Source organism: Oryctolagus cuniculus, chromosome 17 (assembly GCF_964237555.1).
Source record: "Oryctolagus cuniculus chromosome 17, mOryCun1.1, whole genome shotgun sequence".
NCBI lineage: Eukaryota > Metazoa > Chordata > Mammalia > Lagomorpha > Leporidae > Oryctolagus > Oryctolagus cuniculus.
In genome coordinates this window covers 48,774,533-48,915,257 of record NC_091448.1, presented here as the reverse complement: position 1 = coordinate 48,915,257, position 140,725 = coordinate 48,774,533, and the positions used below count along the sequence as shown (strand labels likewise).

At 46.6% G+C, this 140,725-nt stretch overlaps 6 protein-coding genes across 22 annotated transcripts in view; 4 read left to right on the top strand and 2 right to left on the bottom strand.

Moving 5' to 3' along the window:
* Positions 1–13,772, top strand: part of TRPV1 (transient receptor potential cation channel subfamily V member 1) — a gene marked incomplete at its 5' end in the record, with an annotated part of 25,608 nt that extends 11,836 nt beyond the window's left edge. Inside the window, 6 exon segments of the mRNA NM_001082166.1 lie at positions 1,505–1,670; positions 2,018–2,084; positions 5,241–5,563; positions 6,677–6,804; positions 7,257–7,372; positions 12,982–13,772. Of these exon segments, the coding sequence (NP_001075635.1) occupies positions 1,505–1,670; positions 2,018–2,084; positions 5,241–5,563; positions 6,677–6,804; positions 7,257–7,372; positions 12,982–13,154 (973 nt within the window). The 3' untranslated portion in view covers positions 13,155–13,772.
* Positions 13,773–19,326: 5,554 nt separating this feature from the next.
* On the top strand, positions 19,327–50,354 carry TRPV3 (transient receptor potential cation channel subfamily V member 3). Of its 9 annotated transcripts, none has more exons than XR_011383287.1 (20): positions 19,327–19,471; positions 21,409–21,529; positions 26,578–26,682; positions 26,791–26,877; positions 27,145–27,225; positions 28,683–28,837; positions 29,516–29,692; positions 31,002–31,142; positions 32,476–32,756; positions 34,742–34,918; positions 35,773–35,931; positions 36,092–36,214; positions 36,777–36,878; positions 37,802–37,875; positions 40,858–40,964; positions 41,099–41,165; positions 42,379–42,653; positions 44,690–44,802; positions 46,457–46,536; positions 46,779–50,354. XR_011383287.1 is itself a non-coding variant. In XM_051824506.2 (20 exons), the coding sequence occupies exons 2-20, from the start codon at positions 21,411–21,413 to the stop codon at positions 46,871–46,873; spliced, it is 2,577 nt and encodes an 858-aa protein (XP_051680466.1). In that variant the 5' UTR covers positions 19,327–19,471; positions 21,409–21,410; the 3' UTR covers positions 46,874–50,354. The 9 variants fall into 9 exon arrangements, 7 of the variants coding, with proteins under 7 accessions (XP_051680466.1, XP_051680465.1, XP_051680467.1 ...); XR_011383286.1 differs by having other exon boundaries at positions 46,776–50,354; XM_051824506.2 differs by having other exon boundaries at positions 40,799–40,964.
* A 7,687-nt stretch (positions 50,355–58,041) lies between these two features.
* ASPA (aspartoacylase) lies at positions 58,042–77,722 on the bottom strand. Of its 3 annotated transcripts, XM_051824549.2 has the most exons (8): positions 77,341–77,722; positions 75,892–75,929; positions 73,730–73,990; positions 69,867–70,062; positions 68,041–68,134; positions 62,209–62,316; positions 61,640–61,749; positions 58,042–58,534 (listed from the first exon to the last, which is right to left on the bottom strand). In XM_051824549.2, exons 3-8 carry the CDS (start codon positions 73,963–73,965, stop codon positions 58,337–58,339), a joined length of 942 nt encoding a protein of 313 aa, XP_051680509.1. In that variant the 5' UTR covers positions 73,966–73,990; positions 75,892–75,929; positions 77,341–77,722; the 3' UTR covers positions 58,042–58,336. The 3 variants fall into 3 exon arrangements, with proteins under 3 accessions (XP_051680509.1, XP_051680510.1, XP_017204545.1); XM_051824550.2 differs by lacking the exons at positions 75,892–75,929; positions 77,341–77,722 and adding an exon at positions 74,513–74,661; XM_017349056.3 differs by lacking the exons at positions 75,892–75,929; positions 77,341–77,722 and having other exon boundaries at positions 73,730–74,336.
* A 100-nt stretch (positions 77,723–77,822) lies between these two features.
* SPATA22 (spermatogenesis associated 22) lies at positions 77,823–103,123 on the top strand. 7 transcript variants are annotated; one of them, XM_002718870.5, is made up of 9 exons: positions 77,823–77,932; positions 79,628–79,732; positions 82,630–82,758; positions 84,833–84,893; positions 85,013–85,108; positions 88,409–88,754; positions 91,304–91,430; positions 94,886–94,983; positions 102,392–103,123. In XM_002718870.5, exons 2-9 carry the CDS (start codon positions 79,690–79,692, stop codon positions 102,581–102,583), a joined length of 1,092 nt encoding a protein of 363 aa, XP_002718916.2. In that variant the 5' UTR covers positions 77,823–77,932; positions 79,628–79,689; the 3' UTR covers positions 102,584–103,123. The 7 variants fall into 7 exon arrangements, with proteins under 7 accessions (XP_002718916.2, XP_008269113.2, XP_069916143.1 ...); XM_008270891.4 differs by having other exon boundaries at positions 77,846–78,025; XM_051824541.2 differs by having other exon boundaries at positions 77,848–77,869.
* Positions 103,124–103,251: 128 nt separating this feature from the next.
* LOC100356487 (olfactory receptor 1468) lies at positions 103,252–123,741 on the top strand. Its single transcript, XM_051824542.2, has 2 exons — positions 103,252–114,734; positions 116,796–123,741. The coding sequence occupies exon 2, from the start codon at positions 116,835–116,837 to the stop codon at positions 117,777–117,779; it is 945 nt and encodes a 314-aa protein (XP_051680502.2). The 5' UTR covers positions 103,252–114,734; positions 116,796–116,834; the 3' UTR covers positions 117,780–123,741.
* Positions 123,742–134,277: 10,536 nt separating this feature from the next.
* On the bottom strand, positions 134,278–135,222 carry LOC138845959 (olfactory receptor 1468-like). The gene has a single exon (XM_070060040.1). The coding sequence runs from the start codon at positions 135,220–135,222 to the stop codon at positions 134,278–134,280; it is 945 nt and encodes a 314-aa protein (XP_069916141.1).
* Between the last annotated feature and the right edge of the window lie 5,503 nt (positions 135,223–140,725).

Below are 140,725 nucleotides of genomic sequence, written 5' to 3'. Positions count from 1 at the left end.
TGCTTTTCAGGGTGCTGGGTGATGCAGAGTCCGAAGACCCCCTGTTCTACCTCTTTTAGGGACTCTATTCTTCCTCTTATTTTAGGTCCCCTCCCCCTCCTCTCCTCTTCAGGGGTCCCTAAGCTTTTTGTGAAGCTCCTTGCTTAAAAGGCGTGGTTCGCAGCTTTCCCCGCTGCTGGCTTCCGAGTTGGCTTTCTTGAATCTGTCCAGTCACTTTCCATTTGTCCGCTGCTTTCCAGATCCCAGCTCCCTATGTGGGGTCCCCATTTGTTGCCAGAGACAACCCTTGACCCAGCTCACCTGTGCTTGTTTTGGCCCAGGGTTCGACAGGTGCTCCGGGATGGTTTTCCTTGGCAGAATAGAAATGGACTGCAGTTGGTGAGCTGGCGTGTTGATGTCAGCTTCCAACAGACTCCGATCAGCACGGGGTGGCTTTCTGCTGGGCTGTCTCACCCAGACAGGAGGGAAGGCGGTCAGTGCAGTTGGCAGAATCAGTGCAGCCGGGGGACTGGCTGGAGGAGGCCATAAAGGGACCGTTGGGCAGTCCCCCAGCCCATCCAGGGCTCCTACTTGGGTACCCCACACTGGGCTAAGGCGCTTAGGGACACTTCCCTGGGTTGCTCCTAGTTTGAGGGTGTGGCCAGCAGACCTCACCTGTGGCTTTCCGGGAGAGTTTGGCCTGTTCTCTCCCCTCCACCACCTCCAGGCCTAGAGCTCCTAGGTTACCTATTCTTCAGTGAGACTTGTTCCCAGGGACTAGGCAGGAGGGTTTTCAGGCTAACTCAGTGTTTCTGCATGCCTTTTCTTGATTGCCTTTTCAGACATTTCTTTCCGTATGCCTGTCCTGTGAAACCCTCAGATACGAGCTTACTGTGCATCTGTTTAGGAACAGATGGTCCGTGACTTAGGCTTTTATGACTTGACGAGTTTTTGACCTTGTGATGTTGAGAAGGCAAGGCATAGCCAGTAAATGCTGTACTTTGAGTTTTGCATTTTGATACTTTCTTGGGCTGGTGAGGGGAAGCGTGACCCTCTCTTGAGAATCTGGACAACAGCCGTGAGCGCAGCTCCTGGTCAACACCTAGTTGGGAAGGGCACACGGCTGAGACTTGACCGTGCGCAACGCGCTGAGCTAGTGGCTTCCGTAGTTTTGGGATAGTAAATGCATTTTTGAATTATGACATTTCCAACTTCTGATGGGCTTGTCAGGATGTAACCTCATTGTCAGTCAAGGAGCATCTGCACTATATTTAGATCTGTGCTTTATGCATAAAACGGAGTAAGGGCTTGCAACCCCAGCCAGTTTGTGCCCGTGGAGGGCCATCTTGCTCTCAGTGGAAACGCATGGGCTACAGTGGGAAGCAGGACAGCCCAACCCCGGCTCCTCAGATGACTGCAGCGTAGGCCTTGGAGGACAGACCCCAGCAGCTGGGAACCTTTCACTGTGGGGCTGTCAGGCCTCCCAGTGTCCCACAGGCAGAATTCCCAGCCCCCCCACCCTCAGCTTCGTGCAGGCCCTGTTCATGCTGGCGACGGTGGTGCTGTACTTCAGCCACTGCAAGGAGTATGTGGCGACCATGGTGTTCTCCCTGGCCTTGGGCTGGATCAACATGCTCTACTACACCCGTGGGTTCCAGCAGATGGGCATCTACGCCGTCATGATCGAGAAGGTGGGTGCCGCTGTCCACACACTCTGTCGTGTCTGTGCTGTCTGCGGAGGGGCTGCTTTAGTTCGTAACCCCAAGAATCAGGCAACCCACCCTTGACCCAGGTGTGGGGGGCTCCCCCCTGAAATCTGACCCCTCTGCATCCCAGGCCTTCCCCCCCCCCCCGAGCAAGGAGAGATGTGGAGGATTCCGCATGACCAGTGAGCTGCAAGCAAAACCCCCAAACCCTCTTGTGTATGCCCTGATTCTGCCTGGACTTGAGAGAAACCCCCAGGCTGATGGAGGCCAGGCTCTGCCCTTGGCTCCCCTGGGCCTGGACGTGGCTCTGATGAGCCCGCTCTCTCCCGCAGATGATCCTGAGGGACCTGTGTCGTTTCATGTTTGTCTACCTGGTGTTCTTGTTCGGCTTTTCCACAGGTACTGGGCTTGGTGGGGGCTGGTGGGAAGGCAGGGTTCCTGCTGCCCTCTGCTGTCTGAGGACCCTGCAGGGGGCTGCAGGAGGAGGAGTCAGGAGGGGCGCACAGGTGCGAGTCTGCAGGCGGCAGAGTACACGGACCACCGGAAAGAGCCCAAAAACTTGGAAATGAGATTTATAAACTGTTTCCAGTTGTTTCGGAGGTAGGAAGGGTGGCTTGCCTGCAGTGTAGCTGTTGGCTTAGTTTTTTCAGTTTTTAATTTTGACTTAATCTTAGACTTACGAGAGGGCTGCAGGCTTAGTATAAGTGACTTCTCTGTGCTCTTTACCCAGATTCCCCACATTTTACCACTTTTTTTTTTTTTTTGACAGGCAGAGTGGACAGTGAGAGAGAGAGAGACAGAGAGAAAGGTCTTCCTTTGCCGTTGGTTCACCCTCCAATGGCCGCCGCGGCCAGCGCGATGTGGCCGGCGCACCGCGCTGATCCGATGGCAGGAGCCAGGAACCAGGTGCTTTTCCTGGTCTCCCATGGGGTGCAGGGCCCAAGCGCCTGGGCCATCCTCCACTGCACTCCCGGGCCACAGCAGAGAGCTGGCCTGGAAGAGGGGCAACCGGGACAGAATCCGGCGCCCCGACCGGGACTAGAACCCGGTGTGCCGGCGCCGCTAGGCGGAGGATTAGCCTAGTGAGCCGCGGCGCCGGCCTCACATTTTACCACTTTTAAAAACCACTTTCTCGCCTCCTACACACACACACACACACACACACACACATGTATCCCAGACTTAACATCTAAGAGTAAGTTGCAGACATGACCAGCCCTTTATCACTAAATATTTTATTTTATTTTATTTTTTATTTTATTTTATTTTTTTTTGACAGGCAGAGTTAGACAGTGAGAGAGAGAAACAGAGAGAAAGTTCTTCCTTCTGTTGGTTCACCCCTGAAATGGCCGCTACGGCTGGCGTGCTGCACCGATCCAAAGCCAGAAGCCAGGTGCTTCCTTCTGGTCTCCCATGTGGGTGCAGGGCCCAAGCACTTGGACCATCCTCCACTGCCTTCCCGGGCCACAGCAGAGAGCTGGACTGGAAGAGGAGCAACCGGGACAGAACCAGTGTCCCAACCAGGACTAGAACCCGGGGTGCCGGTGCCGCAGGTGGAGGATTAGCCTAATGAGCCGTGGTGCCGGCCAATCACTAAATATTTTAGTATGCATTTCATAAAAACAAGACCAGTGTCTTCCATAAACACTGTATAACCACCAAAATCAGGAAAGGAGCACTGATCTACAGTGTTCTGTAGTCTGCAGCCCTTATTAGAATTTCACCAGTTGTCCTAACAGTGTCTCTTACAGAAATGAAAACCTGGGACCGTGCATTCCATTGCATTGTTGTGCCTCTTTAGTTTCCTTTATTCTGGAGCAGTTCCTCCGGCTTTCCTTGCCTTTTGTAAGCATCATTTTCTCTGAGTGATGTCAGGTGTTTGGTCCAGTCTCTCTCGGTCTGGGTGTGTCTGGTGTTTCTTCCTGAGTGGATCCAGGCACGCGCTTTGAGCCGGAAGACCAAGGAAGCCCTGTGTGTCTTCTGCAGTGCGTTGTATCGGGAGCCACATGATGCCTGTTTGTCCTGCTTCTGGCCACGCTCACCTGCCTTACTTGGTTTTGGTGGGTCTGGGAGATTTTTGCCACTGTAAAGCTTCTCTCTGTCCCTTGTAGTTGATAAGTAGCTTGGGAGGAGATGCTGTGAGACTCTGTCTCTATCCCTTTCTCACTCTGACTCAAGAGTTTTCGTATCCATTGATGATTCTTACCTGAGTCACTTCACACTCTGATGGCTGTCAGACGGTGACATTCTAACTCCATCCCTCCTTCTAGAGTTGTTAGCTGGTCTTCTGTTACGAGGACGAGCTTTCCCTTCCCCTACCTGTATTGGTTTATTCACATCAAGATGGCCTCCAGGCTCTCTCTTTATTAAATAGATTATAATCCTTACTACCATCATTTGCCCTGCTGCTCAAATTGTCAGAGCTTGGGTCACCGGGAGACCCTTCAAGTGGACCCCTGTGCCCTTTTTTTTTTTTTTTAAGATTTATTTATTTATTTGATCAGAGTGACATAGAGAGAGGAGAGGCAGAGAGAGAGAGAGAGAGAGAGAGAGAGAGAGAAGTCTTCCATCCGATGGTTCACCCCTCAGATGGCTGCAACAGCCAGAGCTGTGCCGATCTGAAGCCAGGAGCCAGGAGCTTCTTCCAGGTCTCCCACATGGATGCAGGGGCCCAAGGACTTGGGCCATTTTCTACTGCTTTCCCAGGCTATAGCAGAGAGCTGGATTGGAAGAGGAGCAGCCGGGACTAGAACCGGCACCCATATGGGATGCTGGTGCTTCAGGCCAGGGTGTTAACCCACTGCGCCGCGGCGCCGGCCCCGACTCCTGAAACCCTTTGACAGCTCCGCATCGTTTCTTGAGCAGGTGGCCCCGCTTTGCTCCCCACCAGGGTCCTGCATTTACATGGTGCACATGGGCCATGCTCCCCTGTTCCCTGTCTGCACTTTGCTTTGGAATCCATGTCTGGGAGGGACAGGCAGCTGTGGGCTCCGGCACCAGGATCTGATGGCCCTGTGTGTCAGTAGCCACAGGAAAGGGTTGGCCAGGAGGGCAGCAGATCCCGATGTGTAGTGACCATGGTGCACAGCTGCTACAGATGTTCTCGGGCTCTGGGTCACACTCCCACAGAAGAGCGCAGAATGCAGGAAGTGGGCGCTCGCTCCGCTTCCATCTGCTCAGCACCTGTGGTTTGGGAGCAGGCAGACCAGCTGTGACTGATTAGGGTGGTCTGGAGCCAGGGCTCACGTGTAAGGTGAAGAAGGTTGTGCACTGCACAGAGGAAGCTGTGTTCACACTGTACGTGTAGATTTGTGTATTTAGCTTAATATTTTTCCAAGTAAATTTTGAGGACGAAGTTCTTACTGTAACAAAGCAGTGTCTTATGATAATTTCTGACAGTCTTGAAGAATGGGTGATTTTAAACACAGTTCACACAAAGGTTGCATATGGCTGAGACGTACCCCTGCTGCAGACTGATCCTGGGCGGGAGGGAGCAGCCAGGGGGCCTGGGGTCTTGGCTTCCCTCCAGCTGCACCCCCTCCCCATGACCCCTAGCGGTGGTGACTCTGATTGAGGACGGGAAGAACAGCTCGACGTCTGCCGAGTCCACGTCGCACAGGTGGCGGGGGTTTGGCTGTCGGTCGTCCGATAGCTCCTACAACAGCCTGTACTCCACATGCCTGGAGCTGTTCAAGTTCACCATTGGCATGGGCGACCTGGAGTTCACCGAGAACTACGACTTCAAAGCCGTCTTCATCATCCTGCTGCTGGCCTACGTGATTCTCACCTACATCCTCCTGCTCAACATGCTCATCGCGCTCATGGGCGAGACGGTCAACAAGATCGCACAGGAGAGCAAGAGCATCTGGAAGCTGCAGGTGGGCCCGGGGCAGGGGTGGGGGCAGGGGGCCGGGGCAGGAGGTAGGGGGCAGGGGCAGGGGGCAGAGGCCAGGGGTCAGGGGCAGGGGCAGGGGCCAGGGGGCAGAGGCAGGGGCGGGGGCGGGGCAGGGGGCAGGGGCAGGGGGTAGGGGGCAGGGGCAGGGGGCAGAGGCCAGGGGTCAGGGGTCGGGGGCTGGGGCAGGGGCCAGGGGGCAGAGGCAGGGGCCAGGGGCAGAGGCCAGGGGGCAGAGGCAGGGGCCGGGGGAAGAGGCCGGGGGCAGGGACCGGGGGCAGGGGCCAGGGGCTGGGGGCAGAGGCAGGGGCAGGGGTGGTGTCAGCTGCTCCGTATAAGAGATGGGGGGCCACAGCGCCAGGCCCTCTTCTTTGTCTTTACTTCATGATTGGAGCCTTGGAGCACTTTTTTTTTCTTTCTGTTTGCTTATAAAATATCTAAAAGGCTGTTGTGAACCACAGCCACCCAGCTACGCTGTGTAGTACCAGGAACTCCTTCCATCTAACTCTGACTTGGTACCCATTATCCTAACTCCCTCCATCGACCTCCAAGCCCTCCCAGCCCCCAGGAATCACCATTCTAATCCGTGTTCAGATCGGGGAGGTGTTTTTTGAGCTCCCACATTTGAGGGTAAACATGGGGTGCTGGTCTTTCCATGCCTGGCTTATTTCACTTAACCTTATGTCCTCCAGTTGTAGCCATTTTGCTGCAAATGACAGGATTTCATTGTTTCCTGTAAGTGGACAATATTCCATCGTGTCCACACAGCACACTGTCTTTATCCAGATATCTGACAGCGGACCCTTGGGTTGAATCTGTACCTCGCCTGTTGTGACTAGTCCAAGGCCTTCCTCTTGCCCGCAACTCTACGTTGGCCCCTTGTGAACTTCTCCGGGAGGGGTCCGCCATCCCAAATCACTCATGGGACTGAGCTGCACAGACCTGACAGGCATGGGCTGTGCGCGGGCAGATCTGGGGCCGGACGGGCTGGGCTCCTGCAGAGCAATGGGCACCTACCGGGCAGTGGAAGGTCCAGCTCGCAGGTGTTGGGGGCTGGGAGGCTGCAGGATGAGCCCCTGCCCTGTGGGTCTTCCTGCAGAGAGCTATCACCATCCTGGACACAGAGAAGGGCTTCCTGAAGTGCATGAGGAAGGCCTTCCGCTCCGGCAAGCTGCTGCAGGTGGGCTACACCCCCGACGGCAAGGACGACTGCAGGTGGTGCTTCAGGTAATGGCCCAGCAGGAGTCAGCGCTGCGGGAGCCAGGCGTGGGTGCACAGGCTGCCTCGGGCCTCCTGGGGTCGGTCATGAGCGTAAGGAGCTCCCCCAAGGGCAGCGGTAGGTCTAAGGACTGCTGCCTCTAGCTGTGGACACAGGTGCCTTAGACTTCAGCGGATGGGATCCAGACATTCAATTCTGGACAATGTGAGAGATTTAAAAACTTTTAAATTTTTTGAATTTAAAATTTAAAAGTTTTAATTTTTTTTAAAAAAATTTTAAATTCAAAAAATTTAAAATTCCTGGGCCTCTGGTGCCCGAGAAAACACACCCTTAGAGGTGGCGCCCAAAAGTAGGGCCATCTGCCTGCTCTCCCACCCCCAGCTGCACCTCCATCCTGATCTGCGGGCTCTTGGGACTGGCCACTGGGGCCACGCGCTCAGCCTGTTCCCTCGCCCCACAGGGTGGACGAGGTGAACTGGACCACCTGGAACACCAACGTGGGCATCATCAACGAGGACCCGGGCAACTGTGAGGGCGTCAAGCGCACCCTGAGCTTCTCCCTGAGGTCGGGCAGAGGTGAGGCGTGAGGGGCGGGTGCTGTGGCTCAGAGAGGCCTCGTCGTCTGGGGGCCTGGTGTTGGGCAGGTGGAACCGTGAGGGTCGCCCACTCCTTGCAGGTCTTCCTCAACCCCCCAGGACCTGGTGCTGCAGCAGCCCCAGACGTCAGCTATCCCCACACACTCAGCCCCAGGACCTCTTACCCACGCAGTGCCCACTCGGGGTGCCCATGCAAGTCAGCTCTACAAGCACCCAGGGCCCAGATACTGCCCAGCGCCCCAGAGGAAGCTGCTGAGCCCACATCCAGCCCCAGGGGTGGCCAGCTCGTGTGGGCTGCCCTGTTTCTGAAGCCCCTTGTGTGCTGACAGCTGTGTGAGGCTGTGCAAACGTGTGCAGGTGCACGTGAGCACTGGGGCAAGTGCAGGGGAGGGCAGGGGAGAGGAGGCGCGTGGGCACCTGCTGGATCACGTGGTAATTCTATGCCTCGCTTTTTGAGGAAATGCCAAACTGTTTTCCAGAGCAGCTGCCTTGTTTTGTATTCCTGTCAGCAACACTTGAGGTTCTGATTTTTTCGACATCCTCACGATATTTCTTATTTCTTCCTTCTTGTCCCCCTCCCTCCCTCCCTTTCTTCCTTTTCTTCCCTTCTTTGTTTCTTCTATTTTTTTTTTTTTAATTACTGCCATCCTAGTAGAGGTGAGTGGCATCTCATTCTGGTTCTGATTTGCATTTCCCTGGTGACTAATGATGTGCTTAACTTCCACTTATAAATCTTCTTTGGAGAAATGCCTGTTCAAGTCCTATCCTGTTTAAAAGATTTTTTTATTAGTTGAGTTTTGGTTTTCTTTGTGTATTCTGGATATCAAGCATTCATCAGATATGTAATTTACAAATATTTTATTCTAATCTTTGCGTTCTCTTGGTAGTATCCTTTGATGCATAAAAGTTTTAAATTTTTAAAAATTATTTATTTATCTGAAAGGCAGAGTTATCAGAGAGAGAGAGATCTTCCATCTGCTGATTCACTCCTTAAATGGCCGCAACAGCTGGAGCTGGGCCAGCCTAAAGCCAAGAGCCTGGAGCTTCCTCCAGGTACAGGGGCTCGAGCATTTGAATCATCCTCTGCTGCTTTCCCAGGCACATTAGCAGGGAGCTGGAGCTGAAGTGGAGCAGCCTGGTTTCAAACCAGCACCCATATGGGATGCCAGCACCATAGGTGGTAGCTTTACCAGCTATGCCACAGTGCGGCCCCAATCCAGCTCTCTGCTATGGCCCGGGAAAGCAGTACAAGATGGCCCAAGTCCTTGGGCCCTTGCACCCGCGTGGGAGACCTGGAAGAAGCTCCTGGCTTCTGGCTTCAGATCGGCGCAGCTCCGGCCATTGCAGCCAAATTGGGGAGTGAACCATCAGATGGAAGACCTCTCTCTCTCTGCCTCTCCTCTCTCTGTGTAACTGTGACTTTCAAATAAAATAAAATAAATCTAAAAATTTTTTTTGATGAAGTCCAACTTCTCTTTTTCTTTCATTGTCTATTTTTTGGGTGTCATATCCAAGAAATTGCCAAATTCAATGTTGTGAAGATTTTTTTCCTATAATTTTATCTAAAAATTTATAGTTTTAGCATTCTATGATTTTAAAATTGCTTTTTTGCTTGATTTTGGTGTTTCTTTACTTGCTCTGAACCTTGGACTGTTAACTAGAGTTGTGACAATATTGGTGCTAAAGTTTTTGCTTGTTCGCTTTCTTTCTTTCTCTCCCTTCCTTTCTTTCTTTCTTTCTTTCTTTCTTTCTCTCTCTCTCTCTGTCTCTGTCTCTCTCTCTCTCTTTCTTCCTTTCTTTCAGATCCAATTATTTATTTGAAAGGCAGAATTATAGGAGGGAAGGAAAGAAAGAGTTACCTTCCAGCTGCTGGTTCACTCCCTAAATGGCTGCAACGGCCAGAGCCGAGCCAGGAGCGTCATCTGAGTCTCCCATGAACTTGGGCCGTCCTCCACTGCTTTTCCCAGGCCTTTAGCAGGGAGCTGGATCAGAAGTGGAGCAGCTGGGATCATTGCCCATATGGGATGCTGGCACTGCAGGTGGCGACTTTACTGGCTGTGCCACAGAGCTGGCCCCTCTCTTTTTCTTCTTTTATTTTTTTATGTCTGTGAGGACTTGGGGGTTTGAAGCTCTTGCTTTACCATTGTGCTGATGTCACTCAAGTCAATTCTTAGAATGAATAAAGAATGAATCAGGGGCCAACACTGTGGTATAGCAGGTAAAGCCACCTCCTGAAGTGCTGGTATCCCATATGGGCACTGGTTCGAGTCCCAGCTGCCCCACTTTCAACCCAGCTCTCTGCTATGGCCTGAGAAAGCAGTAGAAGATGGCCCAAGTGCTTGAGCCTGTGCACTGTGTGGGAGACTTGGAGGAAACTCCTGGCTCCTGCTTTCAGATTGGCCCATCTCTGGCCGTTGTGGCCATCTGGGGAGTGCACCATTGGATGGAAGACCTCTCTTGCTCTCTCTACCTCTGCCTCTCTGTAACTCTGCCTTTCAAGTAAATAAATAAAATAAAAAAAAATGAATCCGTGTTGATAGTTTGTGTGTGTGTGGGGGGGGGGGAGCTGGCATTGTGGTGCTAGTTCAAGTTCCAGCTGCTCTACTTCAGATCCAGCTCCCTATGAATGCACCTGGGAAGGCAGTGGATGATGGCCCAAGTACCTGGGCTCCAGCCACTCAGGTGGGAGACCAGATGGAGCTCTGGTTCCTGGCTGCTGTAGTCATCTGGGGCGTGAGCCAGCAGATGTAGGATCTTTCCCTCTCTGCCTCTCCCTCTCTGTCACTCCACCTCTCAAATAGATAAATAAATTTTTTTTTTATTTATTTGACAGAGTTATAGACAGTGAGAGAGAGAGAGACAGAGAGAAAGATCTTCCTTCTGTTGGTTCACTCCCCAAATGGCCGCCATGGCTCCAAAGCCAGGAGCCAGGTGCTTCTCCTGGTCTCCCATGCAGGTGCAGGGCCCAGGCACTTGGGTGGGCCATCCTCCATTGCCCTCCCGGGCCACAGCAGAGAGCTGGACTGGAAGAGGAGCAGCCGGAACTAGAACCCGGCACCCATATGGAATGCCGGCGCCGCAGGTGAAGGATTAACCAAGTGAGCCACGGCACCAGCCCCAATAAATAAATGTTTAAAAAAAGAAAGATAATTTTTTGGCAGGTAGGGGAAAGGTTATAATTTTTCAGACCAATTTTCCTGATAGAATAATTCTGTGTCTTTCTTATTTGATATTGTTTCATAGAGAAGTTCATTTTAATATTTCATAAACTTAAAAAATCAACCTTACTGAGACAGAATTTACATGAAAATCCATTTATTTGTTGTTTTTTTAAAAGGTTCTCACATTAACTTTTTAAAAAGTATTTATTTATTTTCTTTTTACTTGGAAGGCAGAAAAAGAGAGAAATAGATCCTCCACCCACTTCACTCCCCAAATACCTACAATAACCAGGAGTGGTCAGGCCAAAACCAGGAGTCAGGAACTCAGTCTGATCTCCCATGTGAGAAGCAGGCACCCACATACTTGAACCATCACCGCTGTCTCTAAGGGTGTGCAGTAATGGAAGCAGAACCAGGATCCAAACTCAGGTTCTCCAACGTGAGACGTGGGCGTCTCAAGAAGCATCTTAATGGCTGTGCCAAATGCCTGCCTCTCACATTTTTTTTTAAAAGATTTATTTATTTTTTACTTGGGAGTCAGAGTTACACAGAGAGAGGAGAGACAGAGAGAGAGAGAGAGAGAGGTCTTCCATCCGATGGTTCACTCCCCAGATGGCCGCAACAGCAGGAGCTGCGCTGATTCGAAGCCAGGAGCCAGGGGCTTCTTCCAGGTCTCCCACTTGGGTGCAGGGGCCCAAGGACTTGGGCCATCTTGTACTGGTTTCCCAGGCCACAGCAGAGAGCTGGATTGAAAGTGGAGCAGCCGGGACTAGAACTGGCGCCCATATGGGATGCTGGCGCTTCAGGGCAGGGCATTAACCCGCTGTGCCATAGCGCTGGCCCCCTCTCACACATTTTAAATGTAGAGTTTTATAAGTTTTACCAAAGTGCTCACTCAGGCAACCACCCCACTAGAAATATAGAACATTTCTGTGGCCAGAAAGTGCCCTCATGTTTCACCCATCCCATCCCATCCTGGGTGACTATTGATCTTGTTTCCTTATTCAGATTTATTTATTTATATTAAAGAGTGGCAGAGAGAGAGAGAGAGGGAGAGCAAGAGCAAGAGAGAGGGGGGGAGAGAGAGGGAGAGAACAGAGACATCGTTCAATCTTCCATCCCCTGGCTCACTCCTCAAATGGGTGAAACAGCTGGGGGCTGTGCCACGCTGAAGCCAGAAACCTGGAACTCCATCTGGGTCTCCCATGTGGCGGCAGGGACCCAAGCACTGAGCCATCTTCTGTTGCCTTTCCAGGCTCATGAGCAAGGAGCTGGCTTGGAAACGGAGCAGCTAGGACTCGAACTGGCACTCGGAAATGAGATGCCATTGTCCTAAGTGGTGGCTTGACTGGATCACTATGGATTTGTTTTATATAGGCTTTTTTGAAAAAGATTTATTTATTTATTTGAAAGTCAGAATTACATAGAGAGAGAGGGAGGGAAGGAAAGCGAGAGTGATATATATAGAGAGATCTTCTATCCACTGGTTTACTCCCCAAATAGCCGTGGTGGCCGGGGCTGGGCCAGACAGAAGACAGGAGCCTGGAACTCCATTGGGGTCTCTCATATGGGTGGCAGGGACCCAGGCATCTTCCCCTGCTTTCCCGGGCACATTAGTAGGGAGCTGGATGAGAAGTGGAGCAGCTGGGACTCAAACCAACGCTCTGATATGGGATGCTGGTGTTGGAGGTGGCAGCTTAGCTCGCCGCACCACAACACCGGGCCTTAATGTTTTTAGATGGTATATTGGGTGTAGTGGACAATGTACTATAGATAACTCTGGTTTCTGTTACCTTCCTTTAAAAATATTGACTTTTTAGTTGTCGGTTCAGTTATGATGGGGCATCTCATTCCAGAGCTGAGTGGTTTGGATCATGGGCTAAGGCTGGGAGGTGTGAGCTTAGGTTGGCTTCCAGGGGGATCAGACCCAAGGCAGCCAACCAGAGGGCTTGGCTGTGCAAACAGAAGAGAGCGCACGTAGCATTCATCTGGCTGGCATTCCACTGAGGTGGCCAGAGGGCTGGAGGCGGCTATGGGGGTGATGCCTGGGCCTTCTTGGCAGCTTCCGGGGATTCCAGGCCACACTTGGGGTCCCCATTTGAGGCCCAGTGTCCCCAGGGTGTTTGTTCCTGGGCACTGTTCTCAATCTGCTGTGTCCTGGGATCCTTGGGCTCGGCACCCGCGAGCTGACCTGTGGAGACCCCTCCCTCTCCCATGCAGGCAGGAGGGAACCAGAGGTGGGGACAGGGACGCGCTGGGTTCTCACGGCGTCTCAAGCAAGGGTGGGGTGGAGGAGGCGAGTTGAAGGAGCTCCCAGAGGGGAGCAGGGAGTGTGGCGTGCCTGAGCCTCCCTGAGCTGAGACGGAGGAGGCCGGCCGGGAGTGCTGTGTGGCAGCGTCCAGGGCCCCAGTGACATCTCCCTCTTCAGTTTCAGGGAGAAACTGGAAGAACTTCGCCTTGGTTCCCCTTTTAAGGGATGCCAGTACCCGAGACCGGCACCCCGCCCCTCCCGAGGACGTCCACCTGAGGCCCTTTGTGGGCTCCCTGAAGCCGGGGGACGCCGAGCTCTTCAAGGACTCTGTGGCCGCGGCAGAGAAGTGAGGAATCCACGGGGGCGGGCGCCCTTGGCGCGGGCCCCCAGCCCGCTCACCGACTGCCCCAGGAGAGCTGCCTCAGGGACTCCCCCAGCAGGAAGTGATCTGGCTTCCCACTTTTTCTGCTGATGGACTAGACAGCAGGGGTGGTTAATTTCTACTCGGATGCCTCGAGGCCCTGGCTTGCTTCAGCTTTGCGTTACTGTCAGGGCCAGCAAATGGGGCCCATAAACCACGCTGGAGAACAGAGCCCCTCCCGTGATGCCAGACGCCAAAGGCCTTCCTCTCTGTGTCGTGCTCCGCGTCGCCGACCTGGCCAGGGTGTTCTGGGGGAAGGGATGTCATTCACCAGCCTGAGAAGGTGGCGGAGGCTGGCCCCATCCCAGCTCTGGCAGAATCCGATTTTCCCCAAGAGCGACTTCACCCTTCCGTGTGCTGTACCAAAGTCCCCTAAGCATCCGCTCTGTTGTGGTTCGGATCAAGCCCAGAACCGCTTTCCAAAGCCATGTGGCAAGAGTTTTTCAGTCATTTTCCGTTTATGGTGACCCCAGTCCTGCCCCCAGCTGTGCCACTGGCTTCCACCCCATCTGTCTTGTCATCCATCAAATAAATGCATATACAGGAGTATGCCAGGTCAGGTGTGAACTTTGTGCCAGGCATTGGGCTGGCATAGATAACTGGCTCTGCACAGTGTGTGTGTGTGTGTATGTGTGTACTCCATATGCCTAGGAACCTCTGGTCACCCGTTCTTTCTTTTCTTTCTTTCTCTCTTTCTTTCTTTTTTCTTTCTTCTCTCTTTTTTTCTTTTTTTCTCTCTTTCTTTCTTTTTCTTTTTTTCTCTTTCTTTCTTTCTCCTTTTTTTTTTTTTTAATATTTATGTATTAGAAAGGGGGGCGGGGAGAGAGTGCTGCCATCCCCTGGTTCACTCCCTAAATACCAGCAATTGGCCAGGGCTGGGCCAAGGCTGCAGCAAGGCTCTGGGAGCTCAATCCAGGTCTCCCATGGGTGCAGCAGGGACCCACTACTCGAGTTATTGCCTGCTGCCTCACAGAGTCTGCATTAGCAGGCAGCTGGGATTGGGAGCAGAGGCACTGATGCAGGATGCTGGCATCCCAACCGGCATCTTCCCCAGTGGGTCAAACGCCGGCTACTGTCACTTGTCCTCATTCACCAGGGGTGAGGACACTTAGCACAGTCAGCAGACTCTTGGCCGTGGGCTGGGTCCAGCCTGCCGCCTGCTTTCCTCGATGAACTTGGAGGGGGAGCACAGCCACACCCACTCATCCCCAGCCTGTCTCTGGCTGCTTTCTAGCTTTAATGCACACTCGGATATTTGCAACAGACACTGAAGGGCTCACAAGTATTTGCCACCCGGCCCTTGACCGAAGAAACCCTTCCCTTGCGGACCCGAACTGAAACGACGCGTTCATGCCTGTGGAATGTGGAGCGGGCTGGGCTGCCTTGCCGTGGACCTGCTGGGTGCTGCCTCTGCCTCAGGGCAGGATGGGCGGCTTGGAGCTGAGGTGGGGGCTCCCCAGCCCTGAGAGTGTGTGTGCTCACCAGCATCACGTCCCCACGCCGGTGTGTGCAGTGAGCTGAGGAGGCGCACACCGCGGCAGTGTTTATGAAGGTGCCGCATGTGCATTGTTCTTGAAGCTCCCCACGGCTGCCCAGGAAGCTGTTATTAGAGCCCATTTGTAGGTGAGAGAATCAAAGCTCCTGCAGTCCGAGAAGGTGACACAGCCCATAAAATGCACGGCCTGGCTCTGACCCCAGGCAGTGTGACTCCTGGTGCTGCTCTCAACTGCTGTGTCAGGCTGCCTGGGGCGTGCCTGCCTGGCCCGGGTCAGGAGGGAGATGCGAGAGCTTCTCGCTCCTGCTGTGGGCCTGGGACTCCTTGCTCTACCCGTAGGCCTCCCTCAAAAAAGTTGTGTGGGTGTCAGCTGTGTGTAGATCTCTGCTTTTTTTTTTTTTTTTTTTTTTTTTTTTTTGACAGGCAGAGTGGACAGTGAGAGAGAGAGACAGAGAGAAAGGTCTTTCTTTGCCGTTGGTTCACCCTCCAATGGCTGCCACGGCTGGCGCACTGTGGCCGGCGCACCGCGCTGATCCGATGGCAGGAGCCAGGTGCTTCTCCTGGTCTCCCATGGGGTGTAGGGCCCAAGCACCTGGGCCATCCTCCACTGCACTCCCTGGCCACAGCAGAGAGCTGGCCTGGAAGAGGGGCAACAGGGACAGAATCCGGCGCCTCGACCGGGACTAGAACCCGGTGTGCCAGCGCCGCAAGGCGGAGGATTAGCCTAGTGAGCCGAGGCGCCGGCAGATCTCTGCTTTTGAACTTTGTAGGGCTGGGCCGGATCCCAGAACCCATGGGTGCTACTTTGCAAAACGAAGGGGCAGACCCTTTGGTGTAAGCCTAAGGATGTTTAAAGGAGGACATATCTGCTACCTTTGCCATTTTAAATCAATAAACTTTATTTCTAGAGCAGTTTAGGTTTGCAGCAAATCGAGTCAGCATGGCATAGTGTTCCCACACAGACACAAGGCTCTGCCCTGCCCCCCACGGGTGGCCGGTGTCCAAGTGGCAAGATTACTAACAGCTGGCGACCTCCAGCGGCAGTTGACATTGGGGGTCACTCGTGGAGTTGGGCGGTTGACACATGTGTGGCAACATAGATCCCTTATAGCACTGCCTGCTCTGTGTCCCACCAACCCACCCCTCCTTTCCCTAAACCTCCGTCACCACTGATCTTACTGTCTCCACGGTTTTGCCTGTTCCAGAAGATTACGCAGTGGAATCATACAGAACACAGCCTCTTGGGATGGGCTTCTTCCACTTAGTAACAGGCACTCCACTTTCCTTCCTGGGATGTTCATGGCTTGGGCTCTACAGCTAATTTCCTTTATTTTATTGTATTATTATTATTATTTTTTTAAATGTTAGTTGAAAGGCTGAGTGACACAGAAAGAGGGAAAGAAAACTTCCACCTGCTGGCTCACTTTCCAAATGGCTGAAACAGCCAGGACTGGGCCAAGCTGAAGCCAAGAGCCTGAAACTACATCCAGGTCTCCCACGGGGGTGACAGGGGCCCGAACACTTGGCCACTTGCTGCTGCTTTCTCAGGCACATTAGCAGGGAGCAAGATCAGAAGTGGAGCAGCTGGGACTTGAACTAGGGCTCCGATATGGGATACCAGCATCCTAAGTGGTGGCTTAACCCACTGTGCCACAACACTGACCCCAATAATTCACTTCTTTTTAGCACTGAATAATATTCCATTGTCTGGGTGAATTGCAGTTCATTGATCCAATCATCTTCTTATGGTAATTTTGGCTACTACTTCTGAGTTTTAACATTTGTGAGTAAATTGCAGGAAATATCTGTGTGTGGCTTTTTGTGTGGACATAGAGCATGGTTGCTAGATCGCACGGTAGGATTAAATGGTGGGTTAAGCCTCCAGTTCTCAGCTCCAGGCTTGGCAGAAGGAGGAGAGAACCCTGGCTCCACACTCAAACACCGGATGGGACGGCCCCAGGGTGAGCATCCGCGGGGGCATGGGCAGGCAGAGGCGCTGCCTCTGGTTTTGGGTGCTGGCTCAGCACAGCAGTCAGTCCCCTGCCTGGTCAGCAGTGACAGCATCCCCACCGGGCTTTGGCCAGTGTGTCCCGGGAGGCTGGGCCAGCCCAGCTTGGAGTGACGATGGAGTTGGGACTGAGTCAGTGTGGCCCGGGGCACTCAGAGGCTGACTCGGCATCTCTGACCACCCCAGTGAGCTCGTGTGTGGCCCCAGTCTTGTCACTGCTCCTGGACTGTGCCAGAGCCTCTTGCCTTTGAGTCTCTGCCCAGGTGGCTTTGTTCTTGTAGACCCCCCACCTCCCACCCCTGCCCCCGGCCAGCGCAAGTGCTCCATCTTCTTGAGCCGGTCCTCCACCTCCCACTAGAGAGCTTCCCTCCTGCAGCGGCTGAGCCCTTTCTGCCCTTAACAGTTGCCTGGGGGGGCTGTGGCCCCTGCTGAGCCCGCCTCCCACACACAAGTTCCTGTAGGGTGGCGACGGCATTCTTTTTTTTTTTTTTTTTTTTTGGACAGGAAGAGTGGGCAGTGAGAGAGAGAGACAGAAAGGTCTTCCTTTTCCGTTGGTTCACCTCCCAGTGGCCGCTGTGGCTGGTGCGCTGTGGCTGGTGCACCGCGCTGATCCGAAGCCAGGAGCCAGGTGCTTCTCCTGGTCTCCCATGCGGGTGCAGGGCCCAAGGACTTGGGCCATCCTCCACTGCCCTCCCGGGCCACAGCAGAGAGCTGGACTGGAAGAGGAGCAACTAGGACAGAATCCGGCACCCCGACCGGGACTAGAACCCGGTGTGCCGGTGCTGCAGGCGGAGGATTAGCCTGTTGAGCTGTGGCGCTGGCCGATGGCACTCTTGGTACTGAACCCCGTGCTGCCCCCGACCCCCAGGGTGGGAAGTCTCCCACAAGGGCCCTCAGGTGGTGCTGGGCTCCAGGGGGCTGCAGCTGCAGTTCCCATGTATTGGGGTGGGAGCTGGTGCACGGTGGATCTCACTCTGCTGGGTTGCCCCTTGCAGTAGCTGGGGCTTCCTCCCTTGCTGGGCATGGCATGCATCTGTGGGGCAGACAAGGGGCCTTTGAGAAAAGGGGAAAACACAGCATCGGGGTCCAGGCTCCTCCCGGGGGTTCCGAGGCTGCCAGAAGCTAGAAGGGGTGAGAGGTAGAGTCTGGAGTGGGCAATTGACCCAGGGGTGCTCTTTAAGGGTGGAGTTTCAGCCACAGTGATAAGATTTCAAAATTTTATTTTATTTGAGAAAGAGGAGAGATCTTCTATCTGTTGGTTAACTCTCCAAATGCCCACAACACACACCAGCCTGGGGCTGTGCCGGGCCAAAGCCACCAACCTGGAACTCCATCTGGGTCTCCCATGTGGGCGGCAGGGACCCGAGTCCGTGAGCCTTCACCTGCCTCCTCGCAGAAAGCTGGTGCAGAAGCAGAGGAGCTGGGACCCTAGCAGGCACTCTGACCTGGGATGCAGCCATCGTAGGCAGTGACCCAAGGGCTGCGTGCACGCCTGCCCTGAAACCTCGGATTGTGAGGAGGAGCTTCGGGACCCCTGATTTAGACGGCAAAGCGGCCTCCTAATTTACCTACGCTGGAAAGCGTGTTCTGTCCCTGACTGGCCATAGGTCCTACTCTCCCCTGGCCTGGAAGCCTGGGCCAGCTCCCCTGGCAGAGTGCAGGGACAAGGGATGGAGGGGCTGGCTTCCTGGGGGAAGTCCCTGCTGCATCCGCCACCAGCACCGTCCCATCATCACAGACTTCCTGCTCCAGCCGTGTCCCGTCTCGCCCGCATCTTGCCGGAAGGAGCAGTGGTGTGGCTCCCGAGCGAAGCCAAAGCAGGGAGGGCAGCCCCAGTTTCGTGCCACCCTCTTCGTAGCAGCAGCCTGGGCCAGGAGGGAGGGCACAGAGGCTTTCTACAAAGCTCTGTCTTGGGAAAAGGTGTCCAGGGCGGTTGCTAGGAGAATAAATTGATCTGACACAACCAATAAGCGTGAACATCTGTTACTGTCTGAGTTTGTTCTGTGCCCCGGGCCTCGTTCTAGCCCCTTCTGTTTGCTGTCCTATTTCAGCCCCATAGTAACCTTGCGAGGTGGGGTTATTAAGCGTATTTCACGGTTGAGGACACTAAACTTCGGGAAATGACTTGCCCAGGGGTATAGCTAGACAGGAAGGTACAAGGCTGTTGGACACTAAGGCCCATGAGGCACAGTGCTCCCTGGGGGACTTCCTCTGTCTCTGCAGGACCTGATTCCAGGGACTGGCTGTGAGGGACAAGTGCCAAACCTCAGAGTGGATGCCGAGGGGGTCTTCCCTCACCAGGGTTCAGAGCAGAGCACCAGGCGGCTCAGTAAGCCCTCCGTCCTCTCTGACCTCTTTGAGGAGTAGGTCTTATAGTGCCCATTTCCCAGCTGGGGAAACTGAGGCCTGAGCATCAGCTACAAGACAGAAGGTGAGGGACCTGGACCATGGCACTTGTTGCCTGTCCTGTCTCTTCTCTGGCTGGGGTGAGGCTGTGCTGTGGGAGGGAGGTGAGTCACACAGGACACCGGTGGGAGGTGCCGCAGCTGAGGCTGTGGGCGTGGCCCGCCTGGCGCCAAGGGCAGGTGGCTCAGCCAGTTCTGCCTGACGCCTCATTCCAGCCATCCCTCTGCCTGCGATGAGAGCCTCCTGGCATCTCTGCCACCGTCCTGCTGGGGGTCTTTGGGCCCCAGACATGAGATGATCTGAGTGAGGGCTCGCACAGACACCCAGACCCCTCCAGGTGAGTCCTCACTGCTCACGGCAGCCGGGGATCTCCCCAGGGAGCCCAGAGCGTGGGCAGCAGCATCTGCCCTGTGGCCTTCCCTCGGGGGGAGCCTTGGGAAGCAGCTTGGGCCTCCAGCAGGGGAAGCAAAGCCATGAACTCTTGGCTGTAGGGACTGTGTGGGGATCCAAGTTCTGGTGGGTCCAGCAACCCTCTCCTGAGGTTTGGGGACCCAGGAGAGAGAGAAGGTTTTGAAGCCGCTGTGCCGCACAGGTGAGGCTCCTGTCTCTCTCAGCAGGTCCAGGGATGCTCACGGGCAAGAATGTGATTGGTGGGAGTTCAGGACGGGACAGAGTGGCTCCGGAGCTGGAGCGGGATGAGCCCCAGGCATCTCACAGGTGCCGAGCCAGAAGCCATAGTGTAGCCCAGTGGCCCGAGGGCCTGGCCTGTCTCCCACAAAGGCCACTGCAATAAGTCTTGGGGCTGGGGAGGTGCAGCATCTGACTTCCCCAGAGAGGCGGCTCGATCCCAGAGAGAGGGAGGGCAGGGCAGCGAGAGCCCAGCAGGTGAGCACGCAGTTTGTGGAGTGACTCAGGGAGCTACTTGCAGCTGCTGTAGCCCCAGTCCCAGGCTGCTCTGGGCCTCTGCTGCCCTAGCTGCCTACCCTCATAAGCCCCAGGCGGGAGGATGCAGCCCCCAGCTGCCAAGGGTTAGGGCCCCGGGGCTGCTGCATTATGACCAGAGGCCTGGGCAGGGACGGGGCGAGCCTCCATCTCTCTGCTTCCCCATTGGCCCAGCCCAGCCTTCCAGCCCATCTGTCTACAGGTCCCCTTGGGCTGGGGAAGGCAGCCAAGGTCACCCTGTCCTCATCAGGCTGTGACAGGTCCCCAGAGGCCCCTATGCAAAGCTCCCTGCTAGAAGGTGCTCACATCCAGAGCCAGACCTCTCTGTCCTAGGGGTAACTTCCTCTCTCTCAAGCCTGCTCACTTCTGTGGGGGAGGCTCCAACTTCCAAACTCCACTCCAGCCTGATGACACTTCCTGCAGGAAGTCTTCCTATGTGGGGCATCCCCCACCTTCCTAGAGAAATCCCCTCTCCCTTCCCCAATGTCTCTGAGTCCCTGAGGATGACTCAAACTGAGATTGGCCCTTCGTTAACCGCGGAGTCACCTCCTGTCCACACAACGCTTTCGCTGTCCATCTCATCCTCTATGGCCAGCCTGTCCCCTTCCCCATCCCAATGGCCCCTGGCTGCTGGTCACCTCCTGGACTCCACACAATCGGCTGATCCTTAGGTAGCCCCTCCCTCATCCCCACTCCGAGCTGCCCGGGATCAGCCACAGCCCCTAAGTGATGTCTGAAGCCGAACCAGTGCTTCCAGGGCTGTGCGTGAGCCCCCAGGCTCTCAGCCACACCAGCTCCTGCTGAACTTGCATGGCCCCTGGTCTCTGCCTGGGCTGTCCCCTCTGCCCAGATCACCTTCTCTCCACGCGGCCTCTAGGGTCAGCCACAGAGACCGCCTGGGTGCCGAGAACTCCCAAACCTCAGAGCAGCCCGGGGCTGTGTCACAAGGAGCATCCAGAGGGAGGAAGGCGACAGTCCTGCTCGGTCAAGGTCTACCACCTTTGAGAATCGCTCTGAACACAAAATCTATGAAGTGTGCTGAGAAAGCAGGGCTGGTTCTCAGGGTCTGCTTGCATACTGGTGGGGCTGGAGACAGTGTCCTAGGGGCACGGTGGTCTCTGCTGGGCTCACCTGGGAACACAGGAGCAAGGGAAGCTGCAGGGACAGTCTCCCTGCTCTTGAGAAGGGTTGGTGACCTGGGAAGGTGGGGAGCGGGCTCCCCATCTAAAGTGGTTGTGAACAGAGGCTGAAGAGTGCCACACAGACCTCTGATGGTCCCTGAAGCTCCTCCATGCCCTGCACCTGAACTTCTGCCTTGTGACTGTGTTCCAGCCATGAACGTCCTCCCGAAGGATATGGTGCCACTCATGGGCAGGAGAGCCACCATTGCCGGCGGGAACCCTGCCGTCCTGTTGGAGAAGAGGCCAGCCGAGGTCACCCCCACCAAGAAGAGGTAGGCCTGGCGGGCTGAGACCTGGGCTCTGCACAGTGAGAGGCACGGGAGGGGCCAAGTGCCCACCCCAGACAGCCCCAGCTGCTGGTGGACCCTAGACTCTGTCTCATCTCAGGTGGCGCCAGTCAGGTAGAACTGGGCCATGGTGGGGGCCGAGCTGGGGAGATCATATGATGGGCACAATTGGAGAGTTCTCCTTGGAGGGGTTGGGGCCCTGATGCAGGAATATCCAAGAAGGCTCCTGCAGGAGGTGGCGAATGGCCAGAGCCACTCTTGAGACCAAGGCCGAAAAGTGAGTGGACATTCCAGCAGCGGGGTATGCTCTCTGCACACCCTGATGGCTTCCACCCACGGTGCACCTGGCCAGGTTGCTCAAGCTCTCTGACCCCACCTGTGTGCAAAGGGGTTGCCATCAACGACGCCAGCTAACAGGGTGATGGTTCACTGGGATCATTTTGACGAGGTGCCCAACACAGTGCCTGGCACATGGTGGTATTGATGGCATTTTCCTTATGTTTACCATCTTCGTTGTCAACATTACTCCACTGCGCCATGGGGGTTGGACAGGGCTGGGCTGGTCTGCTCTTCTTCCCACTGGGGCCGTGGAAGAGGCTGGGAGCTCAGAAAGGACTTCTCCAGGGTTGCATCTCGCTGCCCCTGAGCTGCCCACCCCACAGCTATGCTTCCCTTGGGGTAGGTCCGCCCATTTGCCCTGCTGCCTCTGCCCCCTCCCAGGCCTCCTCTGCGGCCAGAGGTGGGTTTGGTTCTGTCCTTTGGTCTGTTGGTTTTGAGCCATCATCACCAAGGAGTCCTGTGGACCAGGCCCGGGGCTGGACTGGGAGAGAGACTGGGATTCAGGGAGGAAGAGTGCCCACCCCACTCACAGGCAAGTGGGAGGGGCACCAGAGGAATGTGGGAAGGCCTGGAGAGGGGCTGAAGGGTCAGGCCGGTCATTCTGATCCTGTGGGCAGTCTTGGGCGCTTCGTGGAGGAGGTGTTACTAAAGCGGATGTTGGTAGGTGGCAAGGAAGGGAAAGGGCACGCCAGGCAGCAGGACATGGAGACAGAGGCTCGGGGCCGGGACCGAGGCACTGAGGGGTGAGAAGAGGCTTGGGGGCGGTCAGTGCTGCTGGGTGGGCCTCAGGGGTCAGGCATAGAACCTGCACAGTCTCCAGGGCGGTGGGCAGCCACAGACAGGTGTTTGCAGGGAGGGGCTTTGTGAGGTTTGCATGAAAGCTGTGGAGGGAAGGCTGGGGCAAGGAGGCAAAGGATGAGCCCCCAGGGATAGGCTGGCTGGTTTGTCAGATGTAAGCTTGGTGCTGTTCTTCTGTCTGTTATTTTGAGTCATCCTCACAGAGGCGAACCATGTACCAGGCCCGGGGCTGGGCCCAGGATCCAGAGATTGGGCTTAAATACCACTCCCTGGAGGGCTGTTGGGGCGGCCAGGTGACAGGTGAGCCTGGGGAGTCAGTGATGGAGAGGAAGGGACAGAGCAGAGAGGTTTTTGCACCATGGGGAGGGGAGGGAGGAGGAATAAGAGCCAAAAGACAGCCCTTTCTTCTGGTGGGGAGCCCCTCTGCCCTGGGCCCATCAGAGAAGGGGCAAGGTCAGGAGAAACGAGCCACGCTCGGGTGGGAAATGTGGGCAGGAGGAGCCAGTGGATGCTCCAGCCTGGACTGTGAGGGACCAGACTGGGGGGAGGTACAGAGGAGACAGGGCCTGTGGGGTGGCCGGGCTGTGGGTGGACATTGGGTGGAAGCAGAGACATCTCTGAGCACAGCCAGCCAGGGCCACCCTCCCGCACTCGTCTCACTCTCCCCGGGGCGTCTGGACCTGGGGGAGGACGGAGGACAGGTTTCAGGACAGCCCGACCGGTCGAGCTGCCTGTGCCGAGCACGTCCCTGTGCGTGAACTCACCTCCTGGCTCAGCGCTGCCAAAGCCTGGGCCCAGCCTTTTGTCTCCGGAAGTGGTGGCTGCTCCTCCTCCCCAGAGTCTCTCTGAGGGCCCGCACGTGCCTGCGTCTCCCTGGATCCTGGAGTCGGGACGCCGTCCCCAGAACTGAGTGGGGCACTGTGTGTAGAGAGGAAAAGAAAGGAAAAGGTTACATGTAAAGAAAGAGGGCCAGGTGCCACCCCCCCCCCCGCCCCCAGGAGACATGGCCTCAGGGTGGGTTTGAAGACACCAGGGGGTCTGGAGTGGGGACAGACCTGGGGACCTGAGCCACCATGCCCTGCCCCGCGCATGGCAGCCACCATGGCCTCCTTACAGGGCCCTGGGCGAGGCGGGGCCCAGTGTCCGGGCCAGAGGGCGGTGGGGCTGGGGAGGAGCTGGCCTGGTGAGTTCGGAGGACACCGAACATTTCCTGGAACAGAGCAGGCAGTATACAGGCCCTGTCCCAGTCTTGGGGCTGCTCCAGGAGCGTTCTTTGACTTCAGAGGGGACAGAAAATCCAGGAGAAATGGTGTAGCGCTGCCCGCGCACCTGAGTTAATAACACCCAGATGGGGCCCTTTGGTCTGGGCCAAAGGTAGGACTGAACATTCAGCACCTGCCGAGGACAGGTGCTCAGGTGTCCGGAGGCCAAGGCCTCGTTGAGTGCTTATCATGGTAGGCAGGATGCCAGGGGAGCGTGGGGCAGGCGTGGGACGGGGCCTCACGGTCCAGCGGCCACCCAGGCCCAGCCACTGGCCTCTCCGCGTGCAGCCCGGCTTCTGTCACCCTCCTCCTCGCATCCCGTGCTCCGGGGCTTGCTTCTTCAGGCTCTGCCCTCACCTGCCTTCCCCCGGGGGCGTTTCTTATGCTTCTCTCTGAGCCTCAGCAGCAGACCTCCAGACTGCTCCAAGTCCCAGAGCACACAGCCCCCGCTGCAGCTCAGAGCCTTCCCCGGGCTCTGTCCTCTCTAAAGAGGTTACCCTGGAAGTCGGGACAATGTCTTAGCTCTGGCTGAGATGTCTGGAGTGGGGTCCCCAGAAGGGGCATCTTCCCCCTCCAAATCCCCGGGGAAAGTGGCTTCAGAAGGGATGGGGGCTTGGCCTCCTTGTGCACCGTGATATTCCCCAACCCAGGAACAATGCCCGGAATGTTGTTCCGGCTCCGTATTTGCCAATGAATGGGACGCCTGACCCAGAGATGGAGAGTGAACCCCTGAGCCACACAGGAGGCAGAGGCGGAGTGGGGCCAGGCTTTGGCTTCTCAGTCAAGGGCTTTCGTCTCCTGTCTTCTCCTTTGGAGGGAAGGTTTTATTTCAGGTCAAGCAAGGAGGTTCCTCTTGATGGTGGGAGACAGGAGGGTGGAGGCCTCGTGTCAGCCAGTACTGCCCTCTCCCTTCAGGGGTCAGCTCTGAGCCCTCCTAGCCTGTGTGGGCCTGGAGGAGTGCGGAGGGATTCCCAGGCGGCCCCTGCTCTCTCTGCTGCCTGCCCCTCCCCGGGAAGTGGCCGTACCGGGCAGCCTCCCTGCACGGCGAACTCTTGGAGTTTGCTGGCCCAGAGGTGAGAGCAGAGCCCTGTGGGTTGTGCTGTGAGCTGAGAGTCTGGGCAGCAGGAATCGGATTCCTGGATCAGCCTGGAGAAGTCACAGGAGAGCTGCGAATGAGTCAGCTGCTTGGTTCCTTCAACCAAAACACCGACGAGCAAGCTTCTTGGGATGGCGCAGGTCCATGGCTGCGCTTGGTTTGGAGGTTCAGCAGCCCCACTGGCTTGGCGGCCGCGGGGGGCTGGCAGTGGCGGGGCAGATGAGGAGGAAGGATCCCACGATGAGCCAGGAAGCAGAGACAGAAGCTATGCTGACTCGGCTTCAGTAACCGCCCCTCTTGTGAGAGCCACCTTCTCAGGGCACCCCCCCCCCCACCCTGTGACTTAAAGACCCCGCCGGGCCCACCTCGCGGCCACCACGCTGACCCACCAGCCCTCTGCTTTAGGTCTGCGGAGTCTGAGCATCCATGTGAGTCTAGGAGCCATGTCTTTCTCCCTGCTGAGCCCCAGGACTCTCATCTGGAAGGGCACCACAGTCCTTCCCTGAGGCCCGCGTGTTGGGCTTGAGGTGTCTGGGCCTGCTCTTCTGGGGTCTTGTGGGAGCAGTGAGGGGGGCACGTGAGTCCTTCCAGGCCCGGGAAGGAAGCAGGTGGCAAAGTTGCCTGGGAGCCCCTGCACACCTGGAGGAGGCCCCGGCCGGGCCACGGAGCCACCAGTGGGGCTGCAGCAGCTGCAGGGCAGGGGTGTGTGGCGGAGGGCGCCCTCACCTCGGAGCGTGGCGTGACTGTGGCTTCCAGGGCTCGTGTGTCTGCATTTGTGGGTGCCTCTAGCCGGGAATCGCGGCTTGTGGGTGTGTTTCGGCTCCCTGGGACAGCGAGGGTCTGCTTTCCTAGGGGCCCTGGGCCTCTGTCTTCACCTGGCCCAAGGAGAGAGCAGATCCTTGTCCCCCTTTCTGCCTCCCACTGCCTGAAGTGGTTTCCTGGGTTTTCCTCTGGATGCGGGGTTCTCAGCTGTGTCCTCCCTGTTCTTAGCCTCTTCTGTTTGCTATCAGAGGGGCAGAGGGCAGAGGGCAGCGGGCAGAGCAGGGTCACTCTGGCCCTTCCCCTCCTGCTCAGGAGCCAGGAAGGGCCTCGCAGATCTCGGGGTCCAGCTACCTCCTCGGGAAAGGGCTCTCCCTTCAGATCTGACGCCCGAGGGGCAGCTGGGTGGCTCCGAGGGGAATCTCACTTCTAGGCTGGTGTTCCCCATCATGGATAAGGCCTTTCCATCCAGATACAGCCACAGACAGGGCTGTCCGTCTTAGGCCACCCCCAGTAGAGACCCTTGGGTTCAAAGGACAGGAGTCACCCAGACCCAGCCGAGACTCCAGCACTGCCACCTCCCTGCTCAGTGACCTGGGGCAGGTTGCTCCTCTACTGCCGCCCTCCCCCAGCCTCCCAGTGCCCAGGCAAAGCAGGCCCCCAGGCACTGCTCAGTGGAGGAGAGGGGGAAGAGGGTGTGCCCTCCACAGCAGGGCTGTAGGACACACAGGCGGCCGAGTCCTGCCCAGCTCTCACGGCCTTCCTTGGTGTCTCCCCAGTGCACACTTCTTCCTGGAGATAGAAGGGTTTGAGTCCAACCCCACTGTGACCAAGACCTCGCCGCCCATCTTCTCCAAGCCCATGGACTCCAACATCCGGCCATGGTGAGTGTCAGTCCTGGCTCCGGAGTGCACGCAGTGACCCGCTCCTGCGGTGTGTCACCAGGGTCCTTTTACAACCCTGGCCTTCTCTCCCCTCCCCCACACCCCTAGCGTCTCGGGCAACTGTGATGACATGGACTCCCCCCAGTCCCCTCAGGATGACGTGACAGAGACCCCATCCAATCCTAACAGTCCCAGGTGAGTCTGGCCCTGCCCCTCCTCCCACGGCACCTTCCCAGGGGCAGGTGTCAGGCTCAAGGGCCCTGCAGGAAGGAGAAAGTCACCACGATCCCCAGGGGGTTGGGACAAGGGTCTGGATGCCTGGGCTCCTGGCTGTGGTGTGCAGGACTGTTTTGGAGGGGAAGTGGAGTCTCCAATGTTATACGGTGTACAATAATACCCACTGATGGGTACAGCAAGTGTGGTGTGCATATAAAATTCAGTACTACTCAGCTTTCAAAACAGGTTGGAAACTGCTATCAGTGACGACATGGAGGAGCCTAGAGGATGTGATGTGAGCACAACAAGCCAGGCTCTCACTCACAGGTGCAGTGAGAGAAAGTTCATCCCACAGGAGCGGAGACTGGAACAGCGCTTACGGAGGGCAGGAAGGGAAGGGCTGGGGCCCAGGAGACGCTGGTCTGAGGGCGCAGTGCTGGATGGGGGTGGGGGAGGAGCCAGGTCTGCAGCCCTCTGCACGGCGGGGCGGCAGCAGTTCACGATCGTGTATGGTGTACCTCAGAGTAGCTACAGGAGACGGTTTTGATGTGCTCATCACAAAGAAATGATAAACGTTTGGGGCGATGGCTATGCTAATTGCTCTAATTCGGTTATTATGCACTTTTGCCCCTGTATCCAAACATCACGTTGTACTCCATTAATGTGTACAATTATGTGCCCATGAAGAATAAATACAGTATGGGCATTTGGCGTAGGGGTTAAGACATCCCTTGGGATACCTGCACCCCTTATTGAGTACCTGAGTTGGAGTCCTGCTAATGAGCACCCTGGGAGGCAGCAGGTGATGGTGCAAGTACTTGGTTTCTGCTGCCCACATAGGAGAACTGCATTCAGTTTCTGGCACCAGTTTTGGCTTGCTCCGCAGCTGGCTGTTCTGGGAACTTGGCGGGAGTGAGCCAGCATGTGGAAGACATCTGTCTCTCTGCCTTTCAATTTAAATAAATAGATAAAGTAGAATAAAATAAAGCAATACCCTTCATTCATTACAAAACATTCAAACAACAGCAATACAAGGGAGTGAGAGCTTTAGCATCAGACCATTTTGTCAATTAAAAATTCATGCACACACAACATCAAGATAGATTTTGCCAGAATGCATGCAGACAAAAGATTAGGTGTCAGTGCAGGACCAGGTTTACTTTTTTGATTAGCATAATTCAAACAACACAAAACACACAAGAGAAATTTCCCTTCTATTTCCTTTTTTTTTTTTTTAAAGATTTATTTATTTACTTGAAAATCAGAGTTACACATAGAGAAGGAAAGACAGAGAGAGAGAGAGGTCTTCCATCCGCAGATTCACTCCCCAGTTGGCCGCAACAGCCAGAGCTGTGCCGATCCAAAGCCAGGAGCCAGGAGCTTCTTCCAGGTCTCCCACATGGGTGCAGGGGCCCAAGGACTTGGGCCATCTTCTACTGCTTTCCCAGGCCATAGCAGAGAGCTGGATCGGAAGTGGAGCAGCCAGGTCTTGAACCGGCACCCATACGGGATGCCGGTGCTTTAGGCCAGAGCGTTAACCCACTGTGCCACAGCGCCAGCCCCTCTATTTCCTTTTGAGGCAATGAAGACCTGGTGAGAGCGTTCTTGATCATTGCTATGTGTATCCAAATATATGTGTTTTGATAAAATGAGAAGGGAGCTTGGGGGAGCGCTGGGGCACTAAGGTGGGGCTGGCGGGCATTGACACAGATGTTGGGGGGCTGGTGCAGAGAGCAGAGGCTGGGGTGCACTCCCGGTGAGATGGAAACATTGTCTGGTCTCAGTGCAAACCTGGCCAAGGAAGAAAAGAGGCGGCGGAAGCATCGGCTGAAGAAGCGCATCTTCACGGCCGTGTCTGAGGGCTGCGTGCAGGAGCTGGTGGGGCTGCTACTGGAGCTGCAGGAGCTGTGCAGGCGCCACCGCGGCCTGGACGTGTCTGGTGAGCCCCGGGCTGCAGGGCGTGCGAGGCTGGGGGCCCTGCTCACCTCCTGCTGCCCTGTTCTCACTCCGTCTGTTTGTGGGGCTGGAGTGTGCGGGGCCTGGAATGCTGTGCCAGGGGCCTTTGATCGGGACTCTGAGGGCAGTGGGGAGCTATGGAAGAGACTAGACAGGCGAGGAGCCTTGGTGACAGTGGTCCCAGGAGGATGGGGTTATAGTGGAGAAGGCTGCTGTTCTGGCAGAGTTAGGACCCCAAAGCAGAGCTGGGGGAGGGGCAGGCTCTGGAGAGTTCTTCAGGCAGCGGCATCGACAGAACTGGGGGCTGTGGGAAGACAGGGAGAAGGGGGGCCTTTGGATTAGAGTAGGTTGGTGGGTGGCTGGAGACTTAGCTGTCCAAGGATTAGAGAGCGGGAGCTTAAGGAAGATGACTCCATTTGAAGGCCACAGGAGGGGCTGGCTGGAGACGGGGCCTTCAGGGTAGCAGCACCCAGGTGGGCAGTGGGAAGCCACACAGAGGCTGCCCCCACCAACATACACACTGAGGGAAAGGTGCAGGGGACGTGGCTCTCCTGGAGGGCAAGGAGCCGGCCAAGAGGGAGGAGGAGAGCTGGGGAGCGGGGCTGGGGAGGCAGCAGGGGCGGGGCCGTGCTGTGGCTCCATCCTGCCCCGCTGCCCACAGACTTCCTCATGCACAAGCTGACCGCCTCGGACACGGGCAAGACCTGCCTGATGAAGGCCCTGCTGAACATCAACCCCAGAACCAAGGAGATTGTGCGGATCCTGCTCACCTTCGCCGAGGAGAACGGCATCCTGGACAGGTTTATCAATGCCGAGTACACGGAGGAGGCCTACGAAGGTACCCCGGCTGTGTGGGGAGGGGCTGTGCAAGCAGGCGACTCCCTGGGGGGAGGGTGGGGGGCCGCCTGGTCACTGCTGGCCGTGACCCGAGAAACTGGTGCTGGGCACGCGGCGGGCACTCTCCTCCACTTCCCTCGTTCCGCATGGAACTGCAGGCCCTGACTTGCGTGCAGCCACTCTGGTTGGCACCACGTGAGAAATCGAGGCCAGCTGTGCCAAAAAAGCAATTTTAGATGGGAAATGCCATGGAAAGAAGCGAAGACGATGTGACAGAAGGTCACGGGGGGTGGGGTGGGCGTGTGAGAGTGGACAGGCAGACAGGTTGGCCTTGGAGCTGAGGCCTGTGTGGAGAGAAGGATCCTGAGCAAGGCAAGGCCCTGGGCCCCGGGGGTGGGAAGGAGCCAGGCCCCTCTGAGCAGGGGAAATGGGGAGCGATGGGGGGCTGGACAACTGGGTGGGGCCCACGACAGGCAGCCATCAGCAGGCTTGTCATGACTCCCGGCCCCGTCTGGGGCTCTGTTTTGAGCCTGCTCCCTGTGGGGCCAGAGACAGGGTCGAGAGACCAAATCAGAGCCAGTGTTTGCCTGCCCAGGGCCTGCACTGCAAACACCCACCAAGGCCTGTCCTCAGCTGAGTTTTTAAGCGTCGACAAGGGCTGACTTTTCGCAAGGGCTTTTGTTATCAGAAAAAGCCAAGGATTGTGACAGAAGAGAAGTTATGGAGCAGAGGAGAGGAAACCCAGGGAAGACTGCCGCCTCTGTGTGCTGAACCGCAACCTGAGCTCCCTGGGAGCCAAAGCAAAGACAGAAACTGCTCTCGGCGTGTCACTACGGCGCTGACAGCGGTCCTGTAGCCAGGGAGGTTCAGGCCAGGGCCTGGGGGTTCTCCCTTTTCTGTCTCTGGCAGTGTCTCAGGGGCTTGCACCCTCCCTTGTTGCAGTCTGGTGCCCACAGCAGATTCCCTGGCAACGCTAGGGTTTCACATACAAGATGCTCACTGTAAATGTTTTGGTTGAATGAAGGTCACTGGTGTCTCCACTGAGGCTGGCCTCTGGCCCTCACCTCTCCTGTCTCAGCCTCCCCCTGTCTCTTCCTTCTCTCCCCAGTGGCCTCTTGCTGCTGAGCTGGCCTGGGGCTGGTGTGCCCACTGTGGGTGTGGGTGTGGGCGCCCCATTTGTGTCTGCTTTCCCCGGACCGCCCCGAGGTGTCTGCTGCCGCCACTCACCCCCAGGGTTCCCAGGCAGTGCTTGGGGTAGGGGGCTCCAGGCCCCTGCACTGAGCACCCTGTGCCTCCCCGCTGGTCCACAGGTCAGACGGCGCTGAATATCGCCATCGAGCGGCGCCAGAGAGACATCGCGGCGCTCCTCATCGCCGCAGGCGCCGACGTCAACGCCCACGCCAAGGGGGTCTTCTTCAACCCCAAGTACCAGCACGAGGGCTTCTACTTCGGTGGGTGCGGTTCGGTCTGCGAGGAGGGAGGCGCCGCACAGCCCCGAGGCATCACTCCCCAGAGTCCGGACTGGGAGGGGGCTGGGGCTGATCCGTGCTAGCGGGACCCCGAGGGTGGACCACAGGCTGGGGAAGTGGCATGGTCTGCAGAGACCTGGGACTGGAACAGAGGAGATAGCCCCACTTCCCCGGTGAGGCCATGGTTCTGAGCAGATGGTGATAGGGTCTCCTGCCCTCTCGCCCTGCGCCTTGTGCCTCTCTGGGAGTCAAAAGCCAGGAGCAGAAAACCGCCAGGCAGACCGGTTCTGGGGTCCAGACACAGTTATGGTTAGGATGCTCCCGGCAGGAAAAGAAATGGCAATGATTTAGCTGAGGCAGATTTCACCTGCTTTGCTTGTTTCTTAAAAAGGATTTATTAATTATTTATTAGGACAGCAAAGCGATGGAGGTGGGAGGAAACACAGGAGGGAGAGAGAGCAAGAGAGAGAGAGAACGAGAGATAGAGGTGGGGGGGGAGAGAGAGAGAGATGTTTACACACACAGAGATATCTTCCAACTGCTGGTCCACTACCCAGGTGGCCACAGCAGCCAGGTCTAGGCCAGGCTGAAGCCAGGAGCCAGGAGCTTCATCTTGGTCTCCTACTTGGGTGACAGGGACCCAAACAGTCGGGCCATCAACTGAAGCTGCCTCTCCAGGTGCGTTAGCAGGGAGCTGGACTGGAAGTGGAGCAGCTGCTCGGGTATGGGATGCTGGCATCGCAAGTGTTGGCCTGTACGCCACAGCCCCTTCTCTTTTCTTAACAACCATCTGTGGAGTCAGTTCTGGACTGTGTTAGAAAATGAGAGGTGCTACTAAAAAGATACAAAGTAAAACGAAAGCAGGGGAGTCAGGAATTTTGTCTGGGGTCAGTTTCTGTTTTAAATAGGCTGGTGAGGGGGACTCATTGAAATGTCAATGTTTGAGCAAAAATTTAAAGGAGGCGAGGGAGTGAGAGATGCAGAGGCAATAGCTTGGGTCAAATTCCCAGTGTGCTCAAGGGAGAGGGCGATGGTCCCTGTGGCTTGAGGGAGGTCAGTGAGGAGTGGTGGTAGTGGTGATGGTGGTGGGGAGATACAGAAGCTTGAGTTTTATTATGCATGAGGTGGAATTTGCATGTTCGCAGGGTCTGCCTGGCTGCTGAGCCGAGATCAGTGCTGGAGGGCCAGGCTGGAAGCCGGGAGATCAGTTAGGAAGCTCAGGCTTCCCGTGGCACAATGGGGAGATGGTCAAGAAGTAGGTGGGGCCTGCTTGTGGCCCAGGAGAGAAACAAGCCTCAGTGCTGCCCGCCCCTAGGTGAGACGCCCCTGGCCCTGGCGGCTTGCACCAACCAGCCCGAGATTGTGCAGCTGCTGATGGAGAACGAGCAGACAGACATCACCTCGCAGGACTCCCGGGGAAACAACATCCTGCACGCCCTGGTGACCGTGGCCGAGGACTTCAAGACGCAGAACGACTTCGTGAAGCACATGTACGACAGGATCCTGCTGCGGAGCGGCAGCTGGCAGCTGGAGACCATGCGCAACCACGACGGCCTCACGCCGCTGCAGCTGGCCGCCAAGATGGGCAAGGCCGAGGTGGGCACGGGGGCGGGGTGGGGGGTCTCGTCCCAGGGAAAGGGCAGGTGCAGTGGGGATTGGGGTAGGTTTGTTCTGAGTGACTGCACAGAGGCCACCAGGCGCAGTCCACCTCCTTGGCCCGATTCTCCCTGTCCCTGTCTCTTGTCCTGGGAGTCCCTGGCTGCAGCCAGCCTGGGAGCATCTGGAGGCGCAGGTGACATTGTGTCTCACGTGTGTGCGCTGTGACCCAACATTCCTGTGTGGTGAGGCCCCCATGGGGAGGCTGGGCGTCTGACCCCCAGCTTCTCAGGGGGACAGGAATCCAGAGTGGCCACTCTGCTGTGTTCCCCAGCTGTGGAGAAGCTGTGAGTTGTGTCCCTAGCAGAAAGCAGCTGTCTGGGGCTGCAGGGGCCTCCTGTGCTATGGTTGGGGCTCTCCAGGGAGCCTCCAGGAAGACTGGGGCTGGCCCTGGGCTCAGATCTTGGTCATGGCTGGGGCGTGGCTTGATCTGAGATCAAGGTCGAGAACCAGGTTCTTCTTTTCAGAACACAGATCATGGGGTCATCCTACTCCGCAGTCCCTCTGTCTCCCAGCCCTTGGAGCAGACTGTGGCTCCTGGGAGGCTGTGGGAGGTGCAGGAGGATGATGACCATTGAGCAATTGTGCCAGCCTCAGGGCCCCGTCTCCAGGGTCAGCTGTCCTGAGGGCCGTGGGTCCTGTTCCAGTGATCAAGGCCAGGCCCCACAAAGGACCGCTTCATGCTCTTGTAGGGGGAGGAGGGGATGTAGAGGGCCTGCCACAGAGGGGACTTGTGTGCCTGCCTCCCCAAGCGCCTGCCTCCCCCGGGCTCACAGCTGGCTGGGAGCTTTGAGGCGAGCCAGAGTGTGGAATAGGTCAGTCGTCCTCCAAGGGCCTCTTCCCTGCATGCCGCTGTGGCACGTGCTGTCCCTGCCACCCCGGCCCAGGAGAGCCCCAGGCCCCCCTTGTTCTTCAGAGGACAATGTGCCCACCATGGCCCCTTCAGGGGAGGGGTGGGGGAGGCACCTGCACCCTTCTGGCCTTAGCTCTCTTGTGTTCAACATCATTTGGAAAACTTCTGGTTGCTGCCTCTGTGGCCGCTGTGCTGGGCGTGGAGGGCAGAGCAGTGCTGGAGACACAGATCCTGTCTTCGGGGCTGTTAGTGGCTGGGGAGCCGGGGAGGAGGCCGTTCTGCCCGGGCGGTGGAGGGAGGCTGTCATGTGACACGGGCTGGGAACCCCACTGGGCCGTGTGAGATCAGGACTCCGACACTGCCCTGTCCAACAAGTCCCTCGGCTTGGGTCTTGGGTTAGGGTCTCAGACAGCCCTGGTCCTCATCCCAGGGGGACCCAAGGCCCAGCTTTCAGGAAGGCGTGATGGGTGGAAGGATGGCTGGTTGGCTGGAGCCCCGTGGCACTCTCTGTTCAGCCTGCCCGGGCAGCTTTCCAGATCAGATTCTTGGGTCCCACCCTAGAGGTTTGGAGCTCCTTTGTTGGTAATGAGAGATTTCAAGAGAACCCCTGCTGACCCCATCAGGCAGCCAGTTTGAGGATTCTGGCCTGAACGTGGGTCATGCAGGCCTCTGTCCGTGCAGGCCGGGCTGCCGCAGCGTCACCTGTCTGGCCGGCATGCAGAGCCCCGGCTGGGGAGAGCTTGACTGACGGTGGGATGGCTTCTTCCCAAGGGCAGGCCCAAGAGCAATTGTTCCTAAAAATGGACAATTGCAGGATCTGTCCCTTACCTGGGGCCCCCGCTGGAGTGCCCTTTCCCGTGGCATGTGAAGGGGCCTCACTCGCTCTGAATCCGAGATCCACAGTCCCCACTGGGATGGACGGAGCCATTGGCTTTGGGCCCATTCCACGGACAAAGCCGGGGCCCCGGGGGAGGCGGCAGCCGGTGCAGAGGTGGGACTGAAACCGTCCTCGGTGGGCCCTCTTCCCCGGCAGCCCTGTTCTGCGCTGATGTTCCCCTCGTCCCGCCCCCAGATCCTGAAGTACATCCTGGGCCGCGAGATCAAGGAGAAGCCGCTCCGGGGCCTGTCCCGGAAGTTCACCGACTGGGCCTACGGGCCGGTGTCCTCCTCGCTCTATGACCTCACCAATGTGGACACCACGACGGACAACTCCGTGCTGGAAATCATTGTCTACAACACGAACATCGATGTGGGTCCCCGGCGCAGGCCTGGGAAGGGGGGGAAGCGAGGGCTGGACCCCAGGCCAGGGGTCAGAAGGTGTGGGGAAGACCCCCGGCTGCTAGCTTTATGACAGCTCTCGTCTCCCAGTCCTTGGCCTCGGTGACCAGAGCTGGGCACAGGAAGGGTGGGGCCCAGGGCAGATGCTAGGCTCAGGAGTTCCTGGTTGATCTTGGATTATAGACCCCAGTAGTGGGGGTTTCCTGGGCAGTCTCCCTGTGGGGTGGATGAGAAGGGGCTTCCTTGTCATTCTGGCCTAGGATCTTCTCTTCTTCCAAATCTGCTTCCAAGTGAGGGTCAGGGAGTACACAGCTGGAGCAATCAGGAGGCCTTCCCGGAGGAGGCTAGAGAGGGGAAGTCAGCGTAGCTGGAGGCGAGGAGGGAGGAGGGAGGAGCAACTCTTAGGGTGAAGTGGAGCAGCAGGTTGGGCCTGTGTGCTTTCTGTGTGCTTTGTATTTGACCAAGAATCGGGGTTCCCAGAGCCAACCTTGTGCAGGCTCTCCTGGCAGCCTTATTGGTGGGGTGGGCACTGTCCTCAGTATTATAGATGAGGAGACAGGCCCGAGAGGCTCAGGGGCTGCAGCCTCAGCCGCCACTGCGTCTCGCTGGGCCCCTCCTGTGTCACCTCCGCCTGCTGGCAGCCACTGGCTCCGTGGCATCGGGGAAGGAGCCTCAGGAGCCGGGACTCACCCTCCCAGCTTTTCCAGACAAACCAGTTCCTGCTGGATGGCGCTGCCATGGAGCTGCTCCTGCAGTTCCCCTTGGGGACGGCCCCTGGCTGTCTGCCTCATGCCTGCCCGTGGTGACAGTGGCTTCTACCCCCAGAACCGGCACGAGATGCTGACCCTGGAGCCCCTGCACACGCTGCTGCATATGAAGTGGAAGAAGTTCGCCAAGTACATGTTCTTCCTCTCCTTCTGCTTCTATTTCTTCTACAACATCACCCTGACCCTCGTGTCTTACTACCGTCCCCGGGAGGAGGAGGTGCGTGGGTCTGCGGCGGCGGGGGGGGGGGGGGGGGGAGTGCTCAGAGCCAGAGGAGCTTAGAACCGCCCTCGGTGCAGATGGGGAAACCGAGGCCCAGAGTGGCCCAGAGCGGCCAAGAGCTTCCCCCCCCACCAAGTCTCGTTCCTTATGCTTGCAGGGCTGGGGAACGTCCCGCCCACCCACTCATTTTGTGGGGCCCTGCCAAGGCAACCACAGCTGGGACTCGAAATTCCACCTATTGCAGGCTAATTTTCAAGTTGCTGTTTGTGTGGCCCATGAGGTGAGCCATGTTATAAATATCCAGGTGGCCCTGGGCAGGAGAAAGGTGGCCACCCTTGCCTTAGAGTCTCCAGGGAACTGAGTATGGCCTCGGAGCTTGGTTGGGCTAAGCCCCGGGTGGACCCGTGGTTGGGGGGGTTGCACAATTGCTCAGGGCCTCTGTCTGAATCCAGGACTGAGTGGGCGTTTCTGCTGTGGGCATCACAGGGAGTGGGAGGGAGGGAGGTCGCATGGACAAGCTCCCCTGGTGCCCTGGGCCTTGGATTTCCGTCACCGGGCAGAGTTTCTGCCTTGTTTTAATTGTGCTGGGAGGTCGTGTTGAGTGTCTGGACACAGAGGGGTTAATACCATCGGGATTGCACTCCTCGCAGGGGAGTTCCGGGTTCCAACGGAGAGTGGGGAACACAGGGGCAGGGGGCTGGCACGCCTTCTCGCTCCTGCTACAGGGACTGGGTTTCATGCTGGCCTGGGGCCGGCTTGAGTGTTCGGCAGGTGTATGCGTCATGGTCCCTGCAGAGCTGGTGCCGATCCCCCCTTCACTGTCCCCTTCTTTCCCTCCCCAGGCCCTCCCGCACCCCTTGGCCTTGACACACAACATGGGGTGGCTGCAGCTCTTAGGGAGGATGTTCGTGCTTATCTGGGCCACGTGCATCTCTGTGAAAGAGGTGAGTGGGCCACTAAGCCCTTCCAGCCTGCCCTGTGAGGCCCGCAGAGGCACAGCAGGTCTGCTTCCATCCCTCCCTGCTCTGCCTTTACTCTAGGGGGCTCCAGGGCGTCCTCTTTCTAACTTGGGTTCTTATTACAATGTGGGAACAAATGAATAGGGCAGGCCTATCCTACCTTTTCATCCATCTGCCCCTCCATGCAGCTGCTCGGTGTCCACACTTCCCACACGGTCACCTGCCGTCTCTCATCAACCTAGCAGCTCATTCTCCCTTTCCAGTACTGCTCCTGCTTGCCTACCATCCCTCCTCCTTGATCCCAGCATCTCTCCATCTCTCCATGCACACATTCAGCCAACCAGCCGACCACCCAGTAGGCACATTCTGAACATCTTCTGTCCGTGGGGCCTGGCAGAGCTGATAGGATTGGAGGGAGTTTGCCATGTTGGAGTTTGCAGTCAGCTGGGGACACAGCATGGCCGCACACATCTAGACTCTAAGGCAGACTCTGAGAAGGGCCCACGGTTGGGTTTAGGCCCATTTTCGGAGGAAGGGAGATGACTTTTATCTGGGATCAGGAGGAGACAGGCAAGGCTTCCAGGCAGGGGTTAGGGTAGGGACTGTGGATAAGGTCATCGCAGGGTGGGTGTGGGGAATGGCATGGGCAAAGGCTCAGAGGCTGGAGAGCTAGGCTGTGTCTGGGGGATGGCAGGTAGCCGTAGTGATGGTCTAGCTGTGCAGGTCCTGGGCTGAAGACAGGGCCAGGGAGGGAGAGAGGTAAGATCAGGGTGGGGTCGTCTGTGTTCCCGCAGGCACAGGTCCCCTTCCGTGTCCCTCCCTGGGTCCTGGCTGGGCCTCACCCCTCCCCAGGGCCCCCAGCAGGGGGCACAATGAAGACACAGCTTTTCTTTCCTCCTTGGCCTTAGGGCATTGCCATCTTCCTGCTGAGACCCTCGGATCTGCAGTCCATCCTATCGGACGCCTGGTTTCATTTTGTCTTGTAAGTAGGGCTGCCCCCTTGGTCACCGGCTCACAGGTAGGGCCAGAGCCCCGTGTGGTAGCTGCTGTGCCTCTGTGGAGCAGGTGCCCTAGTGTGTCGCTGTTCCAGTCCTTGTGCCCTGGTCACACGGCCAGGACTTTGCTCGCTCCCTTCTAGAAAGAAAGGCGCGGGGACGCCTGTGGCGAGGGTCAGAAAGTCAGAGCTCAGCGCCTGCCGGCTGGCGGCAACCACAGGGCCTCACAAGGAGGCATAGCAGTCGGCGGTTTCAGGGCAGCCTCTGCTGGTGGCATGGCCAGTTGGGGGCAGCCAGGGTGGACCTTGGCAGGTGGGGACTTGAAGTTGCTGGGGAAATCCTCAAGTCTCAACTGCAGACACCGCTGAAGCTGCCAGAGTGGGGGTGTGAGTCACTCATGGTCACGGGAACGTCAGTGGTGCCCAATCCCCAGCCTCCTTGTCATCCTCACCCCACGCCAGTGCAGGGCTGTGGCCACAGGCGCCTGCCAGCAGCCGTCTGCATGAGGCCACGTGCGGCTGACATCAAAGGCTCGTGTGAGCGCATGGTGACTCAGCACCGCTGCCGTGGGGAAGCGGCGGGGGCAGGACAGGGCTGGGAGCTTGGGCTGCAGACTGTGGGCTCCAGCGCTCGGGGCCCTTGCTCAGGTTCCTCTTCTGAGCACTGGGGAGGCTGGGTCCACGGGCTGGGTCCGAGTCTTGGCCTGATGCTTACACATACCTATGTGTTTTATTAAGTGTGTTCCTGCCTTGAGCATGAGCGGAGTTCTTTACCCCATGAGCAGGCTGGGCCCCAGACAAGGCAGTGAGTGGGCAGGGCAGGTGCAACACTGCCCTCTATGCAAGGCTCATCTTTGAGGAAGTGGGAGGGTCCACTACCCAGAGACACATCCCCTTCCACAGCCCTGGGTTTTAGTCTGGACAAAAGGTCCCAGTGCACTGTCCTGCACTTCTGCTTCCTGTTTTTTGTGAGTGTGGAGGAAGAAGAAACATCTTCCTCATGTCAGTCCCGAATGCAGTCGATCCGCTAGGCCTTTGCTTCTCATTGCACCAGAAAAATATAATCTCCCCTGTGTCCTCCCCTGAGCTCAGTGTTTTACCATTGTGGAAACTTCCTGCTGTTAGAAGCAAGAAAGAACTTTTATCCAGATGTGTGCAAAAGCCAAAGGTGCATGCGCTGTTGAAGAAAATGCTTTGGTCTTGATTGTTTGGTATAAGAGCTCTGCAACCGTGGATTCGACCAACTGAAGATCGAAAATGTTCACAAAGAATTATGTCTGTACATGTGGACATTATTCCCTGAACAATGCAGCGTGACTGTTTACCTAGCATTCACCCTGTATTAAGTCTTAGAAGCAATCTGGAGGTGATTTAAAGTGCGTAGGCGGATGTGTGTAGGTTCCATGTAAAGACTGAGCCCTGTCATGTAAGAGACTTGCTACAACCTGCTGTCGTAGGGACTTCGGATTTTGGTATAGGGGGTGGTCCTGGAGCCCGTCCTCCTCAGATACCAAGAGACGACTACACTGTAAAAAATGTTTATTTATTTTTAAAATTTTTAATGATTTATTCAGTTGAAAGAGTTAGAGAGAGTTTGAGAGAGAGAGAGAGAGAGAGAAATATCTTTCATCTGCTTGTTCACTCCCCAAATGGCCACAATGGCTGAGGCTGGGTCAGGCTGAAGTCAGGAGCTTCTCCCACATGGGTGGCAGGGGCCCAGGCACTTGGGCCATCTTTCTCTGCTTTCCCAGGCACATTGGCAGGGAGCTGGATCAGAAGTAGAGCTGTTGGGACTTAACCGGCACTCACGGGATGCTGGCACTGCAGGCAGCAGCTTTACCTGCTGTGCCACAGTGCCAGCCCATTAAAAAATTTTAGTTATGGTTAAATACTCATAGTATAAGAGTTATCATTTTTAAGCACACACCTCCAATAAATACATTTGCACTGCTGTTCAGCCTGTCTCCAGAACTCTTTGCATCTTGCAAACCTCATGGTCTATACCCATGAAGCAGCAGCCCTGCTCCCCCGCCCCTCCTGCCCCCATCTCTGCGAGTCTGACCATCTTAGGTACCTCACAGAAGTGGACTCACATAGTTTTGTCTTCTTATGACTGGCTTATTTCCCTTAGCATATGCCATACTTTGTTTAAAGGATTAAAAAAAAATAAAGAGGGGCGGGTGTTTGGTGCAGTGATCATGTTGCCACGTGGCACCGAGGGCCTGGGTTTGAATCCCAGCTCCGCTTCCAGCTCCCTGCTAACGTGCACCCTGGGAGGCAGCAGGTGATGGCTCCAGTGCTGGGGTCCCCGCCACCTGTAGAGTCTGAGCCTCCCACTGAGCTTTGGCCTGGCCCAGTCCCTGATGTTGTAGGCATTTAGAAAGTGAACTAGCAGATGGAAGAGCTCTGTCTGCTTCTCTCTGCCATTCAAATAAATGAAAATAAAAATATAACAATTTCTGAAAGAAAAAAAAAGAGTGGTTGTTGGAGACTTTGCTGTGGCTGATTTTTAAGTGTGGATGTTGGCAGCTTCTGTCGTGGTTAAAAATGCAGCCTTCTGCTGTCTCATTGGTCTACCCCGGCAGCTACCACATCTATGTGGGAATCGGAAATCATGTGGGTGATTTAAGAACTCTCTGGCTTCCTGGGCTACACCCCAGAATCTCCTGGGAATTTGGGGCTCTTGATTTTTTTTTTTCGAAACATCTGTGTCAGCTGCTACCAGCCCACCACAGACCCCCAACTCCCATCTGGTGGTGGTGTTGGTGAGGCTGGACTTGACATGGTAGAGTGGGTCTCTCAGGGTGATGGCTCAGGGGGTTGAAGGGAGGCCTGGGGGTTGGGACGACGTCTCTGCCCTGCTGTGGAGGAGGATTAAGTAAAGCCCTTGTCTCCTGTGTCTCCTGAACAGTTTTGTCCAAGCTGTGCTTGTGATACTGTCTGTCTTCTTGTACTTGTTTGCCTACAAAGAGTACCTCGCCTGCCTCGTGCTGGCCATGGCCCTGGGCTGGGCGAACATGCTGTACTACACGCGGGGGTTCCAGTCCATGGGCATGTACAGCGTCATGATCCAGAAGGTGCGTTCGTGCTGCTGGGCCCCCAGAAGCCTGGGCGAGGCGGGAGGGAGGACGGCCCGAGTGCCGGCTCGGTGAGGGCAGGAGGAAGCAGGCGAGCGCGAGGCTTACGCTGGAATTTTGTCTGTTTTTCGTAGGTCATTTTGCACGATGTCCTCAAGTTCTTGTTCGTATATATCGTGTTCTTACTTGGATTTGGAGTAGGTAATTGACTTGCAGTAATTGTAATTCCCACTCACGGGAAAACACTTTTTGGAAGTTGGAATGACCAGAGCACGCAGTAGCCTTAGCAACGATTCCATCCCCTGCCCCCCCACTGGCCTAGCATTTTCCATGCATTGCCTCTTACTCTCTCAACAACTTGGTCCAGTGGTGGTCATCATCCCGGTCACAAAGTAACCGAGGCATGAAGGCTGAGGCCTGTCACTGTCCCCTTCCACACCCTCCACACCCTCCACATCGCTCCCCTGCTTTCACAGCCCTGAGCAACCTGAGAAAGCCTCGGCAGGTGCTTTTGGCCCCGTTATGCAGATGGGGAGACTAAGGTGGACAGAAATTTGATTGATGGTCTTTGCAAAGAAGGAGCAAGCAGTGCACTGCAGCCACTTCGTTTGGCCTTCGGATCTTGCTACCCCCACGCTTTGCCTCACGGAACTCCGCGAGAGCCTCTGACCTGCTGAGGAGCAGGAATGTGGAGCCCCCTTTTAAAACCTCTCCATTTATAACCGAGAGGACAGCACAACCTGATTTTACTCCTAACTTCTGCATGGACAGATGGGACTTTTGTCCCATACCACTTTTCCCACCCCAACCCCCTTTCCTTCAGTGATCACTGGCGTTCGAAATTCAGCGGTCTACGGCCTTTTCTGAGTCGAAATTTGTTTACTTATTTGCTTCTTCAGCTGATCATTTATTCACCCACCCATTCTTTCATTAATTTGTCCATCCACCCATTGGTCCATCCACCCATTGGGCCATCCACCCATTGGTCCATCCGTCTATCCCTCCAGCCAGCAATGAACCGTTGCTGTGCTGTGTTAGAAAGAAGAGGAAAGTGAGGTCTTGCTAAAGGAGAACTCAGGGCAGAGCAGTGAGAGGAGACTCAGGGCCTCCCACAGTCTTGGGGGAGGTGCCCCCTGCAGGAATCCAGGAGTTCCAAGATGAACTAGGGATCAGGGACAGCACACACTGGTTATAATTAGCAATTCTGCTAGGCTGTGAATGGCCAAGGGCCAAACTGTGGGGTGGAGGGTGGAGGGGGCTTTGTTAGGTGGGTTGGCTTTCTGCAGGAGGGCGGGGCACCTGAGGCTGGAGATGGAGAGCAGGCAGCGGCGGGCCCGCAGGTGGGCGCATGCGCACGAGCTCTGCGGCAGCTAGCCAGGCTGAGCGGCTCACGGGAGCCGTCCTGTCGTCCCAGCGCTGGCGTCGCTGATTGAGAAGTGCTCCGAGGGCAACGCGGAGTGCAGCTCCTACGGCAGCTTCGGGGACGCGGTGTTGGAGCTCTTCAAGCTCACCATCGGCCTGGGCGACCTGAACATCCAGCAGAACTCCAAGTACCCCATCCTGTTTCTGTTCCTGCTCATCACCTACGTCATCTTCACCTTCGTCCTCCTCCTCAACATGCTCATCGCCCTCATGGGCGAGACCGTGGAGAATGTGTCCAAGGAGAGCGAGCGCATCTGGCGCCTGCAGGTGAGCAGAGGGCCCAGCGTGGGAGCCCTCAGGGGGACGCGGCGCAGCACCCAGGCACTGCCGGCCGCCGGCACCAGTCGGGGTGGGGCAGGGCTGTGAATCTGCTTAAGCTCCCCTGTGATTGGCCAGATCTCAGAAAGCCCTGCCCTAGGATCTTTGAGGAAGGGTCCAGGAGGTGTGGCTGAACAGCATCATGGATGAGGAGGACTCTGGCTCGTGGGGGTGGCCCGCTCAGAGTCAGCCTTGTGAATGGTGGGTGTCGAAGGGCGACCGTGGGTGTATTTTTTTTTTTTTTTTGACAGGCAGAGTTAGAGAGTGAGAGAGACAGAGAGACAGAGAGAAAGGTCTTCCTTCCGTTGGTTCACCCGCCAAATGGCTACTATGGCTGGAGCTGCGCTGATCCGATGGCAGGAGCCAGGTGCCTCCTCCTGGTCTCCCATGGGGTGCAGGGCCCAAGCACTTGGGCCATCCTCCACTGCACTCCCAGGCCACAGCAGAGAGTTGGACTGGAAGAGGAGCAACCGGGACAGAATCCGGTGCCCCTACCGGGACTAGAACCTGGTGTGCCGGTGCGGCAAGGTGGAGGATTAGCCACATGAGCCGTGGTGCCGGCCAGGGTGTATTAAGAGGAGTGCAGGATCTGGGTTAGTGGAGGTGATGGTGCCGTTCTACTCCTCACACACCAGGGATGCCAACCCACAGGATGGGGCCAGAGGCAGTGACCAGATTTGAGTGGACTGGCTACTGCCTTGGAGGTTGCTGGAAACTGGGGTGGGAGAAGGTGAGAGTTTCTGTAAATGTTTACTGAGCTGCCTGTGAGAGAGGGAATATCTCTCCTCAGGGGCCCCAGAAGGCAGAACCAAGGTACACGGCAGAACCAAGATACACAGCAGAACTGCAGGGAGAGAAACTTTTTTTAAAAAAATATTTTTTTGAAAGGCAGGGGTATACAGACAGACAGACAGACACACACACACACACACACAGAATCTTCTGTCCACTGGTTCATTCCCCAAATGGCCACAACAGCCGGAGCTGGCCCAGGCCAAAGCCAGAAGCCTGGAACTCCCTCCAGGTCTCCCATGTGGCTGGCAGGGGCACAAACACCTGGGCTAGCTGCTGCTGCTTCCCCAGGTGCATTCGCAGGAAGCTGGATCAGAAGTGGAGCAGCCTGGATTTGAACCAGTGCTCATATGGGATGCTGGGGTTGCAGGTGGCAGCTTAACCCACTGAGCCACGACACTGGCCCTGAGAAAAGTTTTGATTGACACAAAAAAAGTGTCTACTTATGGGCCGGCGCCGTGGCTCAATAGGCTAATCCTCTGCCTGCAGTGCCAGCACACCGGGTTCTAGTCCCGGTTGGGGCGCCGGATTCTGTCCTGGTTGCCCCTCTTCCAGTCCAACTCTCTGCTGTGGCCTGGGAGTGCAGTGGAGGATGGCCCAAGTGCTTGGGCCCTGCACCCGCATGGGAGACCAGGAGAAGCACCTGGCTCCTGGCTTCGGATCAGTGCAGTGTGCTGGCCGCAGCGGCCATTGTGGGGTGAACCAATGGAAAAAAGAAAGACCTTTCTCTCTGTCTCTCTCTCACTGTCCACTCTGCCTGTCAAAAAAAAAAAAAAAAGTGTCTACTTATGAAGACAGCTAAATTAGATTGTGGATAATGCTCGGGAGAGATTGGATAAGTTTTTCCCAGGAAGATTGCCAGTGGCTTCCCAGACTGGGAGGGCAGTGGGACTCCATCATGTCTCAGCTTTCCTCTGTGTTGGGATTCCAGGATGTGGACGTCTTCAGTTAGGAGAGGCCTGAACTTCCAGAGATATCACATGGTGCTCCAAGCTCTTTGATTGTCTTTCCCAAGTGTTCTGCTTTTTCATCTTTGCATCCTTGGGATTAGTGGAGTCCTCAGGATCTAGGCACTGAGCATGTAGCGGGGATGCCGTGTGTGTGTACCTGTTTGCATGTGCATGCAGCAGCCATGGAGCTGCGCTCCCGGGGCTGGCTCCGAGCAACCTGCTGAGGCTTGCTTATGTCCCCAGAGAGCCAGGACGATCTTGGAGTTTGAGAAGATGTTGCCGGAATGGCTGAGAAGCAGATTCCGCATGGGGGAGCTGTGTAAAGTGGCCGAGGAAGACTTCCGACTGTGTTTGCGGTAACTGAGGGAGAGGGCCCTTCCGTGGGGGCTTTTTGGGGGTGGATGGAGGTGGATGAACCAGTGTGACCAAAATATCAGGGAAATGGTGCTGCCCCTCGATTGCTGTAACCAAGGCCGTTGTCTCTTGGGCCTTCTCAGAGGACGGACTCAACTCTTGTGGCATCGTGAGCTCAGGGTGAGCTTCAGAAAGAGGGAGGGGACTGCCCGCTCTGCTTTCACCCCCTGTCCCTTTGAAGGTGCCTTAACAGCCTCTCCCTGGCCAGGGTTGGGCTTAGAAAAGATTTACCAGCCTGACCTTTGTTCTTTTGTCCACCCTCCATGGGTTCATGTGACAGCAGAGGGAATGGGGCACTACTTTAGTATTGGCAAGTAGAAGTGAGATAGTCACTTTTCTTTTTTAAAGATTTATTTTCTTTATTTCAAAGGCAGAGTGATGGTGGGGGAGGGGGAGAAGAGAGGGAGGGAGGGAGAGAGAGGTCTTCCATCTACTTTTTCACTCCCCAGATGGCCTCAATGGCTGGGGCTGGGCCAGGATGAAGCGAGGAGCCCAGGACATCTTCTATGGACAAATCCACACTTTTTGGATTTTTGTAAAGTCCCCCCAAATCCCATGATGAGCCCACCTTTTCTGATAAGTCTGTCTGTTCTCACCCTTTCCTAACTGCCTGACCCTACAGACTTCCATTTTTGCATATAACTGTACTTCCTTAAATTACTTCTCTGAGGCCAGCATGCTGGCATTGTGGCAGGTTAGACTGCCCCTTGGAATGCTGGCATCCAACATGGGATGCAGTTTTAAGCCCTGGCTGCTCCATTTCTAATCCAGCTCCTTGTTAATGTGCCTGGGAGGGAAGTGGAAGATGGCCCAAGTGCTTGGGCCCCTGCAACCATGTGGGAGACCAGGATAGAGTTCCTGGCTCCTGGCTTCAGTCTGGCCCTGACCTGGTTGTTACAACCATTTCCAAATGGATCAGTGGATAGAAGATCTTTCTCTCCTTCTGCCTCACCCTGTTGTTTTGCCTTTCAAATAAATAAATAAATGAAACTTAAGCAATAAATTACTTCTCTAATTGAAGTTCTCCCTCTTGGAAGCCACCGTTGCTGACCATCATCTTTGCATTAACAGATATTTCTGATTTTGAGGGAACATCACTCCAGAGATGTTCTCTGAATGTGAGCTGAGGTCAGACCCACTCCAGCTGTCACTCAACACCTCAGGCACTGCCCACTCCCATTACGACATGAACCCTAACCACCTTCTCTTAAAGTGTCTCTAACCCTAGCTAAACTTCCACACTTTCAACCCTCACACTTTCTTAGCTTTCCCTCCCTCCAGGCCGACACCCTCTCACCAATCAGGCACAGCTGTGATGTCGGAAGATGCACCCTTTGTCTTAGCACCTTATAGGATTCTTGGGTCCTGCACCCTGGTAGGAGAATGGATCCTTGAGGCCTGGGAAAATGGGGCTCCAGGCAGGTTTCAAACACTAACAGCGCTGCTGTGTCCATGGGGAGCATGCAGGGGTCCTGGTCCCCAGGATGGACAGAAAGAGAGCTGTTTAGAGATGAGGATATTCCAAATGCTCCTCCACTTGTTTGTGTTTGATGAGATGTGGTTGCCACATAGCAAAAATAATGGTTATACTTGCAGGATCAATGAGGTGAAGTGGACCGAATGGAAAACACACGTCTCCTTCCTGAAAGAAGACCCGGGACCCATAAAACGGACAGGTAACTGTTGCTGCAAGGCACTGTGGGATCTGGTCCTGTCTGACTGTGTGACCTTGGGGCCAATCAAGTTTGAGGACCACGACTTTTCTCCATCTGTGAAACAAGGGTCTCTTCCAGCTTGGATGCTTTATAACTTCAGTTGGAACAACTTCTAAAAAAGCAGGTGTTGCCCCCAAGACATCAGACATGGCACACAGAATGATATGTTTCTAAAAACAGTTTTATTATTATTTTTAAAGCAGACTTAAACAAGATTCAAGATTCGTCCAGGAGCAACAGCAAAACCACCCTCAATGCATTTGAAGAAATGGAAGAATTCCCGGAAACTTCAGTGTAGATGCAAACCCAGGGCTGTCTGATGCTGCAGGCTGAGACTCTGTGCTGAGGGGCTTTGCAGGGCGCTGGGCCTGGCTCTGCCAGCCCAGGAGCAGCAAGCCCCCACCCCCCCCAATGCTGAGTGCCACTGGACTGAGGGGCACTTGCCAGTTGAAACGCCCTGGGATTTGCTAGTTGGCAGAGTTTGTGTGCACCCATGGCCAGTGGCCCCGAAAATGGGAGTGTCCTGAAGTCATGGGTGAAGTCCCTGATTTCACAAACTGCTGGTCAGCAGACGGGGGTGGGGTGGGGTGGTGCCGAGTCTTCCTGCTGCCAGTGTCTCCCAAGATCACAGATCCCAGCCCCCACACCTCACGGACATCCTCACCACGCCCGAATGCGTGGGAGACTTTTGATCTTGTCCCAGGATGTGCAGGGCTCTGAGCTGAGCCACATATCCTGAGGGAGGAGGGGAGCGAGTTCTGGAAATGTCCTTCCGGAACCTTCAGAAAACAGGAAACCACCCTTGGAAAGAAACCCAGGGCTTAGACCGAGGGAGATTTTTAGTAGCGTGATGAACACAGGAGTTTTATTTTCAATAGAGACAAGACATTTCAGTTTTTGAATGAAAATTACTTTAGATGAAGGATGTGATTTTTAAAAAGCTGAGAAGTAGATTTTGGGCTTGTTGTGTTAGATAATTGGCCTCAGGGTAGCCGGGCAAGGACAAAAGGCTTTTCTTCACACACACAGAAGTTCACTTGGACTGGCTGGGTGGGTCCTTTCCCCGGGGGCTGGGATCTGGGTGAAAGGGCTTGGCTCCTATCCTGGCCCCTTCTCGTCCTGGCGCAAGGCATGGAGCTGGGATCACGGCTCCATCTGAAACGAAAGTAGCAGCTGCTCTGTTCCTACGCCCTTGACTTTGAGAGGTTATGAGTGTCTGTCTTTGGGGGAAATTTAACAAAATACCTGAAATGCTTTGGCATTAAATATCTTTGTTAACTGTGAATTCTGAGGCTGATGGGGAAGGCTTGTGAACGAGGAACGTTTGCCAAGACTTGGAGCTTATTTTTAGATCTTCACCCTCTGATGTGCTGCCCCTGCAATTACTCAGAGTCAGTTTGGGGGCAGGGGTGAGGCGGAGATTGGCGAAATCTTCTAGGTGACCAGAGCTTAAGCAAACACAAATCCACTCTGCCTCTGTTATCTGGGGAAAGGGTTCCTGGGGGGAGTTTGTGAAGTGAAATTATAAAGATAGTTACCATGAGTTAATTTTAATTTTAATTGTATTTTAAAAATTAATTTTGTTTAAGAGGCTGAGAGGTGTACATAGACAGAGCTCCCACCTGCTGGTTCATTCCTCAAATGCCTGCACAGTGGCCCCAGGCTGGGGCTGAAGCCAGGAGTCAAGAACTCAATCCAGGTTTCCCACACGGGTGGCAGGGACCCAGTCACTTGAGCCAGCACCACGGCCTCCAGGGTGTGCATGAGCAGGGAGCTCGAATCAGGAGTGGAGCCGGGAATCAAACCCAGGTACTTCAATGTAGGATGTGAGTTTCTTAACTGCTAGGCCAAATGCCTGTCCCTTAATTCTAAACGGCACAAGAGTTCATTTGGCTTTCAGACAACTTGGCAATTTCCTTTTTAATCTGACTTGAGGCAAACCGAGTCCTGGTCGAGCCATGGGCCAGTGTCTGCACCCCTGCACCCCCACTGCTTTGGGTGTCAGCTTAGCTAGATGGATAGAGACTTGGCCTCTGTGCCCCGATGGCTGGGTTGGGGAGAAGGGGGAGGGGAAGAAGATGCAGCATTGAGAACTCCACCACCTGGCAGCCCTCACACTCCCAGCCAAGCTGTGGCGTCAACAGGTGTGCTAAGCCAGGGGCATGCAGCCAAGCTCAGGTGTGGGGTAGGTGGCTCTGGGTATGAGTCTCTGGAGAAGAGATTTGAGGGGCTGTCATGGGGGCAGAATGTGTGCCTGGTGTGCAGAACTAGCAAAAGAATTAGAGAAAGATGTTGGCTCAGTTCAGTCCAGCAACAACTTCAGATATTGGAGATATTTAAACAGAAGAAGTTTGAGCAGTCATTAGGGACGTTGTTGAAGATAGTAACTGAGTGAACATCGAGTTTCCTTTCAGTGTGGAGTTTCTACAACCCAGCCCTCCACAGACGCAGTCACCTCCTTGCTTTTATACTGAGCAGGCGCTCTGGTTTGAAGGGCAGCCACTTGGACCCATGGTGCCATGCGCTACACTGTGGAGCTGGGAACTCCAGAACTGCTTTGCATAGGATAGTAATAGCTAAATCTATGTGGTTCCCTGTTTCCCACTTGGACAGGTATTGGGGATGTTTGGCAAATGGAAATCAGTAACTGGGCCTCTGTCTTCTCATATGTGACAGAGAGCTGCTCTCTGTGGATCTGTGTGGAATGTGTTGGTAAGATCACTTTCTGTGTTGGGTGTTCCATGGCATCCCCCAAAGGCTTTCAGCCTAGAAGGTCTGAACCTAGGCAGGTTTCCCAAGGCAAAGGGAAGCAATGGGCTTGAAAGCACCCAAGTCAAAAGGACCCCATTTTTTACACCTGGAGACTAAACTGACTGGAACGTGTGCTTGTTCAGAGTCATGCGGGAAGTTCTACCAGAGCTGTTGAAGCCGGAATATCCCAGTTCCTGGACCATGGATTGCCCGTGCACCAGTTTTGTTTTTAAAGCACACGTATTCAGGACGTTTGAGTCTAGCTATGTGGTCAGCAAATGTCAGGGACTAGGACTTTGTGTCAGATGGCTCATTTGGCAGGCAACACTGTGCCCGTGATCGCGCTGGCTGGTCTAAAAGTCAAGTGTACACACACACTCTGAGCCCATGGGCCTCTCAGGACATGGTGACATGTGATGATTTGCATTTCAGAAAGTTAAGGGGAAGGTGTTTTCCAGGGATGGGATCGCCCATGCTCAGACTGTGGGTTTTGCTGCAATTGTTCTTCCAGCTAAACCTCTCCTCAGAAAGAATTCATTATTCTGGACATGATGTGATGGATCTATTTGAACAAAAAGGGTGCTGCTTTCCTCGCTGGGGTATGGGAGAAGTTGTGCGAGGTTGTACTGTGAACTCACTGAGCTCTTGGCAGGCCCCTGCCTGAGAGAGCCCAGTGTTGCTGACATTCCTTTCCTTCCTCAAGTCCTGGGGAGCTGTGTCCTGTTGCTCTGGGCGGGGCCCGGGTAGATGGGGCGTCCCCTGAGCCTGTAAGCCATACTTGACCGCTGCACTGATTTACATGTTGTTTTATAAACTGTGATCTTGATTCCAAACACAGCATTGTCACCCCTTCTCACTGAACATGCCTGATCTTTGTAAACTGTAATTTACATCCTTGTTCTTAGTGCTGTGTGTGTGAAACTCTATGTTCAAGAAAGAAATCATACGAAGAGCAAGAACATTTTACTCCATGGAAGAAATGCTTTTTTTTTCTTTTTGGTTTGTAATAAATATTTATTTTGCCTTGTTGTGGTCATGTTTTATCCTTGCCTTGGGTGTGCCAAAGGGAAGAACCATTAGAAATCCTAGAGTGTTGCTTACCAAGTGTGAATAAGGGAAGGCCAGTTTTTGGATGTGAAGCATTGTTAATGGTCCCAGCTCAGGGGCAGAGCCAGCAAGCTGTACGACACATCACCTTCATCCAGTGTTTATAGCTCAAACTGCATTCATGTCTGATACCCCATGTGAGCCCATCAGCAACTTTGTGAGTCGTTTAAAAAGGAGACTCAGAGAGTGCAAGTGACATGCCCAAGGATTCCCAGCCAGAAAACGTCATCCATTCAGGACATACGACCCTCGGGCAGTGCTCCATCCATCATGCCCTGCTGGCTCTCCATGGATTCTGCCCATGGCTCCACCCGGAGACCAGAAGGTTTAAATTCCTCCTGTGTGCCAGAATGGATACGAAAGATCTGATATCATTACTATCATCATTCCTATCAGCCCAACTCTCAATATGTGCATTATTGCCTTTTGAGTTATTTCAGAAGGATGGCAATTCTCAACATCAATGACAAGACACTGCTTTGTCTGGATGGGTAGTGGAACTAGAGATCAATTTATTAGTAAGTGAAATACTACATTTGGTGAATTATTTACTAAATTCTAATGATGTTCTGAATAATTTCCTGCACTGGGATGTATCTTATTGACTCATAAATAAATGGGAATTGTATGTAATTTTCATCCCAGTTTAAACAGACTTTAGATCATAATCCAGGAATCTGCCATCCCTGGGAACATTCTAGGTGGACTGACAGAAAAAAACATGGAGACTACATTGTAGGGTATATTTCTGGCAATGCGATGTCCAAGCCAAAGGGCATGAATATTTTTATGGCTTTTAATATGGTGAAAAATTACCTAGCCAAAAGGATTATATCAATGTTTTCAGGTTACATTACAAAGCCCTCTCATTCATGCTGGGTGAGAATGATATCCCAGTTTATAGGTGGGGAAAGTAGGACTTGGAAACAGATGAAATGACATGTCTATGTCACAAAACATTGTCCTGGCCTGAGGATTTGGGTTCCCTGAGGTTTAGTTAGTCCAGTATCAAGAGACATCCTCATTTCCCACTATACCAGGCCACCGCTCTGACAGTAACAGCAAAGGGAAGGGTCCAGTTCTACAAGAATGTATCCCTTCCCATATGAGAGGCTGTAGAGCCAGTCAAAACGTTCAATACAATGAATGTCTTGGATGTGCAAAGACACAAACATGAGTAAGGCAATTTCTCACATTAAAGGTGGTGAAAGGAGGGGAGGAAGAAGTTAATATTTATCGAGTGCCTGCTGTGTGCCATGTGATTTATGTACTTCATCCTATTTTATCTCCACGACCCCCCCTTAGCACTGCCCAGTGGTGCTTCTGTTTCCTTCATTGGCTCTCCGTCCTGTTTTCTGGGAGCTGTTTCAAAGCTGTCATACTTCCTAACCCTGTGAGCTCACCACTTCCCTCTCACTCAATTTTGCAGTGAGAATAGAATCTGACATAGAAAGACCTTCCACTCTGGCCACCAGGCCTACAGATTCATTGGTATGCACACCGATTGCATTAAACTTCCTGCCCAGAGACTTCTTGCCACTTCCTTGGGATTACTTGTTTCATGATAGAGAAAGTTATTCCTCCACTTTAGAGATGTATTTTCTACAAATGAGCTTTTATGTTAAACATTTAGCCCATCTGTAGCTAATGTGGCTCAAATATCTTTTCTCTTCTAATTGATACTATGGCAATCCCCTGGCCCCAGCTTTTTGGTCCAGTTTGTTTTTTTGTTTTCCTTTAAATTTATTATATTCATTTGAAAGAGTGATGGTGGGAGGAGGGGAGAGAGAGAGAGAGAGAGAGAGAGAGAGAGAGAGAGAGAGAGAGAATGTATCCATGGGTTCACTGCCCAAATGGCTACAATGGTTAGCACTGGGCCAGATTGGAGCCAGGAACCAGGAACCTCCTCAGGGTCTCCCATGGGGGTGGCAGGGCCCAAGCACTTGGGCCATCTTCCACTGCTTTCCCAAGTTCAATAGCAGGGAGCTAGATCAGAAGCAGAGCAGCTGTGACTTGAACAGGCACTTCCAAATGATACTGGTGTTGCATACGGTGGCTTAACCTGCTGTGCCACAACGCTGCTCTCTGGTTGAGTTTGTTTACTAATCACGTCCTTGTTCTTTGTCTTGGCTGAACTGAGGAAACTCTCATCCTGTCCTTCTGTCTGATGGGCTGTGAAATTCTAGGCTGTGTACTTCACTTTGTGGTATCTGTGAGTGGAGCCCCATGGAGTTGTGCCTTGTGCAGCCCTGCTGGAGGCCCTCTCTGGGTGAGCCCCCTAATCACTGATGTGATAAGGATTAAGGAGCAATCATGTACCAGGCCCTGGGCCGGCTTCTCCGTGTGTCTGTGCTGGGGTGTGGGGCACCAAGGGGTTTCCGTGGGTGGATTATGAGCACCTTGAAGGCAGCATCTGTGGGAGGTGCAGAGATATAAAAAGAGCACTGGGAATCCCTAAGTGGTCATTCTTCAGACTTGTCTTCATGCGGTGTGGGAACACAGGCCTTTCAGACACTCCCTGGCACTGATCTGGCTGCCCTGTTGCACTTATGGGCACTGCCCCCTCCCAGCACAACAGCCTTGGTCATCTCCACGGCGCTCTCAGGCTATGGAGTCCTCCACTACCTATCCCCATTGGGTCTTTCAATTGAAGCAGTGACTATATGGGGGGATCTTCAAAAAGTTCATGGAAAATACATCGTAGGAAAAACTCTGTACGGATTTCAGTTTTTTGTTACCAAAATAAACTTATTTTTCCATTCCATTCCCCATAGACGTTTGGAAGTCCCTCCCCCTCTGTGGTCCATCATTCCAGTCCCAGTGTTAACTTCTGGGGTCTCCTGCTGGCTGTCTCAGGATCACCCATGTGGGGAAGTAAAAATCCTCTCTCCCTAGGAAGCCCTTCCGGATGGCATCTGCCTCACTGTGTCAACTCGTGTTAATCCAACAACTCAATCTAATTCCTTCTGTGTGTTGAGTGCTGCAGATGCTACAAGACAAAATCTTCCCTGCTGTCCTGGAGCAATTGCAGTCTCACCAGAGAGGCAGTCACTAACTGCTCCTTTCTGCAACTCTGCAAATCCCTGTGCCTGCAGCTTGGCCAAGTGCAGGAGTGCCAGGGAGCCTGTGTAATGGAGCGGCCTAACCGAGCCTGGGGCACAGCTCAGGTAAGGGGAGTGTGGGGGTGGGGCAGGGGCTCAAGGTGGGAGGAGACACTATTGGCAAAGACCCAAAGACAGCAGGGCGCTTGGTGCTTCTGAGGCCTGCAGCAGCCTGTATGGCCAACTGGCTGGGAGCAAGGAGCCGCGCAATGTCAGGCAGGAGGGGCAGGCAGAGGCCGAGTATGCAGGATTTGTCCCACTGTGGAGAGGCTTTGAGACTTCCCATCAAGGGTGAGGGGGCCCCCCAGTGTGGACAGACAGGTCCCTGACCCCCCTCCCCCACCACGGGGTGGAAGGCTTAGAAGGGTGTGTTTTCTTCCTGCTATCTTTTGGGACACAGTAGCAGCCTGAAGGGGGTCAAACGCAATGAGTTTTACTCCGGAATGATGAGGGAATGTTCAGGAAGTGAGTGGGAAAGAAGGCAGGGACATGGTGGACTACGGGGATGTTTTGGTAGAGGAGGGGTGCTTGTGCATACTCTTCTATTCCCTACATTTATTGGATTTTAGATTGTAGACACTGGAAAAGACACCGTTAGTGACCTCAAGACAAGACAGAAGGAGGACAACCAGGCCAGATACAGGGAGACCAAGACGGCTTCATGCCAGCAATGAGAGCTGAGTTGCATTTGGAAGGAAGCCCAGGGGTTACCTAGGGCAAGGTCTGAATGGGATGGGGGCTGGGGGCCGGTGGGGAAAATTCTAGGTGGAGGAGCCAGTCTGTGTGAAGGCATACAGGGATAGGATAACATGAAGGGTGCTGGGACAGAGAGAACTGAAGGGAGATGAGTTTAGAGGGGTTGTGGGCAAGGGTGGGGCAGGTCATGAAGGGCCTTTTGTGCTGGGAGTTTGTACTTAGATCATCCATAAGGACATGGTCTATGCTAAGCACTGGGCCAAGTGCTTACAAGGATTACTCCACTTAATCTTCACAACACCAGGGGAGCTGTTAGGATCATCTCCATCTCAAGAAAAATGAGTCAGTAGGTTGACAGAAATAAACAAAGGAAAGTGGCTAACACCACTCAAGAATGTGTTATAGGCCTTAAAAAGTCACACCCGGGGCCAGCATTGTGGCATAGTAGGCGAGGCCACCGCCTGTGATCGGTTTGTGTCTCAGCTGCTGCACTTCCAATCCAGGGGTGCTGGTTGCTTGGGAAAAGCAGCAGAAGATGGCCCAAGTGCGTGGGTTCCTGCCACCCATGTGGAAGATCCAATGAAATTCCTGGCTCTTGGCTTTGGTCTGGCCCAGTGCCAGCTGTTGCTGCCATCTGGGAAGTGAACCAGCAGATAGAAGGTATCTCTCTCTCTCTGTGTCTCTGTCTCCCTCTCCCCTCCTTCTCTCTATGTAACTCTTTCATATAAATACATAAATATTAAGAAAAATTGAGGGACAGGTGCTGTGGCATAGTAGGCCAAGCCTTCGCCTATGGCCCTGGTATCCCATATGGGCGCTGGTTCTAGTCCTGGCTGCTCCACTTCTGATCCAGCTTTCTGCTTATGGCCTCGGAAAGCAGTGGAAGATGACTCAAGTGATTGGGCCTCTGCACCCACGTGGGAGACTCGGATGAAGCTCCTGGCTCCTTGCTTAGGCCTGGCCCAGCCCTGGTCATTGTGGTCATTTGAGGAATGAGCCAGAGGATGGAAGACCTTTCTGTCTTTCCCCCCCTCTCTCTATAACTTTGCCTCTCAAATAATAAAAAAAAAAATCTTAAAAAAATAGAGTCAGGGAAAATTAGACCTGATAGCACTAATCCATCCAAAAATCAAAACCACAATGACCTAAATTGCACAGTGTAAATTTTAAAAATAACTAAAACTTAATGGGAGAAGACAAAATTTACATCTAGAAAAAACTGACCCAGAAGAATCAGACTGGGAAGTAAAACAACAAAGAACATTCACAGTGGGAGGCTGTGACTTGGTAAAACTTGTGAAGTACAAAAGCTGATTAACAAATCGGATTTCTTACTATAGAATTCAGAAGGGAGAGTTTATCCCAATGAAAATAATTTCGAGGAAGTATAAAGATAGATGCTTCATTGTATTCTATAGAACACTGAATATGGCATAAAATTGGCTTTAATGGGATTCTGTCTGGAAGGATGAAGATGTTTGTGTGTGTCTATATATTTTTTTTCCAGGTAATGTCAGCGTGTTTGGTAAGTACACTTGAAACCATAAACATGGGTTCCTGGGGTCCACAACATGGGATTAAAACTTCTTTGCTTGACAGTTATGGCCTTAGGTGGGGGGAGAGGAGTTCCTGAGGGGGATGGGATGGAAGGGAGGCAGTGCTCTGCCAGAGTTCTCTGCACAAGAATCATGGGAGAGGAGGGTGGTGGGCATTTAGGGCATGGGAGGGTATCTTGAAAAAAATGTATTGTGGGGGCTGGCACTGTGGCATAGCGGGTAAAGCTGCTGCCTGCAGTGCTGGCATCTCATATGGATGCCGGTTTGAGTCCCAGCTGCTCCACTTCCTCTTTTTTTTTTTTTTTTTTTTTTTTTTTTGCTGTGGCGGCTTTTATCATTGTACTATGACTGTAGATAAGTGGAATGTCTGCTTTCAGTGAATCTCTAGAGGCTTGTAGTGGGTGCGGCCAGAGAGCTCTGTTCAGTTCTCCAGGGTTAAGGGCATGCCTAAGGTGACACACCCAGGTTTGGCGTGGTAAATCTCTCTTTCATCAGAAGGGAGGTATATTCTGCTCAGCTTGAGCTCTCCTCAATGGAGATCAGAGCCTGAGTGCTAGCCCCAGTGGCTATAATATTTGTCTGCTCTGTCCCAAGGACCATGCAAAGGATCTGTGCAATCGTCGATGTAAGTTCAGATTCCCCAGCAATGTCTCTCACTAGGTAACCGGGACCCCTGAGCTTGTGGAGTCTCCCACGAGACTGCTGGAAGTCCCAGCCACACCGTGATTCCCCTGACACGTCCGTCTTGGTGCAGAAGCTTCACACAGTCACAAGCTCCTAGCCCCGTTAGTTCTCCCCACCGGAGTCAGAAGTCTCTGCTCGGCTGATTGCCGGGCACAGATGCGAGCTGGCACAGCTGTTACGTACGTCCAAAATGGGGCCTGCTCTATCAGCTTGTTACAGAACGCCTTTGTTAAGTGATCGGAGAGAGAGAAACGTGTCCGTCCCATCCTTTTTTTTTTTTTTTTTCTCCCCTAGTTTGGCTGGTACATTTTCCCCCACAGGGCTCTAAGCGTGGCTCCCTCTAGGCTCTGTCTCACCTCACTTTCCTGTGCTGGTGTGTAGGCTCTCAGCTGTTGGAGTCTCGAGCTGTGGGCACCCACGCCCTCCACGTAGGTCCACCATGTCCCTCTAATTTTGGTAGTGTTTCCTCTGCTGTTTTTTCCCCTCTTTCCTGAGACTACACTATCTCCACTTTTATTAAACTATCTTCTGAGCTGGAGCAGTAACTTCCCACCCTACTCTACCATCTTGGAACTCCCTCCAGGTTCCCTGCTCCGCTTCCAATCCAGCTCTCAGCCATGGCCTGGGAAAGCACCAGAAGACGGCCTAAGTCCTTTGGCCCCTGCAACCACATGGGAAACCCAGAAGCAGCTCCTGGCTTCTGGCTTTGGATCAACCCAGCTCTGGCTGTTGTGGCCATTTGGGGAGTGAACTAGTGGATGGAAGACCTCTCTTTCTGTCTATAACTCTGCCTCTCAAATAAATAAATACATTTTTAAAAAATGCAGTCTGCACCATTAATTTCTGGTAGCTTTTAAAAAACTTTTACTTATTTATTTGAGAGATAGAGTTATAGATACAGCGAGGGAGAGACAGAGAGGTCTTCCATTTGCTGGTTTACTCCCCATATGGCCATAACGGCCAAAGCTGGGCCAATCCAAAGCCAGGAGCCAGTTTCTTCCAGGTCTTCCACATGGGTGCATAGGCCATCTTCTACTGCTTTCCCAGGCCATAGCAGAGAGCTGGATTGGAAGAGGAGCAGCTGGGACTAGAACCAGTGCCCATATGGGATGTCAGTGCTGCAGGAAGAGGCTTAGCCCACATATACCACAATGCTGATCCCTCTGGTAGCTTTTATATATTGGTTGATAACATGCAATACTTAAACATTATTTATTTATTTATTTATTTGAAAGGCAGAGTTACTGAGAAAGGGGTGGGGGGAGAGAGAAATCTTACATCTGCTGGTTCATTCCCCAAATGGCCATGGCTGGGCCAGACAAAAGCCAGGAGTCTGGAACTCTAACTGGATGTCCTGTGTGGGTAGCAGGGGTCAAGGACTTGGGCCATCTTCTGATGCTTTCCGAGTCACATTAGCAGGGAGCTGGATCGGAAGTAGAGCTCCTGTGGGATGCTGAGGTTGCAGGCAGTGGCTTAACCCACTGCACCAAAACGCCAACCCCAACATGCAACATTTAATTCTATGTTCAAATGAATAACTTTTTGTATATAGTATCTAGATCAATTTTACATTTTGAAGTTATAAACTATTTATTAAGAATGTCAAATTATCCAAGTATAAGGTATAAAAAGCGATACAGAAATAGGAAAAGCATTTCTTTGAGTAAGCTACCTACATAAAATACAATACCTTTAAAAGATATTCCTTAATGCATCCTTCCACTTGAGAATTTTGCTGGATGCCTACTATGCCAGGCGCCAGGCAAGGAGCTATGATGAAGCCGAGTAAGGCACAATCCTGCTCTCTTCTTTCAAACTAGTAGATGTTTTGAAGATAGAGCGTAATAAGCAAGTTACAATGGCTGTCTAGTGTGAAGAGGAGCGAATGCTCTTTGCATTCAGCGTTAGTGTGGTCGTCTTGGCGAAGGCTTCCTTCTTTTCATAATAGGCAGCCTCATTTACAAACACTGGGTACACCGTGCAGTCTCCGCCCAGTGGAATAAGTCTTCCATCAAGAGTCAAAAACACCGGGTCCCCAGGGTGCAGTGGTTTCCAATCTTGATCCTCTCAGGAAACAATGAAAATAAATAAGTTACATCGCTTTCTCCCACTTTAAAATGTTGTCTTAGACTTTAGACAAGCTGGGAATTATAGCCTTTCATTATTTTAAAACAAATGCCAGAGAGAGGCGCTGAGAGGCAGGTGAGTGAGCTGGCGAAACTGTAATTGTATAAGGAATGTGGACAGCGGTTTTAGGTTTTCCTCTTAGTTGTTATGATCCAAACATGGAAAGTTTGCTTCCATACTAGGCTTAACTTCAATGTTGCCAAAGAGCTTCCCTACATTAAAAGGCCACAGGAAATGTGTCTGCCTAACTGCACCCTCTACCTCTCGCCAGCTTGAGTTAAATTTTTTTCCACCAAATTTGGGAAATATCCATTTGGAGCCTTGCAGGTGCAAGACATTCTACTGCTGGGGTTACAGAGATGAGTCACATTGCGCCTGCCTACAGGAGATTCTGTTCTGAGGGGCTGTGAAAGGACAAGGGTCATGCCCAAGATAAGGTGGCTATATTCCAGATGTGCCCCCTCGTCATGTTAATGACTGCAGGGCTCCATACTGGCGATTTGGGTCGCTAAGACTTCAAACATCAACGCTGTTACACCATAGCGACCCTGTGGCAGTTCTTCCTCAACTCCAATGTGCTGGGAAGTCACCCAGGAGACTTTGCTAAAATACAGATTCTGATTCTGTGGGTAGAGGGTAGGCCCAAGACTGTGGGTGCTAGCATTTCCCAGCAGTCTCAGGAAGGCCCGGGGTTTTCATTCCTACTGCAGCTCTCCTAAATCTGAACCCTCAGTGGCATGGTGATGTTCTCAGTCTTGGCTATACATTATGTCCACCTGCGATGTTAATATATCTGCATGCAGGGACTAGCCCTATGAGCCTATCTTTTAACACAATTTTATTAAAAATTTAATAAATATTTTAAATTTAAAATCTGTGGTAAAATTTATTCCTTGTTTGTTGATAGCTCTATGAGTTTTGACATATGCATAGCATAGACATATAATCTATAACTACACCATCAAGATATAGAATTCTGCCGCTACCTCCTCAGATCCCTCATGCCACCATTTAGAGTTCTCTGGTGTTTGCTTTCGTATTTTTAAGGCGATTTCACAGGATGGCCTGGGTGGGGACAACAGCTCTGGACCAGTGCTTTTCAGGCAGAAGTGGCCTGGACCACTGTAGGAACTTCTTCAGTGGCACATGGCAAACTCAGTCAGTTCCGTATCTCCACCTTGATGGATTAAATCAGAATCTCTGGGGAGGTTAACAAAGCACCTCAGCTGATTCTCGTGTGGCCTGAGTTTGAGAGGCCCGCATTAGGGGTTTGTGACAGGTTCTGGGCATTTGTAAGGTGGGAAGGGGGGAATCCTCCAGGTAGTGCCAATTAGCATTCCCGATTAAGGACCATGACTCTTGTACGGTTCCAATTTGTCTCTGGCACCAGGGCCTGTGGTGCTCTCAGCTCACTCCCACTCTGTGGACACTGGTCTTCTTGCTGTCACTCACATACCCCAAGTGCGTTCTACCCTCAGGGACTTTGCACTCATCCTCCGCCTGGCTGGCTTCTCACCTACCAGGTCCCAGCTTCAGGCCACGACTCAGAGACGGCTATTTCTGAACACTCCTCTGACTGGACCCCTCTGTTATTCTCTGCTGCACTATTCTGTTTGTTTCTTTCACTGCACTTACTACCCTTGGAAATGATCTGGTTTGTGCATTATTTACTTATTCATGGCCCGTTCTAATCGCTTAGGAAGGACGCTCCGTGAAGGACCTCACCTATCTTGAATCTCAGGGCCCATCAGAAATATTCACTGAAGTAAGCACCCCTTTAAGCCCGCCTGCAGAACACTGAGCCATCAAATCAAACTGCCCATCACCCCGTGACCACTTTCACTGATCTCACTTCTCAGCTTCCACGGGGTTATTCTTACATTCCTCCCGGGCACACCTGAGGCACACAAAACTCAAAAAATCCCAAGGGTTTTAGCTGTAGGGACACCCTCACCTTGGCCCGGGTTCCTTGCACTTGATACTTGTGTCACTTCCAATGCTTTCTCCCTTTCTCTCTCCCAGTGTTTTTTTCTTTCTTTTAAAACATGGCCTAAGGTTCCTTCTTCAGGTTTCCACCTGGCTCCCACTTAGCCTCAAAGCAGGATTTGCTCCAGCAGGCTGTGCGGGTCATGTTGGATAACTCTATTAGGCTGTGAGTCTGGATGACTCTTGGAGTCCTTACATAGGGATCTGAACTGCGTCAGTGGTTTTCCACCCTGATTACCCAAGTCAGTGAGATCAGATGATCTCAGAGTAGAGTCCTGGCACTGCGATTTTTAATGAAGCTCTCTGGGGAGTAGCCAGGACGAGCGCCTCAGACGAGGGAACCCACCAGGTCTCTACCACACAACAGGCCTTGGAGTGTGTAGGGTCCTTGCAACGGGGAGTGGAGATGCACATTTGAGAATCTGTGCTCCTCCCTTTGCCTTCCCCAACTTAAACCTCCTATATCATTCCATCTTCATGATGCAGTGATTGACCAAACCAGGCAAGGAGGAGGGACAAGGAGAGGGAGAGGGGAGTCAAGGGATGGTGGCTGAGAGCATTCCAGAGAAGGGGTCCTGAGTGCTCTGCTCTCACTCACTTGGTGGTGTCACAGGGAGGCAACTGCAAAGAACACTTGTGCTGGGTCTCTCGTGGACAGCTACATGGCCGGGGCTGGGGGGAGGAGTGAACTTCTGAGCCTTCTTGCCCGTTGCCCTTGGGAAGGAAGTTTGCTGTCTCTGGCAAGGCCTCATCTGCCTGCTCCTCTCTCATCTCATTGTCCATCACAGCACCTGGTCATCTCTAGACCATCATGCAGACTTTACTGTATCTCGACTCTAAATTCCACGGAGACAGAGGCCATGCTCACTGATGTGGCCCCTGAGCCAGCATAGGTCTATTCAGTAAGCACTCATTGAGAGAGGGTCTGAGCATCTTCCCCACTTGACAGAACTTTGAAGAACATCCAGTGAGCTACTACAGGTAGAGTGCTCTCTGCAACCACTCAAAGGTAGAGCACTGTTCAGTTCAATGTTTTAAAGAAACAGCAAATGTTACCTGTAGGTTAGGATGGATGACAGCAGCGATTTCTCCACTTTTATTCCTGGGATAATCAACTTTCTCCATGATCTTGTAGACTTCAATAGCACAAGGAGGAAATTCTTTTCCTATGGCAAAACCAATATGGATAAATCACAACTAGAGGGCCTCTCCTGAAAGGGAAAGTTACTAGGAAGATAAGGATTTGATACAGGGGCTTTACTTTGTGATCGTTTTCTGGATTCTGTCACTTACGGTCACTGAGGAGTAGCTGAAGTGAGAAAATAATTTTAATAAGAAACTAAGATTATAAACCTGGCAAGCGAATCCAGGTTCTAATTGGTATCTCAACATTTAGTGGCTAAGTTTCATATCTGTATATCTCTATATATGAAGGAGTCTTCAAAGAGTTCAGGGAAAATGTGTATTATGAAAAAAATATACAATATTTTCAAATGTATAACTTCAAATTTTTTATACCATAACAAATTTACCTGTTACATTAATTTCCATGAACTTTTTGAAGCATGAACACACACAAACACACACAAACACACACATGGAAACAACTCCTACCCACTACTTACCTTTATTGAAATGATGTACAAAATCAAGAGCATGTTTAATAATTTTTCTCATTTGATCCAAAATATCAGCTCTCAGAACTCCTTGAGGCTGAGGACCAACTTCTATTCCTAGTTACATAAGGGAAGAGAGCCACATTAACATAAGTATTAGAACGTATTGTAAAATTGGGCATTTAGTATAGCAAGATCTAGAATCCTATCATTAGAAATTATTAAAAAGGGAGATTATATATATTTGAGACCTAATGTTGGGCAAAATTAACAGAACTGTTACGTGTTCGAGGGATATGTGTATAATGAATAAAGACTTGGAGAGACTATGGGGAAAAATTAAAGAGTTATGTTAGAGTAGTAAGATCTTGGGTTTTTTCTTTAACTTTCCTTTAAAAATGATGGTATATTAAAAGAATTAGACAAATCCATGGTGACAAAATATTAGGTGGTCACTGACAGAAATGTTGTCATAGATTTAACATTTAGCTTTGATAGGAGGAAGGACATCTATTAGTCATAGAAAACTAAGCTGGATGAACCACGGAGTTAAGTCTATGCGACAAGCTATGTGATCCTAGAAAAACATTTTTACCTTAATGTAACAATTCAAAGTTAAAATGGTTTTAATTTTCTATAGAAAAAAAACACTTCTAATCCCCATAAGTCTATGCTTGTATTGTCACGTCCACCCTTTGTGCCTGCCAAGCATCAACCCTTACATCTACAAAATACTCTCCCTTCAAACTGTTCATACAGTCCCCGTCCTCCTGTTCAAGCCTCCTGCAAAACTGTCCCTCCAATCATCACCTTGTTCACTTATCAGACCACTGACAATATGTAATATCATCCATCCTTGTTCTCTTCTATCCAATTACTCTTTTACACTCATCCTATTTTCACCCATGTCTGTTACTTCACAAATACCTTATTTTCTCTCATTTTTTAATTCATTGTGTTTAGCCTGCTTGTGTGTATGTATGCACATATTTTAAGTATATGGTGTTATAAATTTGGCCAAGTCAAGCTATCTGTGCACAATAATTCATACAAATGGGTGAAAACATGCATTCATAGATATGTCTGCATGAGTGCTTTGGAAGACACTGTTGTTTGTCTACCCCAAATCCATTCCACCTTCCTCCCTTCCAAGAGAATCCTGATTTTGGTTGAGTATCTAATCCTCAAGGATGGTGAGCTTTTCTCCAGCTCAGAGGTAATGATGAATAGTTTAAGTCAATCACAATAATTCCATGGCCCTAGTGCCTGATATAAGAATGCATGTGTAGCCCAGTACTGACTGGGGTGCCGTAACAGAAGGTTGGCAGGGGAATTCCTGAGAGTTGCCTTTCTTTCACTAGATATTGTCATGTTGGCATGGTGGACATTTTGCGGCCATAGGGAGAGCTTAAGACACGCTAAAGATGGTAGCCCAGCAAGCAAAAACAAAGCTGGCCACTTAGATATTGTTGAACTGTTTTATAAAATATATACTTATCTTATTGTTTAAGCCATTTTGAGTTACTTGGAACCAAAAACATTCTGTGTGTTCTTGTCTTTGGGGGAGACGAAAGGTGTGGTTCAGACAGTCCTACATGGATGGGGAGGACTATAGACTGGTACAAGGGGATGCTTGACCCAGAAGGGCCAATTAGTGAAGTTTTTCTATTCTGATTATGAGTGTAGGATACAGGTATGGTAGCCTATTTTGAAAATGAAATATTAACTTTAATATAAAATCTGATACCAGAGCAGAATATTTATATTTATTGGACAGGTAGGTCATGCACAGTCAGAAATGGAACTGATTATAGTCATAAAAATAATACCAGGGTGTGTGTCTTTCACTTAATAGTTAAGATGCTAATTAAGACATTCATGTCCCACATCTGCATGCCTGAGTTTTTTTTTTTTTTTTTAAGATTTTATTTAGTTATTTGACAGGTAGAATTACAGACACACAGAGAGAGAGAAACAGAGAGAAAGGTCTTCCTTCTGTCAGCTCACTCTCCAAATGGCCGCAATGGCCAGATCCAAAGCCAGGAGCCACGTGCCTCCTCCCAGTCTCCCATGTGGGTGCAGGGGCCCAAGCACTTGGGCCATCTTCCACTGCTTTTCTAGGCCATAGCAGAACTGGATCAGAAGAGGAGCAGCCGGGACTAGAACCGGCACCCATATGGGATGCCGGCACCCAGGCGGAGGATTGACCTAGTGCGCCCAGCATACCTGAGCTTTACAACCTGTCTCTGGCTCTTGACCCCAGCTTCCTGCTGGTGCAGACCAGGGAAACAGTAACAGCTCGAGGCGCTGGGTCTCTGCTACCCACGGAGACAGGGATCGAGCGCCTGGCTCCTGGTTTCCGTCCTGGCCCAGGCCTGGTCATCCGAGGTATTTGGAGAGTAAATCATTGGATGGGAGTGTCCTCCCCTCCCCGTACTTCTCTGTCTCTCTTCTTTCTGCTTCTCAACTAACTAAATAAAAAATGAGAAAATAACCCTTTTTTTTTTCTTCTTCTGAGATTGTGGTCAATATGGGGAAGTGAAGACTGTGGTCAATCTGTGTGAGTGTGTAGCGAACTGCTTCTTCCAGCTGACTTGGCAATAGAATGCTAAAGGTGGTCCTTGCAGACAGCTACTAGACGTTACATTTGTAAGGGGCAATAGTCTTAGGGTATTATAAAATGTGGACTCGGAAAGGGTCTCTGATCCTAAGTGTGGTTTTGCTTTCCAGGAGTGGATGATACAAAAATATTCCAGATAAAAGAGCAAAGTTGTCAGGAGAACATACAGCATTTCTAACGATTTACAACCCCGATTAGAGCTTCCTCGCACTGAAATGTTTTGGAGACTTGGCTCTGTTTGCAAGGCCACACACATCAGCAGATGTTTGTTCTGGCTAAGAGCAGCACTGCTCATAAATACCACAGATCAAGCTTGACCTCTCCAGGTCTGGAAGTCTTACGCTTTTATTTGGTGCCACAAACAGGATCTTTCTCCCTTATTGTTAAGTTTTTGACTTGTCTTGATTTGTTTGATTTGAATATATAGCTAATTCTGATGGTGCCCTTAATTCTGCAATAAAAATACCAATAGCTTGACTCTGCAGGTTAATTTTTTAAAAAGATTTATTTATTTGGAAGGCAGAGGTATGGGGTGGGGGGGAGAGGGAGAGGGAGAGGGAGAGGGAGAGGGAGAGGGAGAGAGAGAGAGAGAGAGAGAAATTGAGATCTTCCATCTGCTAGTTCACTCTCTAAATGACTGCAAAGGCTGGGGCTGGGCCAGGCTGAAGCCAAGAGCCTGGAGCTTCCTCCAGGTACAAGGTGGGTACAAGGCCCAAGAACTTGGGCCACCATGCACTGCTTTCCTAGGTGCATTAGCAGTGAGATGCTGAGTCTCTAACTGGCTCCCATATGGGATGCTGGCATTGTAGGCAGCAGCTTAACCCGCTATGCCAGCCTCAACCAGTTAACTTTTGATTTTAGTTTGCTTATACTCCCACTTAAAACATTTGAGATTTTAAAAAAGTATTTTAAGTTATAATAACAATTTTAATGCAGTCTGATCATAATGAATTATGTGAATAGACTGCTCAGAAAAGAGAACAGAAAATAGATAAAGTAAATGTCTGTGAGTGTACAAGAGTGTGGGTCTACATGTTGGAAGGGGAAGATCAGTTCACAGCCTGATAACTGACTAGGAAAACGTGAATGGGTAACAGACAGGAAGCATGTGCTAAGAGGGAGGCTGGGAGATGATTTTCCACAGGGCTTTTGCATTTCTTGTTGTCTTGTGGGCCAGACACTGACTACCTGGTTCCAAACTCTCTTTTCCAGACAGGGTGTTTGTACAGGGAACAACCTTGGAAGACGGGGATGGTGCTTTCTGCGGATCACAGGGTAGGTATATTACTGCCCACTTTAAAGAGAAATCCAGTCTCGGGGCCGGCGCTGTGGAGTACTGTGTAAAGCCGCCGCCTCTGGTGCTGGCATCCCATATGGGCGCCGGTTCGAGTCCTGGCTGCTCCACTTCTGATCCAGCTCTCTGTTATGGCCTGGGAAAGCGGTAGAAGATGGCCTGAGTCCTTGGGCTCCTACACCTGCATGGGAGACCCGGAAGAAGCTCCAGGCTCCTGGCTTCGGATGAGTGCAGCTCCAGCTGTTGCAGCCATCTGGGGAGCGAACCAGCAGATGGAAGACCTCTCTCTCTCTCTCCAGTCTCCTCAGCTCAGTGTCCCTCTCCTGGAAGGCAACCCCTGGTGTGTGTGTCATGTGGCCCTTTTCACATCATGGGGACTGGGGCTTGGAGGATGGGCTGGCCCTCTGCTATTACTGTTGTTAATAATCGAGTCTTTGTCTCTGTCCTAGGAGTCTTGTGTCTTCTACCAGCATCCACCAAACAGTGGCAGGCTAACTAGTCAGCCTGCAAGTAGGACAAAAAGTCAGATCTTTTCCAGTTCTTGAGAAACAGAAGGCCAGAAAACACCCTGGTGGAGGTCACTGGGACCTCGGTACTTGGAGAAACAGAGACCCCCTGCTTTCCTGATCCAATCAAACTTGACCACTCTGCACAATCTCATGAATATACATATTCACATAGTCAGAAGGCTAATACTTTGTATTCAGCCATTGTTACAGCAACTATGTGGAATGGATATATTTGTATGGATTGCTACAGGAACTGTGGAATGGATATATCTGTATGGATCTGTGTGGGATATGTGTAATTAAAATGGTAATTGCTAATCATTTTTAACTTTGAATTGTGCACTTACTCAGGTATTTGTTAAAATTTTGTTATGAAACTGCAGCAAGGTGTAGAGACCAGAGAATGTGAAATAAATGGGGAGCCCAGTGTTACAGGGATGATATAATCGGTTGGGTTCTGGGCCTTGCACATAATACTGCTTTTTCTTCATAGTGTTGTCTGGGAGCCAGGGCTGTTCCACTGACTGTTTGCTACTAGTCCCAGGCAAGATAAGGACAGAAATTAAAGTCTTTAGAAACTTTTATAGCGATATGATATTGCTACCACATCCAAGTATGGGATCATCTTTTTAATAACTCATTTTTTGTACTTTACAAAAATATTTCTATGGAGCAGATTGTGAATAAACAATGATCTTTCATCACAGTTAATTTTGGAGGTCTGGCTTAGGAGACTTTCAGCTGAATACTGTTAGCTCCCAACTCTTCCATCACATACACACACACACACACACACTCACACTCATACACAAACAAAATCTTTGGCTTGGTTACTTCCTCTTGTTCCTTAGATCTCAGCATGGATTCTAACCACTTTATCTGGGCTTTCTATGACCTCAAGATGGACTTCTGGGCTGTTAGAATCCTCTGTATAACTGTGGCATGGATTACTCTGTGGTCTTTACTTGCTTATTTGTCTGTCTTTGCATCATATACTAAGCTCTTTGAGGTCAGACTGTGTGCCTTGTTCATTGTTATATCTCTAGCACCTAGCACCTAGTGTGGATTGTTCATAGGCACACACAATATCTGTTGAGTGTACTACTTTTTGGAGTGGGATCAGGGAAGGTTCCCTAGGAGGGGGCATTTGGACTGAGTCTTAGAATTCTGCCAGACTAACTTGAAAGGCCAAGTGTTGCAGCAAAGGAAATGATACGAATGAAACCAGAAAGCTGCTCAGTGGAACTGGGCATATCTGGCATAGTTAGTTAGAGCCTGGTTGATGTTAACTGGCTTGTTAATTGACAATTAGAAGACACAACGATATGAAAGGTAGCTATACATGTTCTTTCAAAAGTGATTTTCTCAGAGTGTCAGACAGGACATATCTTACTATGACACTGGGAAGTGTGACTTACCCACAGGATATTTGGCTATGGAACGAGTGGTTGCATATTTGAGAGAAGGATGCTCAATAAGATAAACGTAGCAGGGTAAGGGAGCCAAAGAAGTCTGGAAAGAATTCAAAACACCTTTCTTAGTACGTCAAGACTCTGTCTTTTGTTCTCTTTGCTGTTACAGAGTCACTAATGGTCTTAGTATGTTTTACTTAATCAGCTAAGGTTCATGAGATAGCTTTATGAAACACTGAAAAAACTGAAAAAAAAAAAACCCAATGTTGTTATAACTTTGAAAACATACAATTGAATTATATAGTTTTTTTTTGGGGGGGGGAGGTGGGAGGGTAGGAAATGTATATTAAACAATTCTCTGGAACTATGACCAAAGAATGTGAAATATATTTTCCTTCTAAATGGATTTGGTTATTTTGGTTTTCATCTCTGCATACACTTGTTATTTACTATTGGTCTCTTGAAAAATTATGTGCCTACCCCTGGGACTCAGGTCTCTACAGAGGTTGAGTGACTGTCCCTCCTCTTGCTTATCTTAATGAGAGTACAAGTTCTGCTTCCATGTCTGCCAGCTGAAGCACGAAGTTCTTTCTTCAGAATAGACCTGCGTTACGACCTGCCACCACAGCCACTAACAACTTACTGTCAAATACTCCAGAGAAACCATAATAGTAGTTAACCTCTTCTATAGGGTACGCATTCAGCTAAATACCTTAAATATTCTATCTCATTTAAGGCTTTTAGCAGCCATATGGTGTTGCTATCACGCCAACTTTAAAAATGAGGAAAGGGGTTGGTGCTGTGGCACAGCAGGTTAAAGCCCTGGCCTGCAGTGCCAGCATCCCATATGGGCGCTGGTTCAAGTCCTGGCTGCTCCACTCCTGATCCAGCTGCCAGCTAATGTGCCTGGGAAAGCAGCAGAGGATGGCCCAAATCCTTGGGACCCTGCACCCAGGTGGGAGACTTGGAGGAAGCTCCTGACTCCAGGCTTTGGATTGGCCCAGCTCCAGCTGTTGTGGCCATTTGGGGAGTGAACCAGCAGATGAAAGATCTCTCTCTCTCTCTGTCTCTGCCTCATGTAACCCTGTCTTTCAAATAAATAAGATAAATCTTAAACAAAAGATTGTTAAAAAATGAGGAAAAGTAAGGTTTTGAGAGTTGAATATGTTGTCCAAAGTTCATGAATGAGAAAACCAGGATTTGAACCCAGGTTCTCCTGGCTATATGGGTCAAACTCTTCCCACTAAATCATACTAGCTCTCAGGAAGGAAAGATGTCTAACACACAGAGATATAATTTATATAACATTATTTGTGTTTTTGCCTGCTGTCATTTCCTCATAACTCTTTTCTAGCTGTAGGCATTGAATTGCTGAGTTTTTCAGCTTGTGGCTTTATGAAATACTTACTGAACGATCAGATATATGTGAGAGTATCTGACTCAGTTTGGGAAATGAAATGAGGAGACAATCCTTTATTTTGTCATTGCACTTTAGTCAAAATTAAACGACTATTTCTTGAACTTCCTCAACTCCTGTCATTGAGATACTTCAACTATACCATTCAATTTTTTGATTTGAATTTTACTCAGTTTTTTTGTGTCTGGATGAAATGTGTCATTTCATAGACATAAGAATTTACAAGTATCTTATTATTGTATATATTTATCTGCCTATCACCACTGCCTGCCCCAACGCCTAAGCCTGGCTGTGAAATAGATGCCATTTATCTCAGACCTTTCCTCCTGACCCTTCTCTGCTTGTTTTACTTTTAGAATTGACTTAGAAGTGCAGGTCCTGTGCCAACTTAGACATTAATGACATTTAAACTTACCTTAATATAATGAAACATTTGTATTAGAAAGTCATTCCTGGAATCTTCAAGAATCAAGGTGCACCCCATGTTGGAAGTAGTATTGTGAAGGTCAAAAATGATGTCATAGGAGTCCTCACTGTCTTTTGGGCCAAACAGACGGTTTATCTCTTGAGCCCTTCTCACTTCATATGGCAAATCTTCTGATACCTCTTTGCTGTTATTAGCAGAAAGAAAAAGATTAATAATACCTGCAGGTAAGATCACATAAAAACATGGTAAGAACACAGTGTACAAAGAACCAATGGCTAAACCTTTGATTAAAAAAAAATTGGGACAGAAGTGGAAAGTTAATCTGAAACCTTTATCAATGAAATATTACATGTTTCCCTCCATTTTATTTCATATAACTAGTGCTGCATTGGCAAGCTTGCTAAATAATAGTTCATTTATGTGGCTGGTGGCAGATAGGACATTTTACACAGAATTTATCATCTGACTTCAACTCTGAATAAAAATTACCCGCCGGCGCCGTGGCTCACTAGGCTAATCCTCCGCCTAGCGGCGCCGGCACACCGGGTTCTAGTCCCGGTCAGGGCGCCGGATTCTGTCCCGGTTGCCCCTCTTCCAGGCCAGCTCTCTGCTGTGGCCAGGGAGTGCAGTGGAGGATGGCCCAAGTACTTGGGCCCTGCACCCCATGGGAGACCAGGAAAAGCACCTGGCTCCTGGCTCCTGCCATCAGATCAGCGCGGTGCGCGGGCTGCAGCGCGCCGGCCGCAGCGGCCATTGGAGGGTGAACCAGTGGCAAAGGAAGACCTTTCTCTCTGTCTCTCTCTCTCACTGTCCACTCTGCCTGTCAAAAAAAAAAAAAAAAATTACCCATGATTCCAAAAGGCAGCTTCTGGGTAATTGTGGAGCACTGCACTATTTATCATGGGACTAGACCATTCATTGCACTTCTTCTTTTTTTTTTTTTTTTCATTCTAGTTAATTCTAGTGCACAAAAACAGTCCAATACAGGTGCTTACATCATCTAATTAGGTATTCCTAACTGAGGTCCAGGAATCACTCCTGATCCAGGAACAATGTGTATAGATAAGAGTCTGTAAGCCCTCCCCAAGTAGAAAAGTTTGCAGGTACATGCATATATGTATTTTTCTGGGAGAAGGGTTCAAAGTTTTTATGGTGTTCTCAAATGGGTCTCTATCCTTGCTACTGAAATGGTTAGCATACATTTTTTTCTTGTTGTGATAATAGTTTTAATTTAATCCACTTAACCACATCTTGTAATTCTACCTTTTTCTATTTTTTGGCTATTTTCTCTAGTGTTTTCAAGTGGCCCATAGTTCACACTGGGATAATTCCTGCCTGGAATGCATTAACAGCCACAGTGAAGACACAGCTTGGGACTCTCACATCCCACACTGAAGTAACTGAGTTCAAATCCTGACTCTACTTCCCATTCTAGCTTCCTGCAAATGTGCACTTAAGTACACTGGTCCCTGCCACTCACATGGGAGACCCGGCTGGAATTTTTGCATCCTGGCTTTGGCCTGGCTCAGCTTTAGCTGTTATAGATACTCAGGGAGTGAACCACCAGATGGAAGATCTCTCTCCATCTCTTTCATTCCAATAAATGAAAAAAAATGCATGGGGACAAAAGCTGCATGCTGAGCATAGTGCAGTGGCAAGAAAGAAAGAGCTGATGGCACGGATGGTATCCTGAAGCCACTGCACCAGCCCTGGACTCCCCACCTTTAGACTTACTACTTGTGAACAGGAAACGCTTATTTGCTTGAGTCACTCTGATCAGGTTTCTATTATATGCAATCAAACAAATTTCCCTATGGGTATATATGCATTTTAAAAGTCAATGTGGGAAATAATCCTATGAGGTTGCCCCCAACCTATTTGCTTCGGTATCACTCTATGCTGTTTGAGTCAATGACATCACCACCATTGAAAGATAACGGATGCTCTAAGTTCTCCAGCCTGGAGACCAGGTTCCATTGGAAGAATCCCAAGGGAATCCAGGGGCAAGACCTCTAGTGACCCACTAAATGTGGGGGGAAAAGAACTGGGAAGGTTCTCAGATGACTTTCACAGGGGACTTGTGTAATGGTGCCAGCAGAGAGAGGAGGAAGACAGGAAAGGGGATAAATCTGGGAGAAGGAGGATGGAAGGAGTTAAGTAGTTTATCTATCTTCTACGTTTTCATGACCACCCCAAGGCAGAATTGTTTGTAGATTCAGAATTTTTAAGAATAAGAACCAGAGAGTAGGGCCAGGATTGTGGCATAACTAGTTAAGCTTCTGCCTGCAGTGCTGGCAACCCATATGGGCACTGGTTTGAGTCCCTGCTGCTCCATTTCCAATCCAGCTCTCTGCCAGGGAAAGCAGTGGAAGATGACTCAAGTGCTTGGGCCCATGTATGAAGCTCCTGGCTCCTGGCTGCGGATCAGCTCAGCTTCGGCCGTTGCGGCCATTTGGGGAGTGAATCTGCGGATGGAAGACCTCTCTCTCTGTCTCTATCTCTGCCTCTCTGTAACCTGTAACTCTGCCTTTCAAATAAATAAATAAATATTTAAAAAAATTATAAAGCAAACTGAATTTGAAGACTTCTCTCACTAAAGTGCATACTATTGGGTGGTCACAATAGGAAAACCCATCCCAGTCCATTCTAGAGCTATTTGGGAAGTTAATATGTTGACTGAAAGAGTTATTCTTCAACAGATTCTTACTTGCAATATAAGTTAGTTAACCAGTTTTAAGTTAATGGATAAATGTCATCATGTCAGCATCACCTCAATCATGAAGAAAAAGCATTTCTGAAGCTAAAATTTATGTGAGCCAAGATATAATTTTATACGCAAAATATGACTACCACGTCCTGAACAACATCTGTTCCATGAAGTGAGGCAGAGCTGTAGTAAAAGTAGTATGCATCTTATAATCTGTGGTGAGACTGAGCCTATGGAATTCTCCAACTCAGATGACCATAAAATAAGTACATAAAGCAGTGTAGTTAGTTGTTCCTGAGCATTTCTTACATTTTAGCTAATAGTCTACCAACTCTAGAAACAGCCTTGTTCTTAGCTTTGTACTCTAACAGTACCTGGAAGTGTCCATGTTTAATTATATTTTTGGGAAAAAGAAAAAAAGAAGAAGTAAAGGGCAAATTTTTAGAGGCACACACAGTGGCAGCTATTATGATATAAACAAAAGTAAAAGTAATTAATAAGGGCCCTCCTAGAGTATTAGAATTTAGTACACTGTATACAATGTATTATAAACCAGTTGTGATTTAAATGCAGAAAATTGTGGTGAAGTGTCTTTGCCTCTGTTCCCACCTATGGCAATCTGCCACTGAAGGTGAGCTACTTCTCAGATCACAGAGCAATCTGAAGTTTTCTGGCAATGACTATTCACTCACTCTTTGATTGCAACATCACATTATTGAAACTAGAACGTTATGCACTACTATAAACACAGTTGCATGAAAACACAGTAGTGAGTCTAGAAAGCTAACACATTTGTGCACAAGTACAGTGGTAAAACACTAATTTAAAGTCAAGAATTATTAAATCTCTTCTTTGAAGATATGATCTAAAAATAACAACTTTTCTTAATGCTTGCTTCAGTCTGTAAAAAATACATTCAAAAACACAAATCAGTTGAGAACAGGCTGAGCAGTAAATGCCCAATGTGGTTACTATGCCATTTGTGATGCAGTGTGATCAGAAGCAAAAGTGCTCTAGTTCATGGTAGCCGCTATACGTACAAACACAAACATTTATGCATATACTTACAGGTGTTCTTTCTCCTATAACTACCACTTTTTACACATATATGTGCATGCATATAGAATACAAAGCATACTCTTACCTAAGATTTTCAAGGTCAAAAATTCGGTTCAGGTCACAGTCAATATATCGGGTACACTTCTCCACTGCTCTTGGGTTGGTGATAAATGGCCGTACCTCCAGTCCTGTTCTTTGGATCTCAGCGCCATTCTGCAGCCAGTGCTTCACTAGAAACACTCCTGTCAGCTCATTCCCATGAGTTCCTCCAAAGATAGCAATCTTTTTTATAGGTGCTTCAGCAACATGACAGGAACTCATTTTACCAAGTAGTTTGATTTGATTTCTGCAATTCAGAAGAGAGAGGATCAAAGGAAACTCAGTTTCTTAAGAAAAGTTTAGCCATGTAAATTTAAATGTGGCTCTAACTAAAGTGCAAAGTACAGAGTTCCCGTGAGTGAGTAAGTTTTAACTTGCCGTCACATGTTTGGAGCCCTGTTTATTATATGGGCACTCCCCTCTTTAGCCCTGCCCTTTACCATATTAGGGTTAAAATATGCAAAGATCAACTAGAGATACAGCTGTTTACTTTAACTTCTAACTCCCTCAGATGGTCAGAAGCTCTAAGTACAATAACAAATTAGCATCTCATACCAATACAAAAATTCTATTTTCCCTTCAGCTAGAATGTCAACCAATGGGGGCTTTCATGATTATTTGGAATAATAAAAATACTTTACACATTTCTAATCCCTCAAAATATAAAAAGTAACCCGTGCAATATTTATGTTTCCACGGCATTTAAAAGCATTTCTTCTCTGCAGTGAGTTCAGGCACTTTTCATGATCAGAGGGCATTTGAACCTCACATGTATAAACAGCCAAAGGCAGATCTTCAGACACCTCTTGAACCAGCAGAGACAGAAAGAACCAAATCAGTGAGCACTGGGGCTTAAAATGCTACTTGGAAACATCTTTTAATTTCTTTCTCAAGAAGTTTTTTTTTTTTTTTTTTTTTTTTTTTTTTGTGGTAATTCTGTGTCAACTTCGTTAGGAATCTTCCTCATTTTCTGCCTAAATACCAAAGGAAAAGAAACTGTTAGTAATTTCCAACTCTTTGTAAGGCCTGAAAATGTCTTGGGACATATTATACATATACACTAATCACATCACATGAGTTCATACAGACATGGAAGCAGGGACACTCCACTGGTAAGTCTTAGTCAAAAAGGGGGTCTTATTAGACAACTGCTCAGAATATTAAGATGGAGAAATGACTGAATCAAATCTGCTCCATCACCCAGAAAGTCAAATATGTTCCAGTACTAGAAATACTAAGTACTGAATACTGTCAGATTATCTGATAGGGGTACACACGAGTAATTCTTTACACTGTAGAGTAGTTTAATTTACAGTGTTCTCCAATTATACATTAGCTCAGTCTATTCATACATCAAAGATGGGATGGATTAGGTATTGACATCTTCATTGAAGGCAAGAGAGGCAAAATAACCCGATTTAATTTCCACAGTTAACCAGGAGAAAACTAGGCCTAGGACCCATGTTTCTCATTCTAAGCCCAGTGTTTTCCATAAGACAATAGGGTGCCTCTCTGTTATTTTTGGTCTTCTCTACAGTGCTAAGTTTGCTCTTTCAGAATTCACATAACAGCCATTGTTATGTGTGCAAAACAAAGAAGCACTCAAACAAACACAGCGTGGGCATATAAAATATGAATGCTTCCTAATACTTAATAAACTAGGTTCTTGCTTTAAGAGATTAGAATGCAGAGATAGAGAAAGCAAAATAACAACATCCAAATTTACACATTAAAATTACTGTTCTAATCCAAGGCAAAGCCCTGGTAGCCTTTGATTTTTTTTTTTTGCCCATATCAATTTTCACGAAACACTTCAGACAGTGTAGAGATGATGAAAACACACCTAAAAATAAACAGACAGTTTGTATCAGTTAGTTATTTTGGTTTCCAGAGCAGGAATGGTGAATTAGTAGCCCTCAACTCTGCCTTCTTTCTTTTGTGCTGTTTGTAGTTTGCTCTGTCCTTTGCCCTAGTCTCTCTGGAAATGCTGCTTCAGTTATTTGCTTGGAGCTGGCACAGATGACTTGCACTTTGAGGCCTGTTTTGTGGAATTTTAACAGATCAACACTCTGAAGCATATTTTACATTCCCAAATAAAGTTTCCCTGACTTGCCAAAAATGATTGCAGTAATTCTTTCCTATACTTACCTTGTCTATTGTGTAAAGAGTTTGGCTTCTGTGAAGAGCTTTATCAGAAAAAAGGAGAGCATTTCCTTAGAACTGGAGCAACAGAGGCTTTTCATACTCTTATACCAAGTTAACTTCCGAAAGATTTTTAACTCCCTGTTTCCCAAAGTGCACTTCATTCTTGGGCCCCGTAAAACTCACACATTTTAAAATTAGTCTCATTCTTTGCTGAGAGTTCAGAGAGCTGATGGTATAAAGGTGAAACCCAGTCTAGTCGTTACTATCTCCTTCTTAAGTTGAATGCTTAATGTTTTGAAGTACTTAAAATGAGTGTAATAGCTTCTGGCACTGCAAATGTTTTGTGGGGATGGAGGTGCCTGATTTATTAACAAAATAACGTAGTTTAAAACAAAAAGGGGACTTTTTTTTTTTTTAACTTCATAGTCTATTAGATCAGTGGCATAAATTTTAGAGGAGATAAATTTAAGGTGGGGTTGTTCCCTAAACAGGAGAGTTGGGGATAGGGAAGATCTTCTCTCCAATACTACACATCAGGTGTCTCATACACAACGCTGTTGTCCAGGACCCAGGTAATCAAACTACTCCATTACTTTCACGTCCTTCTTCCCTGTAGCCCTATTGATGTTGCTTAGCCCCAAACAACCTTCCAGGTGGAAATAAACGATAATCAGAACAAGATAGAGACACACAGCGGTTTCTAAATTACTAGCAGATTCTGTTTTGCTTATGGCTGTATGCCTTACGGATGCAGCATAAAATCCTTATTTGAAGTCTTCTTTCCACGTTAAAAGATGATCCTATTCCTTCAAAGCTTATCCTTATGCTATTCAAATCTTCTATTATCCAATCTTAATCCAACTCCACTCTTATTTGACCTCCTTGTCAAAGAAACTACCAGTGTTTGATTCTTTCATAGTCTTAGATTGTCACTAATATTTTCACTTCCATCCCTGAGCCTGTTCCATCCCTTCTGTTCTATCCATTTTCAAATACTCAGAAGATATGGTAACAATAAGTTGTGGTCCTTGAACTCAGACTAAAGTAGAATTACTGTATGTAGTCTATAAGTACCCAATAAATAGCAGCTGCAGTAACTAAATAACATTTATTGAGCACTTACTGTGTGCCAGGGCTGTTCACCATTTACTATTTTTTAGGGCAATTGAGGGAATATTGTTATTGCTATTTTACTGAGGAAGGGGACGTAGGTCTGGAGGGCATTACAAATTTGCCCAAGGTCATATGGCTAGGACTCCGCAGTCATCCCAGGCAGGAAGGCTGGCGCGCAAAGCTGGGGTCCTCCCCCGACTCTGCTGCCTGTGGGGAACGTCTCCGCAGCTCCTCAGCTCCCTCCCTGCCTGACCTTTGCCCTGCTGGTCCGTCATCTAAGCCCAGGCCTCGGCTCTCTCCGCTGCCTCCCGAAGACTCCAACTCCCCTGATCACCTAACTCAGAAAGTGAGCCTGGCACGGCAAGGCACCTATGCCTCGGTTTTGAGGCTTGCGGCCTTCCAGTCATTCGCTTCCTGGCACATTTCAGGTTGTCACCAGCATCTTACAAACTGATGTGCAGAACCTAAGAAACACCCGTGGAGTTCGGAGAAGGGAGAGCCACCATTTTCTGATCACGCTGGGGCAGAAACAGGCTGGGCGAGAGAGCTCTGCCGCCGCCTCACTGGTGATCAAAGCAGGCTCCTTCCCGTCGTGGGCAAAACTTTCAAGCCGCCCCGGAGCGGCGAACCTCACAGTGTGAGAACACAAAGGCGGGCACATTAATATTATGGCGACTTCAGCAAAGCCCTTCCTAACGGGTACCAGAAACTACGATGCCACTATGCCCACAAGCCACCGCGCCCAGGCAGGGGCCTCTGCGCCTGCGCGGTCGGTGGCCTGCGGAGGCCGGGCCGAGGTGCGCCTGCGCAAGCTCGGGGTGCGCCTGCGCACATCCATACTTCCCGCGCTTATTTCTGAAGTGCGAAGGTGGGCGGTCTGGGCTGTTTCGACGACCGTTGAGCGAAGCATGGGAGCTTGACGGTTAAAGTTGTGCGTTGTGTGGGTAGAAGAGCCGAGGCGGGGAAAGACCGTGTGTTGACCCTAGAAACCAAACCGCCCCCAGTCCCTGGGTGGTCAGGAGAGGTTAGAAGAGAACATAAATCCTGTCAGGAGCGTCTCCCTCCCTCCCCCCTCCCTGAGGGGCTGAAACGGGGGCGCCCGGCCTCTGTCGGAGGCTGCCGTTGTCGGATGGCGGATGGCGGATGGCGGATGGCGGGGTGGGGCTGGGTTTGCGAATTGAACGAACGTTCGGGGGCGTCAGCGCCGTTCAGGGCCACTCGGAAGCGGGAGTAGAGGCAACTCCGTACCCTCCGTCTGGGCATGGGGAGATTTCCTTTTAAGATTTTTAATTTTTCTCGCTTACTCTGAGACGTGAGAGCCCTCTTAGGTGTAGGATAGGCGTTGCCCCATTTTTTCCTGTGTTAAGGAAAAGTGGCGACCTCTGGTTCGGCCCCTGTAATGACACGGTTGGTTTGTAAAAGGGGCTGCCGTGTGCAGCTCCAAGCCCAGAACGTGGAAACAAAGCGGCGGCAGTCCTCGACCTCGTGTTTCCCACGTGTGATGTTTCCAAACAGTATTTGAAAATCAGTACTCACCTCCTTCGGATTTGTGTTGTTACTTGGTTGTGTTCATGTTTGGTCGTCTCACTGGCTAGTGAATTTGGAGCAGAGATTATTTCATTTAGGTGTGTAATTTGCCTTTCAAGGAAAGGATTGAAATATATAAGGAAGCTAAGCATGTAAAACAAACAAACAAACAAACAAACAAATTATGCTGTAAAAGGAAAAAAAAACTTGTCTCATTTGTTGGAGTTGTAGAGTGGAAACTTGGCATTGTAATTATTTTGGACATGAAGCGAGGACTTCATCTTTGTATTATATAACCCAGAAGTCGCCGACTAATTAGTGGCCAAAGCAGATGATATGCTCACTGTTTAACGTGGGACGCATCTTTCTCTCTCTCTCACTGTCTAACTCTGCCTGTCAAAAACAAACAAACAAAAAAGTGGGACGCAGAGGGTGATTTCTCACGGCTGGTTCAGTAGTGAATGTTTTCTCCCTCCCCTTGTAAGCACATGTCTGCCAGTGCTGTAGTCCATTTCACTCTTCAAAAGACCTGGCTGAGAATTCTCATTATGGATCCCTGATCCTTAAATACGTTGCATAGACTGTGTTTAGGAAGTAGGTTGTAGTCACCCTGGTCATAACTGAATTTGAAGAGTTTGGAAAATGGAGTATGTTATTTTTTTTTTTAAAGGTTGACTTATTTGAAAAGCAGAGTTGGAGAGGGAGAGATTGTGATTTTCCAACTGCTGGTTCACTCTCCAAGTGGTGACAACAGCTAGGGCTGTTTGAGATGGAAGCCATGAATCAGGAACTGCCAAGTCTCCCATGTGGGTAGCAGGGACTCAAGCACTGTGCTGCCTTCTAGGATGATTTAGCAGGGAACTGGATTGCAGGCAGAGAAGCCAGGACTTGGGCCAGGCACTCGGATAGGGTTGTGAGTGTCCCAAATGGTGACTTAACTCTTTTTACCACAATGCCCTCCTCTGAGTTGTCAATTCTTAGAAAGCAGCAGATGCCCTTAAATGTTTTATCATATTTGAAACCAGTTTAAAATATTAGTTTTCTGTAATTAGACTGATTTTGTAGATACAGTATGAGTTACATTTTTTCTTATTCAAAGGTTTAGTCAGACAACTTCATATTGTAAATTTGAATATCAAATAGACTTTGATATTGGAGGAAATGAAGAGAAACCTACATGAAAATTCAACTCGAAGTACAGCAGGTATTGAATAACTTTTATTTTTATATGTCTTGTATTTAGTCTTTTTTTTTTTTTTTGGACAGGCAGTGAGAGAGACAGAGAGGAATTATATTTAGTCTTATAAACATATTTGTCTTATATATATAAGCTTATAGAAAGATTATATGGTTTGGCCGGTGCTGTGGCTCAATAGGCTAATCCTCTGCTTGTGGTGCTGGCACACCGGGTTCTAGTCCCGTTCGGGGCGCCAGATTCTGTCCCGGTTGCCCCTCTTCCAGGCCAGCTCTCTGCTGTGACCCAAGAGTGCAGTGGAGGATGGCCCAAGTGCTTGGGCCCTGCACCAGCATGGGAGACCAGGATAAGTACCTGGCTCCTGGCTTTGGATCAGCACAATGCGCTAGCCGCAGCGGCCATTGGAGGGTGAACCAACGGCAAAGGAAGATCTTTCTCTCTGTCTCTCTCTCTCTCACTGTCCACTCTGCCTGTCAAAAAAAATTATATGGTTCATAGATGGCACATTTTAGAAGGAAATTTTAAAAAGACATGTATTCTAGCCTCTTTACTTTTTGATAGAAGTAAAATAACTTACTGAAGGAAAAACCTTTGTCAGCAGAGGTGGAAATAAAATCAGATGTACCGGGCCGGCGCCGTGGCTCAATAGGCTAATCCTCCACCTTGCGGCGCCAGCACACCGGGTTCTAGTCCCGGTTGGGGCGCCGGATTCTGTCCCGGTTGCCCCTCTTCCAGGCCAGCTCTCTGCTATGGCCAGGGAGTGCAGTGGAGGATGGCCCAGGTGCTTGGGCCCTGCACCCACATGGGAGACCAGGAAAAGCACCTGGCTCCTGGCTCCTGCCAGGATCAGCGCGGTGCGCCGGCTGCAGCGGCGGCCATTGGAGGGTGAACCAACGGCAAAGGAAGACCTTTCTCTCTCTGTCTCTCTCTCTCACTGTCCACTCTGCCTGTCAAAAAAAAAAAAAAAAAATCAGATGTACCTAGATTAGCCTAGTGAGCCACGGCGCCGGCCAAATATATGATTTATGTATATATATAATTTATACATATGTATAATTCATTTATTTCTTACACCCACTTTCTGAGATAGACTACTATTATCATCATCCTTGTTTTCCAGATGAAAAACCAGTACACAGAGAAGTTAAATAAGTAATATATTCAATAGGAGAATCAAAATTTGAACTTAGGAATCTGGGTGTTTCCATGTTCTTAATCACTATACTGTCTTGCTTCCCAGTATAAGTATTAGCACAAAGAGTTTAAAGAAATTGCCCAGGTTTTTATTTTGGAGTTGTAATTCAAACCTCCTTTGAAGTCATAATTAAAACTCAGGCAGTCTCTTCAGAGATCACATAATTCTCCTAGTCTTTCATCAGAGAGTTTTCAGAACCATTATTCTCCTGTAGAACAGTGATTATGAATCAGGTAGAAAATGCTATAGTGGCAAGACATCTGAACTGAGAGTTAGGAAGCTTGGATCCTACCTGGTTGCTCCAGTGACTTGCTTTGCAGCAATAGATGAGGATTTTGGACCTCTTTTTCCTTTGAATTTCCTTCTAGATTTTAGTTTATATGTCTGACTTTTGGCCTGACTTGGTACTCTAGTTCTGCCATCTGGAAGAATTAAATAAATAAATTATTTATATATATATATATATATTTTTTTTTTCTCATTTGGGTTAGATATTGTCACTATCTAAGTCTTTCTTAAAATAATCCACAGGAGGCCGGCGCCGCGGCTCACTAGGCTAATCCTCCGCCTGGCGGCGCCGGCACACCGGGTTCTAGTCCCGGTTGGGGCGCCGGATTCTGTCCCGGTTGCCCTTCTTCCAGGCCAGCTCTCTGCTGTGGCCAGGGAGTGCAGTGGAGGATGGCCCAGGTGCTTGGGCCCTGCACCCACATGGGAGACCAGGAAAAGCACCTGGCTCCTGGCTCCTGCCATCGGATCAGCGCGGTGCGCCGGCCGCAGCGCGCCGGCCGCAGCGGCCATTGGAGGGTGAACCAACGGCAAAGGAAGACCTTTCTCTCTGTCTCTCTCTCTCTCACTGTCCACTCTGCTTGTAAAAAAAAAAAAATCCACAGGAAAGAGCAGTACAGACACCTGGGGTGCCTGTTGAAATCTCAGAATTTTGGATTCCATGTTAAACCTATTGTAATAAAATTTATGAGGGTGAGGTCTTAGAACCTGCATGTTGAGTAGAATGCCAGATAACTCTTAGCCAAACAAAATTTTGAGAACCGTGGTTCTAAATGGGATGGTGTTACCATAGTGGAAAGTGTTTAGGGTTTTGGAAAACTTGATTCAAAGTTTGGTTCTTTCTCACCTTACTGTACTCCAAGGGTCCATTCCAGTTGATATGGTAATAGGCAAGCACAGGAGGGAAATTAAGAAAGCAAAAAGTGGATTTGGAAAGGGTTAGGAATGAGCCAGGAGATGGGAATTACTTTCCAACAGGAGGAATTAAAGCAATGTTAAGGTAGAATAAGAAAGGACTTTTTAGAGAGACAAATGAGGCTATTCAGGATCTTAAAAAGAATGTAGAATTGTGGGGCAGATAGGCTCCAGCATTTAGCTCAGGAGTTGGGTCATTCAGCTCAGTGGTTGGACCTGGCGACTCTATTGTGATCCAGCTTCCTGCTGATGCACATCTGGCTGTTGCAGGCATTTGGAGAGTGAATCAGTAGATAGAAAGTCTCTGTCCACCTATTTGTCTCTCTGCCTTTAAAATTTTTACCAAAGAATATAAAGTCAATTCATGGACACAGAAGTGTATCTATAATAAGCATATTAACATATAGATACAGAAAAATTCAAACTCTGTATGTATTATATAATAATTATTCTACAGCTAGGCATAATTATTTGCCTGTTTTGTACTAATTTGTTAGTATTTTCCATTTAGGCTGTTTGCCTCTACCATTGTTCAATCAGAAAAAGAGGAACAGACAACCATTAACTTCGAATCCACTTCAAAATGATTCAGGTATCAGTACTGCTTCTGACGGTTATGATTTCCCACCTTTACCAACAGGTAAGAAAATGAGTTGGTGATAATTTCCAGGAAATTATTATTAAGCTTGTAGAAAATGACAATTTCTCTTTTATTATAATAAAACATAGAAAGTTTGTGGGTTTTCTTTTCACTATCCAAATACAGAAATTACTTGGCTCCTTCTGAATATTCCAGTTCAGGAGTTTGAGTTTCTATATCTACAAGGGTGGCTTAGCATTTAAACAGAGTATCTTAGATTTCAAGCCTTAGTTATAAAGAAGTAGTAACTTGAACTGTAAAGTGATTATTTTTTCTTTCTCAAACACGTACAGACGTTCTGACTTACCTATTTAGTGGTAAAGAATGGAAAAATTTAGGTTGTCTCAGGGATGGGAATAGGTGTGCATAGAAGCAGGAAAAATACAGGGAAAAAAAAAAAGAATTTGGAAGGGAAGAAGCCCAGGAATTTCTGGTGTTTGGCCCTGGCCATTTTTTCTTCTTACAGCATTTTGGCTTTTTCATTTGACTCTGCTTTCTGCTATAATCTGAAAATTTCTACATTGAACCTTAATTGTCAATGTATTAATATATTTTTTAAAGATTTTATTTATTTGAGAGGTAGAATTACAGACAGTGAGAGGGAGAGAGAAAGAAATGTCTTCCATCTGCTGGTTCTCTTCCCAAATGGCTGCAAAGGCCAGAGCCAAGCCTATCTGAAGCCAGGAGCCACGATCTTCCTTTGGGTCTCCCACCTGGGTGCAGAGGCCCAAGTGCTTGGGCCATCTTCTACTGCTTTCCCAGGCCACAGCAGAGAGCTGGATCATCAGAGGAGCAGCCTGGACCAGAACTGGGATATGGGATGTTGGTGCCACAGGCGGAGGATTAACCTACTGTACCACAGAGCTGGCTCCCACCAATGTATTATTATTCATTGCCAATGTATTAATATTAAGAAATGGGACCTATAGAAGGTGATTATGAGATCAGTGAATTTATAAAAGAGGTACAAGGAAACTATTTGCTCCTTCGGTTATGTGAAGACACAGGTAGATGCACCATCTGTGAAACTTAAGTAAGCCTTCACCAGACATTAAATCTATTGGTGCCTTGATCTGGAACTTCTCAGCTTCCAGAGCTATGAAAAAAGTAAATTTTTATTACTTATCAATTACCCAGTCTTCCGTATTTTGTTATGGTATCACAAATGGTCTAAGATATTCTCATCTAGTTTGCTTCCTTAAAGCTTCAGATAGCACAACATGAACTAACTTGCCATTGCTAGCAGTCTCCATACAACTCTTGGTTCTAGTTTACAGAGGTCATTGGTCAACTGCCCTCTGTGTCTCTTGACTTAAATCCTAGAGACAGCAAGACTCTGGTACAGCTCATCTTGTAAGTGAGGCCACTAAAATCCTGACTCAGGTTTTTGAATGTTGGGAGGGTCTTAATGTTTACTGCTACTTTTATTTCTGGAAGAAAGTTTGGGCAGACAGAAATTCTGAAATATACTTTTTTTTTTTTTTTATTTTTGACAGGCAGAGTGGACAGTGAGAGAGAGAGACAAACAGAGAGAAAGGTCTTCCTTTTGCCGTTGGTTTACCCTCCAATGGCCGCCGCGGCTGGTGCACTGCGACCGGCGCACTGCGCTGATCCGAAGCCAGGAGCCAGGAGCTTCTCCTGGTCTCCCATGTGGGTGCAGGACCCAAGGACTTGGGCCATCCTCTACTGCACTCCCGGGCCACAGAAAAGAGCTGGCCTGGAAGAGGGGCAACCGGGACAGAATGCGGCACCCTGACCGGGACTAGAACCCGGTGTGCCGGTGCCGCAGGCGGAGGATTAGCCTATTGAGCTGTGGCTCAGGCCCTGAAATATACTTGTTACATACATTTACATTTTTGGGGCAAGCTTAAAAATTGTTAATAGGATATTATACAATTAGAATTTTAAAATATCTTCATATAAAACAATATTTGTGTTACTAATTTCATCCCACTTGATTATACTTCTAAATCTATTATTATTTTGTTTTCTTCCACATTGGAGGAATTAAGTAAGTATGAAGTGATTATTTTAAAAAATATACATGTCTTACTTTGATCTGTGTTACTTTGAGATTGGGCCTTGGAAGCTGCAAGTCCAGAGTTGGCTCCTTTAATGAAAACAAGGAACACAGGGTACGTGGAAAAATATATATGTGTCTGTTACCAACTGATGTTATTCTTCTGTATATATTTTATATTTATCAATTTGAAAGCAGGCTATTAATATTTAACAAGAAATATTTCCTCAAAAGGCAAGCACCACATTCTGTTTCTCACACCCTGAGAAGTCAAGAGTCTGTGTCTAAATCTATTCAATCAGATTCTGAAGGAAACCAGAGTGGTTGGAGGTGAGTTTATTTATATTTGCTCATCTATTCTCTTGTTTGCATTTCCTTTATATTTTTTGTTTATTTCTTTTTCCTTTATTTCCTCCTCCTCTACTAAGGAGATTTACATTTAGGAAATTTCTAAAATTAGTTAACTATAGTATTTGCATTTAACCTGTGCACATCTTCCTATATACTTCAGATAATCTCTAGGTAACTTAAAATACCTAATGCAAAGTAAATGCTGTGTAAATAGTTAACACTATATTGCTCAGAGAATGACAAAAAGTATGCATGTTCAGTACAAAAATTTTTTTAAATATTTTTATGTGCTTCTGAATCCAGATACATTACCTATAAATATGGACTTTGCTGTATTATTTTATCTATATATTTGTCTTTTCCAATGAGTTTCATACTTATGCTCTCATATTGCTATTTAGCATATTTTCATCCATTTAAAGAACTCTCCTTCACGTTTCTTGTAATGTGTAACATTGAGATCTTTTACATTTCTTGGTGATTTCTGAGAACTTCAGCTTAAACCAAAGGTTTCCATTCTCTTCTGGGCATCTGATGAAACAGAGAGAATTTAATATCTGTCTCTTGTAATTACCATGTTGTCTTGCCTTTTATGTCAGTGTGCTTTCCATTCCAATAGCTTCCCTTGTTTTAAATGATTTTGGCTTTTCCAGAATGAAAACAAAATGAAAATACCATTTTTTTGACTCTTCTCCATGGCCTTTTTTAGTCTCACTCTTCCCATAATTTATTATGTCTAACAGTCTTCAGAGTCTTATAATTTTTTTAAAAATTATTTCTTTGAGGGAGAGGGAAGGGGGAGGAGGAGAAGGGGTGGAGGGCACACTCCCACCTGCTGGTTCATTTTCCAAATGCCCACAGTAGTCAGAACTGGGCTAGGCTGAATCTGGGAGTTAGTAGCTCTGTCCAGGTCTCCCACATGGATGGCATAAACCAATTACTTGAGCCATCACCACTACCTTCAAGAATCTGCATTAGCAGGATACTGAAATCTGGAGTTAGAGGTAGGTATGGAACCTAGCACTCCAATAAGACACACATATACTAACCAGTGACTTAATCACTAGACCAAAATCCTGCTCCACAATTTTTATATAAATTAATTTTCTTAATGTTATGACAATAGGTATTATAAAAGGTTGCAGTATAAATTTTAGAAAATGTTCTGATAAAATGGTTCTTATATATCAATTTTTGACTGACTTCTGGTGATATTTTGTGGGAACTAACAGAGCTGTTATTTTCCTATCGCTCTGAACTAAATAATTGAGTATAGTCCTGTTAGAGATCCAATATTGATAGAGGAGAATTTACTGTAAACTAATGATATGTAAGTATCAGGGCCTTCGTTTGCATTATCCCTTTCTAAATCATGGCTTTATCCATGGACCAGAGAAGAAAGCAGCAATTTGAACAGAGTGTAGGCCCTGTAAAGTGTAGCATTCCCCTGGGCTCACCCACTGTATCCTGATGATGCTCCTAGGGCTACAGGTTTGATTGAAGATGTCTACCTAAACCTTTACATACATCTGGTCCTACCAACAGCCTGCACTTAGGGTCTTTGGTGAATATCTGGGCCTGTCGTTTCCCCAGAAAGAAGTATCTGAGGGAGATAATGTCGCCTATCCTGTTCAGAAGCCACTACAACTTGGGCTTCATGGTCTGTTTGGGTTGTAGAGGAACTGGCTAAGCTGGATGGGTTTCTAAGGCATCTGTGTGTAGGGAACATTGAGTGAGATGAAAGTCTTTAGTTATTCAAAGACTATTCCCCAAGCTAGGGGTACTTCTGAGCAAAAATGTAAGGGAAAGTTTCAAATGTACTATTACCAGTAAGTAGTTGTGAAGCTGAAAGAAATTTTTCTAGACTGTAAATAATAAAAATAATTTACACAGCCATGAGAGAGGAAAGACAAAGTTGTATTTCTATTTTCTCTGTTGAAAACAAAACTACAGGGACCGGTTCCGTGGCTCACTTGGTTAATCCTCTGCCTGCGGCATTGGCATCCCATATGGGCACCAGTTCTAGTCCCAGCTGCTCCTCTTCCAGTCCAGCTCTCTGCTGTGGCCCGGGAAGGCAGTGGAGGATGGGCCAAGTGCTTGGGCCCCTGCACCCATATGGGAGACTAGGAAGAAACACCTGGCTCCTAGCCTCGGATTGGCGAAGTTCCGGCCGTAGTGGTCATTTGGGGAGTGAACCAACGGAAGGAAGACCTTTCTCTCTCTCTCTCTCACTGTCTATAACTACCTGTCAAATAAAAAAAAAAAAAACTATAAGATTAAAGAGATGATCATATGAAGAGATATATGATCAATATAGGAAAAAACTGGTAGAGATATGTCAGGCAATTAATTAATAATTGCAATAATAATTTTTTCTAGATATTGTGATATTTGTGGTGTTTATAACTTTTAAAATTTTATTTCTTTTCTCATTTCCATCCTTAATTTCATACCTAATTTACTTAACAGCACTTCCCAATTATATAAAATTTAGACTCCATAAAATCCAGATTTGCTCCTGATCACTAATGAACCTAGATAGTTTTTGGACTATTTTCTTAAACAAGGAATGGGTCATATTGATTGCTGTCTTATAATGCTTGTGATATCTTTAGGAACATTATTCAGAATTAAGAACTTGTGACTTGGACTGGTTTTTTTTTCTGTTGAATTGTTAACTAACCTGCTTAGAAATTATACTTCTGATTTTGGCTTCATTAACATAATGTTCTGATTAGCTGGTAATCACTCAGATTAGTGCAGCTATTAAATGCTGCAACAGATTCACGAGTAGAGCTTTTAAGCTACATGGTGAAAGAACTGTTTACTCTCTTTTCTTTTGATTTAAAATCACTGACAAACTACAGTTTCATTTAAAAACTTTTTGTAGACAATTTAAAAATAAATGCTAGTATACAAATGTCTTCAAAGTCTTACTACTTCAGGAAACCCATAGTTATAGGAAGGCTGGTATAGTTAAAAATATACTTTATAGCTTTGGACTCTGAGTTGAGAGACCAGCATTCTCTAGGTTCTATACTGGTCAGTAACTTGCTATATGACTTTGGGCAAATTATGTCCACAAGAGCTCAGTATTCTCATCTGGAAAGAGAAATAGTAATATATTCTAGATTTATGATAATGTGTTTGGAATTTCTAACTAGCTAATGACAAAGTAGTTTATAACCTATAAATTTTGATGTAAATGAAATCTTTCATGAATTGTTTTTAATTAAGAAGAAGCACATAGAATCAAATAACTTGTTTTTACTATTACAGTTACAGAGATGGCAACAAAAATATCAGCTTAAAAGCTTGGAATAAAAATGATACTACGTCTCAGTGTAAAAGAACAAATCTAGTGGCAAATGATGGAATGGATTCTTGTGCAGTGAGTTTGGGAGCTCAACAACAGAAACAATCAAAAATATCTGAACATCCTAACTTACCTCACCACAGAGAAACTCAAGAACTCAGACAAATGCATTCATCAAAAATATGTGATTCAACAATAAAAGGTTTAGGCAAAAATAGTGCATTTCAGGCATTTAAGCCTAATTTACAGCAAAATCAATTTAAGAAAAAAACGTTGGATGATATTCCAGAAAAAAATACTACTCTAAAGGTAAAAAGTTTTAATGACTTGTTTACCTTTGAAAATAGGAGTAAATAAGTATTTGGAAAGTTACAGAGGAAAGAATATTTGAAATTGATCCCATGGCATACCTGACTTGATTAGCACAAATAGCCAGTTCCATTGGAGTGAATGGGATGTTAGCTTGCAAAATATTTTCTTTGAGGGTGTGAATGGTTGTTCCTTTTAATAATTCTTTCAGAATTTTCCTACTGCATTTCAATATTCACTTTTTACTAATTATGGCAATTGACCCATTTTTCTGCAGAAATTATCCAGACTGTTCATATATCATCCTAAGTATTTCTCTACAGAAGTCAGAAAATGTATTCTGCAGAGATAATAAATATATTTGGCCTTACAGGCTGTATGGTTTCTATTGTGATTGCTCAGCTCTGCTGCTCAACTTTGTGGCTGTAGCTTAGAAGCAGCCATAGACACACATAAATGGATGGGCATGGCTGTGTTCCAATAAAATTTTGCAAAAAAAAAAAAAAGGGGGGGATAGATTTGGACTGCAAGGCATAGTTTGTTAACCTCTGCTTTATAATTTTTTCCTATTCAAACTTTCTAGCCTTCTATTCCATATTTCAGTAATTCTGATTCAATGCTGTAGCCATTTCAGACTCTTTAAGGTGAACCAACGGCAAAGGAAGACCTTTCTCTCTGTCTCTCTTGTCTCTCTCTCTCACTGTCCACTCTGCCTGTCAAAAAAAAAAAAGATGATTTTTTAAAAAGATTTATTTATTTATTTGAAAGTCAGAGTTACACAGAGAGAGGAGAGGCAGAGAGAGAGAGAGAGGTCTTCCATCCAATGGTTCACTCCCCAGATGGCGCAACGGCTGGAGCTGTGCTGATCTGAAGCCAGGAACCAGGAGCTTCTTCCAGGTTTCCCACATGGGTGCAGGGGCCCAAGGACTTGGGCCATTTTCTACTGCTTTCCCAGGCCATAGCAGAAAGCTGGATCGGAAGAGCAGCAGCCAGGATTAGAACCCGCGCCTACATGGGATGCCAGCGCTTCAGGCCAGGGCATTAACCTGCTGCGCCACAGCGCCAGCCCCAAGATGATTTTCTAAACATTGCATATACTCTAATACATCTCTCCTTTGATCTATATTCTTCCCCATACTAGTCACTTCCTCACTACACACAATGCTTTAACTGTTCTTTGTAAACATCTTCTATATATCATGTGCTAGGTATTACAGAGAGGAATGGGTGAATAATGTCCCCCTCCACCACATCTCCCTCAACTTATGGATTCTTCACATATTCTTGTCTGTGCTCTGGAAGGTTGAATCATCCTACAATAGTGCATGGTTTTAGGATTCATTATTTGTTGACTTCTGCTGGAGGTCAGCCAAGGGGAGTCACTAGGAGGACATCAAAGGGTGGGAAGGGGTGGTCGGATTTCCCCATTTTCTCCATATTTAAATATGTTGAGCAGTGGCTGTGTCCCTGCATGACACAGCTCATCCATGAGTCCAGCTTTCATGAGTTTGGTAATTTTATTTTTTCTTCTATTCTTTCAGCCTAGGAGTAGTGACACCTTCTTAGTCTTTTTAATCTTTGGGCACTTACGTACCTTATGCTTGTTCTGCCTATATATATGAAAAAAATTCTTTTTTTTTCTTGGAGATATGCCTTGTATAGTGTGTATCACAGTGATTTTCTTATATTTCCTTGTACACAAGAATGATAGGACAGAGTCATCTTAGTAACAGGAGGTATAATAGAACTTTAGGTGGGGGAGAAAAAGGGAAAGTAGTTGCATTTTGGAAAAAAAAAAGTTCCAGCAAGTGTTCTTTATAGCCCTCACTCTCATGAAAAAAGTGTTTTCACACTCTTGAAAAGTAGTATTTTAATACACTACACAAGTATTCCTAGTTGATCTTAAAAAATGCCAAGCATATTTTCATCTTAGGGTCTTTACACTGGTCAGTCCTCAATAACCCATTTAAAATAACCTCTATCCTTTTACCCTCCACGTTTTTTTTTAATTTTTAAATTGATTTGTATGAATTAATAGAATGCATCAATTGCTGAGGTATTCATAAAATAAAATATTCAGCCTCTAGACTAAAATCTGTGAGGGCAGATATCTTGTTTGTTTGCTGATATTTCCTTAGTGATTGACATATATTTGCTGCCTAAAAAATACTTTCGAAATGAGTGAATGTGTCTGGTTCCCCTTTTAAAGTGTCAGCACATTAGGGAAAGGAGTTGTTTTACATATCTGAGTTTATCACAGGATCTGGCACTTGATAATTTAGAAATATTCAACAAATGAAAAAAATGAGTGAATATAATAAATAATTCTCTTCTTGACTGTCTTCAAGTACATCCTAGTTTCTCCTCTTATAGTGTACTAATAATGGCTTTAATTTAAGGAAATAATTGTATTAAAACTTCGACAAGTTCTTTATACACATTTTATGTATTTGTCTTTTATGAGGACCTAGGATCTTTATACAGAAGGTGAAAGAGTATAATGAAAAAGAGAAAATAATTTCTAATCCTGTATTTTTATTTTTTCAAAGGAAGCCTCATTTCAGCTGCAGTTTAAGGAAAAAAATAATTCGTTAAGAATTCTTTCTGTGGTTATTGAAAGCATGAAGTATTGGCGTGAACATGCACAGAAAGCTGTACTTCTTTTTGAACTGTTAGGTACGTATCATACTTCAGAAATATTTCAGTCACACCATTTGGAAAACAGTTTTTAATGTCAAAAAGAATATCTAGGGGATCTTGAAAAATGAAATTTTGTAAAAGAAAATTGTGGGTTTTTTTTTTAGGATTTTCTGGGCCAGTTATTGATTTGTGTGAATGAAGTATTTGGTTATTTATGGTAGTAGTTTTAATTCATGACGTTATATCTGGAAAGACTCTTGCAAGTAATCTAAACCAGTCCTTTGAGTTAGGTAAGGAAATGGAACAGATAATTAAAATATGAATAGATTGTCTGAAATCACAAAGCAGGTTAGCAGTAGAGATGGATCTGGTATCCAAGCCTCCTTTCTCAATCTATTGTTATTTATACTATATTGCAGTAATCCAGTAGTTATTTTATATAAACATTACATCATGTTCTAAATACTCTGAAAGAACATTTAAGAAATTTTTTTACAGATAAGAATAAATGCCTTACAATTAATTTGTTTTCTGAATTGGTATTTAAAATGGAGAGGGGCCAGCGCAGTGGCTCACTTGGTTAATCCTCCGCCTGCGGTGTTGGCATCCCATATGGGCTCTAGTTCTAGTCCCACTTGCTCCTCTTCCAGTCCAGCTCTCTGCTGTGGCCAGGGAGTGCAGTGGAGGATGGCCCAGGTCCTTGGGCCCTGCACCCGCATGGGAGACCAGGAGAAGCACCTGGCTCCTGGTTTCGGATCGGTGTAGCTCCAGCCATAGTGGCCATTTGGGGGATGAACCAACGGAAGGAAGATCTTTCTCTCTCTGTCTCTCTCTCACTGTCAATTAAAAAAAAAGAAAAAAGAAAATGGAGAGAGTTTGAAAGAATGTTGTTGCAATTTTGTTTCCTTAGAGTGAAGAGATAAACATGTAATAAGTAGAAATTCAAAATATTTTTCTTTCCATAGTTTAAACTTGTCTTTTAATTCCATTTTGTGAACTTTTTGAAGTACTTTTATGTATATGATATAAATATAATTTAATATAGTTACATATTTCTGTCAGAGAATGAAAATAATTCTAATTTCTCTCTTGGTTACCACCAAGAAGAAAACATTGTTTTATGAAGTGACACTGGGTTTAGTAGATACAGACTTTGACTAAAGCACATAGTAGTTTTCTGTTGCTGCATAACACATTAGCAGAAACTTAGCAGCTGAAAACAACAACCATTTTTAAACTTTTAAGTTCTGTAGTTCCAAAGTCCAGGTGAGTTTCACTGGACTCACTGGAATTGGACCCAGACACTTTAATATGGGATGCAGGCATCTTAACTGCTGGCTAAATGCCTGCACCTTCTCTAGACTCTGGATTTCTGTCCTGGCCCTTTTGTTTGCTAGCTGTTTCTAAACCCTAAAGAATACCCTTTTTTTCAAAATCTGCTGACTTTGTTAATTTATCCTTTATGGCTTTTTGGAGGTTTCTGTGCCTCTGGCCTCTGAAAGTCCCATCTACTCTCCAGGCATTCTGCAAATCCTACTTATTTTCCCTGAATCTTATTTCCAATCTGGTTGGTATAGTTTTTTCTACTCTGTGTTGAAGCTTGACTTAGCTTTCATTTTATCTAGTTATTCCCAGTAGCCATGTAACACCATGTTAGCTATTTCATGTCCATCTCTATCAGAGCTAGAACATCTTGTTTCAAAATTGGTAAACCCTGTTGGACTTCCCAGTTGACTTTTTCTTCATTTGAAGAATGCCTCTGGTTCCTACCTCATTTGCATAGCAGAAATATTAAAAGTGACCTTATCCCATTAAAAAGCACATGTTACGTCCATTCATCTCTCCAAAATTCCTTTTGGTGACTTGTTCAGGTTCACTACAGAAGAATAATGTCTGAAATATCACAATACTCAACATAAATAGCAATGAACAGATTAGACTCTATACTCACCAGAGGTAGAGACTACATTTGATTCAACTTTAGTGTCCAGAACCATGCATACTATGTAGGAGGTCCCTTTCAGTTGCAACTAACAAAATCAACTTCAGCTGCTTAAATAAGTTAGGGATTTATCCACAGAGCTGAAAACTTTTCTAGTCTCTGAATTCAGGAAAGGCTTAATCCAGTTGCTTAGGAGATGGCACAAATGGTTTCTGTGCTTTCACAGTGCTGGCTTCATCCTAAGGCTCCACACTACAGTGTCTACAGCAGCTTCTGACTGATTATCAAGTTCTCTAGAGCATGCATCCTTGTGCCATGGTGTCACATTCTTCAATAAGATTGTTTTGGTTGCTCTTTCTCAGAAACTAACAAATTATTATTTATCTATCATCTGTCATCTATCATTTCTGACTGACTAACATGCCCTTCACTGACTGTTGCTGGGGAGTGGAATGCCAATTGACTTAAGGTAGTTATAGGTGTACCTGTGTCTGAAGGTAGAGACAAATCCCATCCAAATTTTATGGCTAACAGTGGAAGAGGAGAAGTTTCCTATAGAAATATCTGGTCCTTATAAAGAAAATATATTCTGATCTCAAAATAACAAGCATTCATTACAGTACTCAGTAGAAGGTCACTGAAGGAATTAGTCATGTTGTCCTTTGATAATTTCTTGAGATAAAAATTGATTACTGTTTGCACAGGTAAAGCAACAACTTTGAAATAGGTTAAGCAGTTTGCTTAATGGGCAGACTTGAGGGGATGCAGGTCATAGGGTACAAATTTGCAGTTATGTAGGATGAAGAAGACTAGAGATTTAATGTGCTGCAGGAGGACTATAGTTAATATTCATGATTATATGTTGAGAATTTTCTAAGATCATAGATCTTAAGCACTCTTACCACACACAAGAAGCTAAGTATGGAAGGTGATAGATAACGTTAATTTGCCTATTTATAGTAATAATTTCACTATGTATATAAAATATTGTGTTGTACACTTTAAAAATGTACAATGAAAATAAATTAACCCCAATTTTTTCAAAATCACAAATGTTACTAAGTTGGGGAACTGTGATAGAATATATAACTTCTGATTTGGATTTACCATTTTCATTACATGATGATACTTATTTGCAATAGTGTTTATTGTTATAAGTTAGGAGATGGTTTGGGAATTTAATTCTTGTAGAACAAATTCTAAAGAAAAAACTTTAGAGGGCCTGATACTATCAGTTATAAGAACTTGACACACAAAGGTACTTTAAAAAGTTCATGCAGAAAAAATTAAAACAAGTTTATTTTGGTGCAAAAATTTTTTTGTATGAAAGTTTTTCATAATATGTAGAAAATGAGTTATGAAAAAAATCATACATGGATTTCAAAATTTTTGTGCACTAAAACAACTCACACTTTAAATCTTTATGACTCTATAAATAGAGCTGTATTAATTGGTATGGTAACAGTGATTTAAACATCAACTTCTGTTTGCTAAATTTTGTTTGCATTTTACCAATATTGATTTTCCCCCTATTTCAATGTTGCTTAAGCTGTTCTAGATTCAGCTGTTACACCTGGTCCATATTATTCCAAGACTTTTCTTATGAGAGATGGGAAAAATACTCTGCCTTGTATATTTTACGAAATTGTGAGTATTTTAAAGTGTTATTTGCAAAGCTTATGCTAACAAAACATAAAAATACAGTATATAATTCCATTGCAATAGAAATTATGTTAATTTATTAGTACTTTAAATATGTTTTTTTCATTTTAGTTCTGTTGTTAAAGTTGTTTATTTGGTTAACTAATGTGAAGGATCTACTGTGTGTCAGACACTGCTGAGTGCAAGGGGTATAAAGTGGAATATGAGTGATTAATGGCTCTTTCAGAGTTTATAATTTCAATTAGAAAGGTGTATAAAATGTTACACTGTGGAAATGATATGGTAGAGATATATTCAGGGTGCTATTGAAGCAGATCAGAAGGATTGGACAGGTCAGGGAAAGATTTTCAAAGAAAAGTGGTAACTGAGGTCTTTATAACTTTTTTGTTGTTGTTGTTGTTGACAGGCAGAGTGGACAGTGAGAGAGAGCGACAGAGAGAAAGGTCTTCCTTTGCCGTTGGTTCATCCTCCAATGGGCACCGTGGGCGGTGCGCTGTGGTCAGCGCACCGTGCTGATCTGAAGGCAGGAGCCAGGTGCTTCTCCTGGTCTCCCATGGGGTGCAGGGCCCAAGCACTTGGGCCATCCTCCACTGCACTCCCTGGCCACAGCAGAGAGCTGGCCTGGAAGAGGGGCAACTGGGACAGAATCCGGCGCCCCAACTGGGACTAGAACCTGGTGTGCCGGCACCGCTAGGTGGAGGATTAGCCTATTGAGCCGCGGGGCCGGCCTTTAAGGACTTTTAAGAGTCAACTTTAGTTGCTCCAACTTTTGTGTTTTGGAGGGGGTGAAGAGGTGGCAAGGGAATAGCATATGCCAAGACACAAAGTGAAGAAGAAGCCTGAGCTATTCAGGGAACCACAAGTAGTTTATAATTACTGAAGTGTATAGTTAGTAGGGGTAGGATACTATTTCTGAAATTTGGTGAAGGAGGGAGTAGGTTGGGATGTAAGTAAGAGTCTTGGTGACAAAGAAGACTGGAAATGATAAAAGGAGGCTGGGGTCCTTATGAGAGCTATATACTTTGTAAAAGAGATTGGCCTTAAGTCTGAAATTTGTCTCAATTCTGAAAACAGACTTGGATTCTAATGTTTATTTCAGCATAAACTAGCTTTATGACCTAACTAAGCTGCTTAAACTATCTGAGCTTCATTTTAAAAAAATATGTAGAATTGGGATTAACCTGCTTTCAGAGATTAAAATAGAGATTGATGATAAAACAAATGTTCAGTGCTGGACACATAGTAGATATCAAAACAGTAAATATTATGTTTATTTCTATATCTTAATGTATATTGTCTTCTCTAAGTTTTAAAAAGTCTTTGTTACTGAACTGTAATGTATATAAAAAGTGCACGTAACTGCATAGCTCTATGAAGTTTCATAAGTGATCGCTTGCCAGGTTAAGAAATAAAACATTGGCCAGGGCCACGGCTCACTTGGCTAATCCTCTGCCTGTGGCTCCAGTACCCCGGATTCTAGTCCCAGTTGGGGTGCCGGGTTCTGTCCCCGGTTGCTCCTCTTCCAGTCCAGCTCTCTGCTGTGGCCCGGGAAGGCAGTGGAGGATGGCCCAAGTGCTTGGGCCCTGCACCCCATGGGAGACCAGGAGGAAGCGCCTGGCTCCAGGCTTCGGATTGGTGCAGCAAGCCGGCAGTAGCAGCCATTTGGGGGATGTACCAACAGAAGGAAGACCTTTCTCTCTGTCTCTCTCTCACTGTCTAACTCTGCCTGTCAAAAAAAAAAAAAAAAAAAAAAAAAAAAAAAGAAATAAAACATCACCATCATTCCTGGACCCCTCTTGTGCCTCCTCCCATTCACTATCTCTTGTCTTCTACCTAAAAGTAACCACTGTTGTGACTTAGTGTCAGAAATCCAATTTTGCCTGCTTTTGAACTTTATGTAAATGGAATCACATGGCATTTTTAAATGTCTGCTTTCTTCCACTCAACATGTTTATAGAATCCATCTGTGTTGGTGTATGTAGCTATAATTCATTCATTTATATTGATATGTTTGCTGTTGTATAAATGTACCAAAATTTAGTATTTCATTTTATTGTTGGTGGACATTTGGGTTATTTTCAGATTTTTGGCTATTATGCATACTGCTGTATGAACATTCTTTTTTTGAGATTTTATTTAATGTACACAGATTTCAGGTATTTCATATATGCAGAATTAGGAACATACTGATAATTTCATACCCTACTCTCTCTCCCACCCAGGCTCCCACCCTTCTTCCTCCTTCTCCTATTTCCACTCTTAATTTTTATAAAGAACTATTTTCAGTTTACTTTATACTCATAAGATTAATCCTACAGTAAGTAAAGTCTTCAACAAGTAATATGAAGAGAAAAATACTGTTCCACAATAGCAGGGACAAAGGCTGTAAACAATGATCAAATCTCAAAATGTCAATTTCATTTCTGTACATTATATTTTAGGTACTGTATTAGTTACCAAAGATCAGGAAACACATGGTACTTGTCTTTTAATGATTGGCTTATTTCACTCAGTATAATGGTTTCTAATTGCATCCATTTTGTTGTAAAATACAAGATTGTTTTTTTACTTCTGAGTAGTATTTGGCAATGTGTATGTATCATAATTTCTGTATCCAGTCATTAATTGGACATCTGGGTTGATTCCATATCTTACCTATTGTGAACTGAGCTGCAGTGAACGTAGGGTACAGATAACTCTTTCATCGGCTGTTTTCATTTTGTTTGGGTAAATTCCCGGGAGTGAGATTGCTGGATCATATTGTAGATCTATTTTCATATTTCTGAGGTATCTCCATACTGTCTTCCACAAAGGCTGCACTAGTTTATGTTGCCACCAACAGTGCATTAGGGTACCTTTTCCCCCCACCTCCTCACCAGTATTTATTGTTTTTGATTCTGTATGAGAGCCATTCTTACTGGGGTGAGGTAAAACCTCATTGTGGTTTTTATTTGCATTTCCCTGGTAGCTAGTGATCATGTGTCTAATGGCCATTTGAAAATGCCTGTTAGAGTCATTTGCAAAATTCTTAACTAGATTGTTTTCTTGTTGTTGAGTTTCTTGAGTTCTTTCTTTCTTTTTTTTTTTTAAACAGGCAGAGTTAGAGAGAGAGAGAGAGAGAGAGAGAGAGAGAGAGAGAGGGAGGTCTTCCTTTTTCCATTGGTTCACCTCCCAAGTGGCCGCTACGTCAGGTGTGTTGCAGCCGGCACGCTGCAGCGATCCAAAGCCAGGAGCCAGGTGCTTCCTCCTGGTCTCCCACGTGGGTGCAGGGCCCAAGGACCTGGGACATACTCCACCGCACTCCTGGGCCACAGAAGAGAGCTGGACTGGAAGAGGAGCAACCGGGACAGAATCTGGCACCCCAACCAGGACTAGAATCCTGTGTGCTGGCGCTGCAGGTGGAGGATTAGCCTAGTGAGCCACAGTGCTGGCCAAGTTTCTTGAGTTCTTTACAGATCTGGATATTAATCCTTTATCAGTTTCATAGTTTTCAAATATTTTCTCCTATTCTATCAGTTGCCTCTCCACTTTGCTGTTTCTTTTACAGTGCAGAAGCTTCTCAGGTTGATATAATCCTATTTGTCAATTTTGGCTTTGATTGCCTTTTGATTGATTCTGGGATCTTTTCCAAGAACTCTTTGCCTAAGTCAGTGTTTTGCAGGGTTTCCCCAGTGTTCTCTAGTAATTTGATGGTATTGGGTCATAGATTTTGGTCGTTGATTAATTTTGAGTGGATTTTTGTGTAAAGTTTAAGTAGAGGTATTGTTTCAAACTTTTGCACATAGAGATCTAGTTTTGCCAGCATCATTTGTTAAAGAGACTGTCCTGGCTCCAGGGATTGATTTTAGCTCCTTTGTCAAAGATAAGTTGGTTGTAGATGCATGGATTGATTTCTGGAGTTTCTACTCTGTTCTATTGGTCTACATGTCTTTTTTTTTTTTTTGCCAGTAGCAAGCTGTTTTGATTATAAATGCCTTGTAATATGTCTTAAAATCAGGTATTGTGATACCTCCTGCTTTGTTTTTGTTATTTAAGATTGCTTTAGTGGGGATGGCACTGTGGTCTAGCTGCCTGCAGTGCTGTCATCCCATATGGGTGCCAGTTTGAGTGCCAGATGCTCCACATCTGATCCAGCTCTCTGCTATGGCCTGGGAAAGCTTGGGCTTCTGCACCTGTGTGGGAGAAGCTCCTGGCTCCTGGCTTTAGATCGGACCAGCTCTGGCCATTGCAGTCATTTGGGGAGTGAACCAATGGATGGAAGACCTCTCTTTCTCTCTCTGCCTCTGCCTCTCTGTAACTCTGCCTTTCAAATAAATAAATAACTAAATCTTTAAAAAAGATATTGTGTTAGCTATTTGGGGTCTCTGTGTTTCCCTATGAATTTTAGCATTTTTTCTAGATCTGAGAAAGATGTCATTGGTATTTTGGTTGGGATCGCATTGAATCTGTAAATTGCTTTTGGTAGTATAGACATTTTGATGGTATTAATTCTTCCAATCCATGAACATGGAAGATTTTTCCATTTTTTATGTCTTCTTCTCTTCTTTCTTTAATGTTTTAAAATTTTCAACATAGAAATCTTTGACTTCCTTGGTTAAATTTATTCCAGTATATTTAATTCTTTTGTAGCTATTGTGAATGGGATTGATCTTAACAGTTCTTTCTCAGCCATGGCATTGTCTTCATTATATACAAAGGCTATTGATTTTTTTGTGTTAATTTTATATCCTGTCATGTTACCGAACTCTTTTATGAGTTCCAGTAGTCTTTTAGTGGAGTCTTTTGGTTCCCCTATGTAGAGAATCATATTATCTGCAAATAGGGATAGTTTTATTTCCTCCTTACCAATTTGCATCCTTTGATTTATTTTTCTTGCCTAATAGCTCCAGCCAAAACTTCCAGGACTATATTCAATAGCAATGATGAGAGTGGGCATCCTAGTCTGATTCTGGATCTTAGTGGGAATGCTTCCAACTTTTCCATCTTCAGTAAGATGCTGGCTGTGGGTTTGTCATAGATTTGCCTTGATTGTGTTGAGGAATGTTCCTTCTATACCCAATTTGTTTTAGGTTTTTATTATGAAAGGATGTTGTATTTTACCAAATACTTTCTCTCATCTACTGAAATAATCATATGGTTTCTTTCTCCAGTTTGTTAATGTGGTGTATTTATTAATTTATTGATTTGCAAATGTTGAACCATCCTTGCTTACCAGGGATAAATCCTACTAGGTCCAGGTTAATGATCTTTCCGATGTGTTGTTGGATTCAGTTGGCTAGTATTTTGTTGAGGATTTTTGCATCTATGTTCATCAGGGAGATTGGGCTGTAGTTCTCTTTCTCTGTTGTTTCTTTTTCTGGTTTAGGAATTAGGGTTATACTGGCTTCATAGAAGGAGTTTGAGAGGATTCATTCCTTCTAGTTATTTTGAATAGCTTAAGAATTGCAATTAGTTCTTCTTTATATGTCTGGTAGAATTCAGCAGTGAAGCCATTTGTATCAATTTTGTTTATTTTTTAATGAGCATTCTTGAATATATATCTTCTGTATAGACATGCATTTGTGTTTGGAATATACCTAGAAGTAAACTAGCTGGACTACAGATGGTTATATATTCTGATTACAGTAGTTACTGCTGAAGAATCTTTTCTAGAGGTTGTTTCAATTTATACACTCACAAGCAGTATACAAGGGTTGTGATTTCTTTGCATCCTTATCAACATGTAGTAATGTCAGTGTTTAGTCATCCTGGTGGGTAAGTTTAATGTTATTTCAATTCTGCATGATTCTCATGGTTACTGATGAGGGTGATCACTGCTTCATATTTTTGTTTGTTTCTTTGATTTTAAATATTTTGTATATTTATTTGAGAGAGAGAGAGAGAGAGAGAGAGAGAGACAGACACCTGCTTATTCACTCCCCAGATGACCACAAAGGCCAGGGCTGGGTCAGGCCAAAGCTAGGAGCCAGAAGTTTCATCTGGGTCTCACACATTGTTGGCAGGGATCTAAACACTTGGGCCATCTTCCACTGCTTTTTCCCAGGTCATTAGAAGGAAGCTGGATGGGAAGTGGAGCAGCTTGGACTCCAACTGGCACCTATATGATATGCCAGCATCATAGGCAGTGGCTTTACTGTGCCATAATACTGGCCCCCATTTCATATGTTTACTGGCCACTTAGGTACTATTTACATGTGGAATTATTTGTCTCTTTATTATTGATTTATAGAGGTTTAAAAAACTACTCTAGGTACAAATTCTTTGTTTTGTGTATTTTAAATGTTTTATCATGATCCATGATTTGCTTTTCCCTGTTAATGGTAGATTTTGATAAACAGAACATTTTAATTTTAATATAATCATTTTATCAATACTAGTCTTTCTTCTTATAATTGGTGCTTTCTATGACCTTTGAGTGAAAACCATTTCAGAATGCTTTAATTGTATTCAGGATTTGAGGAGATTTGGATATTGTTGTTCTTTTTCTGGTTTGCTAATTCCATTAAAGGCATAGCCTTTTTGGGTTCCAACACTAAGACTGGGGAGAGGTGGGAATGGGTTCTCAAATCTTTTTTTCTTAGGGGCCTCAGATTCTATTCTATTTTTGTTCTCCTGGATCAATGAGTCTATCAAAAGCTCTACTCAGTTTCTCAGACTCTCAGCTGCCTTTCTGTAGTTGGCAGATATCTGAATGCGAAAACATCCCCATGCTCAGGCCCATCCTTGACTGATACTCTCCCAGATGAGGTCTCTAATTCCTTACTGCCTTGATATGTCCCTGATGCATACAAGGAGACTTTTAGTGAGCTATTTCTTTTTTTAAAGATTTATTTATTTATTTGAAAGAGTTACACAGAGAGGAGAGGTAGAGAGAGAGGGAGAGGTCTTCCTTCTGATGGTTCACTCCCCAGATGGCCGCAATGGCTGGAGCTGTGCCGATCCAAAGCCAGGCGCCAGGAGCTTTTTCCAGGTTTCCCACGCGGGTGCATGGGCCATCTTCTACTGCTTTCCCAGGCCATAGCAGAGAGCTGGGTTGGAAGAGGAGCAGCTGGGACTAGAACCGGCACCCATATGGATGCTGGCGCTTCAGGCCATGGCATTAACCCACTGCGCCACAGTGCCGGCCCCTGCAATCTATTTATCCAGCTAGTTGTTCTCACCTGGAGAGTTGACCAGACCCACCTCTTCTGCCATCTACTGGAAGTACAATTCTGGCAGTCTATAAAATAGTGTGCCATTATATTTAGTCTTCTAAGAAGCTATGCCCTACCCAAGTAAGGGTCTGTCCTGTGATAGGACTCCCATATATGTCTGATACTGTAGTCTTGTCAGCAGTGGGGTCCTGACTCAGAAATTTGAAATTTTGATGATTTTTTTCATATTGTACAAACAGGATCGTGAACTTCCAAGACTGATTAGAGGCCAAGTCCATAGATGTGTTGGCAACTATGACCAGAAGAACAACATTTTCAAATGTGTTTCTGTCAGACCGGCATCTGTTTCTGAACAAAAAACTTTCCAAGCATTTGTTAAAATTGTAGATGCTGAGATGAGGTATTGTACTAAAGTAATGAATGAAATTTAGATAGTGATAAGGGAAATTCATGCTATGCACTAAATTGAGGTATTGAGGTATTTTCTGTTAAATTTACCATCTCCGTGGTTTTATCTCTACTGCATTTGTATATTTTATTTGCTGAGTTAAAATACTTACATCCTCCCATGCAAGTACTAAGCAAGCCTGCATGGCTTCTGATATCAGACTTGGGTACATTCAGGTGTTATGTTGATTACTAGAGACTGGAAAGTAGAAGTATAGAAGGAGAGGGAGGTTGGATAATGGATACCAAAATACAGCAATAAATAAAGAATACATTATTGGTGCTCTACAGTGGTCTACAGCATGTGGTCTGTAGTTTACAGTGACATGGCTGGAATAGAGGAGTTCAAATGCTGTGACATGGGACAGTAATGGGAGATGGAGCTGTTGATTGTCTCGATTTATATACATTGTGTACTCATAAATGTATTAGAATGTTTCATTGTACCCTAGAGGCGTGTGCTGTTACTGTGTGTTTGTTAAAAACAAAATAAAATATTTAAAACCTTTTAAATATAGAAATAATTTCTGAAAAATAATTTTGTTTGTATTAAAATGGAATATTTGCTAATATTCAACAGCCATTTCAGATAAAAACATTCTATAATAGTAGTTATAGATGTTTCTTTAATATGGGATAATATACATTGGAATCATCGCCCAAACCAGCTTTGGGGGAAGTACCACAGACATTCCTACCATCAGCAGCATGTCAAGTATGCCCATTATTGGTACTGCTATTGTGCATTGTTCTGGATCTGCTAGTTTATGCAGTTCCTTTAATTCAAATATTCATTGATGCTCTACTATGTGCCATTGTTGAAAGTGCTAAAAATAATCTGTCTTTCAAATAAAAATAAATAAATCTTTAAAAAAGAGAAAGTGCTAAAATAAATCAGTAAATAAACTTACAAAAATTAGTGTATAGAATATGATATGTATTTTGAACCAGAAACCCATACATGATTATATTTGTCCCATAGCTGTGATTCACAACCCTGGGAATCAAGAGGTGGGAGTAGGACAGCCTTCTTTCATTATTATTATTAGAACAAATAACAGTCTCTTAGGACCCCTCCTCCAATTTTGGGCTCTGCTGGTTTAGAGAGATTACTTTCTTTTTTTTTTTTTTTTTTTTTTTTGACAGGCAGAGTGGACAGTGAGAGAGAGAGACAGAGAGAAAGGTCTTCCTTTTGCCGTTGGTTCACCCTCCAATGGCCGCCGCGGCCGGCGCGCTGCGGCCGGCGCACCGCGCTGATCCGATGGCAGGAGCCAGGAGCCAGGTGCTTTTCCTGGTCTCCCATGGGGTGCAGGGCCCAAGCACCTGGGCCATCCTCCACTGCACTCCCTGGCCACAGCAGAGAGCTGGCCTGGAAGAGGGGCAACCGGGACAGAATCCGGCGCCCCAACCGGGACTAGAACCCGGTCTGCCGGCGCCGCTAGGCGGAGGATTAGCCTAGTGAGCCGCGGCGCCGGCCGAGAGATTACTTTCTGTCAGCCTGAGTTGTGTAAAAAATAGAGACTGAGACAACATTTTATGTGTGAGGAGTTATATTTGAGAATTTTATCTCATGCAGTGGAAGGTATGGAGGGGTGTTAAATAGGGATTAAGAGAGGCCTGAACAAGGATGCTTAAGTTGGCCACCACAAAGAGTGACTAAGGCATAAATCTGTTAGCTCTCCCAGCACCCGTTTTGTAGGGTTGACCCATAGGGCATTGATTTCTCTACACTGTTAGATTGTGAATGTATAAGCATCAAGCTGATTTTCCATGATAAATCACTCCATGGACTCGGAGGAATCCTATAGTAGGACAAGAAGCAGGTGGAGTAGTCCTGAGGTAATGCTTTCAGGCTGTATCTCCATGAAGCTGGTTGATGTTTGTGCAGAGCTGGTTACTACAGCTGTGTCTGGAATAAGATATGATAGCTGCGAGAATCTGAAGTAGTACCAGAAGTGTCTGACACAATCCCCAAGGAAGGAATGCTTCTACCAAGAACGCTTCAATGGTTCCAATCTACTGGAAGTAAAGTCTACCAATTAGCAATTTGGTATTCTTCTGTCACTGAATCAACAAACACAGGAATTGCTGTATTGCTTGAGGTCATTCAATCCCAGTTAACAATGGAAAATTGTGTTTCTCTACACAATAAGGAAAGGAAAAACTATGATATTCAGGAGGTTATTTTTTATTTTTTAACTTCTATTTAATCAATATAAACTTCCAAAGTACAGCTTTTGGATTACAGTGACTCCCCCCCCCCCCAATACTTCCCTCTCACCCGCAACCCTCCCATCTCCCGCTCCCTCTCCCATTCCATTCACATCAAGATTCATTTTCAATTATCTTTATATACAGAAGATCAATTTCATATATACTAAGTAAAGATTTCAACAGTTTGAACCCACACAGAAACACAAAGTGTAAAGTATTGTTTGAGTACTAGTTATAGCATTAATTCAGATTGTACAACACATTAAGGACAGAGATCCTACATGGGGAATAAGTGCACAGTGACTCCTGTTGTTGACTTAACAAATTGACACTCTTGTTTATGGCGTCAGTAATCACCCTAGGCTCTTGTCATGAGTTGCCAAGGCTATGGAAGCCTTTTGAGTTCGCCAACTCAGATCTTATTTAGACAAAGCCATATTCAAAGTGGAAGTTCTCTCCTCCCTTCAGAGAAAGGTGCCTCCTTCTTTGATGGCCCATTCTTTCCACTGGGATCTCACTCGCAGAGATCTTTCATTTAGTTTTTTTTTTTTCCCCAGAGTGTCTTGGCTTTCTATGCCTAAAATACTCTCATGGGATCTTCAGCCTGATCCGAATGACTTAAGGGCTGATTCTGAGGCCAGATGCTGTTTAGGACATCTGCCATTCTATGAGTCTGCTGTGTATCCCACTTACCATGTTGGATCGTTCTCTCCTTTTTAATTCTGTCAGTTAGTATTAGCAGACACTAGTCTTGTTTATGTGATCCCTTTGACGCTTAAACTTCTCATCATGATCACTTGTGAACTGAAATTGATCACTTTGACTAGTGAGATGGCTTTGGTACATGCCACCTTGATGGGATTGAATTGGAATCCTCTGACACATTTCTAACTCTACCGTTTGGGGCAAGTCCGATTGAGCATGTCCCAAATTGTACACCTCCTCCCTCTCTTATTCCCACTCTTATATTTAATAGGGATTACTTTTCAGTTAAATTTAAACACCTAAGAATAACTGTGTGTTAATTAAAGAGTTCAACCAATAATGTTAAGCAGATCAAAAAATACTAAAAGGGATAAAGTATTAAGTTGTTCATCAACAGTCAGGACAAGGGCTGATCAACTCATTGTTTCTCATAGTGTCCATTTCACTTCAACAAGTTTCCTTTTTGGTGCTCAGTTAGCTGTCACCGATCAGGGAGAACATATGATATTTGTCCCTTTGGGACTAGCTTATTTTACTCAGCATGATGTTTTCCAGATTCTTCCATTTTGTTGCAAATGACCAGATTTCATTTTTTTTAACTGCTGTATAGTATTCTATAAACTACATGTCCCATAATTTCTTCATCCAGTCTACTGTTGATGGCATTTAGGTTGATTCCAGGTCTTAGCTATTGTGAATTGAGCTGCAATAAACATTAAGGTGCAGACAGCTTTTATGTTTGCCAATTTAATTTCCTTTGGGTAAATTCCAAGGAGTGGGATGGCTTGGTTGTATGGTAGGGTTTATTCAGGTTTCTGAGGAATCTCCAGACTGATTTCCATAGTGGCTTTACCAGTTTGCATTCCCATCTGTTGTTGGTAGATTTCTGAATGTGAGCCATTCTAACCAGGGTGAGGTGAAACCTCACTGTGGTTTTGATTTACATTTCCCTGATTGCTAGTGATCCTGAACATTTTTTCATGTGTCTGTTGGCCATTTGGATTTCCTCCTTTGAAAAAATGTCTGTTGAGGTCCTTGGCCCATCTCTTAAGTGGGTTGTTTGTTTTGTTGTTGTGGAGTTTCTTGATCTCTTTGTAGATTCTGGCTATCAACCCTTTATCTGTTGCATAGTTTGCAAATATTTTTTCCCATTCTGTCAGTTGCCTCTTCACTTTCCTGACTGTTTCTTTTGAAGTACAGAAACTTCTCAATTTGATGTAATCCCAATTGTTAATTCTGGCTTTGACTGCCTGCGCCTCCAGGGTCTTTTCCAAGAAGTCTTTGCCTGTGCCTATATCTTGCAGGGTTTCTCCAATGTTCTCTAATAATTTGATGGTGTCGGGTCATAGATTTAAGTCTTTAATCCATGTTGAGTGGATTTTTGTGTAAGGTGAAAGGTAGGGGTCTTGCTTCATGCTTCTGCACGTGGAAATCCAGTTTTCCCAGCACCATTTATTGAATAGACTGTCCTTGCTCCAGGAATTGGTTTTAGATCCTGATCAAATATAAGTTGGCTATAGATGTTTGGATTGATTTCTGGTGTTTCTATTCTGTTCCATTGGTCCATCCATCTGTTTCTGTACCAGTACCATGCTGTTTTGATTATAAAAGCCTTGTAGTATGTCCTGAAATCTGGTATTGTGGTGCCTCCAGCTTGTTTTTGTTGTACAAGATTGCTCTAGCTATTCGTAGTCTCCTGTGCCTCCATTTGAATTTTAGCATCATTTTTTCCAGATCTGAGAAGAATATCTTTGGTATTTTGATTGGTATCGCATAGAGTCTATAAATTGCTTTTGTGAGAATGGACTTTTTGATGATATTGATTCTTCCAATCCATGAGCATGGAAGATTCTTCCATTTTTTGGTATCCTCTTCTGTTTCTTTAAGATTTTGTAATTCTCATCATAGAGATCTTTGACATCCTTGGTTAAGTTTATTCCAAGGTATTTCATTGTTTTTCTGGCTATTGTGAATGGGGTTGATCTTAGAAGTTCTTTCTCAGTCATGGCATTGCCTGTGTATACAAAGGCTGTTGATTTTTGTGCATTGATTTTATTCCTGCTACTTTGCCAAACTCTTCTATGAGTTCCAATAGTCTCATAGTAGAGTTCACTGGATCCCCTAAATAAAGAATCGTATCATTGCAAGAGGGATAGTTTGACTTCTTCTTTCCCAATTTGTATCCCTTTAATTTCTTTTTCTTGCCTAATGGCTCTGGCTAAAACTTCCAGAACTATATTGAATAGCAGTGGTGAGAGTGGCATCCCTGTCTGGGACCAGATCTCAGTGGAAATGCTTCCAACTTTTCCCCATTCAATAGGATGCTGGCCGTGGGTTTTTCATAAATTGCTTTGATTGTGTTGAGGAATGTTCCTTCTATACCTAATTTGCTTAGAGTTTTATCATGAAAGGGTGTTGTATTTTATCAAATGCTTTCTCTGCATCTGTTCAGATAATCATATGGTTTTTCTTCTGCAGTTTGTTAATGTGGTGTATCACATTGATTGATTTGCAAACATTGAACCATCCCTGCATACCAGGGATAAATCCCTCTGGGTCTGGGTGGATGATCTTTCTGATGTGTTGTTGCTTTCTTTTAGCCAGATTTTTTTGAGGATTTTTGCATCTATGTTCATCTGGGATATTGCTCTGTAATTCTCTTTCAATGCTGCATCTTTTTTCAGCTTAGGAATTAAGGTGATGCTGGCTTCATAGAAACAATTTGGGAGGATTCCCTCTTTTTGATTGTTCTGAATAGTTTGAGAAGAATTGGAGTTAATTCTTCTTCAAATATCTGGAAGAATTCAGCAGTGAATCCATCTGTTCCTTTTCTTTGTTGGGAGGGCCTTTTCTACTCTTTCAATTTCTGTCTCAATTATGGGTCTGTTTAGGACTTCTGTGTCTTCTTGGTTCAATTTAGGTAGGTTGCATGTGTCCAGGAATCTATCCATTTCTGACAGATTTCCCTGTTTGCTGGCATACAAGTCCTTATAGTAATTTCTGATGATTCTTTTTATTTCTGTGGTGTCTGTTGTTACATTTCCTTTTTCATCTCTGATTTTATTGATTTGGGTCTTTTCTTTTTTTGTTAGTTGGGCCAGTGGTGTGTCAATTTTGTTTATTTTTTCAAAAAAAAAAAAACCAGCTCTTCCTTTGAGTGATCTTTTGTAATTTTTTTTTTTTTTGGATTCAATCCTGTTGATTTCTTCTCTGATTTTAATTATTTCTCTTCTCTTACTAGTTTTGGGTCTGGTTTGCTGTAGTTTTTCTAGATCCTTGAGATGCATTGAAAGCTTAGTTATTTGGTGCCTTTCCAATTTCTTGATGTAGGCACCTATTGCTATAAACTTTCCTCTTAACACTGCTTTTGTTGTATCACATAAGTTTTGATATGTTGTGCTGTTATCCTCAATTACTTCCAGAAATTTTTTGATTTCTCTTTTGATTTCTTCTATGACCCAGTGTGTTCACTCAGGAGCATGTTGTTCAATCTCCATGTGTTTGCATATGCTCTAGGGATTCCTGAGTTGCTGATTTCCAACTTCATTCCACTGTGGTCTGAGAAGCTGCATCGTATGATTCTAATTCTTTTGAATTTGCTGAGACTTGCTTTATGGCCTAGTACGTGGTCAATCCTAGAGTTGGTTCCATGCACTGCTGAGAAGAATGTAAATTCTTTAAGTGTAGTATTTAAAGTTCTGTAGATATGTATTACATCCTTTTGGGCTATAGAGTTGTTTAAATATGCTGTTTCCTTGTTGATCTTCTGTCCGGTTGATCTGTCTGTTTCTGAGAGTGGGGTATTGAAGTCCTCCAGTACTATTGTATTGGAGTCTAAGTCTCTCTTTAAGTCCCTTAACATATCTTTTAAATAAACCAGTGCCCTGAAATTAGGTGCATATATATTTATAACAGTTACATTTATAATAGTTACAGTTGAATTGATCCCTTAATCATTATATAGTGCCTCCCTTTGTCTCTCTTAACAGTTTTTGTGTTAAAGTTTATTTTGTCTGATATTAATATGGCTATGCCAGCTTTTTTTTTTTTTTTTTTTTTTTGGTTTCTGTTGGCATGGCATATCTTTTTCCAGCCTTTCACTTTCAGTCTGCATGCATCTTTGTTGGAAAGATGTGTTTCTTGTAAGCAGCAAATAGATGGGTTTTGTTCCTTAATCCATTCAGCCAGTCTGTGTCTTTAACTGGAGAGTTATGGCCATTAACATTCAATGTGACTGTTGATAAGTAGTAACTTTGCCCTGCCATTTTCCCCAAAGATTTTTCTAATATATGCTTTGAGCTTCCTGTGATCTTTTACTAAGAGGTTTTCTTTCTTTACCTTCTTTCATATTGATGGCCATGTTTCTGTGTTCCTGTGTGTAACACATCTCTAAGGATCTTTTGCAGGGCTAGACAAGTAGCAACAAATTCTTTCAATTTCTGTTTGCTATGAAAGGTCTTTATTTCACCTTCATTCACAAATGAGAGCTTTGCAGGATATAATATTCTGGGCGGCAGTTTTTTTCTCTTAATACCTGGGCTGCATCTCGCCATTCCCTCCTAGCCTATAGGGTTTCTGATGAGAAGTGTGCTGTGAGTGTAATTAGAGATCCTCTGAGAGTAATCTGACGTTTCTCTCTTGCACATTTTATGATCTTTTCTTTATGTTTCACTGTGGTGAGTTTGATTACAATGTATCATGGTGAGGATCTCTTTTGGTCATGTTTATTACGGGTCTATGAGCTTCCTGTACTTGGATGTCTCTGTCTTTCTCCAAACCCGGGAAGTTTCCTGCTAGTATCTCACTAAAAAGGCCTTCTAATCCTTTCTCTCTCTCCAAGCCTAGGAACTCCTAGAACCCGAATGTTGGTTTTTTTTAATAGTATCCTGTAGATTCCCAACAATATTTTTTAGATTTCTAATTTCCTCTTCTTTTCTTTGGTTTGACTGTATACTTGCCTGTGCTCTGTCTTCTAAGTCCGATATTCTCTCTTCTGCTTCACTGATTCTGTTTTTAAGACTCTAATGAGTTTGTCATTTGATCTATTGAATTCTTCAGTTCATTTTGATTTCTCTTCATTTTCACAGTTTCATGTTCTACTAGTTTCTTCATTTCATTTTGATTCCTCTTTAAGATTTCATTTTCATGAGAGAGATTTTCTATCCTGTCCAGTAAGGATTTCTGTAATTCAAGAATTTGTTTTTGAGAACTTCTAAATGTTCTTATCATAAAGTTTCTGAAATCCATATCTTGCATTTCTTCTATCTCATCATCTTCATAATCTTGAATTGGAATGTCTTGTTCATTTGGGGGCATCATAATGTCTTCCTTGTTCTTGTTTCCTCAATTTTTGCATTTGTTGCTTGGCATTGTGGAGATATTCTTTGGTTTCTTCTTCTTTTTTTGCTGTGGTGTTTTTTCTCATTATACTATGGCTCTAGATTAAGTGGACTGTCTGCTTTTGATGGATCTTAAGAGGCTTGTGAAGGGTGTGGCCTGAGAGCTCTGTTTGGTTCTTCAGGGTTAAGAGTGTGCCAAAGGTGACACACCCAGGTTAGGCGTGGTAAATTTCTCCCTCCCTCCCTCCCTCCCTCTCTCTCTCTCTCTCTCTCTCTCTCTTCAGAAGGGAAATAATTCCACACAGCTGAGTAGAATTGAAGGCAGTCATTGTCTGAGCTCTGGCCCCTGTGGGTATAATATTCGACTGCTCTGTCCCAAGGACCACACAAAGATCTGTTCAGTCCTCAGTGTAAGCTCAGATTCCCCTGCAATCTCCCACCGGGTTGCCAAGGTTATGAGTTTGTGGTTTCTCCCAAGAGTACTCACATCTCAGGCACTCTGTGAGTTCTCTCAAACACCCTCAGTTTTTTTTTCACAGTCTCAGTTCATAAGCTCCACACATTCACTAGGTCCTAACCTCCTGTTATTTCTCCTCCCCAGTGTCAGGTTTTTCTGCTTGGTTGAGGGTGGGCGCAGCCCTGAGTTGGCACAGCTTTTACGTGTGTCCAAAATGGCACCTGCTCTTTGTCTTGCTTGCCTTTTTAAGGTGAGTGGAGAGAATCATGTCCGTACCGGTCCCCCCCCCCCTTTTTTTTAATTATTTTTCTCCTCTAGTTAGCCTGGTGAACTTTCCCCCACGGGGCTTCAAGCCTTGTTCCCTCTAGGCTCTTCCTGCCACTTCCCCACCAGTGTCTCAGGCTACTGAGGTTTCACCTCACCTCCCTTTCCAGTGCTGGTGCATAGACTCAGCGGCTAGGGTCCCAAGCCATGGGTGCCCGTGCCCTCCATGTAGGTTCACCATGTCCCACTAGTTCTGGAAGAGTTTCCTCTTCAGTTTTTTCCCCTAACTATTCTAGCTGGAATGATGAGCAAGGGAACATGTAACAGGTGTGGAAGGAGTTACAAGTGTGAAACTACAGTATCTCCACTTTTATTAAAATATTTTTTCCTGGATTATCAGTGTGCTCCCTCCCTATTCCGCCATCTTGAGTTGAAACCCAACTCATTTCAGGAGGTTATTTTTTTAAAAAGTATTTATTTATGTGAGAGGCAGAATGAGAGGGAGAGAAAGAGTTTTTCTATCTACTGGTTCAATCCCCAAATGGCCACATTAGCAGGGGCGGGGCCAGGTTGAAGTCAGGAACTTGGAAGTCTATCTGGGTCTCCCATGTGAGCGGAAGAGCCCAAGTATTTGGGCCGTCATCTACTACCTTCCCAGGTACATTAACATGGAGCTGATTTGGAAGCAGAGCAGCTGGGTCTCAGATCAGCACTCCAATATGGGATGGCAGCATCATAAGCTGTGACTTAACCTGCTGTGCCACAATGCTGGCTCCTAGGAGAGCTTTTAGTTGATGGAAAACTTACTGCAATCCAATAAAAGTCATAACAATGACGATTTGGATTCCCAAGGAATAATGGTTAAATCTAGCTGGAATGATGAGAAAGGGAACATGTAACAGGTGTGGAAGTAGTTACAAGTGTGAACTCTAGGGGCCCCATTTGACCTAGTAGTTAAGACCCCAGTGGCACACCATGATTTCATAATCCGAGTGCCTGCGTTGGGGTTCCAGCTCTGCTGTTGATTGCAGTTTTCTGCTAATGTGCACCCTGGGTGGTAGCAGGTAATGGCACAAGTAGTGGGGTCTCTGCCCTCCTCCATATAGGAGACCTGGATTGAGTTCCTGATTCCTGACTTTGGTTCAATCCTGACAATTATGGGCATTTGGAGACTGAACCTATGCATGGGAGCTCTTTGTGTCTGTCTTTGTCTTTGTCTTTATATGCATCTCAAATAAATAAATAAAATTTAAAAATATTGATAGTCTCATTATCAGTTGCAGGGTAAGAAAAGAGGGGCACCAGGAGATAATCTTATATGGAGAATAGTTGGGATGATGGCAGTTTTCTGCTAATAAGTTTTTCATAGAGCCACGAGGAGCTATTTTGATTTCTGTTTTAGCCTCAGGAAGAATTAACTGTGATCTGGGAGAGTTCTTACTCTTGTTCTTTCTATGTATCTGCATGTGGTTGGATCATAGAAGTGTGATCCTTATTAGTGATAGATTTATTTCTCCCTTGGGGTATGTTTATGGGGAATTAGGTTTTAGTGAGAGATTGTCACCCATGGAAAATATGCAGAACATCTCTTTCATGGTGGTATTCTATCAGATTCTTCTGATGGCTTCTTGTTACCACAGGATAAAGCCTAAACTTTCATACACCTATTTAGAGATTGACAGTCTGGTTTATTATTTCTTTTACGGCTTCTCCAACCATTCTTCTTCACCTCCCAAAATGTGGTCCAGCTGCGCAGGACTATTATTCATTTCTGACACAGGAAACGGTTAAACATCCATGGTGAGCTTCTCTCCATCCTCACCCTCCCGCCCCAACAAAGTACAGTCAGATGTGATTAGTAACTGCAATCAGTCACCACTTCAGGACTAGAGAGGTCTGGGAAAATTACTTGGTCTTTAATGAGTTCCTGCAGGATCTGTGCTCCTTTGGGATGCAGGCCCTTTGGGCCCAGAGACCGATAGAAGGAAAGATGTAAGGAGAGGTGGTGCAGACACAGGTAATGACTACAGGGGCTGTAATGAATAAAGGGCAGCAGGATCTCGGGTCAGGGCCCTGGAGTCTCCTTCAGACGCCCTGGGTAAGCTGGGCAGGAGGGTGAATTAGCTGGTGCCCTAGTGTCTTTCCAACCTGGGCCATATTGTTTCCCAACTTGTATGATGCTCTGCTGAATAGTTCTTTAGGTGTGATAACATCGCTTTTCTCTGTCTCTGCTATCTGAGACTGTGTTGCACTGTAGATACATGTTGATTAATGTTCACCAGTTACAATCTTTAAAATTAAAATATTCATATTATTTACTGTGCATGTAGTCTAACAAGAGCCTGTCATTTCAACATAATGACATTTCAGTGAGGTAGGCATTTGATACAGATGTTCTTCACCCTTAGCTGTATATTTAAATTTACTCAAGAAGCTTTAAAATACTTTGGATAGGCTGCCTCCTAGAAATTCCAATTTTACATTTATTGAAGGATAGTGTAGAAATTTGTATTTTTGAAATGTATGATCTTACAACTTAAAATATGGTCCACAGAGCAGCAGAGTTAGCATCACCAAATGTAAATTTGAACTCTTAAAATATAGAATGTTAGGCCCCACACTGGGTCTACTGAATAAAAATTAATATTTAACAGGGTAAGTAGGTGGTTTGTATATAAATTATATTTTTAGGAGCACTCTCATGCGATTCTTGAGTGCAGTATGGACTGAAAACTATGAATTAATCAGGTGAAGAAGATGAGAGGCACCATTATGGGAGCAGCTGAAACTCATGGCCAATCAGTGGATGGATTTGCAAGTAATGTCACTCTGGTTTGTGATTCCTAAACAAGACCCTTGATGCCAGAAATGATGTCATCTTCCAGGAAAGCAACACTCTGAGAAATCAGGTGTATAAAATTTCACTTGATTCTTTTAAACTACAACATTGGCATTTTATATCTAAGTATAAATAGCTATTAATTTGTCTAGATTAAACAGCATCAGCAGAGTGAAAATCCCAGCAGCTGGCCTTAGTTATCTCTTCAGTGAAGGAACTTCCCATGTGCTTTTATGTCCCTCTCCAGCTTCCTTAGTCACCTCTGAGGAATTCTGAGATACAGATATCAGGAGAAGAACTGGAGTGAGACCTCCAAGGTAGGAATTATCTTTAGTCCACCTTTTTTTTCTTTTTTTTAAAGATTTATTTTATTTATTTGAAAGAGTTACAGAGAGAGGTACATACAGAGAGAGAGGTCTCCCATCCACTAGTTCACTCCCCAGATGGCTGCAACGGCCAGAGCTGCGCCAATCCAAAGCCAGGAGCCAGGGGCTTCCCCCGGGTCTCCCACGCGGGTGCAGTGTATGAAGGACTTGGGCCATCTTCTGCTTTCCCAGGCCATAGCAGAGAGCTGGACTGGGAGAGGAGCAGCTGGGACTGGAACCAGTGCCCATATGGGATGCTGGCACTTCAGGCCAGGGCATCAACCCGCTGTGCCACAGCACCGGCCCCTATTCCACCTTTTTTCTCCCAAATTACTAAACCTTTCAGATTTATATAAGTCAGTGTCACTGAATCACGTGGATATAAACACAAGGAAAAAAGTGTAGTGTGATCCTGCGTATCAGTTGTTTGTTAAGGCTAAGGAGTAGTGTGATTGGGTAGTCTAGTATTTTTCATGGGCATGAAGTTACAGCCAGGAATTCTGTAATAGGTGTCAAAAACTAGTGCTATATGGTTAAAGCTTATGAGTACTTTTCCTGGGAGGATTTAGTAGCAGTGCTTATTCTAACTCAAATAGGAGGTTAATACCTTTAAAGTTTGAGGAATATAGCAGTATTCCTTAGCCTGAAGTAAAATCAACAAATATGAATGAATTATTTGCCACAACCAGGCACCAGGCCAGATTCTGGCCCTGAAGCAGTCATGAAGCTAGACATTTCATTTGATGCATGGAGCTCAGCTTTTGGTAGCAAAGTCAGCTAGAAAACAGTGGTCAAGGGTATTGAGTGCTATGGGAGGAGTACAGGATGCTGTGGAAACATAGCAGTGGGGCTCCCTAGGTCTGGGGAACCAGGGGAGATTTACCTGAGTGACATGCAAAATACCTGAAAAGTAAGTGGAGGTAAGCCATGTGAAGACAGAGCAGAGGGAAGAAGGTGCTAGGCAGGAGGAAAAGCAAGCGTGAAATTCTGGACATGAAAACTCTTTAAGTCCAGTGATGCTGCAGAGTCAGACACGAGATATTATGAGGACAGATGAGAGTGTGAAGGCAGCAAGGGTCAGGTCATGAAGCAGCTTTTGGTGGTCCTTGAAAGGAATTATGCCTTATCTTAAGAACAGCGAGAATCCATGAAACTTCAAGAATGATGATCATATTTTTATTTTATGCCACCATGTGAAGGGAGTGAAGGAGTGAGCATGGAAACAGGGAGATGAAGTAATAGGTTCAAGAATGCAGACGAGACATGATGTCAGTTGGGTCCAGATAGTGGCAGTTGGGATAAGTGATGAAAAATTAGAGTGAAGTGGCACCATCTAAGGGAGTTTTTTAGATTAGGTGTTTTAGGTGAGAGGAATGAATGAATGAATGAAAACACTCAGATCTGAGAAGTGAACCTGGCTTAATTTTACTGAGATGTGGACTGAAGAGCAGATTGGGAGAGGGAGCGAGGGAGTCATGAGTTTCATTTGGGAGCTGTTGAGCCAAAGATGATCCTAATAGATCCATGGGGAGATAATCAGCAAGCAGTTGGCGATACAGTACTGAAGAGGATAGAGTGATCTACCCAGGAGGTTTAGATGGTAAGTAATACCATGGGAATAGGCAAGCTCTTTAAGGGCTGTATCTGTAGAAATATCAATCATGTTTAGAGAAAAGCTCCAGGAAACACAAATATAAAAGGTAACAGAAAAGAGGCCAATTACAGTCTTTGACAATGAATGCTCAGGGAAGTGTTATGAGAAGCAGTGTGGCAGCATAATTACACAGGAACTAAACGGATGATTGTATTTTATAAGGAAGGGAACAATCAATATTGTTAGACCTATTGAGAAGTGAAAAAAAAAACCTGAAAAATGTCTTTGACTTAGTGATGTGGCATATTTCTGATTATAGAGACTGCCATTATGAATATTGAAGGTGAAACCAACCGTTGAAGAATATCTAATAGACTATGTATCACTGACATACATCCATTCTTATTCATGTTTTTAAGGAACTTATTATTTCATCTTTAAGATATTGGAGACAGAACATGACAAGAAGGAACCAAACTATGATTGCAGAGTTTCTCCTCTTGGGTCTGCCCATCCAGCCACAGCACAAAAATCTCTTCTACGTCCTGTTCCTGGCCATGTACCTCACCACCATCCTGGGGAACCTCATCATCATTGTCCTCATTCACCTGGACTCTCATCTCCACACGCCCATGTATTTGTTTCTCAGCAACTTGTCCCTCTCTGACCTCTGCTTCTCCTCTGTCACAATGCCCAAATTGCTGCAGATCATGCAGAGCCAAGTCCCATCCATCCCCTATGAAGGATGCCTGGCCCAAATGTACTTCTTCCTGTTTTTTGCAGACCTGGAGAGCTTCCTCCTTGTGGCCATGGCCTACGACCGCTATGTGGCCATCTGCTTCCCCCTGCACTACACCAGCATCATGAGCCCCAAGCTCTGCTTCTGCCTGGCGGCACTGTCCTGGGTGCTGACCACGTTCCATGCCCTGCTGCACACCCTGCTCATGGCCAGGCTGTCTTTCTGTGAAGACAACAGGATCCCCCACTTTTTCTGTGATATGTCTGCTCTTCTGAAGTTGGCCTGCTCTGATACCCATGTCAATGAGTTGGTGATATTTGTCATGGGAGGCATCATTCTCGTCATCCCTTTCCTACTCATTATCACATCCTATGCAAGGATTGTGTTGTCTATCATCAAGGTTCCTTCTGCGCGGGGCATCCGTAAGGCCTTCTCCACCTGTGGCTCCCACCTCTCTGTGGTGTCGTTGTTCTATGGGACAGTTATTGGTCTCTACCTAATCCCATCAGCCAATAATTCTACTGTGAAGGAGACTGTCATGGCTATGATGTATACTGTGGTGACTCCCATGCTGAACCCCTTCATCTACAGCCTGAGGAACCAAGACATGAAGGGAGCCCTGGGCAGAGTCATTTGTAAAAAGAAAATCATCTTCTGCCCATGATGATTGGGATTATTACATAATTTTATCTATTGATATTTAAATATTAATACAGACTTATTTTTGAAACTGTTTAAATGAAACACTATGTAATTGTTCAGTAAGTAAGAAAGGAGAAGTGTGTAGTTGAACACAGGAATGGGTTCTCAGTGACCAGCTAGGAAAGTTTTTCTCTTTGTGAATTTCAGGTCACCTTGAAGAGGCGTATTTTATGATATTTTAATAGAAACTTTGGTCTCAAGTTATTAAACCACTTACTTATCATCTATGTTTTTAAAACTATAACTGCAATTTAAATGATACTGCCTCCTCCCACGGCAACAAGGACTAAGACCCAAACACCTCAGTCTCCTGCTGCTTCTAAACTGGATTTGTTGTTCAAAAAATTTTTTTTACTTATCTCTCTATAAAGCACTCACATCATTCTGTCTCTTAACCTTTTTAATTTATCCTGTGTTTTCCTCTCTGCATTGTGCTTTTTTTAAAAAAAAATTATTTATTTGAGCAACAGAGAGAAAGGTCTCCCATCCCCTGGTTCACTCCCTAGATGCCTCATAGGCTGGAGCTGGGCGGATCTGAAATCAGGAGCCAGGACCTTCGTCTGAGTCTCCCATGCAGGTGCAGGGCCCAAGCACTTGGGCCAACTTCTACTGCTTTCCCAGGCCACAGCAGGGAGCTGGATGGGAAGTGGAGCAGCCAGGACATGAACTGTCACCCATGTGGGATGCTGGCACTACAGGCAGAGGTTTAGCCTACTATGCCTCAGTGCCTGCCTCTGCATTGTCCTTTTTAATGGACCTGAATCTAGAATGAACTTTCATCCTGTTTTGTTAGAATAGTTTGGTTTGTATTTACCCAAGAACTTAAGTCATCCCTGGGGCCCTAAATGTTGTTCTCTCAAGCTTGGGGAGGGAGCCAGAGTTAGGTTTTTTTTTCATTTCATTTTATTTTTCTTGAAAACAGATTAATATTGCAAAGTGAAGATTCATGACAATCATCATTGCAATGAGAAAAAATGATATATTGTCATTTACATCATGATTCAGTGAAATAATATTTATAACTATATACTAGTTGATACTTCACTCGTTAAGTATTTCTTTCCTCTTCTCACTATTTTGCAAGTTATCAATAAACTTTACATTTTTGATGTTACTCTATTTTTGTGATGATCCTTTGAAGGAAAGGAAATATTATCATTTTAAAGGCTGAACATTAACTTGTTACTAAATGGAATTTTATGCTCACGAGTGCCTATTTTAGGTTTTTGAATTTGCAACTTGGATTGTAATTAAATGAGCATAGATGAGTTAAACATATTTAAGACTGTAAAACCTGGATACTGCACAATTTAAAAGGAGGTCATTAACAAGTTATATTTTAAATAGGATATCAATTCCAAGGGGATTTCAGGGTAGGGGGAGTAAATTTTCCTCCTTTGGAAAAATCAGACTAAGTTCTTTAAAAGCCATGGAGGATTTTTAGGAGGTGAAGCTATTCTTTTTGATACTGAATTGGTGAATACAAATCATTATACATCCATTCAAATCTACAAAACGTAGTTTCCTTTAGGAAACTGTAGACTTTAATTAATAAGGTGTCAGCACTGGATCATAATTTGTACAAATGTCCCACCCTCAGGCAAGGTGTTAATATCGAGGATAACTGGAATGGAAGGAGTGAGTGAGAGCCCTATGCTTGCCACTGGTTTTTTTTTTTTTTTTATTTGTGTAACCTAAAAATGACTCTAAAAACAATTCAAACAGAAAATTCTGATCTGCAGTGATAGAATTCAAATAGGAAAAAATCAGCTTAGTGACAGAAGATGAAATCTTGATTGTAAATTTTCTTTTTTTTTCTTTCTCTCTCTCTCTCTCTCTTTTTTTTTTTTTTGACAGGCAGAGTGGACAGTGAGAGAGAGGGAAAGAGAGAAAGGTCTTCCTTTTTCCATTGGTTCACCCTCCAGTGGCTGCTGCGTCTGGCGCACTGCGGCGTGTGCACCACGCTGATCCGAAACCAGGAGCCAGGTGCTTCTCCTCGTCTCCCATGCAGGTGCATGGCCCAAGCATTTGGGCCATCCTCCACTGAACTCCCAGGCCACAGCAGAGAGCTGGACTGGAAGAGGAGCAACTGGCACAGAATCTGGCACCCCGACTGGGACTAGAACCCAGTGTGCTGGCACCACAGGCGGAGGATTAGCCTATTGAGCTGTGGCGCTGGCCTGTAAATTTTCATACTAAATTGTGAGGTGATGGAATTTTTCCAGATTTTGAGTGGGTTATAAGTTTATTTTATTTTAAAACTCATTGAACTGACCTTAAAATGAGTGTATTTGCTTGTATGTAAATTATATTTCAAGAAAATTTTAAAATGTAGTCCCTAGTCCTTGCTGTTAGTGGAGAAGGTCAACTATTTGTAAACTTGCCAATTATATGATCATTCAATGAACACTTACTATTTTTCAGTTTGCTTGTTCCTAGTTGGCATTGAAGCTGAACATATTTTCCTGTCATTTATTCTTTATGAGTTCTCTGCTAGTATTCTTTTTATACTTTCTGTTCTATTTGTTTTATTCTTTTTTAAAAAATTTTGTTTATTTACTTATTTATTTGACAAGTAGAGTTACAGACAGTGAAAGAGAGAGAGACAGAGAGAAAGGTCTTCATTCCATTGGTTCACTCCCCAAATGGCCGCTACGGATGGCGCCACACCTATCCGAAGCCAGGAGCCTCCTCCTGGTCTCCCATGCAGGTGCAGGGGCCCAAGCACTTGGGCCATCCTCCACTGCCCTCCCAGGCCACAGCAGAGAGCTGGACTGGAAGAGGAGCAACCAGGACTAGAACCCAGCGCCCACATGGGATGCTGGCACCGCAGGCAGAGGTTTAACCAAGTGAGCCAAGGCGCCAGCCCCTGTTTTATAATCTTAGTATTTCATCTTTAAACATTTTTGATTAACATATAATATAGGTACTTTTTAAAAGATTTATTTATTTATTTGAAAGAGTTACACAGAGAGAGGAGAGGCAGAGAGAGAGAGAGAGAGAGAGAGAGAGAGAGGTCTTCCATATGCTGGTTCACTCCTCAGTTGGCCGCAGCAGCCGGAACTGTACCAAGCTGAAGCCAGGAGCCAGGAGCCAGGAGCTTCTTCTGGGTCACCCATGCAGGTACAGGGGCCCAAGCACTTGGGCCATCCTCCAATGCTTTTCCAGGTGCATCAGCAGGGAGCTGGATGAGAAGTGGAGCAGCCAGGACTTGAACTGGTGCTCATATAGGATGCTGGTACTATAGGTGGTAGCTTTACCCACTAAACCATAGCATTGGCCCCTGTGTGTACATTTTTATGGGATATAATCCAATCTCTCAACACACACACACACACACACACACACACACATATATATAGCATAGGACCCATTATTATGAATTATAATCACCCCACTGTATTATAGAACTCTAGAGTTTATTCTGTCTGTATTTTGGTGGGGGCCTTTAATATGTTCTGAATTTTAATCTTGTGTCTGTTAGACTATACTCTGTTATGTCTCTTTCAGATTCATTTATGTTATCTTTTGTCCCAGATAAGTTTCAAATATGTCAGACTTTTTAAACATAGTTCCTGAGTTTTGTGTGATATATGAGGGGGCTTCAAAAAGCTCATTGAAAATTTGTATCATATTTTAATCCCATTTTCCATGAAACTTTTGAAGCCTACTCATAAATTATTTTATATTATTTTTATATTTGTAGTTTCTGTTTAGCTTTTGAAGCTATTAAAGTTACTGGGGCTGGCGCTGTGGTGCAGCAGGTTAAAACCCTGGCCTGAAGTGCCGGCATCTCATATGGGTGCCGATTCTAGTCCTGGATGCTCCTCTTCCTATCCAGCTCTCTGCTGTGGCTGGGAAAGCAGAAGATGGCCCAAGTCCTTGGGCCCCTGCATCCGCGTGGGAGACCCGAAGCTCCTGGCTCCTGGCTTCGGATTGGCACAGCTCTGGCTGTTGAGGCCGTCTAGGGAGTGAATCAGTGGATGGAAGACCTCTCTCTCTGTCTCTACCTCTCTCTGTAACTCTTTCAAATAAATGAAATAAATCTTTATAAAAAGTTATGTTTACATGTAGTGTAAGGAATTCATTTACTATTTTTCCACGTCCAATTTTTCTCAGTGTCATTTTTGAGTAGTATATTCTTTCCTCCATTGATTGAAATGCTGTATTCATCATAAAATAGATCCTCACAGACACAGGACTATTTCTTTACATTTTTCTCGCTGTATTTGATTTTTGTCAGTTCCTGAATAAATTATACTATTTCAACTATATATTGATTTTTTTCAAATACATATTGATATTTTACAGACCAAGAATAAACTTTCAGGTTCTATTTTTCAAATAATTCTTAGAAATTTTACCCATTTTTCTTTTAACTTAAGAATCAGCTTGTCAGTTTGCACAGAAACAGTTCCATAGGGAATTGGACTCGGGTTTCATTGGATATATTTGATGTGAATTGATGTTAAAATATTACAGCTTCAAGGATTTCCGGCAAGATGGCGGAATAGGAAGGGAGCACACTGATAGTCTGGGGAGAGATAGTTTAATAAAAGTGGAGATACTGCAGGTTCAAGGAAGAGTAGGGGAGGAAACAGCAGAAGAAACTCTTCCGGAACGCGTGACTCACAGCGGACCTGCGTGGAGAGCGTGGGAGCCCACAGTTCGGGACATCAGCGGCAGACTCAACACACCAGCGCTGGAACGCGAGGTGAGCCGAACCTCAATAGCCCGAGACACCGGCAGGCAAGCGGAGAGAGGAGACTAGAGGGAACGACCCCCGGGGGGGAAGTTCACAAGGCTAACTGGAAGAGAGAGAGAGAGAGAGAAAAAAAAAAAGGGTGACTAGTACGGACACGGGTTTCTCTCTCTCCGCTCACCTCTCAAGGGCGAGCAAGACAAAGAGCAGGCGCCATCTTGGACATACGTCATAAGCAGAGCGACCTCAGGTCTGCACCGGCCCTGAGCCTAGCAGAAAAACCTGACTCTGGGCGGGGCGAATTAACAGGAGATTAGGACCTAGTAAATTTGTGGTGCTACTGAACTGAGACTGTGAAAAAAGAGACGGTGGGGGAGAGAACTCACGGAATTCACGTGAGCACTCTCCAGAGACGCTACAATTCCGTAACTTTGGCAACCCAGTGGGAGGCTGAAGGAGAATTTGAGCCCACTCTGAGGGCCGAACAGATTCCCTGTGGGGATCTTGGGAAAGAGCTTCCGATCTCTGGCTCCTGTGGGTATATCATTTGCCTGCTAACTACCTCCAACTTCGTTCAGCTGTGCGGAATTACTTCCCTTTTGAATCAAAAAAAAAAAAAAAAAAAAAAAAAAAAAGAAAGAGAGAGAGATTTACCAAGCCTAACCTGGGAGTGTCACCTTTGGCACACCAAACAGAGCTCTCAGGCCACACCCATCTCAAGCCCTAAGGCTCCATCAAAAACAGATAGTCCACTTAATCTAGAGTCATAGTATAACAAGAAAAAGCACCACAGTGAAGAAACCAAATATCTCCAATATGCCAAATAACAAACGCAAAAACCGAGGTAATAAAAACAAGGAAGTCACCATGACGCCCTCAAATGAAAAAGACACCCCAATTCAAGATTATGAAGATGATGACATAGAAGAAGTCTAGTATCTGCTAACACTAACCGATAGAATAAATAAAGGGGAGAGTGATCCAACATGGGAAGTGAGATACTCAGCAGACTCATAGAATGGCGGATGTCCTAAATAGCACTCTGGCCTCAGAATCAGCCCTAAAGGCACTCGGATCTGGCTGAAAAGCCCATGAGAGTATTTCAGGCATGGAAAGCCAAGACACTCTGGCAAAAAGATCTCTGTGAGTGAGATCCCAGTGGAAAGAACAGGTCTTCAAAGAGGGAGGTGCCTTTCTCTGAAGGGAGGAGAGAACCTCCACTTTGACTATGACCTTGTCTAAACAAGATAAGAGTCGGAGAACTCAGAGGGCTTCCATAGCCTTGGAAACTCATGACTGGTGCATAGGGAGATTACTGATGCCATAGACAGGAGTGTCAATTGGTAAAGTCAACAACAGGAGTCACTGTGCACTTACTCCTCATGTAGGATCTCTGTCCTTAATGTGCTGTACACTGAGGCTTAATGCTATAACGAGTACTCAAACAGTATATTTCACTTTGTGTTTCTATGGGGGTGCAAACGATTGAAATCTTTACTTAATGTACACTAAACTGATCCTCTGTAAAAAAAAAAAAAAAAAGAAATTATCAATTCCCAACTTGACTCTCACTGGGATTAAACATGACAATAGGTCTGATCTGATTTCATCATCATTTAAAAAAAATCATCTATTATTTTTCACTTTATGTTTCTGTGTGGGAACAAACTGTTGAAATCCTTACTTAAGGTATACTAAGCTGATCTTCTGTATATTAAGATAATCGAAAATGAATCTTGATGTGAATGGAAGGGGAGAGGGAGTGGGAAAGGGGAGGGTTGTGGGTGGGAGGGACGGTATGGGGGGGAAAGCCATTGTAACCCATGAGTCGTACTTTGGAAATTTATATTCATTTAATAAAAGATAAAAAAAAAAGAAGAAATGCAAGAAGCAGATCTCAAAAAATTGATAAGAACATTAAGAAGTTCTCAAAAACAAATTCTGGAACTACACAAATCCTTAATGGACAAGATAGAAAATCTCTCTCGTGAAAATGAAATATTAAGGAGGAATCAAAATGAAACGAAACAACTAGTACAACAGGAAACTGTGATAGTGACTGAAGTGAAGAATTCAATAGATCAAATGAAAAACACAATAGAGAGCCTTACAAACAGAATGGGTGAAGCAGAAGAGAGAATATCGGACTTAGAAGACAGAGAACAGGAAAGGATACAGTCAGACCAAAGAAAAGAAGAGGAAATTAGAAATCTAAAACATATTGTCGGGAATCTTCAGGATACTATTAAAAAAACCAACATTCGGGTTCTAGGAGTTCCTGAAGGCATGGAGAGGGAGAAAGGATTAGAAGGCCTTTTTAGTGAAGTATTAGCAGAAAATTTCCCAGGTTTGGAGAAGGACAGAGAAATCCTAGTACAGGAAGCCCACAGAACCCCTAATAAACACGACCAAAAGAGATCCTCACCACGACACGTTGTAATTAAACTCTCCACAGTGAAACATAAAGAAAAGATCCTAAAATGTGCAAGAGAGAAACGTCAGATTACTCTCAGAGGATCTCCAATCAGACTCACAGCTGACTTCTCATCAGAAACTCTACAAGCTAGGAGGGAATGGCGAGATATAGCCCAGGTACTAAGAGAGAACAACTGCCAGCCCAGAATATTATATCCTGCAAAGCTATCATTTGTGAAGTCCAGCCCTGCAAAAGATGCTTAAAGATGTGTTACACACAGAAACACAGAAACACGGTCATCAATATGAAAGAAGGTAAAGGAAGGAAACCAAGGAAGGAAACCTCACAGCAAAAGATCACAGGGAATTCAAAGCATATATTAGAACTTATCTTTGGCAAATGGCAGGGCAAAGTTACCACTTATCATTAGTCACTTTGAACGTGAATGGCCTGAACTGTCCAGTTAAAAGACACCGATTGGCTGATTGGGTTAAGGAACAAAACCCATCTATTTGCTGCTTACAAGAAACACATCTTTCCAACAATTTTAGTATATGTGCTGCCGAAGCGAGCACGAAACACATCTTTCCAACAAAGATCCATACAGACTGAAAGTGAAAGGCTGGAAAAAGATATACCATGCCAACAGAAATGAAAAAAGAGCGAGCGTAGCCATCTTAATATCGGACAACATAAACTTTACCACAAAAACTGTTAAGAGAGACAAAGAGGGACACTATATCATGATTAAGGGATCAATTCAACAGGAAGATATAACAATTATCAATGTATATGCACCTAACTACAGGGCACCAGTTTATCTAAAAGATTTATTAACGGACTTAAAGGGAGACTTAGACCCCAATACAGTAGTACTGGGGGACTTCAATACTCCACTCTCAGAAATAGACAGATCATCCGGTCAGAAGATCAACAAGGATACAGTAGATTTAAATGACACTATAGCCCAAATGGATCTAACAGATATATACAGAACTTTCAATCCTACAGCTAAAGATTTTACATTCTTCTCAGCAGTACATGGAAGCTTCTCTAGGATTGACCACATACTAGGCCATAAAGCAAGTCTCAGCAAATTCAAAAGAATTAGAATCATACCATGCAGCTTCTCAGACCATAAAGGAATGAAGTTGGAAATTAGCAACTCAGGAATCCCTAGAGCATACGCAAACACATGGAGATTGAACAACATGCTCCTGAATGAACAATGGGTCATAGAAGAAATCAAAAGAGAAATCAAAAACTTTCTGGAAGTAAATGAGGATAACAGCACAACATACCAAAACTTATGGGACGCAGCAAAAGCAGTGTTAAGAGGAAAGTTTATATCAATAGGTGCCTACATCAAGAAATTGGAAAGACACCAAATAGATGAGCTTTCAATTCACCTCAAGGATCTAGAAAACCTACAGCAAATCAGACCCAAATCTAGTAGGAGAAGAGAAATAATTAAAATCAGAGAAGAAATCAACAGGATTGAATCAAGAAAAACATTACAAAAAATCAGCCAAACGAGGAGCTGGTTTTTTGAAAAAATAAACAAAATTGACACCCCATTGGCCCAACTAACTAAAAAAAGAAGAGAAAAGACCCAAATCAATAAAATCAGAGATGAAAAAGGAAATGTAACAACAGACACCACAGAAATAAAAAGAATCATCAGAAATTACTACAAGGACTTGTATGCCAGCAAACAGGGAAACCTATCAGAAATGGATAGATTCCTGGACACATGCAACCTGCCTAAATTGAACCAGGAAGACATCGAAAACCTAAACAGACCCATAACTGAGACAGAAATTGAAACAGTAATAAAGGCCCTCCCAACAAAGAAAAGCCCAGGACCAGATGGATTCACTGCTGAATTCTACCAGACGTTTAAAGAAGAACTAACTCCAATTCTTCTCAAACTATTCAGAACAATCGAAGAAGAGGGAGTCCTCCCAAATTCTTTCTATGAAGCCAGCATCACCTTAATTCCTAAGCCAGAGAAAGATGCAGCATTGAAAGAGAATTACAGACCAATATCCCTGATGAACATAGATGCAAAAATCCTCAATAAAATTCTCGCCAATAGAATGCAACAACACATCAGAAAGATCATCCACCCAGACCAAGTGGGATTTATCCCTGGTATGCAGGGATGGTTTAATGTGCGCAAGACAATCAATGTGATACACCACATTAACAGACTGCGGAAGAAAAACCATATGATTATCTCAATAGATGCCGAGAAAGCATTTGATAAAATACAACACCCGTTCATGATGAAAACACTAAGCAAACTGGGTTTGGAAGGAACATTCCTCAATACAATCAAAGCAATCTATGAAAAACCCACAGCCAACATCCTATTGAATGGGGAAAAGTTGGAAGCATTTCCACTGAGATCTGGAACCAGACAGGGATGCCCACTCTCACCACTGCTATTCAATATAGTTCTGGAGGTTCTAGCCAGAGCGATTAGGCAAGAAAAAGAAATTAAAGGGATACAAATTGGGAAGGAAGAACTCAAACTATTCCTCTTTGCAGATGACATGATTCTGTATTTAGGGGACCCAAAGAACTCTACTAAGAGACTATTGGAACTCATAGAAGAGTTTGGCAAAGTAGCAGGGTATAAAATCAATGCACAAAAATCAACAGCCTTTGTATACACAGACAATGCCATGGCTGAGGAAGAACTTCTAAGATCAATCCCATTCACAATAGCTACAAAAACAATCAAATACCTTGGAATAAACTTAACCAAAGACGTTAAAGATCTCTACGATGAAAATTACAAAACCTTAAAGAAAGAAATAGAAGAGGATACCAAGAAATGGAAAAATCTTCCATGCTCATGGATTGGAAGAATCAATATCATCAAAATGTCCATTCTCCCAAAAGCAATTTACAGATTCAATGCAATACCAATCAAGATACCGAAGACCTTCTTCTCAGATCTGGAAAAAATGGTGCTGAAATTTATATGGAGGCACAAGAGACCTCGAATAGCTAAAGCAATCTTGTACAACAAAAACAAAGCCGGAGGCATCACAATACCAGATTTCAGGACATACTACAGGGCAGTTGTAATTAAAACAGCATGGTACTGGTACAGAAACAGATGGATAGACCAATGGAACAGAATTGAAACACCAGAAATCAACCCAAACATCTACAGCCAACTTATATTTGATCAAGGATCTAAAACCAATTCCTGGAGCAAGGACAGTCTATTCAATAAATGGTGCTGGGAAAATTGGATTTCCACGTGCAGAATCATGAAGCAAGACCCCTACCTTACACCTTACACAAAAATCCACTCAACATGGATTAAAGACCTAAATCTACGACCTGACACCATCAAGTTACTAGAGAACATTGGAGAAACCCTTCAAGATATTGGCACAGGCAAAGAATTTCTGGAAAAGACCCAGGAGGCACAGGCAGTCAAAGCCAAAATCAACTATTGGGATTGCATCAAATTGAGAAGTTTCTGTACTGCAAAAGAAACAGTCAGGAGAGTGAAAAGACAACCGACAGAATGGGAAAAAATATTTGCAAACTATGCAACAGATAAAAGGTTAATAACCAGAATCTACAAAGAGATCAAGAAACTCCACAAAAACAAAACCAACAACCCACTTAAGAGATGGGCCAAGGACCTCAATAGACATTTTTCAAAAGAGGAAATCCAAATGGCCAACAGGCACATGAAAAAATGTTCAAGGTCATTAGCAATCAGGGAAATGTAAATCAAAACCACAATGAGGTTTCACCTCACCCGTGTTAGAATGGCTCACATGCAGAAATCTACCAACCACAGATGCTGGCGAGGATGTGGGGAAAAAGGGACACTAACCCACTGTTGGTGGGAATGCAAACTGGTCAAGCCACTATGGAAGTCAGTCTGGAGATTCCTCAGAAACCTGAAGATAACCCTACCGTTCGACCCAGCCATCCCACTCCTTGGAATTTACCCAAAGGAATTTAAATTGGCAAACAAAAAAGAGGTCTGCACCCTAATGTTTATTGCAGCTCAATTCACAATAGCTAAGACCTGGAACCAACCTAAATGCCCATCAACGATAGACTGGATAAAGAAATTATGGGATATGTACTCTTTAGAATACTATACCGCAGTAAGAAACAACGAAATCCAGTCATTTGCAACAAAATGGAGGAATCTGGAACACATCATGCTGAGTGAAATAAGCCAGTCCCAAAGGGACAAATACCATATGTTCTCCCTGATCGGTGATGACTGACTGAACACCAAGAGGGAAACCTGTTGGAGTGAGGTGGACACTATGGGAAACGGTGGCTTGATCAGCATAGCCCTGACTGTTAATGAACAACTTAATACATTATCCCTCTTAGTAGTTTTTTTATCTGTTCTACTTAATATGACTGGTTTAGATCTGTAATTGATGCACAGTTATTCTTAAGTGTTGAAAATTAACTGAAATGTGATCCCTGTTGAACATGGTGGTGGGAATGGGAGAGGGAAGAGATGTATAATTTGGGACATGCTCAGGCTGACTTGCCCCAAGTGGTGGAGTTGGAAGCATACCAGGGGATTCCAATTCAATCCCATCGAGGTGGCATGTACCAATGCCATCTCACTGTTCCAGGTGATCAGTTTCAGTTCACAGTTGGTCATGGTGGAGGGACTGGGAGTCAAAGGGAGCACATAGACAAGTCTAGCACCTGCTAACGCTAACTGATGGAGTAAATAAAGGGGAGAGTGATCCAACATGGGAAGTGAGATACTCAGCAGACTCATAGAATGGCAGATGTCCTAAATAGCACTCTGGCCTCAGAATCAGCCCTAAAGGCACTCAGAGCTGGCTGAAAAGCCCATGAGAGTATTTCAGGCATGGAAAGCCAAGACACTCTGGCAAAAGATCTCTGCGAGTGAGATCCCAGTGGAAAGAACAGGTCATCAAAGAAGGAGGTACCTTTCTCTGAAGGGAGGAGAGAACCTCCACTTTGACTATGACCTTGTCTAAACAAGATAAGAGTCGGAGAACTCAGAGGGCTTCCATAGCCTTGGAAACTCATGACTGGAGCATAGGGAGATTACTGATGCCATAGACAGGAGTGTCAATTGGTAAAGTCAACAACAGGAGTCACTGTGCACTTACTCCTCATGTAGGATCTCTATCCTTAATGTGCTGTATATTGAGATTTAATGCTATAATGAGTACTCAAACAATATATTTCACTTTGTGTTTCTATGGGGGTGCAAACTGTTGAAATCCTTACTTAATGCATACTAAACTGATCCTCTGTAAAAAAAAAAAAAAAAAGAAAGAAATTATCAATTCCCAACTTGACTCTCACTGGGATTAAACATGACAATAGGTCTGATCTGATTTCATCATCATTTAAAAAAATCATCTATTATTTTTCACTTTATGTTTCTGTGTGGGAGCAAACTGTTGAAATCCATACTTAATGTATACTAAGCTGATCTTCTGTATATTAAGATAATCGAAAATGAATCTTGATGTGAATGGAAGGGGAGAGGGAGTGGGAAAGGGGAGGGTTGTGGGTGGGAGGGATGGTATGGGGGGGAAGCCATTGTAATCCATAAGTCGTACTTTGGAAATTTATATGTATTAAATAAAAGTTTAAAAAAAAATTACAGCTTCAAAATCATCAAATTATATAATTTTAAACTGATTTTACTATGTCAAGGCTAATCTTCAAAAAATCTGTTTAAAAGGAGGCACCCTGGCTGGCGCTGCGGCTCAATAGGCTAATCCTCCACCTGAGGCACCGGCACCCCGGGTTCTAGTCCCGGTCAGGGCACCGAATTCTGTCCCGGTTGCTCCTCTTCCAGTCCAGCTCTCTGCTATGGCCTGGGAGTGCAGTGGAGGATGGCCCAGGTCCTTGGGCCCTGCACTCACATGGGAGACCAGGAGAAGCACCTGGCTCCTGCCATCGGATCAGCGTGGTGCACCGGCTGCAGCGTGGCACCGGCCACAGCAGCTATTGGTGGTGGTGGGGCAGTGAACCAATGGAAAAGGAAGACCTTTCTCTCTGTCTCTCACTGTCTACTCTGCCTGTCAAAAAAAAAAAAAAAGGCACCCTTTCCATGGCCATTGTATATCTCCTTTCATTGTGGTATTCTTGTATGTATCTCAGTAAAGAATTTGTTGCGGTACAGAGGGAGGTAGAGACAGAGACAGAGAGAGGTCTTCCATCTGCTAGTTCACCCCCCCAAATGGCATGACTGGAGCTGAGCCAATCTGAAGCCAGGAGCCAGGAGCTTCTTCCAGGTCTCCCACATGGGTGCAGGGGCCCAAAGACTTGGACCATCCTCCACTGCTTTCTCAGACACATTAGTAGGGAGCTGGATTAGAAGTGGAGAAGCTGGGATCGAAAGCAGTGCCCATATGGGATGCCAGCACTGCAGACCAGGGCTTTAACCTGCTGCATCACAGCACTAACCCTTCTTGTATCTAATCTAATCTAATCAGATCTAATTGGCCTTGAGAACAGGCTCGTTTTTTCAGTGTTGAGGTTTGTTTCCATTGTATTTCTGGTATAGAGGAAACTAATTTAAAGGCTAATATTTTATCTTGTAACTGATAATTCTTTTGTATTGTGCCACTGAGATTTCAGAGTTTATTCATTATTTTTAAAAGATTTCTTTATTTATTTGAAAGTCAGAGTTACACACAGAGAGAAGAGAGGCAGAGAGAGAGAGAGGTCTTCCATCTGATGGTTCACTCCCCAGTTGGCTGCAACGGCCGGAGCTGCGCCTATCCAAAGCCAAGAGCCAGGAGCCTCCCCCGGTCTCCCACGTGGTTGCAGGGGAACAAAGACTTGGGCCATCTTTTACTGCTTTCCCAGGCCATAGCAGAGAGCTGGATCGGAAGTGGAGCAGCCAGGTCTTGAACTGGCGCTCATTTGGGATGCCAGCGCTTCAGGCCAGGGCGTTAACCCACTGTGCCACAGCGCCAGCCCCCAGAGTTTATCAATTATAAGAACTGACATTACCTTTTTTTTTTTGACAGGCAGAGTGGACAGTGAGAGAGAGACAGAGAGAAAGGTCTTCCTTTTTGCCGTTGGTTCACCCTCCAATGGCCGCTGCAGCTGGTGCACTGCGGCCGGCGCACCACGCTGATCCGATGGCAGGAGCCAGGAGCCAGGTGCTTTTCCTGGTCTCCCATGGGGTGTAGGGCCCAAGTACTTGGGCCATCCTCCACTGCACTCCCTGGCCTCAGCAGAGAGCTGGCCTGGAAGAGGAGCAACCAGGACAGAATCCAGCGCCCCGACCGAGACTAGAACCTGGTGTGCTGGCGCCGCAAGGCGGAGGATTAGCCTAGTGAGCTGCGGCACTGGCAACATTACCTTTTTTTTTTTTAATTTACTTATTTATTTGAGAGACAGAGTTACAGAGAGAGGGAGAGACAGACAGAGGGGTCTTTCATTCCCTGGTTCACTCCCCAAATGGCTGCAATGACCGGAGCTGAGCCAGTCTAAAGGCAGGAGCCAGGGACTTCTTCTGAGTCTCCCGCATGGATGCAGAGGCATAAGCACTTCTTTCCCAGGCCATAAGCAGAGAGCAGGATTAGAAGAGGAGCATCCAGGACAGGAACCAGTGCCTAAATGAGATGCCAGCACCGCAGGCAGGGATTTAACCTACTACACCGCGGTGCCGGCCCCAGAACTGATGTTACCTTAACAACCATATAGAAAGTACATTATTTCAAGAAATATGAAATCAAATGTAAAGAAGTGGTTGATCAAGGAAGCCTGTAGAAGGTGACATCAGAAATCAGGATGTAGGATTAAGGACACTTGACGGGACATAAAGAGCTGAATGTTGAGCATGATGTGATTGAACTGCCCGTGGAAACTCAAGTGGAGATATGCACTAGTCAGATGAAAATGGCAGTTGGGAGCTCAGGAGAAAGGTCTGGGCTTCAGATCAAGATGTGGAGGTCAGGAAAACATACAAGAGGATGAAGGTGATGGCTTTGGAGGCCCTCACTTGTGGGACAAAGGAAAAAAGTTAAGGTTGGAACTTTTGCCATACATGGAGCTGTTTGAAAAAAGAATGGTTGCCCATCTTCCTTCTGAACTGGAAAAGAATGAAAAGAAACTGGAGTCAGATAGTTTGTGATATTATATAGGCTCAGCAACTGACACACTGATTGGGCAGTCATTGAACTCCTCCATATTTTGCATATTTTACCTTGATAGTAGCTTCTGAATATCCTTGAAGTTGTCATGAGGGTGGAATAAAAACAGTTATTTTGTGAAAGTCAAAATATCAAATAGAAGAGAGACATCCTTAAAAAGTGAACTTATTTGTACCAGCTCTAGCTTTTTTCTCATTACTAGAGAAAATTTTAAATCTTCTTGTGCTGTTAGTTAATTCTAAATAAACCCAAACTACACCATTGTTGTAAAGGATTAGAAAAAATATATTGAACATCATGCCAGGCCAAGAAAGTCTTTGTAAATGTGAAAATAAATCTGGAGGGGTAGAGGGTACTTAAGTGATACAATGTTGTGAAATTTTCTTTTGGGGGGTATTTATAGGAGACATTTAGTGGTTGGTTGGGATAATTAACACACTTGATCTAATTTAGTACTGAGCAAAGAATATATGGAACTACTTAGAACTGCCACAAACAAAGAGGTGTTCTGGATAAAATAAGAAAAGTCCTATAACAATTTAAGAATGTAAGACATGCAGATGATTTAAAACAGTAATTCTTTTAAAAAAGAATTTATTTTATTTGAAAGGCAGAGCTAGAGAGAGAGAGAGAGAGAGAGAGAGGCAGGCAGGCAGGCAGGCAGGCAGGCAGAGAGATCTTCCATCCACTTGTTCACTCCCCAAATGGCTGAAACAGCCAGCACTGGGCCAGGCTGAAGCCAGGAGCCATGAGAAGCTTCTGGATGTCTCATGTGGATGCCCCCGTGGGCTCTGCATTTGGGCTCTTCTCCACTGCTTTCCCGGCACATTAGCCGGGAGCTGGATCAGAAGTGGAGCAACCAGGACTCAAGCTGGTGCCTGTATGGGATGCCAGCACTGCAGGTTGTTGGCTTAATCTGCTGTATCACAACCCAGAAAACCAGTAGTTTTTAAACTATGCTTTTCCAGATGAGGAAGATAAAGAGGAAGAGACAGCCAGGTCATGAAGATCCTCTCCCTTAGTTAAATTGCTCAGCTACATTTTCTTTCTTAATATTAAATGATTATGTGGTGTGCCATTTTGACAGAAATTCACATAAAGAGTCTGGAATAGTATTCCAATATTAGTATCTGTATATATGTATGAGATAAATTATGTAAAAATTTTAGTTCTGCCATCATAGGCAGAAGAGGATTTTCTTTTTACAAATGACTCTGCCCAGGGCTCCCTTCATGTCTCTGTTCCTCAGGCTGTAGATGAAGGGGTTCAACATGGGAGTCACCACAGTGTACATCATTGCCGTGACAGTCTCCTTCACAGTAGAATTATTGGCTGATGGGATTAGGTAGAGACCAATAATTGTGCCAAAGAACAGCGACACCACAGACAGGTGGGAGCCACAGGTGGAGAAGGCCTTACGGATGCCCCGCGCAGAAGGAACCTTGATGATAGACAACACAATCCTTGCATAGGATGTGATAATGAGTAGGAAGGGGATGACAATAACAAGTCCACCCATGACAAATATCACCAACTCATTGACATGGGTGTCAGAGCAGGCCAACTTCAGAAGAGCAGACATATCACAGAAAAAGTGGGGGATCCTGTTGTCTGCACAGAAAGACAGCCTGGCCATGAGCAGGGTGTGCAGCAGGGCATGGAACGTGGTCAGCACCCAGGACAGCGCCACCAGGCAGAAGCAGAGCTTGGGGCTCATGATGCTGGTGTAGTGCAGGGGGAAGCAGATGGCCACATAGCGGTCGTAGGCCATGACTACAAGGAGAAAGCTCTCCAGGTCTCCAAAAAACAGGTAGAAGTACATTTGGGCCAGGCATCCTGCATAAGGGATGGATGGGACTTGGCTCTGCATGATCTGCAGCAATTTGGGCATTGTGACAGAGGAGAAGCAGAGGTCAGAGAGGGACAAGTTGCTGAGAAACAAATACATGGGCGTGTGGAGATGAGAGTCCAGGTGAATGAGGACAATGATGAGGAGGTTCCCCAGCATGGTGGTCAGGTACATGGCCAGGAACAGGATGTAGAAGAGGGTTTTGTGCTGTGGCTGGATGGGCAGGCCTAGGAGGAGGAACTCTGAGACAGTGGTTTGGTTCTTTCCAGTCATGCTCTGTTTTGCTAGAGCCCTTAGGCAGAAGCAGTAGTGTCCATCAAAAGTTGAAGTTTGATTGATTGTTTCTATGGTACGCCGACTGTTAAGTGTTCTGAAAAAAATTATTTTTTTCACCATCATCACAATGAACATAATATCTACACTCCAATGTTTTATAATCAGATTATATCCTTATAGAGTTGTATCTATGAACTATGTGGAATCTGCAAATTGTCCAGCACATATTAAATATTAACTCCTAATAATAATCTTACATGTAAAAAAGAGGCTTGTAATTGTAAGTGACTTTCTTTACTTCTCATTAAAATTACAACATTCTATCTTTTCTAAAACATTCTTTTCTATTTTCTTCTGAGGCATGAAATACATTACTTTTATCTTCCTGGTTGGTTATCCTCAGTAACTTTAATTGGCTACTGTTCTGTCACTTTTTTTCTTTTTCTTAAAGATTTTATTTATTTATTGGAGAAGTAGAATTACAGAGAGAGGGAGAGACAGAGTTTAGGGGCTTCCATCCATGGTTCACTCCCAAATGGCCACAACAGCCAGAGCTGCGCCTGATCTGACGCCAGGATCCAGGATCCAGGAGCCTGTTCTGGGTCTCCCACATGGATGCAGGGACCCAAGCACTTGGGCCATCCCCTACTGCCTTCCCAGGTCATAGCAGAGAGCCAGATTGAAAGATGAGCAACTGGGACTAGAACTGGCGCCCACATGGGATACTGGTGCCGCAATCAGAATATTAACCCACTGTGCCACGGTGCCAGCCCCATGTCACTTTCTTACTTGTTAAAGTTCGTCAAGCCTTTTTTTCTTTTAATTGTATGAATACTCCCAAGAAAAATCCTTCTACTCAGTGTCTTAGATTACTATTTAAATATCAGGTGCAGACATCTTTCTGACACAGAGAACTCTATCCCATTATTTTCTATGGATGGCTCATGGGCACCATAAGCTCGAGATCCCAAATGAAACTCATGATCTCAACTTTTCCCTCTCCCAACCTCCTCCTCCACTCTCTCATATTTCAGTGAAAGGAATCTAGGATCAGAAATATGTGAGCTTTTTCTCGTTCATTCCTTCTCTCACCATCAGTTCCAATATAGCTGTCATAGATTTCATACTTCATCTCACTCTGATTCATTGACTCCTCAACCCAACACCACAATCTTAGACCAAACAGATCTTACCTTACTTGGACTATTAAAAAATCCTCTCTACTCTTCTCGTCTTCTGCCTTAATACCCTTCTCCTTAAAGATGCTTCATTCACATGTGGCATTCTAAGATAAAACATTTTTCCTATGGATTTTTAAATTTTTTATTTATTTTAATTTTAGAGGACTTTATTAATAGATTGTTAGGGCCACAGCAAATGCATGTAAATTACTACAACACAATTATCATCAATTCTAATGTTAATGTGTTATTAAAAAAAGAGGAATGATTCAATACAGTTCATACATACAATTCTAAGAATATAACATTTCTCTTCTGCCCTCTCTGTTTCTCTACCTTGCTATCTGTCTTTATTTTTTGAGATATTGTATTTTAAAATTACTTCATAGTCAAAGGCCTAATGATCCAGCGAATACAGTGAAAAGACCATAGCTCAGCAGGCATGTAGCAGTGGCTATAAATAAGAATCAAATGAAAAGATGACTATTTCCCCCATATCCAGTGAATTTTAAAATAATCACAGATCATTAAAACTATAGTAGCTTAACCAGTGGTTTCACAAAGATACAAAACAAAGTTTTGCAAAACTGTATTTGCAGCAATACTGATAAACAGGCATTTCTCTTTTTGGCTTATATTTTTTATTTTTTTTTTTAATTTTAGCTTCTACATAAAAGGGAGAACACGCAGTATTTTTGTGTGTGTGTCCAGCTTATTTCCCTCAACATAAATGAAAATCTTATCATCTCTCTCTCTCTCTCTTTTTTTTTTGGACAGGCAGAGTGGACAGTGAGAGACAGACAGACAGAGAGAAAGGTCTTCCTTTACCGTTGGTTCACCCTCCAAGGGCCACTGCGGCCTGTGCACTGCGCTGATCCGAAGCCAGGAGCCAGGTGCTTCTCCTGGTCTCCCATGCAGGTGCAGGGCCCAAGCACTTGGGCCATCCTCCACTGCCCTCCCGGGCCACAGCAGAGAGCTGGACTGGAAGAGGAACAACTGGGACTAGAATCCAGTGTGCCGTTGCCACAGGCGGAGGATTAGCCTATTGAGCCGCGGCACTGGCCCATCTATCTTTTTAAGATAATTTATTTTATTTGAAAGGCAGAGAGAGAGAGAGAGATCTTCCATCTGCTGGTTTACTCTCCAAATGGCTGCAATGACTGGGAGTGGGTCAACCAAAAGCTTGGGGCCTGGGACTACAGCTGGGTCTCCCACACGGGTGGCAGCGGCCCAAGTACTTGAATCATCATCTGCTGACTCCCAGGCACATTAGCAGGAAGCAGGATTGCAAATGAAGAAATAGAGTCTTGATCCAGCACTCAGATATGAGATGCCAGCATTGCAAGTGGCAGCTTAACCCTCTGCATCATGAAGTCAGCCCCAGGATCATCTCTCTTTTGATGAATGGTCTGAGAGATTCTCATTCCTCATAAAATAAAGGCAAAACTCCTTTCAAGGATACAAACATTGCTTCATAACCTCGCCCTTGCCTAGCTGCACACTCTCATCTTGCCCCACAATGACCCCTGCATCCCACCCTCCAGCAATGCTGGACTGAAACACCCTCGTCTTGTTGTCCCTCCTGCCTACCACTTCATTCCTTTTGCACCCTCCCTCACCTGCTCATCCTTCAGGTGTATTTCCTGTCCCTGCTCAACTAAACCTTTCTGTGTCTCCAGACTTGGTGAGGCCTGCTACTATGCTTCCATCCCATCCTGAACTCACCCTGCAGCGGTCAAGGCCCTTGATTACTCGTTTAGTCGACTTCCCTGATGACTGGGGCACGGCCAGCATTTGGTGCAGTGCCTGATGTTTCACAATGTCCATTCACTTTTCTTCAGGCTGAGATGTGGATTCCTTCAACTTTAAAGGAGCAAAACCCCATTATGTTAAAATAACTACATTTATTAAATCATCTCAAAATTAAAAATCTCTAGCCTTAACTATTTGGCATGAATTTTTGGCAATCTATCCAAGTTTAAGATACAATTTTGTATCACAAAATATTAGGGAACCTCAGATATACTATTTTTTTTTTACAGGCAGAGTGGACAGTGAGAGAGAGAGACAGAGAGAAAGGTCTTCCTTTGCCGTTGGTTCACCCTCCAATGGCTGCTGCGGCCAGCGCGCTGCGGCTGGCGCACCACACTGATCCAATGGCAGGAGCCAGGTACTTATCCTGGTCTCCCATGGGGTGCAGGGCCCAAGGACCTGGGCCATCCTCCACTGCACTCCCAGGCCATAGCAGAGAGCTGGCCTGGAAGAAGGGCAACCGGGACAGAATCTGGCGCCCTGACCGGGACTAGAACCCGGTGTGCCGGTGCCACAAGGCGGAGGATTAGCCTAGTGAGCCGTGGTGCTGGCCCAGATATACTATTTTTAACAATACAGTTGACCGAGTCCATACATCTTGATGCTGAAATGGACATGATGTCATGGACTTTGATGTAGAAAAAATAAATATGAGAATTTAATAAATTATGGGAGGAATTAAAGGAAGAAATATGGTTTCTATCCTGAATTGTTCACTTGAGATCTTCAGGGTTCCATATCCTATGTAATAATTTTACACGTCAATGTGGCTAGGTCTTGGTGGCTGGCACCGTGGCTCAATAGGCTAATCCTCCGCCTGTGGCACCGGCACACCGGGTTCTAGTCCTGGTTGGGGCACCGGATTCTGTCCCGGTTGCTCCTCTTCCAGTCCAGCTCTCTGCTGTGGCCCGGGAGTGCAGTGGAGGATGGCCCAAGTCCCTGGGCCCTGCACCCCATGGGAGACCAGGAGAAGCACCTGGCTCCTGGCTTTGGATCAGTGTGGTGCGCCGGCCACGGTGCACCAGCCGCGGCGGCCATTGGAGGGTGAACCAACGGCAAATGAAGACCTTTCTCTCTGTCTGTCTCTCACTGTCCATTCTGCCTGTCAAAAAAAAATAATGTGGCTAGGTCTTGGTAACAAGTTTTTTCTAAAATACTTGATGTAGGTATTGTGAAGATATTTTGTAAAGTGCTTAACATTGAAATAATTAGATTGTGAGTAAAGTGGATTATTTTCCACAATGTGCTGAGCATAATGGAATCAATAGATTTTAAGAGAAAAGTCTGATGTCCCCTGAAGAAGACAGTTTCTGTCTCCAGAGTGCTTTGAACTCAAGGCTAAAACATCAGGTCTCCCCAGGGTCTTCACTTGCCAACCTACCCTAATGATATCAGATTTATCAGCTCCTATAATCATGTGAAATAGTTCCTTAAAATTAATCATGTGTGTGCATGTGTATATGAGTGTACTTGAAAAAGTTCATGGAGATATGGAACTAACAGCATGAATTAATTCTGGTGTAAAACCTTTTGGAATACATGCCCATTTTCATAATATACATGTTTATGTATTAAAATTTTTTACACCAAAATAAAATCATTTTTCTGTTTTCCTACAACTTTTTGAGTGTACATGCACACACTGTTACTTCTGCTATATTTTCTGGGGATCACTAACACATTCCATTTTTTCTCAAAGCTGATTAGGAAAGCAGAGGAGAAGCATCCATCCACATGTGTGGGAAGAGCCTTTTTTTTAAAGATTTATTTCATTCAAAGTGGGACAGTCAGGAAAGAACAGGTGTTCATTTTGGTGTTCAGTTTGCTCAGCTGCTCCACGTTGAAGCCAGCTCCTTGCTAATGTGTCTGGGAACAGTGGAAGATGGCCCAAGTTCTTGGACCCCTGCACCCATGTGGGAAACCTGGATCAAGCTTCTTGCTCCTGACTTCAGTTTGGCTGAGCCCTGGCCATTGCAGCTATTTGGGGAATGAGCCAGCAGATGGAAGATCTCTCTCTGTCTCTGTGTCTCTTCTATCTCTGCAAATATCTTTCAATTAAATAAATCAATATGTTTAAAAGAGACTGCTTTACAGAGTTATTATGTTGAAATGATATGCTCACTGAAAATACATTGTACAGTAAGTGAGAATAATGGCGACTATCATTTAAAAAATTGTACTAGGAGAAGATTACTTAAAGTATTTCTACAGTGTGGCACAGTTGTAGGAGGCAGAGAGATGGAGAAGAGGAACGTTATCACAGCTGAAAAGTGATTCATACAACCTGGAAACTAAGGAGGGACACTGAGGCACTGCCAGCTCATTCACCATCCTGTCCAACTTACCCAGGGTTCTAAAGGTGGCTCAGGGCTGGGGGCTCAGGGCTGGGGCTCCAGATCTGCTTCCCTTTGCTCACGACAGGCATCAGAGGGGACAGCCTTTGCTCTCATGATCAGTGTCTGCGTTGCTGCTTCTTACATACTTGTTCTCCCCATCCCTGGGCCTAA

Coding starts and splice junctions, on each gene's coding strand:
- LOC138845959 (XM_070060040.1), bottom strand. CDS start 135,222: ATGACTGGAAAGAACCAAACCACTGTCTCAGAGTTCCTCCTCCTAGGC.
- LOC100356487 (XM_051824542.2), top strand. CDS start 116,835: ATGACAAGAAGGAACCAAACTATGATTGCAGAGTTTCTCCTCTTGGGT.
- SPATA22 (XM_002718870.5), top strand. CDS start 79,690: ATGAAGAGAAACCTACATGAAAATTCAACTCGAAGTACAGCAG. Junction 79,733..82,629: donor TTCAACTCGAAGTACAGCAG/GTATTGAATAAC, acceptor TTTTCCATTTAG/GCTGTTTGCCTCTACCATTG. Junction 82,759..84,832: donor TTTCCCACCTTTACCAACAG/GTAAGAAAATGA, acceptor TGTTACTTTGAG/ATTGGGCCTTGGAAGCTGCA.
- TRPV3 (XM_051824505.2), top strand. CDS start 21,411: ATGAACGTCCTCCCGAAGGATATGGTGCCACTCATGGGCAGGAGAGCC. Junction 26,683..26,790: donor GACTCCAACATCCGGCCATG/GTGAGTGTCAGT, acceptor CCACACCCCTAG/CGTCTCGGGCAACTGTGATG. Junction 32,757..34,741: donor CCAAGATGGGCAAGGCCGAG/GTGGGCACGGGG, acceptor TCCCGCCCCCAG/ATCCTGAAGTACATCCTGGG.
- ASPA (XM_051824549.2), bottom strand. CDS start 73,965: ATGAGTTCCTGTCATGTTGCTGAAGCACCTATAAAAAAGATTGCTATC. Junction 68,135..69,866: donor AAATGTTTCATTATATTAAG/GTAAGTTTAAAT, acceptor AATTCTTTCCAG/ACTTCTTTGGCTCCCTTACC. Junction 58,535..61,639: donor TCATCCATCCTAACCTACAG/GTAACATTTGCT, acceptor GTTTCCTGAGAG/GATCAAGATTGGAAACCACT.